Source organism: Bos indicus, chromosome 5, assembly GCF_029378745.1.
Source record: "Bos indicus isolate NIAB-ARS_2022 breed Sahiwal x Tharparkar chromosome 5, NIAB-ARS_B.indTharparkar_mat_pri_1.0, whole genome shotgun sequence".
NCBI lineage: Eukaryota > Metazoa > Chordata > Mammalia > Artiodactyla > Bovidae > Bos > Bos indicus.
In genome coordinates, this window is record NC_091764.1 from 103,964,755 (window position 1) to 104,102,064 (window position 137,310).

The 137,310-nt window shown below is 50.4% G+C and overlaps 8 protein-coding genes, 1 long non-coding RNA gene and 2 other non-coding genes across 20 annotated transcripts; 3 read left to right on the forward strand and 8 right to left on the reverse strand.

Moving 5' to 3' along the window:
• The first annotated feature begins 16,205 nt into the window (after nt 1-16,205).
• On the forward strand, nt 16,206-52,328 carry LPCAT3 (lysophosphatidylcholine acyltransferase 3). The gene is made up of 13 exons (XM_019960238.2): nt 16,206-16,437; nt 46,363-46,470; nt 47,230-47,336; nt 47,983-48,076; nt 48,197-48,234; nt 48,610-48,788; nt 49,592-49,700; nt 50,225-50,311; nt 50,482-50,648; nt 51,071-51,218; nt 51,296-51,454; nt 51,570-51,692; nt 51,929-52,328. The coding sequence occupies exons 1-12, from the start codon at nt 16,293-16,295 to the stop codon at nt 51,684-51,686; spliced, it is 1,458 nt and encodes a 485-aa protein (XP_019815797.1). The 5' UTR covers nt 16,206-16,292; the 3' UTR covers nt 51,687-51,692; nt 51,929-52,328.
• A 188-nt stretch (nt 52,329-52,516) lies between these two features.
• On the reverse strand, nt 52,517-58,231 carry EMG1 (EMG1 N1-specific pseudouridine methyltransferase). Of its 3 annotated transcripts, XM_019960241.2 has the most exons (6): nt 57,914-58,228; nt 53,971-54,072; nt 53,716-53,857; nt 53,327-53,385; nt 53,095-53,244; nt 52,517-52,782 (listed from the first exon to the last, which is right to left on the reverse strand). In XM_019960241.2, exons 1-6 carry the CDS (start codon nt 58,079-58,081, stop codon nt 52,669-52,671), a joined length of 735 nt encoding a protein of 244 aa, XP_019815800.1. In that variant the 5' UTR covers nt 58,082-58,228; the 3' UTR covers nt 52,517-52,668. The 3 variants fall into 3 exon arrangements, with proteins under 3 accessions (XP_019815800.1, XP_019815799.1, XP_070646304.1); XM_019960240.2 differs by having other exon boundaries at nt 52,517-53,244; nt 57,914-58,231; XM_070790203.1 differs by lacking the exon at nt 53,716-53,857 and having other exon boundaries at nt 52,517-53,244; nt 53,327-53,380; nt 57,914-58,231.
• Nucleotides 58,232-58,307: 76 nt separating this feature from the next.
• Nucleotides 58,308-62,940, forward strand: PHB2 (prohibitin 2). Its single transcript, XM_070790205.1, has 9 exons — nt 58,308-58,583; nt 58,747-58,831; nt 59,141-59,220; nt 60,107-60,291; nt 60,703-60,832; nt 60,926-61,029; nt 61,432-61,509; nt 61,838-62,408; nt 62,596-62,940. Exons 1-8 carry the CDS (start codon nt 58,457-58,459, stop codon nt 61,916-61,918), a joined length of 870 nt encoding a protein of 289 aa, XP_070646306.1. The 5' UTR covers nt 58,308-58,456; the 3' UTR covers nt 61,919-62,408; nt 62,596-62,940.
• LOC139183372 (small nucleolar RNA U89) lies at nt 61,097-61,341 on the forward strand. Its single transcript, XR_011566965.1, has one exon. It is a non-coding gene; the product is annotated as a small nucleolar RNA U89 (small nucleolar RNA).
• Nucleotides 62,910-65,789, reverse strand: LOC109558907 (uncharacterized). The gene is made up of 2 exons (XR_002180671.2): nt 64,878-65,789; nt 62,910-63,743 (listed from the first exon to the last, which is right to left on the reverse strand). It is a non-coding gene; the product is annotated as an uncharacterized lncRNA (long non-coding RNA).
• A 1,959-nt stretch (nt 65,790-67,748) lies between these two features.
• PTPN6 (protein tyrosine phosphatase non-receptor type 6) lies at nt 67,749-83,409 on the reverse strand. 4 transcript variants are annotated; one of them, XM_070790201.1, is made up of 16 exons: nt 83,129-83,408; nt 76,905-77,027; nt 76,536-76,730; nt 73,851-74,040; nt 73,588-73,704; nt 73,389-73,502; nt 73,137-73,233; nt 72,716-72,795; nt 72,402-72,551; nt 71,279-71,410; nt 71,005-71,159; nt 69,013-69,080; nt 68,764-68,915; nt 68,576-68,667; nt 68,116-68,256; nt 67,749-67,987 (listed from the first exon to the last, which is right to left on the reverse strand). In XM_070790201.1, the coding sequence occupies exons 1-15, from the start codon at nt 83,140-83,142 to the stop codon at nt 68,142-68,144; spliced, it is 1,794 nt and encodes a 597-aa protein (XP_070646302.1). In that variant the 5' UTR covers nt 83,143-83,408; the 3' UTR covers nt 67,749-67,987; nt 68,116-68,141. The 4 variants fall into 4 exon arrangements, with proteins under 4 accessions (XP_070646302.1, XP_019815802.2, XP_019815803.2 ...); XM_019960243.2 differs by having other exon boundaries at nt 67,749-67,947; nt 83,129-83,407; XM_019960244.2 differs by lacking the exon at nt 83,129-83,408 and adding an exon at nt 77,112-77,296 and having other exon boundaries at nt 67,749-67,947.
• Nucleotides 83,410-83,831: 422 nt separating this feature from the next.
• Nucleotides 83,832-85,736, reverse strand: C5H12orf57 (chromosome 5 C12orf57 homolog). 2 transcript variants are annotated; one of them, XM_070790206.1, is made up of 3 exons: nt 85,714-85,736; nt 84,843-85,019; nt 83,832-84,062 (listed from the first exon to the last, which is right to left on the reverse strand). In XM_070790206.1, coding segments are annotated over exons 1-3 (330 nt in total). In that variant the 5' UTR covers nt 85,715-85,736; the 3' UTR covers nt 83,832-83,910. The 2 variants fall into 2 exon arrangements, with proteins under 2 accessions (XP_070646307.1, XP_019815805.2); XM_019960246.2 differs by lacking the exon at nt 85,714-85,736 and adding an exon at nt 85,300-85,678.
• Nucleotides 85,612-85,673, reverse strand: LOC139183338 (U7 small nuclear RNA). The gene has a single exon (XR_011566933.1). It is a non-coding gene; the product is annotated as a U7 small nuclear RNA (small nuclear RNA).
• An 801-nt stretch (nt 85,737-86,537) lies between the features above and the next one.
• On the reverse strand, nt 86,538-98,895 carry ATN1 (atrophin 1). Of its 4 annotated transcripts, XM_070790199.1 has the most exons (11): nt 98,742-98,890; nt 95,029-95,225; nt 93,592-93,779; nt 93,203-93,340; nt 92,956-93,069; nt 90,262-92,255; nt 89,889-90,111; nt 88,821-89,517; nt 87,785-87,928; nt 87,288-87,468; nt 86,538-87,109 (listed from the first exon to the last, which is right to left on the reverse strand). In XM_070790199.1, exons 3-11 carry the CDS (start codon nt 93,616-93,618, stop codon nt 87,076-87,078), a joined length of 3,552 nt encoding a protein of 1,183 aa, XP_070646300.1. In that variant the 5' UTR covers nt 93,619-93,779; nt 95,029-95,225; nt 98,742-98,890; the 3' UTR covers nt 86,538-87,075. The 4 variants fall into 4 exon arrangements, with proteins under 4 accessions (XP_070646300.1, XP_019815807.2, XP_070646299.1 ...); XM_019960248.2 differs by lacking the exon at nt 95,029-95,225 and having other exon boundaries at nt 90,262-92,252; nt 98,742-98,895; XM_070790198.1 differs by lacking the exon at nt 95,029-95,225 and having other exon boundaries at nt 98,742-98,895.
• Nucleotides 98,896-103,617: 4,722 nt separating this feature from the next.
• ENO2 (enolase 2) lies at nt 103,618-111,785 on the reverse strand. Its single transcript, XM_019960249.2, has 12 exons — nt 111,666-111,785; nt 110,434-110,533; nt 109,801-109,896; nt 109,614-109,672; nt 109,249-109,318; nt 108,653-108,786; nt 108,206-108,428; nt 107,147-107,344; nt 105,355-105,556; nt 104,994-105,102; nt 104,775-104,833; nt 103,618-104,467 (listed from the first exon to the last, which is right to left on the reverse strand). The coding sequence occupies exons 2-12, from the start codon at nt 110,516-110,518 to the stop codon at nt 104,398-104,400; spliced, it is 1,305 nt and encodes a 434-aa protein (XP_019815808.1). The 5' UTR covers nt 110,519-110,533; nt 111,666-111,785; the 3' UTR covers nt 103,618-104,397.
• A 325-nt stretch (nt 111,786-112,110) lies between these two features.
• Nucleotides 112,111-119,638, reverse strand: LRRC23 (leucine rich repeat containing 23). The gene is made up of 8 exons (XM_019960250.2): nt 119,428-119,638; nt 118,764-118,936; nt 118,570-118,679; nt 117,866-118,119; nt 116,919-117,049; nt 115,249-115,385; nt 112,982-113,279; nt 112,111-112,430 (listed from the first exon to the last, which is right to left on the reverse strand). Exons 2-7 carry the CDS (start codon nt 118,884-118,886, stop codon nt 113,006-113,008), a joined length of 1,029 nt encoding a protein of 342 aa, XP_019815809.1. The 5' UTR covers nt 118,887-118,936; nt 119,428-119,638; the 3' UTR covers nt 112,111-112,430; nt 112,982-113,005.
• Nucleotides 119,639-137,310: the final 17,672 nt, after the last annotated feature.

Below are 137,310 nucleotides of genomic sequence, written 5' to 3' on the forward strand. Positions count from 1 at the left end.
TCCCTTGCTGTCTTTGGACTTCTTCATGCTTATGTGGATTCCTCACGCCACATAATAACTTTTATTTTCTCCTGTTCATCTGCCTTATGCCATTTAAATTTGTCAACCAAAAAGAACTAAGAGGAGGAAGAGGAAATTTCCCTCTCCCACAGTGTTTTTGAGGAGGAAGAAATTGTCCTCTACCATTCTAGATTCCTCTGGCTGGTCTAAAAATTAAATTGATGTAAGACAGAATAACAGGAGAAAATCAAATGAAAGTTAGTAACCTCTACATAGGAGAGACCCAGGAAAACTGAGCAACAAAAAGGACAAAATCTTAAACTTTAATAGCATCTTCAGCTAAAGACAAAAGAGAATGGCGGGGAGATTTCCCTGGCAGTCCAGTGGTTAAGAATTTACCTTCCAATGCAGGGAGTTTGGGCTCAATCCCTGGTCAAAGAGCTAAGATTCCACAGGCCTCATGGACAAAATACCCAAATGAGAAGGCAATGGCACCCCACTCCAGTACTCTTGCCTGGAAAATCCCATGGACGGAGGAGCCTGGTAGGCTGCAGTCCATGGGGTCGTGAAGAGTCAGACACAACTGAGCAACTTCACTTTCACTTTTCACTCTCATGCATTGGAGAAGGAAATGGCAACCTACTCCAGTACTCTTGCCTAGAGAATCCCAGGGATGGAGGAGCCTGGGGGGTGCCTTCTATGGGGTCGCACAGAGTCGATCAGCAGCAGCAGCAAAACAGAAACAGTATTTTAACAAATTCGATAAAGACTATAAAAATGGTCCACATCAGGAAAAAAAAAAAAGAGAGAAAATGATGGGAAAATGGTTTTGGAATCTCAAAGGGGAGGAAGGCAATACATACGGAGATGAAAAAGTGTTTAGTGGGCTTCCTGGTGGCTCAGTGGTAAAGAATCTGCCTGCCAATGGGTTCGATCCCTGATCCAAGAAGATCCCACATGCCACACAGCAACGAGGCCGGTGCATCACAACTATTGAGCCTGTGCTCTGGAGCCCAGGAACCGCAGCTACTGAAGCCCTCGCACCCTAGAGCCTGAAGCCACTGCAATGAGAAGCCTGAGCATCGCAACTAGAGAAAGTCTGCACAGCAAGGAAGACCCAGCACAGCCAAATATCATAAAGAAAATCATATTTTTAAAAAAGCGGGTGTTTGGTTAACAAATGTTTGCTGGGATATGGAGATACACTGGACACAAAGCAGACCCTGATCTTAGGTCCTGCCTGGAGCTTCCCCACCCTCCGCCCCACTCAACCCATATCCTTTGCAGATATCTCTGGTCTATAATAGGTCTATTCTAGGAACAAGACCTCTGTCTGAATTCTTTTAGGCAGCTAGGAAGAAGGTCAAAGGTTCTTCCTGAGTTTTTCATGCCTTATTTTCAGCTCAAGATAATCCACATACCAAAGAGACATTTTAGGGCGGCAAATTTTTCTCCCCTACACTGGTCATACCTTGCAGGGCTGGGGCAAGTTTCTCTAGAAGGCTGTATATACTCTGAATCAGCATCTAACATACGGTGCTATTCCTCCCATAGCCAAGATTCATGGGTCCAGGTATCAGGGAGTAGAAATAGGTGATCACTACTAACCCTAGAACCCACAAGTGAAATTTTTTCTCCCTGTCCCCATGTCCTTATGCTCTGCTGGCCTGGAGGTCTTAGTTCAGAGGAAGGGATGCTTCCACCAGAAGACATAACAATGATTCCATTGAACTGCAATTTAAGACTGCTGCCCGGCCACTTTGCCTGTTGATTTGGAGGCATGAGAGACTCAAAGAAAGGGGTTACTGTGCTGGCTGGACTGAGTGACCCTGACTTCCAAGGGGAAATTGGACTGCTTCTCCACACTGGGCATAAGGGAGAATAAGCCGACCACGCCAAAGAGCCCTTAGGGCTTGTCTTCCCCTTAACATGCCCTGGGATAAAGGTCAGTGAAAACTGGCAGTCCAATCCAGGCAGGACCATTAATGACTCAGACTTCTCAGGAATGAAGGTTCAAGTCACTCCACCAAGAAAAGAACAAACTGAGGTGCTTGCAAAGGAATTATATCAATAGAATGAGTAATAGGGACTTCCCTGGTGGTCCAGTGGTTAAGAGTCCAACTTCCAAACCAGGAGATATGAGTTCAATCCCTGGTCGGGGAACTAAGATCCCACATGCTGTGGGGCACCTAAGCCAGCTCACCGCAACTAGAAGCTAATGATAATTACCAGCTATGACCATGTGACCAGTTATATAAACACTGTAATTATCATAAGTATTCCTTCTCATTTTGTTATGTAAAACACACATACACACATATATGGTTTCAAGGTTTCCCTTCTGGCTCAAATGGTAAAGAATCCACCTGCAATGCAGGAGACGTGGGTTTGATCCCTGGGTGGGGAATATGGCCTGGAGAAGGGAATGGCAACCTACTCCAGTATTTTTGCCTGGAGAATCTCATGGACAGAGGAGCATGGTGAGTTACAGTTCACATGGTCGCAAAGAGTTGGACACGTCTAAAAAGCCTCTTGATGAAAGTGAAAGTGGAGAGTGAAAAAGTTGGCTTAAAGCTCAACATTCAGAAAACAAAGATCATGATCATGGCATCCAGTCCCATCACTTCATGGGAAATAGATGGGGAAACAGTGGAAACAGTGTCAGACTTCATTTGGGAGGCTCCAAAATCACTGCAGATGGTGATTGCAGCCATGAAATTAAAAGACGCTTACTCCTTGGAAGGAAAGTTATGACCAACCTAGATAGCATATTCAAAAGCAGAGACATTACTTTGCCAACAAAGGTCCATCTAGTCAAGGCTATGGTTTTTCCTGTGGTCATGTATGGATGTGAGAGTTGGACTGTGAAGAAGGCTGAGCACCGAAGAATTGATGCTTTTGAACTGTGGTGTTGGAGAAGACTCTTGAGAGTCCCTTGGACTGCAAGGAGATCCAACCAGTCCATTCTGAAGGAGATCAGCCCTGGGATTTCTTTGGAAGGAATGATGCTAAAGCTGAAACTCCAGTACTTTGGCCACCTCATGTGAAGAGTTGACTCATTGGAAAAGACTCTGATGCTGGGAGGGATTGGGGGCAGGAGGAGAAGGGGACGACAGAGGATGAGATGGCTGGATGGCATCACTGACTTGATGGACGTGAGTCTGGGTGAACTCCGGGAGTTGGTGATGGACAGGGAGGCCTGGTGTGCTGCGATTCATGGGGTCTCAAAGAGTCGGACACTACTGAGCGACTGAACTGAACTGAAGCTACTAACACTTTCATTTTTACTTTCGTATATATATAAAATCTTTGGGTTTTTTCCCCCTTAATCCTTTTCATGTACCATAATACACATTGATTTTCTTTCATTCAAGTTATGTGTTCTGGTTTTTTTGAGGGGGGAGAGGTTAGGGTTGTTTGTTTGTTTTTGCCATGCCATGCTGCTTGTGGGATCTTGATTCCACAATCAGGGATGGAAACTGGGTCCTTGTCAGTGAAAGTGTGGAGTCATAACCAGGGAATTCCCAGATATGTTTTTAATTTTACATCATACTATTTAAATTAAGGGGCTTCTCTGGTGGCTCAGCTGGTAAAGAATCCACTTGCAATGTGGGAAACCTGGGTTCAATCCCTGGGTTGGGAAGATCCCCTGGAGAAAGGAACAGCAATCCACTCCAGTATTCTGGCCTGGAGAATTCCATGGACCATACAGTCACAAAGAGTCAAATATGACTGAGTGACTTTCACCTTCACTTTCACTTTCAATTAAGTTAAGAGAGACCAAGTTCAGTTCAGTTCAGTTCAGTTCAGTCGCTCAGTCGTGTCCGACTCTTCAAGACCCCGTGAATCGCAGCACGCCAGGCCTCCCTGCCCGTCACCAACTCCCAGAGTTCACTCAGACTCACGTCCATCGAGTCAGTGATGCCATCCAGCAATCTCATCCTCTGTCGTCCCCTTCTCCTCTTGCCCCCAATCCCTCCCAGCATCAGAGTCTTTTCCAATGAGTCAACTCTTCACATGAGGTGGCCAAAGTACTGGAGTTTCAGCTTTAGCATCATTCCTTCCAAAGAAATCCCAGGGCTGATCTCCTTCAGAATGGACTGGTTGGATCTCCTTGCAGTCCAAGGGACTCTCAAGAGTCTTCTCCAACACCACAGTTCAAAAGCATTAATTCTTCGGTGCTCAGCCTTCTTCACAGTCCAACTCTCACATCCATACATGACCACAGGAAAAACCATAGCTTTGACTAGATGGACCTTTGTTGGCAAAGTAATGTTTCTGCTTTTCAATATGCTATCTAGGTTGGTCATAACTCTCCTTTCAAAAGAAAGATCAAGGAGAAGAGCAAACATCACTCAAGGACTTTACTTCTTCTTCTGGGGAAGGGGTTGGTTGCATTTTCAGTTGCACACAGGATGATTGTATCATGTTTGGTGGAATGATGACCTTGTTGTTATTTTTATTTGGAGAATAAGAATGGCTTCAGGAGATGCAAAAGAGTACAAGTTGACAGGGGTAGACCCGTGATGCTCAATTTTATGTGTCAATTACCTGGGGGCCATGTGGGCCCAGATAGTTGGCTAAATATTATTCTGGTTGTGTGCCTAAGAGTTTATCTGGATGAGATAAATATTGGAATATTAAGACTGAGAAAAGCAGATCACCCTCCTCAAATTGAGTGGGCTTCATCCAATCCTTTGAAGGCCTGAACAGAATCAAAGGTTGAGTAAGGGAGAATTTGTTCTCTGCCTGCCTTCGAGCAAGAATATTGGTCCACTGCCTTTGGACTGGAACTTAGACTATTAATAAAAATCACTCCATCAGCTTGCCTGGTTGTCGGGCCTTCAGAATTAAACTGGAACTCAACTATTTTCTCTCCTGGGCTTCCAGTTTACCAAGTATGAATATTGGGACTTCTCAACCTCCATATTCACGAGGGCCAGTGCTTTAATATATATAATATATAGTTGACCCTTGAACAACATGGGGGTTAGGGGCATCCAACCTCTTAGGCGGTTGAAAATCTGTGTGTAACTATATAGTCGATGTTCCCTATTGGTGATTCCGCATCTACTAGTTCAACCACCTGTGGATCGTGTGGCACCACAGTATGTATACAGTAAAACAAAATCTGTATAGCCATGAACCCACACAGTTCAAACATCTGTTGTTCAAGGGTTATTTAAAGAACATGCTTAAGCTTCTGTATTAGTCTAGATATATATACACTTATTAGCTCTGTTTCTCAGCAGAACGCAGACTAATACAGAAGCTTAAGCATGTTCTTTAAAGACATAAAGTCTTCCAAAAAATAGATTATCTAAAAGTTTTTTTGTTTGTTTTTGGTCATCAGCTTATGGGATGTGGGATCTTAGTTCTCCAACCAAGGACTGAACCCTGGCCTCTTGGCAGTGAGAGCACAGAGTCCTAACCAGTGGACCACCACAGAATTCCCTAAAAGTACTTTTCCTAAGTAGACCATTAGAGGAATATTTTTAAAACAAAGAGGGGACTTCCACGGCAGTGCAGTGGATAACAATCTGCCAGCCAATGCAGGTTCAGTCCCTCATCTGGAAAGACTCCACATGTTATGAGGCAACTAATTCTGAGCCCCATAACTATTGAGCCTGTGCTCTAGAGCCCAAGAGTCACAACTACTGAGCCCGAGACTAGAGCCCGTGCTCCATAATAAGAGAAGTCACCGCAATGAGAAGCCTGAGCACATCAAGGAAGAGAAGCCCTCCCTTGCGGAAACTAGACAAAGACCCAGCACAGCCAAAAATTTTAAAGCTAATAAATAATTATTTTTTAAAAAGAAAAAAAACTTTTTGAGGAAATTTTCTCATAAAGATGGCAGATCAACTTGCCTCTTGTGCCTAAAATCCCACTAAAACATAGTAAAAGTGAAGTGAAGTTGCTCAGTCATATCCAACTCTTTGCAACCCCATGGAGCCTGCCACGTTCCTCCATCCATGGGATTTTCCAGGCAAGAATACTGGAGTGGGTTGCCATTTCCTTCTAAGGAAGGTACAAATCTATAGGAACAAAGTGAATAGAAGAAAAGCAGATGAAACATTTAAATGCAGTTTTGGAAAATGGAAAGAAGACGGGGGAGTAGTGATGAGACAACCCAGGGGAGGCAGCTGACCAAGAGCCCAAACGGGAGGACTGGCCCGAAAGCCTGGACTCCAAAAAGTTGGACCCCTCAACGCTTAAGACTCCATGCTTCCACCTCAGAGGGCATGGGTTCAAAACCTGGTCAGGGAGCTAAGACCCTCTATGCCAGAGGTACAGCCAAAAAATGAAACAAAAAGTTGGACGCTCAAGCCCCCTCCCCACCACCAAGGCCAGGTAAGTACCCAACCCCACCACTACCAGACAGAGAATTATATTCACCCAGAAAATGGACAGCAAAAACTCCAGACTTAAAAACATTAGGCATTGCAAGGAACAAAGTATTCTTGCCTGGAAAATCCCATGGACAGAGGCACCTGGTGTGCTGCAGTCCATGGGGTCGCAAGGAGTCAGACACGACTGAGCAACTAACACTACTGCAAGGAATAAGGGAGAGATGTGGACCCAAAAACTGGATGTACATCCTCCAGGCAGGAGACCAGCAGCTTCGTCTCAGTTCAGTTCAGTTCAGTCACTCAGTTGTGTCTGACTCTGAGACCCCACGGACTGCAGCACACCAGGCCTCCCTGTCCATCACCAAATCACGGAGTTTACTCAAACTCATGTCCATGGAGTTGACGATGCCATCCAACTATCTCATCCTCTGCCGTCCCCTTCTTCTCCTGCCTTCAGCCTTTCCCAGCATCAGGGTATTTCCAATAAGTCAGCTCTTCACATCAGGGGACCAAAGTATTGGAGTTTCAGGTTCAACATCAGTCCTTCCAATGAACACTCAGGACTGATCTCCTTTAGGATGGACTGGTTGGATCTCCTTGCAGTTCAAAGGAATCTCAAGAGTCTTCTCCAACACCACACTTCAAAAGCATCAATTCTTCGGCACTCAGCTTTCTTTATAGTCCAAACATCACATCCACACAACTACTGGAGAAACCATAGCCTTGACTAGACAGAAGTTTATTGGCAAAGTAATGTCTCTGATTTTTAATATGTTGTCTAGGTTGGTCATAACTTTCCTGCCTAGGAGTAAGTGTCTTTTAATTTCATGGCTGCAGTCACCATCTACAGTGATTTTGGAGCCCCAAAAAATAAAGTCAGTCACTGTTTCCACTGTTTCCCGATCTATTTGCCATAAATGATGAGACTGGATGCCATGATCTTAGTTTTCTGAATGTTGAGCTTTAAGCCAACTTTTTCACTCTCCTCTTTCACTTTCATCAAGAGGCTCTTTAGTTCTTCTTCACTTTCTGCCATAAGGGTGGTGTCATCTGCCTATCTGAGGTTATTGATATTTCTCCCAGAAATCTTGATTCCATCTTGTGCTTCATCCAGCCCAGCGTTTCTCATGATGTACTCTGCATATAAGTTAAATAAGCAGGGTGACAATATACAGCCTTGACGTACTCCTTTTCCTATTTGGAACCAGTCTACTGTTCCATGTCCAGTTCTAACTGTTGCTTCCTGACCTGTATACAGGTTTCTCAAGAGGCAGGTCAGGTGGTCTGATATTCCCATCTCTTTAAGAATTTTCCAGTTTATTGTGATCCACACAGCCAAAGGCTTTGGCATAGTCAATAAAGCAGAAGTAGATGTTTTTCTGGAACTCTCTTCCTTTTTCCATGATCCAGCAGATGTTGGCAATTTGATCTCTGGTTCCTCTGCCTTTTCTAAAACCAGCTTGAACATCTGGAAGTTCACAGTTCACGTGCTGTTGAAGTCTGGCTTAGAGAATTTTGAGCATTACTTTACTAGTGTGTGAAATGAGTGCAGTTTTACAGTAGTCTGAGCATTCTTTGGCATTGCCTTTGTTTGGGATTGGAATGAAAACTGACCTTTTGCAGTTCTGTGGCCACTGTTGAGTTTTCCAAATTTGCTGGTATATTGAGTACAGCACTTTCACCGCATCATCTTTTAGGATTTGAAATAGCTCAACTGAAATTCCATCGCCTCCACTAGCTTTGTTCATAGTGATACTTCCTAAGGCCCACTTGACTTCACATTCCAGGATGTCTGGCTCTAGGTGAGTGATCACACCATTGTGATTATCTGGGTAATGAAGATCTTTTTTGTATAGTTCTGTGTATTCTTGCCATCTCTTCTTAATATCTTCTGCTTCTGTTAGGTCCATACCATTTCTGTCCTTTATTGAGCCCATCTTTGCATGTAATGTTCCCTTGGTATCTCTAATTTTCTTGAAGAGATCTCTAGTCTTTCCCATTCTATTGTTTTCCTCTATTTCTTTGCACTGATCACTGAGGAAGACTTTCTTATCTCTCCTTGCTATTCTTTGGAACTCTGCATTCAAATGGGTATATCTTTCTTTTCTCCTTTGCTTTTTGCTTCTTTTCTTTTCACAGCTATTTGTAAGGCCTCTTCAGACAGCCATTTTGCTTTTTTCCATTTCTTTTTCTTGGGGATAGTCTTCATCCCTGTCTCCTGTACAATGTCGCGAACCTCTGTCCATAGTTCATCAGGCACTCTATCAGATCTAGTCCCTTAAATCTATTTCTCACTTCCACTGTATAATCATAAGGGATTTGATTTAGGTCATACCTGAATGGTCTACTGGTTTTCCCTACTTTCTTCAATTTAAGTCTGAATTTGGCAACAAGCAGTTCACGATCTGAGCCACAGTCAGCTCCTGGTCTTGTTTTCACAGACTGTATAGAGCTTCTTCATCTTTAGCTGCAAAGAATGTCTGATTTCGGTGTTGACCATCTGATGATGTCCATGTGTAGAGTCTTTTCTTGTGTTGCTGGAAGAGGGTGTTTGCTATGACCAGTGTGTCCTCTTGGCAAAACTCTTTTAGCCTTTGCCCTGCTTCATTCTGTACTCCAAGTCCAAATTTGCCTGTTACTCCAGGTGTTTCTTGACTTCCTACCTTTGATTCCAGTCCCCCATAATGAAAAGGACATCTTTTTTGGGTGTTAGTTCTAAAAAGGTCTTGTAGGTCTTCATAGAACTGTCCAACTTCAGCTTCTTCAGCATTACTGGTCAGGGCATAGTCTTGAATTACTGTGATATTGAATGATTTGCCTTGGAAATGAACAGAGATCATTCTGTCGTTTTTGAGATTGCATCCAAGTACTGCATTTTGGACTCTTGTTGACTATGATGGCTACTCCATTTCTTCTAAGGGATTCTTGCCCACAGTAATAGATATAATGGTCATCTCAGTTAAATTCACCCATTTCAGTCCATTTTAGTTGACTGATTCCTAAAATAACAACATTCACTCTTGCCAGCTCCTGTTTGACCACTTCCAATTTGCCTTGATTCATGGACCTAACATTCCAGGTTCCTATGCAATACTGCTCTTTACAGCATAAGACCTTGCTTCCATCACCAGTCACATCCACAACTGGGTGTTGTTTTTGTTTTGGCTCCATCTCTTCATTCTTTCTGGAGTTATTTCTCCACTGATCTCCAGTAGCATATTGGGCACCTACAGACCTGAAGAGTTCATCTTTCAGTGTCCTATCTTTTTGCCTTTTCATACTGTTCATGGGGTTCTCAAGGCAAGAATACTGAAGTGGTTTGCCATTCCCTTCTCCAGCAGACCACATTTTGTCAGAACTCTCTGCCATGACCCATCCGTCTTGGGTGGCCCTACACAGCATGGCTCATAGTTTCATTGAGTTAGATAAAGCTGTGGTCCAGGTGACTATATTGGTTAGTTCTCTGTGACTGTGGTTTTCAGTCTGTTTACCCTCTGATGGAGAAGGATAAGAGGCTTATGGAAGCTTCCTGATGGGAGAGACTGACTGAGGGGGAAACTGGGTCTTGTTCTGATGGGCAGAGCCATGCTCAGTAAATCTTTAATCCAATTTTCTATTGATGGGTGGAGCTGTGTTCCCTCCCTGCTATTTACCTGGGGCCAAACTATGGTGGAGGTAATGAAGATAATGGTGATCTCCTTCAAAAGATCCCATGCATATCCTGCTACACTGCAGCAGGCCACCACCGACCCACACCTCCACTGGAGACTTCTGGACACTCACAGGCCATTCTGGGTCAGTCTCTTGTGGGGTCACTGCTCCTTTCTCTTGGGTGCTGGTGCACAAGGTTCTGTTTGTACCCTCCAAGAGTCTATGTCCCAGTACTGTGTAAGTTCTGGCAGCTCTATGGTGGGGTTAATGACAACCTCCTCCAAGAGGGCTTATGCCATACCCAAGTTCCTCTCAGAAGAGGCTGAATAATCCTAGAGAATAAACCCTCCACCTACTGACATTCGGAAGTTTCTCAGTCAAAAGGGGAACTCCCAGCCCAATCAATTTCAGGGAAATTCACCAGGCAACAAGCCCTATTCACAGCCCATACATCCAAACAACTTTGTAATGCCTTGTTTGTATATGAAAGGATGACCAGCATCTTAAAACAAACAAAGTGAAAGAAAGTGAAAGTCACTCAGTCCTGTCCGACTCTTTCAGACCCCACGGACTATACAGTCCTTGGAATTCTCCAGGCCAGAATACTGGAGTGGGTGGCCTTTCCCTTCTCCAGGGGATCTTTCCAATCCAGGAATCGAATTCAGGTCTTCCGCATAGCAAGCAGATTCTTTACCAGCTGAGCCACAAGGGAAGCCTTAGAAGACCTAAAAGAGATAAACAGAAAGCAAAAACCCAGAGGGAAAAGGAAAAATACTGAGAAGAAAAGAAGAAATATAAACATTTAAGAAATCCCCCCAAATCCCTAATTCATGTTCTCAGAAGGTTAATATAACAGAGTTCATCCATGAAATCAAGAATGCTGTTGGCGGGGGCGGGGGGGCAGGGAGGGAAGAATATGAGACAGGGAATTCCCAAGCAGTAAAATGGTTAGGACTCTGAGCTTTCACTGCCAAGGCCACGGGTTCAATCCCTGGTCAGGATTCTGAGATTACACATTGTTAGGTAGGTAGAATAGGGAAAAGGAGTCCAAAATGGCGGTGGCCAAAAGACAAGGAAGGTCTGAGGACCAGAGTGAAGACTTCAGGCAGAACAAACAGAACAAACAGCACTCCTGGCTAAGCCCAATTTGCATAGGGCAAGCCCAGGTGGAGGAAAAAAAAACATATAAAAGGAGGAGCCAAAGCGCTTTCTCATAGACTCTCTCTCCCACGTGCGTGTGCTCTTTTCTCTCTTTCTCTCTCTCTCTCTCTCTCTCTCACACACACACACACTCCTGCTATCTTCTAAATAAAATAGAGCTATAACACTGATTTGCCTAAGAGCTGTAACATGGTTTGTCCAAGACCCAAGAGCTGTGATGCACCGAGGGCTTTAATGTCCGTTGCTCCAAATCTTTGTTGTGACGAGACAAAGAACCAAGGAACATACACTCACATGACAACATGATGTGGCAAGGCCAAAAAATAAAAAAGTTATTTAAAAAATATGAGACAGAGAAGCTCGGCCTCTCTGTACATTGGTGCCAAATCAATCCTGGAGGCAGAGTTCTGGGTGAAATAGAAAAGGATAGCTTTATTGTTTGTCAGGCAAAGGGAGATACACTGGGGTTCTGCCTTGAAAAACCATGTGTCTCAACTCCAGAGAAGTTGAGGAAGCTTTTTATGAAAGTGGATCAAAGGTGGGGTGTCTGATAAGATTAGAATGTGAGCAGGGCTTTCACTCCCTTAATCTCACCTCAGGTGGTGGGTCTCCTAATCCTGATGAGTTTCTCTGATCCCTTTGATCTGGCCTCAGGTGGTTTCCTTAATTGCTTCTCCCTCAATCAAGAAACTGTTTGAATCCACCTTTTGGAAATCAGGGAAGGTCATGGAGGTTAGGGTCTTGCCTCCAAGAGATGGGGGACAGAGCTTCTCTGGTGGCTCAGTGGGAAAGAATCTGCCTGCCACTGCGGAAGACCTTGGATTCGATCCCTGATCTGGCAGGATCCCACATACCGCGGAGCAACTAAGCCTGTGTGCCACAATTCTTGAACCTGTGCTCTAGAGCCCGGGAGCAACCAACTATTGAGCCCATGTGCCCTATAGCCTGTGCTCCACAGCAAAAGAAGCCACTGCAATGAGAAGCACGCACACTGCAACTGGACAGTAGCCCCTGCTTGTCGCAACTAGAGAAAAGTCCTGAAAGCAACAAAGACCCCGCACAACTGAAAATAAATAAATAAAATTATGTTTAAAAAAAGAAATGGGGGACAGAAAGGCCGCCACGCCATGCCCGGGAGCCCCACAAGGTCTGGCTCGGCCTCGGGGGGAACGTACACGTAACTACTAAGGAATAGTGGGTCTTTGAGTGAATAGTTTCATAAAAGAACACCAAGTTCTAATGGGGATAAAGACTGGTGTACTAATTCCATGTATTAGTCCAGGCAAGTTAAAGCAATAACTTTAAATCTTCGGGCTTCACAGATATTTTTCATTCAAGCTAAACATTGAGCAAGAAGCAGGTTGCGTGGCTTCTTCTATCTTGGAACACTTGTCCTCCATACGTGTTACTATCAAAAGAGAGAAATTTCGGAGTCATCCTGATCCTTCACCTCCCTGACCAGGAAATGACACTTCATTTCTGCATACAGTCCATCAGCCATAACTAGTCACAGGGTCCCAAGCTTACTGCCAAGGGTTGAGAGGTTGTAAATCCATACCTGGATATTGAGTGAACTCCAAAAAAACAGGTTTTCCACAAGTAGGTAGGGAGGGAAAGGAAAAGAGGGTAGACACCTCAGGGAAAAGGAGAGTGTTTTAAGGTGGGAGGGCTTCCCTGGTAGCTCAGAGGAAGAATCTGCCTGTGATGTGAAAGACCCCGGTTTGATCCCTGGGTTGAGACTATCCCCTGGAGGAGGAAATGGCAACCCACTCCAGTAGTCTTGCCTGGAGAATCCCATGGATAGAGGGGCCTGGCGGGCTACAGTCCACGGGACCTCAAGAGTCGGACACGACTTAGCAACCACCACCAGTATTCTTGCCTGGAGAATCCCATGGACAGAGAAGCCTGGCAGGCTGTATATAGTCCATAGGGTCGCAAAGAGTCAGACACGACTGAGCCTGAGCAGCTAACTAACTTTAAGATGGGAAGCCTTGCAGATAGTAATAGATAATAGAGGTCAAGGAGCCAGAGGGAAGGGAGTAGAAGGAAATACTGAAACTGATTTTAAAAAAAAAAAGGGAAGGGGTGGGGGGGGTGGCGCAGGGAAAAGCAGTCATAAGAAATGAGGGATTTCACTAATACATTGCTTATTTCTACACAAACACTTCCACTCTGGTTTCTAATTATCTTTCCATGTCGAGACACAGAACTTCCTGTGGGCAGGGGCTGTCTCAGCCATCTTTGCATCAAGGGATCAGCACAGAACCTGACTTACGTACGAAGCCTCCCACGAATGTGCTTAATTATAAAGAGGTCATAGAATCCCAATCTTCTCCCAATCAGCAGCTCATCAGCCAATGTAACTGGAGGAACAGGTGCTTCCTTAGAACAGTAGGAAGAATGAAGGGAATGTGGCCAATCAAGTACCTGAAGGGGAAGGTAAACAGGCACCTGTTGTGTCAAAGGAGACACAGCCTCCTGCCACACCGCCCCTTGCCTTGGACACCAGAGGTGTGAGAAGGGGCAGACATATTACTGAGTTGGATATAAGGAAGAAACTGACTCCTGTTTTTACACAGGGTCTAGCTGACTGGATGCTTTAACAAATATCTTTTACGTATTCAGAAAATCAAAGGTTTTAAGGGTCTTAACATTTAGCCAAACACTTCAATTAGGCAAAATCTAGTAAAATTGAAGGTGAGCAAATGTTACCACTCGTGATTCCTCTCCTGGTTATAAACCCTAGAGGGGTGTTTCTAACACTGAGAATCATGAACTACTAGCAAGTAATGATATCAAGTTGGTGGATCCTGATTATTTTTTTAATGAATTAGAACAGAAAGTATCAGAGAACATATACATAGCATGGCAGTGTGTGATGTGTGCATATAGTGTGAGTACTATACGTATATGTTATGTAGTGTATGAACACGTGTGCATACTGGATAGCAACATGTTTCCTACAGTAGTTGTTGTTTAGTTGCTAAGTTGTGTTTGACTCTTATGTGATCCCGCAGACTGCAGCACACCAGGTTCCTCTGTCCGTGGGATGTCCCAGGCAAGAATACTGGAGTGCATTGTCATCTCCTTCTCCAGGAGATCTTCCCAGCCCAGGATCAAACCTGCATCTCCTGCATTAGCAGGTGGATTCTTTACCACTGAGCAACAGATCTCAGTTAAAAAAAAAAACAAAAAACTTTGGAGTTACAGTCCGAGAGAAATTTTCACTGTTGCTTAAAGGAGAATGTCCACAGCAGCAATGTTTGTAATAAAAGAAATACATCAATAGGAAACAATCCAAGTGTTCCTCAACTTGATCATGAAAAAGTGGCACAATCATACAAGGCAATGTTAAATCACAATTAAAATGACTGTATTACAGCTACCTATAAAAACATGAATCTGCCTCAATAAAGATGTTAATCATAAAAACAAGTTTCAAAATGATACATTCTGCTGTAATTATAAAGTTTAAAAGCATGCAAAACTATATTAAAATTGTTTCTGGATATATACATTGTATAAAGTATAAAAATAGGCATGGGATTGATAAGTACCAAAGGAGACAGCCTCTGAAGGACAAGAAGGAATACACCCAGACTCAGCTGTGCTTATGTTTCAGATTTTTTTGACTGCACTAGGTCTTTTTTGCTCGCAGGATCTTTCATTCTCGTTGGGACACACGGGACCTTTTAGTTGTGGCAGCCAGGATTTACCTCCCTGACTGGGGATGGAACCTGGGTCCTTTGCACTGGGAGGGCAGCGTCTTAGACACTGGACCACCAGAGAAGTCCCTCTAAGGGGGAAATTATATTATTCTTGACTTCTCCGATTTTTTTTTTCTTTTATTTTGTCTCCCCCTGAAGAGGAGAGAGGTGAACTTTAACACTTTTAAACTTTAACAACTTTAGCAGGTTGCTTAATTTCTCCAAGCCTCTGTGTCTGTAAATAACCGATTTCATAATCAACTAGGTGAAATAATATGACTATTTGTGTTGCATAAAGTGCAAAGTGCTACAGAAGTAGAAGTTGCACTTGTGCAAGAATGCTCCACGAATTCCAGTGATCACTAAAAACTTGGTGTTTCTTTGTTACATATTCTCACATCACAGAACATTCTTCTTTTCCTTCAGAGCTCTTTCCTTCCCTTGCAATTAATTACACGGTCATTAACACCTTATATGTCCGTGCACCATCTCCACTCCATAGCTTTGGGCTTAGAGCCCAGCACAGGCCCTAGCACATTTTTTTTAGTCTGATCCGAACACTGGAAGTAAGAATGCGAAGCAAGGTGGGACGAAAGGACTTTTGTCTCCAATTTCTATCCTCTTTGCACTTTGATCTTGAACCTGTATTACTTAGTGACAAACTAGTTTAATTTTTAATGAAAAGCCTAACGGTTAAATCAGCGTAGCTTAATATCATCGCCTCTCGGAGGAAGGCAACGTTTTAATATAGGAAGTTACACGGAATCAAAGGAGCAGGTAGAGAGTGCTGAGGGCACCGGGGTGGTCCTCTAGATCTGGGAGGGAAGGCGGCGTGTCTAACGGTTCAAGAACAGCTGCGGCGCCGTTAGGGGGCGCTCGCGAGGCCGCCGCAGGAATTCGCGCCCTCCCGTTACATGCCCCAGTAACCCCGGCGCGCCTGCGACCGAGAGTAACCTCGCGGTCGGGTGACAGCCCCCCCCGCCCCGACTCTCGCCTGCTCCGTCTCAGCCAATAGGGAGGCAGCGCACGAGCCGGCAGGACTCTCGCCCGCCCCGACTCCTCCCCCGAGCTGTTAGAACTGAGTTGTACAGTCCTCCGCCGCCGGCTTCTTACTTTTCCAATCGCGGATCTGGTTCCCGGTTCCAAGCCCCGCCCCCGGCCTGCCCCGCGTTCTTTCTCGGGCCGAGTCACCTTTGCCTTACAAATATGAGGCCCCGCCCCCGGCCTACCTTGCCGCGTGAGGCCCCGCCCCCGGCCCGGGCTGACCAATGACCGGCTGAGCCCGGAGCCTTTGGGCGGGTCCGCAGCCAATGCGCACGCCGTGGGCGGGCTCCGGGCCGGAATTGGGGGTGAAGCTCCAGCGCTGTGCCCACATTCGGGGCGCGCGGAGCAGAGGGGTCCCTGGGGGACGCCCGGAGCTAAGATGGCGTCCGCAGCCGAGGGGGACATGGAAGCGGAGCTGACGAGGGGGCTGCTGTGGGGTTTCCAAGACCTGAGCCTTAACAAGTTGGCGACGTCCCTGGGCGCGTCAGAACAGGCGCTGCGGCTCATCATCTCCATCTTCCTAGGTAAGGACCCCTCGCGGAGTCCCCGGGGGACGGCGACGTGACCTCGCCCTCTTCCCGGAGCCACGGGGAGGGCTTTTTGGGGTGCGGGTGTCAATCCTCACACATACCAACCAGCTGTGAAGAGGAAGATGACACTATTCTGGAGTCTGGGGGCACTGTACCTTCTTCACCTTTCCCTTCGACCCCTCTTGTACCCTTCTGGCCCCTCATTGGGCGCCACCACCCTCATCTTGTCATGCTCTGCCCTGTGTCCCTACGACCTGTCCTTATTTGTCTCTCTCTTGAGTTCTACTCTCTGTCCATGTGTACTGCTGTTATTAATATCAACCCTCAGACACGCGCGCTTCTCATTGGCAGGTATAGGCTCCCAAACTTAGATATTTTAGTCCTATGGACCCGCTCAGCCCCATACTCCATGCTTGCATATTCTGTGTCTCTTGTGTGCATTGCCAGCTTGTATTACACTCTCATCTTTTTGTCCCGTTTCTAATTTCTTCTTTTAACCATACTGCTTTTTCTTGTCCTTAGCCACCCACCTGTCATTTACCGTGGAATATTATTTTAGTACTGGGCTTGGAAAACAGGGCTGGCAACCCCTTAAAAACTATTCACGCTACCCCAAGCGTGTTTTACACACGTAGTTCAAAGGATGTGGTATATTTGCATTTATGTCACAACAAACCGTATTGTAACTGGTTTATGGGCTTTTTTAAATGCATCCTTCCTCTATGGTTTTTTTTTTAATAGATGAAGCAGCATGGCACAGTAAGAAAAAAAAAGTGTGTGGACTTGGAGGGCAAACAAATCAGTCCTGCTGCTCACAAACTAAGATGCTGGGTGAACCACTTAACTTCTCTGGGGCCTTTAGTTTCCTTACTTATGAAATGAGATAATAATGCCTATCTGATAGGGTTGCTATAAAGTCTGGTAGGAATTCAAAGGTCATAAGCTGATATTAAATATTTGAGTAGTTGGAAGGCTTTATGAAGGTTATGGGACTTTAGCTAGGAGAGTAGGAGTGGTGAAGAATTAAACAAGACTTGTTGGGGAGGGTGGGTGCAGGAGCAGGTCTGAACCACAAATTTGAGATAAAGTTGGGCAGATGTGGAAAGCCTTAAATACTGGTAAGAAATTTGGAATTTATGGAATAGTCGGTAGAGACACTGATATGTAATATCACCTAAAGGGTGCTAATCTGATCTAGATAATGGGAAAGGCATTAATTCATATTTAAACAACCTTGGGTAATATCATTATCATTTGCTCATCACACATCAAGCCAAGATACTCTTTCTTTCTTCCAGATAAAGATCACTTTTACCCTCCCTTGTAGAATTACAAAATTTTAGACTTGTCAGGAACCTTAGATTGTGGAACTTACTTGCTGCCACCCAGATCTAACCCAAATTTATCAGTACTTCAATCTAGGGTTCTTTGCACCACATCAGCTTTGAACTTCCTACTTCTTCTCCCTTTTTCCAGGCCTAGTTATTTGTTGGGATTATAATTGACAATTAAGAGTGTTTACATTTCATTCATTAAGAAGCCAGCTGTTGATGTCTCAACTATAAATGGAGATTGTAACACAAGGAGCAACAAATTATAAGGGACAACCTGTTAAACGGAGCTGCGGCTAGAATTAGGCTTGGAATCTGTCTTTTTAGTGATGACATAATTAAATACAGCCTGTGCACTTGTAGTGGGCTACTGTGTACTATCATGGGGCATACACCTGTCTAGAAAGTTGTTTTCTCCATAGCTTACCCCCTAACCTCATCCTCTCATTACCACCAAGCATCAAGGTAATAAAAACTTGGTATAATACATCCATCACACTCTTGAACCCCCTTGCCCATCCTACCATGGCCCACATCCCCTCTTCCTAGCCCACATGTGTTGTTGCCTTCAGTAACTCATAGTATATCTCATTTTTAGGTCAATTGGGGTTCACATTGACCCCTAAATTGATCAGGGCTAAGTTTCACACATGGATATATAGGATTGTATTTTCTAGGTTTAGGTTACATACATACACAGAAACATACATTGATAAGCTTGTTGACAAGTACATGGAAGAAAGGGTGCATTTTTCTGGTTGTAAATATGCTTCTCCTACAAAAGTATCATCACTTCTGTGTATTGTAACCTAGAAACCAGTAGCCTTTCAGCAATGGAGTTCCTGAACCACCTCTCCTGGGGAACTGGGATACTGGAGGAAATCCTTGCCTGAGGTACCGAAAGGCCTGTAGTTAGAAACAATTTCTGACTCACTTTCTACTAATGAGATTAATTTTGGTTAAAAGCACTGAAATGCAGGTCCCCTGAAGAGTTAGGTATATCAGACATTCACATCTTAAGGGGATAAAATATGAATGTCTCACTGTTTTAGTTAGATAGTCTCATTACTGGTTCCCTAACATCTTTCCCTGTTTGAGTTGTGTGTGGATCTTGGTCTCTCCAGCGTTAGCCTTCAAACCTTTTGAACTGGGGCCCATGGTGAGAAATAACATTTTACATCATGACCCAGTAAACACACAGATGTATACTTGCATTGGAAACAGAAGTTTCAGGAAACATTACTCATCCTGAGTATAGGTAGTGTGCTTAGCTATTTTCTATTTTATTTTTTAGTATCATTTACAACCTACTAAATTGATTTCAAGACCCACTAATGGGTTACAGCAAGCAGTTTTAAAACTCCTGAGTTAGAGGCTGTAATTTTTTTCTATTAGGTGCTGCAAGGAAAGGGTAAGTTTATGAGCACTTTTGCACTGAAGAATTTCAAACAGGCAGAGGACGCTGTCAAGAGGGGCATGTGTGTGTCTGTCTTGCGTCTGATTGCCAGGAGTTTGGTGGAAGATAAATTTTGCTGTGAGCTCTGGTGCTGGCAGATGCCACTGGAAAACATCTCCGGTTCAACAACTCAGGTCTCCTCGTTCCTTAGCATAATTAGCAACATGAATTGTTCCAAATAAATTCAGCAAAATGTACCTGTTGTGGGTGAAGCACTGTGCTTGGCCCTGCAAAGGAAAGGGCAGTGGTACAGGATGAATAATGGGGCTGGGCACCCGAAGGTATGACCTGTGGTCTGTTGGGGGCAGGGAACAGGCAGGTGATAAGTCCTCTCGTAACCAAAATAACAGGTGGCACTCTAAGTGGCAGCAGAGATTCCCAGAGCTTTATGAGGTTTAACGACTGGACCTTTAATGAACTTTGAAAGTTGAATAGGGTTTCAGCAGACTGAGATGGTGAGGAATAGGGACCAAGGCAAGGACGTGTGGTGACACATTCCAGGAACAGGAAGTGGTCCAGTTGGACTGAAGCAGGACCTAAGTAGAGAAGTAGTAGAAAATAGGACTGGAAGGGACTTCCCTGTTGGTCTAGTGGTTAAGACTCCGCACTTCCAGTGCAAGAGGTGTGGGCTCAATCCCTGGTCAGCAAACTAAGATCCCACGTGCCCCATGGCACGGCCAAGAAAATTCAAAAAAAAAAAAAGACTGGAAATGTAGGTTGTGGATCCTTGAAAGCTAGGGGAAGAAGTGTGTGCTTACTGAAGCAGGTGATCAGGAGCCATCGCAGATACTTGAAAGGAGAGCGATGGGCCAGCACTGTCCTGGGAGCGGATCCAGGAGTACAGAGTAGTTTGGAAGATAGATTCTGTGACTACTTTTCATCTACACAGCTGAACGCACCAGAAACCCAGGAACCAGCCTTATCACCTCCCCCTCTCACTCTGCTCTCACCCCAGTCACCGAGTTCTATCAGCACCACCTCTAAATTGTGCCTCAGATACACTCCTTCCCTCCATCATCACAGCCACTGACCATCTGTCACCAGAACTGCCCGAATAGCCCCTGGACAGATCTCTCTAGTTTCTTCCTGTCCACTCAGTCCGTTCTCCCCGGCGCAGCCAGGGTGACCCAACCCCATGCCTCTCTTGGCTCAGCCCCCACCAGAGGTTCCATACATCCCTGGGAATCTCCCACTCCAGCCTTGACCTGAGCAAGTTCACAGCCTTGTGGCCAAGTCCTGATGCCATCAGAAAAGGCATCAGGCCCTTCCCACCTGAGCCATGGTACCTGCTGATCCGACTGCCAAGAGTGCTCTGTGCTCATTACCCACCTCACCGAGCCTTTTGCTCTTTCGGGCCTTGGTTCAGATTGCCACTTCCTCACAGAGTCCTTTCCTGCCTCTCATTTTAAGTTATGTGCCATGTTGTACTTTCTCCTCTGGACTGAAATCCCCTTCCGAATGAGTACCCATGCCAAAGCGTGATTATATATGTGCAGATGAGGGCAGCAATCGTTTTAAGTTCTGTTCATCAGTTGAATACAGTACCTGGCTTGTGGAAGTAAAGTAGAAGTAAAGTAAGAGTAAAGTAAATGTCGCTCAGTCATGTCCGACTCTTTGCAACCCCATGGACTGTAGCCTACGAGGTTCCTCCGTCCATGGGATTTTCCAGGCAAGAATACTGGAGTGGGTTGCCATTTCCTTCTCCAGGAGATCTTCCCAACCCAGGGATCGAACCAAGGTCTCCCGTGTTGTAAGCAGACGCTTTACCGTCTGAGCCACCAGGGAAGATTTGTGGAAAGGGCCCAATAAATATTTACTGAATAAGTGAAAGTGTGGATGAATGACTTGGCAACTGATTGCCTGAGAGAGAAAGAAGTATAATAGTTGAGGGGTGGAAAAAAAAAAAAAAAAACAAGCTCAGGCCTTCTGCCAGGGGAGCTGAAAAGGTGATGGTGACTTTCACAAATGTGGAGAGGTCAAGTGAGGGTTAGATGTTGTTCAGTGCCAGGGAATGACCTAGTTTTGGGACTGGCTTTAGGTTCCAAGGGCACCTCCAGCTTGTCTTGTGAAGCCTAGTCTTGAGTTTGAAAACAGTTGATAACGATTGATAATAGCTGGTAACAGTTGATAAAGATAATGGTTTTAGAAGTCAATACTGGAGAAGGGAATGGCTACCCACTCCAGCATCCTTGCCTGGAGAATCCCATGGACAGAGGAGCCTAGGGGGCTACAGTCCATGGAGTCACAAAGAGTCAGACACAACCCTGCTAACATTTTCACTTTTCAGTGGTATCATAACTGAATCAGGGAGGGACTGAAATGCCAGAGAGAATCTAGAGTGTGGTAATAATGGCATTGGTAGCTGACATTTATAAAGCGCTCAACAATACCACGCCTGGCTTGCCAATTACCCCTAAGTTATATACAGCCCTCTTATTAGCTTCCTTGTGCAGATAGGAAGCTGAGACCTCCAGCTCATACCCATTTCTGCCCACCTCTGAAACCCCTGCTCTTTACCACCTTGGGACTGGGAGGAGCGTGTGGGATGGGAAAGACAAAGGCCCTTGGTATCATCTACTCTTTACATGACTGAACCAAGATGTAATCAGCATGTTAGGTACCTCTCAACAGCCAAAGATGGCATCAGCCAAATGGAGCAGATGGTCACCCCACCTAGTGCAAGCTCCTCCTTCAGGCTTGGCCACGACTGCGGCTTGGCTGGTAGACTCATCTAAAGTGGCACTTGCAGGTGAGGACTCATTCCTTGGAGCTTCAGAATCAGCACCACTATGGTTAGCGACCTTTAAAATCAAAGGAGGTCCCACAGTTCAGCTCCCTTTGGACCAGAGTCAGGCCTGGCCCTTCACAACTAAATCCATCATTCAGGGCAAAAAGCTTTTTTTTTTCAAGTAGCAAAATGAAGACCCCTCAGCTAGGCACGGTGGAAACTAAGCAGCATTAATGAGACAAATGAGACTTCTGACCATAATACAAAGCATGATCCAAAAATCCTATGACTGTGAAGTAAGGAGATTATCCTAAAGACTTTCAAGGTCTCATCTCGTCCCAAAAGGCTAGGTCCATTCTTCATTTTAGACTTTTATCTTTATTCTAATTCATAGCCACAAATTTTATCATAACTTAAAGCTTCCTATTGGGGATTTCTTTTAAATATATTTTTCCAACTTTTTAATCTACACTCCAATATCTTATATTGCACAAAACTTCATGTTTGAATGCCAATATAACTTTAATGTCAAACAGAACCATTTTTTTGCAGTGTGCATGAGTGCTCAGTCACTCAGTCGTGTCCAACTCTTTGCGACCCCACAGACTGTAGCCCACCAGGCTCTTCTGTCCATAGAATTTTTCAGGCAAGAATATTGAAGTCGGTTGCCATTTCCAACTCCAGGGAATCTTCCTGACCCAGGGATTGAACCTGCGTCTCTTGTGTCTCCTGCACTGGCAGGTAGATTCTTTACTCCTACACCACCTGGGAAGCCCATTTCTTTGCAGAGACGTGTAAAACAGGGCCCATGAGATTCTATCCACAGGGTAATTTAACAAAGCAATTACATGCCCACTGACATGAAATCTGTCTGGGCAGCCATGGGAATTCACTGAAGGAGTTCCATCCAGCAGCCTTTTAAAAATGGGGTTCGGTCTTGAAAAAGGAAATGGCATTTCAGCTAGACCTTAAAAGGCACGGAAGATTCTAGTCAGGTGGAGATGGAAAGGGGAACTTTTCAACAACAAAGGATAATGAGCATGTATGTGGAGAGCAGGAAAAGTGAGGAAGACCTGAGGAACAGCAGGCAGTCCAGCTTGGCTGGGACACCAGAGGTTCCATAAAGGAGCTGCAGAGGAAAGCATGATTGAGTCTTCAGGGGGCGGGGAATGGGCTGGGGGCGGGGGGATGTGGTGGTGGGGGTGCTGTGTGACAGAGTGAGCTGGCAGGACAAGCATCTTTACAGACCTGCAGGCCTAGATGCAGATTTCTAAAATTAATTAAGATTAAATTGGGGGATTTCCCTGTGCCGGGGTCCAGCCCTGGCTGATCCAGGGTATTCGAAGGAGAGACGGCATAGGCGACTTATTTATTTAAATATTTATCAAAGATATAAAGAGTAATAGAATGAGGATAGCTCAGTGAGGAAATTCAGTGGAGAAAAGAGGCTGAGTAGCTTGGTTTATGAGGGAGACCAATAAAACTTCAAGACAAGAAGTTTGCACCACTTACGTAGGCCACAGGCGTCCTTCCGTTCTCCCGAAGGAGAGGAGACACTGAGGCCTCCCCGGTCGGATCTTAGAAGCCCAGGCGTAATTAGTAAGCATGGTGGGTTCTGCGCTCCAGATGGAGATTCAGCCAGAGTGAGAGAGAGAGTGACATGGGGAGACCAAGTTTCGGTGAACAAGGCCCGCACTTTATTTTCCAAAGTAGTTTTTATACCTTAAGTTGTGCATAGAGGATAATGGGGGAAGGGGTGGAGTCATGCAAGGACAGCAGTTCCTGGTTCTAATCAGAAGCCAGGCTTTCAAACTTATCATATGCAAAAGTTCAGGTGATTTACATCATCTTATGGCCAGGAGGCCTGTTAACATTTTAAGAAACTTATTTTTCTCTAAAGGTGATTATTCCAAAGTCAGGAGCCACCCTCCAAAAGCATTAGATAAAGTTGCATTCCTATAGGGTAAAGGTGTGGTGGGCTCAATCAAGAAAAGAATTAACTCAAGGGTCCAAGGTTACAAACATTAAAGCTACTACTTACACCAATTATATTAATCAATACACTGCCAGGGACACAGCAGGTAAGGGATATGGAGACTTAGCAGCAAACATTGGCCCAACAAGTGAAAAACCCTTCACCAATACAATTTCTAATCAATCTTTTAACTGTTCAAAGGACTCTGTATTTAGACAGTTTAGAACATCTCATGCCTCTCACAGTTGGGAGGCTCTGAGTGATCACATGTGGCCAGAAAAACCTATTCAGGCAGGCTAGAGGACTTCCAAAGGAGTTTGTAGGTTGAAACACTATCACACCCAGGAACTTTATTAACTGGAGCTATAAGTTAACTCTTTTTTCAGAGAGAGGTAGTGGGGGACAGCCCCCCCCTCCCCGCCCCCTCCCCCCCCGCCAGTAAAGTCAGAGGTGTAGGTGAGAGCACAAAGCAGAAAGTAGGCAGACTCTGGTTTTGGGGGTAGATGCTCGAGAATTTCCAGGAGAACGCCTGAGGCTCGATCCCGCATTTGCATATGCCGAGCCTCCTTCCTCATGACCTTTGCCACGGGCGGAGTTCCTCATGCTGGCTCCTGGCAGTGATAGAATTCTAGTTGAGCCATTCCAGATCCTGAAAGATGATGCTGTGGAAAGTGCTGCACTCAATATGCAATATGCACTCAATATGCAATATGCTGGCTCCCGGCATCCCTGGCCATCCAGTGATTAAGCACACATGCACAAAAATAATTGCAGCCACAAAATAATTACAGTAAGATTAAATATGTGCCAACTCTTTCACCATCGACCAGTTACTGAGCTTCAGCCATCCTTTTCCTCATGTTCCCAAAGGCCAATTTGACTAAAGAATTGAGGTTAAGAGTTAAGCGCTGTGTCTGATACATATTTTTAAATTATATTTAATTAATAACAAGCAGCAATATTTTGAAACAATGCAAAGTCGACCTGCATTTTTTAAAATGATATAGTCATCGAAGAGCTTGCCTGTTTCTAGAGAACTGCCTAGGCAGACCCTTCGCTCTCATTCTGCTCTGGCCAAGTGTGAGAAAGAAGCGTTGTTCTGGGGAAGCTCTGAGGACCAGGTGAAATAGACTGTATCGATCCTTGGCCAAGCCTGACCCAGGATAGTTTTAAATAATTGTTCTCTCCCTTCCCTCAGTAGATATTCATCTCCTTCCTTTCTAAGGAGACTCCAAGTGTGGTCTTGGGACCAGCAGCATCAGACCTGCTAGGAACCTGTTAGGCAGTCAGGTTCTCAGAGGGACTAAACGAGAGACTCTCAGGATGAGGCCCAGTGATCCGTGTTTTAACAGCTGTCCATGTTATATGCTTCCCCGCATGTCTGAGGACTGCAGGCTTAATGTGTGGCTTCAGGTCCCTTTTTTGTAACAGTTGATGTCAAACTTGTATCCTGCGATCTTTGGAATAAACAAAATGCTCTCAGATTCTTTATAGCTTTCAGTTCAGTTCAGTTCAGTCGCTCAGTCATGTCCGACTCTTTGCAACCCCACAAACCGGAGCACACCAGGCCTCCCTGTCCGTCGCCAACTCCTGGAGTTCACCCAAACCCATGTCCATTGGGTCAGTGATTCCATCCAACCATCTCATCCTCTGTTGTCCTCTTCTACTCTGGCCCTCAATCTTTCCCAGCATCAGGGTCTTTTCAAATGAGTCAGCTCTCCGCATCAGGTGGCCAAAGTATTGGAGTTTCAGCTTCAACATCAGACCCTCCAGTGAACACCCAGGACTGATCTCCTTTAGGATGGACTCGTTGGGTCTCCTTGCAGTCCAAGGGACTCTCAAGAGTTTTCTCCAACACCACAGTTCAAAAGCATCAATTCTTCGGCACTCAGCTTTCTTTATAGACCAACTCACACATCCATACATGACTACTGGAAAAACCATAGCCTTGACTAGACAGACCTTTGTTGGCTTAGGTTTCCCCATTTGCTAACATCTCCAAATATTATTACTGAATCATAGGGTTAATGTACTAATGGCATTATTATATCATTATCATCTCTTGTCAGATAGATAAGCTCAGATTTCTTATCAAATAAGAAAGCTCTTTGATGACTATATTATTTTTTTAAATGCAGTTAAATTTTGTATTGTTTCAAACTATTGCCACTTGTTATGAGTTAAATATAATTTTAAAATTTATCAGATACAGTGCTAACCTCATCTTTAATAAAATTGGTCTTTGGGAACATAAGATATCTGATAATCTATTATCAGATAGATAATAGAGATGATAATCTCTCCAGGCCTTCTGTTGTGACCTGTAGCTCTAACAAAAATTAGATGCCCTCATGCAGTTCTAGGTGAATTGTTCTCCTCAAGCAGAGAGTTTTTAAGGTAGGGGCTGAAGGGTGTTGACATTTTCCCTGCAGTTACTGAAGACAAGGGCAAGGAGACTTAGGGCCCACATAAAGTTCTCTTGGTGAAGCAGTAATAGCTTCCTAGAGACCTCAAAGCTTAAGATCTGTGTATCCCTAAAGTTCTAGAGTTCTAAAGTTCTCTTGGTGAAGCAGTAATAGCTGCCTAGAGACCTCAAAGCTTAAGATCTGTGTATCCCAAAAGATGCTGTATACATCTTTCTTTCTCCCTGTTTTCAAAGCTAGAATGGGGAAGGTGGCAAGTAAGAAACTAAAATTAAGGATGAGTAGTTTCTGGATAAGGATTTCCTTTTGGCTTAAAACGGATGGCTTTTTATTTTATTTATTTTTTGGCTGCATTGTGTGGCATGTGGAGCATGTGGGATCTTAGTTACCCAACCAGGGATTGAATCCACACCCCCTACATTGGGAGCATGGAGTCTTAACCACTGGACCACCAGGGAAGTCCCTGGATTGCTTTTAAAATCTAAGTTCCTCCCTGTTCAAGGAGTGGCTTTGAACATAAGTGAGATTCGTGAAACTCCGGACCCCCTGAACAAAGGATTCCATCTGAGAACCTCATGTACCATAATTGTTAGCGATAGAGACTTCTGATGGAAATGTCATTGCATTCTAATTGTAGGGACCGTTTGTCAGAAAGCAGAGAGAAGTTCAGGCCAAAAGTGGTAAGACTCAGGTTTTGTTCTTGATTCGCATGAAGTCGAGTGGACAGTTTAAATACCCCACACTAAGCACAGGCTAAGTTTAAATTAACAATAAAAAGCTTTTGTCAATTAAAGATGCTTTCAGTATCAAGTATCTATCATATTGCTATGGCATTTCGATAAGAAAAGCATACATGGTCATACCTGCTACACAAAATTATAAGTGGTAAGATAGTAATTTTGTAGACAACTAAGCTCACTATAAAAAAAAAGAAAGAACTCATTTGAGTACGTTGTGTGCAAATCTGAGGAGGATATGAGCTCCCAGAAGGCTGAGCTCTGGTCGCTGTGTATTTGTATTGCTGTAATAAGAAGTGGCTTCCATGTAGACGTGCTCAGTGGCTTATAGCCCTTGAGGTTTCCAGTTTCTGCTGTGATAGCGATTCTAAACTCAGATGGGCTTGGACACCATTCTGGATTACTGTCCACAAATATAATACTTCTGTTTGCCAGCCAGCAAGCAGAGGCCAGCTGGAACAGCGCCCTTTAAGGCTCCCGTGGTGTATACCTCAGACTCTGGTGGAAAAGATTGATTATAGTTGGAATACAACATACATGGCCCCAATTAAAAATAGTGAACCAGAAGGGCTACTAGGAACCCTCAGTCTTTAGCTAAAGAATAATTTGAACCCATGTTTTAGTTCTTCTTTAGTTCTTCTGATAGAAGGAAACAAAAGTAAAGCCTAAGAATTCCTATGTAGCATGCGTGCTAAGTCACTTCAGTGTTCGACTCTGTGCGACCTTATGGACTGTAGCCCCTCAGGCTCCTCTGTCAATGGAGATTCTCCAAGCACGAATACTGGAGTGAGTATACCATGCCCTCCTCTGGGAGACCTTTCTGACCCAAGGATCGAACCCGCGTCTCCTATGTTTCCTGCATTGGAGGCAGATTCGTTACCTCTGAGCCACCTGGGAAGCCCACCTAGACAGCATGCACTTGTATTATTTATTCTAAGAGCCTAACAGTAATTATAGGGAGCCAGGTCATCATCTCACCAGAAGCTTCAAACTTCTTCAAGTCTTAATCTCGTTTTATATTTTTAAGGTATATATGCTTTTATTATATTCTAAAATACCTAACTTGGGGACTTTGCCTTGGCGGTCCAGGGTTAAGACTCCATACGTCCAATGCAGGGAGTGTGGGTTTGATCCCTGGTTGGGGAACTAAGATCCTGGCATGCCGCAGGGTGCGGCCAGAATAAATAAATAAAATACAAAATTTTAAATAGTTTTTAAAGTTCTTCCCAAATCTTCACGTAATACTGAGATGCTGATAAAGAAATTGGATTTTTTTCAGCATGGATGGTCAGGGATAATGTGAACTTCATCAGAATTTTAAACTTTTTTGCATGAAAGGATACTATAAAGCAAGTGAAAAGAAATGAGAAACAGAAAAGAAAAAGAGAGAGACAGAAAATACTTGTAAATCATTTATCTGGTAAGGGTCTAGTATCCAGAATATATCAAGAATTCTTATAACTAAACAATGAAAAGACAACTCAGTTTAAAAATGGGCAAAGAATACGAATAGACATTTGTCTAAAGAAGACATGCAAATGGCCAATAAGCACATGGAAAGATGTTCAGCATCTTTAGTCTTTGGAAATGGAGATCAAAGTCATAAGGACATACCACTTCACACCCACCAGGATGGCTGTAACCAAAAAAAGGAGTAAACAAATGTTGGTGAAGATATGGGGAAATTGGAATCCTCATGGGTGGTTGGTGGGTACGTCAAACAGCACAGCCCCTGAAGAAAGCAGTTTGGCAGTTTCTCAAAGTTAAGCACGTATTATAGTAGGACCCAGCAGTTCCGCCCCTAATTATGTTACCAAAAGAGTTGATGTATATGTTCACACAAAAACCTGTACACACATATTCATCGCATTATTATCATTGACAAACAATGGATGACCCAACTGACAAATGGATAAACAAAATATTAATATTCATAAAATGGAATATTCAGCCATAAAAAGGAATGAAGTACTGATACTTCCTATAGCGTGGATGAACTTTGAAAACATGGTGCTGAGCGAAAGAAGCCAGACACAAATGGCCACGTAACGTCTGCTCCCGTTTATGTGAGATGCCCAGAAGAGGCAAATCCATAAAGACAGAAAGTAGATTGGTGGCTGGTGGGGATGAGAGGAGGGTTGAATTGGGGGTGACGGCTGAGAGGTGTGGGGTTTCTGGTTAGCGTGATGGAGGTATTGGGGCGTTAGTAGTGGGTGTGGTTGCACAACATTGTGAATGTACTAAAATTCACCAAATCCACAGACTTGAAGAATAAAGAGTGAGTAGGTATGCTCACAAAGGTAGAGAAACAGAACCCAACAAATATCCACAGCCGCTCGGATTCATAGGTTCAGTTAGAGGGTGTGATGCCATTGTCTTTTCTCCTGTTAGAATCCCAGCTGGTTCAGGAAGAGTTTATTGTTTCACTTGCTGGAATACTTGTTGCGAAAAAGAAGTCTCACCTGCTTTGTTTGTACTTACAAGCCTAGATTTGGCAACTCTTCACAGGAGGGAGGGAGGAAAATTACCAAGACAAGTTATTCGAGAGGGTTGTGTAAAGCTAATTAGCCACTTGGCAGCCTTGGGGCAACCCCTGGCCAGATCAAGTCACAACAGGAATGAAGAACTCCAGTTTCTCCACTGAAAACCAGCGCCAGGAATCAAAAGGGGAAAAAACTCAGGCTGCCGCACACTAATTCAAGATTTTTGAGAGAGAACCATGAAGTGTAAAAGCTGAGAAGCGGGGAATAGAAGACTTCAGGCCGTTATAACAGGGAAAGAAGAGGAGGAAGCAGTAACACAAGACACGAAAGATAAGAAGTAAGAGGAGGGGCAGACTGGACAGAGCAGAGAAGATGAGGCTGGGAACTCTGCAGGCCTGGCCAGCCCTCCGCCTCTCTCTCTGACCTGTGCTGAGCCTGTGCTCCCAGCTGATAGACCTCTCTGGTAGGTGACTTCAGCACTCCTTCCCTTCCTGGACTTAAACAGGCTTCCTGGGTCTGAAATACTGAGTTGGCTCGAATGTTCATTCAGGACTTTTTGTAAGATCTTATGGCAGAGGATGAGATAATCGGACGGCATCACAGACTCAATGGGCATGAATTTGAACAAACTCCAGGAGATGGTGAAGGACAGGGAACCCTGGCGTGCTGCAGCCCATGGGGTTGCAAAGAGTCGGACACCACTTAGCAACTAACTGACAATGACAACAAATGCCTAGTTTTGTTGTAGTGGCTGATTTTTTTTTTTTTTAATAATCCAGGATTTGTAGAACCTGAAAATTCTATAATCTTGGTGACTTTCTTTAAGAAAAAGAATATAAAAATATCTTACATGTTTTATAACAATGTATGACCACATGAGCATGTTGCTAGTTCCCACCTCCACACCTACACACACATACACACCCAGGCCTCAAACAGACCCTTGCAGAGGAAGGGCCTCAGACTGAATGAAGCTGGGTGAACTTAGTGGCAAATCGCCTTCTTCCTGGGAGTTCTGGGGGCAACTCAGAGCTTTATTTTTGAAACTTGCTATAGACTTAATTTAGTTAAAATAGGATCAAGATGGGCAAAGGCCAAAATTTCCCACCCCTAGCTCAAGGCTAGAGGCTTGAGCCTGAGAGTGTATGTCTTAAAACTGGTTAAAAGAGCTTACTCAGATTTTAAGAAGTTAAGTATAGATAGGCTTGTATAAAATATTTGCTCAAAAAAAAAAATAAAATATTTGCTCATATGTAAATATTTCTTAAGTGGCCTCAAGGAAGTACATGTTTGATGCTTTTTTATGGATATTTTCTCTTATAATCTGCGCAACAGCCTGCAAGATGGCTAGTATTTTGCCTCTTGACTAAAAGAAAAACACACAACCTAGAAATGGCAAGTGCAGTTTTATTCAGGGCCTTAACTGAGGAACATAGCCTGGAAGACCGCCTCTCGGGTGGCTCTGAGGAAGGCTCCAAAGAGATCAGGGACGTATTAATATGTGAATGTTTCTTGCTTGGAAAAAAGCATGTAGTTGAGCCTCAGAGAGGCTTCCCTGGTGACTCAGACAGTAAAGAATCTGCCTGCAGTGCAGGAGACCGGATTCAACCCCTGGGTCAGGAAGATTCCTCTGGAGAATGCCATGGGCAGGGCAGCCTGTAGGCTACAGTAGGTAGAGTCACAAAGAGGTGAACACGACTAAGTAGCTAACACATACTTTGAGCATCAAAAGATTACTGCCAGTCACAAAGAGCAGACGTCTCAAGTTAATGATTTTAGTGCCTTTCTGTGTATGTGAAGACGGAAGAATCTGGACTCATTGCATCTGTCCCTTAGATATACATCTGAACTATCTAGGCCAGTATCCAAAGCACAGAAGCCTTCAAGTTTTTCTCCATCCTGAATTCCCCGCTAGGTACACCGTTGGTGGGCAGCTGCAGTGGCTGCTGGCATGGTCCTTGAAAAACTGGAATGGGGCGGGGCGTGCCTTTCTTTACATCCCTACCTTAGACGTGAAGAAATCAAGGTACAAAGAATCTTAAGTGATTTGCCCAAGCGGCAAAGCTGAATTTCTCAACCAGATTACTCTTCATTCCTGAGTCTAGCTCCAATCAGATAATCTGGCTAGAAGTTGCCACCAAGTGGTTCGCTAATTTACAAAGATTTATAATATGATTTAAAAAACCACTCTCTGAATGTAAGCCTCAGGCTGGTATCTGCTAGGAAAGGCGTTTCGGTGTGTTCAAGTGCCTGAGGGTCGGCCAACATCTGTTGTCCTGTTCCACTAGTCAGCAGTGACTAGCAACTAGCCTGCGAGTCAACAGCCTTAACATTCTTTCAGTCTATAAATTTTTGTCATAACAAAAGAACTATGTGACCATTTGCACAATCTGTAATAGTACAGAAAAGACTGTAATTGTGCAGACAAACATTCACAAATAGTTCTGAGCATCTGATCAGGCTTGAGATAGTCCTGAGGGCTGGCCCCTGACCCAGGATGGTGGGGTAGGATGGTGGGGTGCTGACTTTTCCTAGGCTCAGAAGCCAGTGAGTACCTCTTCCCGGTGGGGTCATACAAGGGAACGTGGCTTCAGGGTCAGTCTGTTGTCTCATCATAACATCATAACTTCTCAGCCTTAGCACCAGTTTGCACACACGATTGCCAGCTTGTATCGTTGGCGCTAATCTTAACATGGCCTTGCCTGTTAACTGCTAAGAGCCCCTGGCTTGAGTGCAACAATAAAAAACTGACTTTTGATGGGACTTTGGGTGCAGTTCAGGTTTAGGTTGTTTGGGTTAAGTGACTAAAAAAACTAATATTTCCTTTTTTTTTTTTTTTGGTCACACCATTCCACTCGACTTATGAGATTTTAGTTCCCCAGCCAAGGTTTGAACTTGGGTCTCAACATTGAGAGCACCAAGTCCTAACCACTGGACCTCCAGGGAATTCCCATTAAAAGAAAAAAAAACTTTGCAACCTTCATAAGAGCCTTTTTCCTTTCTCACAGATAACAGCCATTTACTAGTTTACCCTTAAAATGCCCCCTCTGTTCTTATTCTGAGGACATTTTCATCATTTATCCCTGAATTCTATTCTACAGTCATCAAAACATTTAAGATACTCAGCTGGAGGTCCCTTTCAGAAATGAATTGCACCCTAAGAAGATAGGCAGGGAGCATCCCCAAGAACTGATGAAGAAAGAAAGAACAAGGAGTACCTAAATTTAGCAGAGATGAAGTTTTCAAATGGTTTTAGATAGGATGATAAGCAGACATGGGCATGCATGTGTCTGTGAACAGATAATTAGAGATTAACATAGCCATAGCTTTAAAAGTGCACAGCTAGTGACCAGTGAGGCTTCCCTGGTGGCTCAGTGGTAACAAATCCACCCGCAATGCAGGAGATGCAGGTTCAGTCCCTGGGTCGGGCAGATCCCCTGGAAAAGGAAATGGCAATCCATTCCAGTGTTCTTGTCTGGAGAATTCCGTGACAGAAGGGCCTAGCGGGCTACAGCCCATGGGGTCAAAACAAGTCGGACATGACTGAGTGACTGAACAACAGCAGTGACTAGTGATGTATTTGCTGGCCTCCGCCAGGTGCCAAAGCATGAGACAGGAGTATCAGCATAGAAATCAAGTGATATGGGTTCTAACTGGGGCTCTGCTCTATTAACCTGAAGCAAGCCAGTTAGTCCCTTTGGGCTTTGCTTTCTTCTATCTCTAATAAAGGGTTTGGAGTCAGTGATTTATAAGGTTTCATGGGTTCAAAGAATCTGAATCCTATGAATAACCATTCAGCATGTGACTCAGCCTGAGCCATAGAGGACTGTTGGAGTGGGGCAGGTGTGTTATCACCTTGGCCATACCATCAATAAGGCTTAATCTGCTGAATAGAGACAGGACCATTGTGAACAAATTCCAGAGGTGAGCGTCACCCCACCTCCAGGTCCATAATGTCCCAGTGTTCCCCCGTCTGACAGTGTGGTCAGTAACCAATCAGTTACCTATCACCACAAAGAGCCAGAGTCACACAGGGCTTCACTCTCCTTCCTATCTCCATCCGTCTTGCTTTCCTCTGTATAGTTCTTCAGTATGAGGAATCTCCACTTTGGTGAAAGAAAACAAATGTGAATGGCAGTTCTTCACAGTGGAAATAATCATGATAAAGCTAGCATGTGGAAATATGTGATAAAAAATAAACTGTCAATACCAAATAAGCCGTTAGATGGCCACTTCCCTGGCCATCTAGTGGTTAAGACTCTGCACTTCCAATTAAGGGAGCGCAGGCACTATCCCTGGTTGGGGAGGTAAGATCCCACATGCCACGTGGCCAAAGATAAATAAATAATACAAATAAGCCATGTTCAAAAGCAGTCCTGTTTTATATTCTAGTCTGTGATTCTTAGGAAAATTGAACTGAAACTTGATCCTGAAAGTGGCCTTCCATTGTGCAAAGCAAAATACCCATTATCTGTGGGAACATTACATGATTTAGGAAAATTTCAGCATCCAGATGATATAAGGCTGAAACAGGTTTTTTCATCCATCTTTTTCAGCTAGAAATTCCAGAGTTGCCATAATTTTGTCAGTGAACTATCCCTAAGAGCAGTGATGGACAGACATAGCCTTTTGGGGGGGATCCGCTGTCTCCCATCCCTTTACCTCCGACAATAAGCATGAATTTTGAGTTTGAGATCAGTTTCAGTCATTTGACTCTAAGGAGCCCATTGACCCTGTGAACCAGATCTTCTTACAAGAGGTGAGGGTGAGTTGGCCTGGGCTGGGGGTATGTTACCCCATTGCTGAGGGCCAAGGCAGAAATGAGTAGACCAGAAACAGAGGTGATGAGCTCAGTTTATTTTTGGCTGCATTGGGTCTTCATTGCTGCACGGGCTTTTCTCTCATTGCAGTGAGCGGGGGCTACTCTCTAGTTGCATTTCTCAGTTTCTCACTGCAGTGGCTTCTTTTGTGCAGAGCATGGGTTCTGGGGCTTTCAGGCTTCAGGAGTTGTGACACATAGACGCAGGAGTTGTGGCTCCAGGGCTCTAGAGCACAGGCTCAGTAGTTGTGGCCCATGGGCTTAGTTGCTCCATAGCATGTGGGATCTTCCTAGCCCAGGAATCAAACCCATATTTCCTGCATTGACACAGGCAGATTCTTTACCTCTGAGCACCAGGGAAGTCCAATCCTCTTGATTTTTTTTCCCTATTATATAAAATTCTGACTCTGTCTGGTTTTCCAAACCTTCCTGCCCCGTCTTGTAGTCAGCCCGGTCTTGTGACATGACTGCTCCATGCCCTCTCCTGCCTCTGGGTCTTTAGTACATAATTCTGCCTTGGAACTCCCTTCCCTTGTTTCTTCTCTGCTCATCCTGACTTATCTGTTCATTACTGACCTCTTGTCTTCTCCAACCTCTACAACATTGCCATTTCCATCACTTAGCATTTATACAACATCATTGCTTGGTATTCTTTTCTCTCTAAAATGCTCCTTCAGAGTCTGAAAGCATCTCTTACAACTCTACCATAGTCTCCTTTTGCCTAATGCATTGCTGACCACATAATGGATGCTCAATACATATTTTATTCACTCCCTAGGATACAGAGTATTTGTTCATTCATTCTTTTATTCTCTCATCCAGTCAACAAATATTTTTGAGAACTTTTTTGTACCAGGAACTCTACAAGGCACTTGCAGTACAGTGAGGGGGGGGAAGAGACAAAAATCTTGCCTTCAAAGACCAATAAGTAGAATATACAGCATGTGGAAAAGTAGTAAGTGCCAAGGGAAAATAGGAAAGATAAAGTAGGAAAGAAAAACAGGAAGTGTGTGTTGGTGGCATACAGGGTGGGGCAACGTGTGCAATCTCAAGATACCATGGTCAGGGAAGGCCCCACCGATAAGGTGACATTTCAGTAAAAACCTGAAGCGCTGGAGGTACTTGAGCTCATGGGTGAAAGAGCATCCCAAGCCAGGAACATGTTAATGTGAGGGCTCTAAGGTTTGCACAAGTCTGCCATTCCAGGAAGGGCGTCCCAGAGTCAGAGATGAGTCAGAGAGCAGTGGGGGAGGGGTGAGCAGCTCAGTTTGGCATTCTGGTTGGACTTCAGCTCCTGCTGAGCAGAGTGTGACTGAATGCACTGGGGGAGATGAGTCAGGAGATGACAATTATAACACAAGCCAGGGATGGCGCCAACATGGACCAGGGGCAGAAGTGGTCAGATTCTGGGTTCACTTTGCAGATAGAATAAACAGGGTTTGCTGACAGATAGGGTTGCCTGGGGGAGGGGAGGGGGTCAGGAGCAGGGGAAGGTGGCAGGGCCTCAGCCTTGTGTGAGCAGAAGGGCTGAGCAGAAGGCTTTGCTGAAATGAGGAAGCCAGGGGAGGAGCAGGCTAGCTGAGAGAAGGACATCAGCAGTTGAGTTTGGGGCCTGTTACGTCTGAGGTGTCCCGTTAGGCGGGTACCCACTCCACGTGGCACACGAGTGTGAAGTTCAGGGGAGAGCCTCAATGGGAGGTGGACGTGCAAGAGCCGTTGGCATTCACGGTGTTAGAAGCCAGTCGGTTGAGGTTGCTGGGCAGGCCTCTGTTAAAGGAGAGGTTGATGCCATCTCACGCTCACTGAGCATCTGATATGGACCAGGTTGAAATATGAGCCAGGACCTAGATACTCTACTAGTGAAACTGAGGACCAAAAGCAGTAACTCATCAACCAGCCTAAGGGGACAGCTAGTAAGTAGCAGAACTGGGATGCAGGCTGTCAAATCTCATCTTAACCTCAGAGTTGGTGTGCTTCTAACCATCCAGTGCTTTAATTTAACCGTACGTTGCATTTTAGAAAAAGTGCTCTTGGCAAGCCAGAGTCAGTATCTTTAAAATAAATACACAATGACTCTTCTTTTAAAGTTAAGATGGGAAGAAAATCCCTCAGTCATTTGATTGTCACATGGAAAGAAGATTAGATTTGGAACCCCTGATACCACTTGCATCAGAATTTCTCAGATAAGACCTAGTTTACAGACTCCCTCTATGTGAATCTGCATGTGTGTGTGTGAGACTTTGTGACTGCTTACAATATGTTAGGCTGTGCTGACTATTTTATATGCATTATCCCCTTTCAGTTCAGTTCAGTTCAGTCACTCAGTCGTGTCCAACTCTGCGACCCCATGAATTGCAGCACGCCAGGCCTCCCTGTCCATCACCAACTCCCGGAGTTCACTCAGACTCATGTCCATCAAGTCAGTGATGCCATCCAACCATCTCATCCTCTGTCGTCCCCTTCTCCTCCTGCCCCTAGTCCCTCCCAGCATCAGAGTCTTTTCCAATGAGTCAACTCTTCACATGAGGTGGCCAAAGTACTGGAGTTTCAGCTTTAGCATCATTTCTTCCAAAGAACACCCAAGACCGATCTCCTTTAGAATGGACTGGTTGGATCTCCTTGCAGTCCAAGGGACTCTCAAGAGTCTTCTCCAACACCACAGTTCAAAAGCATCAATTCTTTGGCGCTCAGCTTTCTTCACAATCCAAGTCTCACATCCATACATGACCACTGGAAAAACCATAGCCTTGACTAAACGGACCTTTGTCGGCAAAGTAATGTCTCTGCTTTTGAATATGCTATCTAGGTTGGTCATAACTTTCCTTCCAAGGAGTAAGCGTCTTTTAATTTCATGGCTGCAGTCACCATCTGCAGTGATTTTGGAACCCAAAAAAATAAAGTCTGACACTGTTTCCCCATCCCCTTTAGCCCTTACAATAATCACTGGAGCAGGTCCTGTCCCCATTTTACAGATGAAGAAACTGACACTCAAACCACTATTAAGTGTCAATTACTGTAGGTCAACCCATCAGAAAATGAAGTATGCAGGGATAGCATGCTATGGGAGATCCAAAGACACAGAAGAACTTTAGGAAAGGAGATTGTGAACTTGTGATAGTTTTAATACAGAACACTAGTGTAAGGAATGGCAACTTGTATTACATAATGATTTTGCCAAATAAGTCTTTGTCCTAAGCACCATGTATTTAAGGCAGGAGTCCATAATGTGCAGGGTCATGAATTAATTGTGGTCTATAGTAACCCTAAAGAAGGAGACACTTGAACTGAGTGTTTTTCAAGAATGGGTAGGACTTCACTTGGTTAGAGGGGCAGTTGAAGAAGATCCCACCCAAAGGGACCGGCATGAGTGAAGGTCTAGAGATTAAAGACATAAGACATGTTTTGTTTGGATTTGGGGGGAGGGGGGCATTGTTGTGGTTTGTGTGTTTGGTTGGGTTTTTCTTTTTTTGGCCACACCACATTCCATGTGGAATCTTAGTTCCCTGACCAGGGATTGAACCCTGAAGGGCCCTTGGCAGTGAGCGCGCAGAGTCCTAACCTGTGGACCACCATGGAATTCCCGACACAAGGCATGCTTGAGAAGAAACTAGCATAGCAGTTAGCTAGAGGAGGAGGGTGGAGGCTTTGCCCAGAAATGTAATTTAGAAGGTAGACCTTGAATCTTGGACTGGGGGGCTGATGCTGTGTGGAGTGGTCAGGTAGAGTCACTGATGGCTTCTGAGCAGGAATGGCAGGGAGAGCCCCCTGGTGGAGGATGTCAGGGGATGCAGCTACAGGCAGAGATGAGGTTGTGGCAAGACTTGAAGGGGGAGCATTTGAGGGCCTTCCCTGCAGATGTAGCATGGGAAAGAAGGGGATGCGATGGTGGCGCGAGACATTGGAAAGGAGGGATGGACAGGATTTTGTGGGGGAAATCCCTGGCGGTCCTTATGGCTGAGAACTCTGGACTTCCACTGCAGGGAGCATGGGTTCAGTCCCTAGTTGGGGAACTAAGATCCTGCAAGCCTTGTGGTGTGGCCAAAACAAAAACAAACCAGGATTTGGTGACTAGATATGGGCACTGAGGAAAAAGGGAAGAGGCGGAGACAACTTAAAGCCTTTGAATGTCGCTGTGTGGCCCGGAGCGCAGTAACATCATTAATCAACCAAAGAAGCTGAGAGAAGCCTGATTCAGGGGAAAGCCCATGTCTTATTTACACAGAGTTAGAGATGGTGCAAGATATCAAACTGAAAATGCCCCACCAGGAAGTAGGAAATGTGGAACTGAAACCTGAGAGGTCAGGATTAAAGGTGTGAGGTTGTCTTTGGCATAAAGATCACGTTAAATTACATGAGAGTAGATGGGGTTTCCAACGAGACGGTGTGGACAGCATAGCAGAGGGTCGGGACTGACTCTGGAGGTCAGCCATGTTTAGGAGTCAGAAGAAAAAGCCTTCAGTGAAAGAGGCAAAGGAGAGGTTGGTGCAATTTGTCACCACCCTTTGCCAAGTCAAAGCTCAAAGCGAGCGGAGAGTAAGAGTGAACATTTAGGGATTTTCACAGGAGTTCCATAGTGCCACATCATCCAAGCCCAGGACTTTGTACTTTACTGAAGTATGGTCCACGGCAGATGGGAAATTTTAAAAACTGATCTGCACCACCAACTGAGAAGTGCTGCTCAGCCAGTAAGTGAGCCAAACAGTCTGCTCCGAGGTACATACCCAAGAGAACGGAAAACATACGCCTCGGGAATGTTCACAGCAGCCTTCTTCTTAATACCCCCAAAGTGGAAACAACCAAGATGTCCATCAACTGATGGTTGAATAAATGACGTATGATCTGTCCAAACGAAGGAATGTTATTCAGCCATAAAAAAATAACGGAGTGCTGCTACATGGTACAACATAAACGAACCTCAAAAACATGACACTGAGTGAAAGAAGCTAGATACAAAAGTCCACATATGGTATGCCTCCGTTTTTATGAAATAGCCAGAACAGGCAAATCTGTAGAGTCAGAAAGTGACTTTGTCACCAGGGCCTGGAGAGTGACCACTAACACAGATAGGGTTTCTTGGGCGGGGGGGGGGGGGGGGGGGGGGGGGGGGGGGATGAAAACATGCTGGAATTTAGACACTCCAGTGGGGACATTATACAACCTTATGAATATACTAAAAACCACTGCATCCTACACTCTGATGAATTTGATGGTATGTGAAATACATCTCAATAGAATAAGAAAAAAAGAGGGAAACTGATATCTCAAAACCAAGGACAGAGAAACTTTCCAAAAAAGAAAAAGAATATATACAAGGAGGGACTTCCCTAGTGGTCCAGTGGCTAAGACTCTGCCCTCCTGGTCAGGGGGCCCGGGTTCAATCCCTTGTCAGGGAACTAGATCCCACATGTTGAAACTGAGACTCAGTGCCACCAAATAAATAAATTAAAAAAAAAAAAATACAGAAGGAGCAGTTGAGGAAAGGAGGGAGGAAGAAAAGCCTGTTGATTTAGAGTGCTTTAACCAGGAAAATTAAGCCAAAACACCATTCTGTGTCAGCATTTCTCCAAGTGTAGTCCATGAACTCCTATGGGTCCCTGAGAACTTTAAAGTTATTTTTCAGAATAAAATTAAAATGTTATTTGCTTTTGTCATTGGCACTTGACAGGGCAGAAGCGATGGTAAAAACTCTGCTGGTCCCTAAGCATGAGTGAAGGTGTGGACACCAAACTGAACCAGCATACCCTACATTCTTCACCATGCAGTCGGTCAAGAAAGGGCAGAGCCAGGACTTCCCTGGCAATGCAGTGGTTAAGAATCCACCTTCCAGTGCAGGGCACATGGGCTTGATCTCTGGTCCGGAAACTGAGATCCCACATGCCTGGGGGCAGCTAAGCCCATGTGCCGCAAGCAGAGAAGGACTCGAGCCCCAACTACTAAGTCCAAGTGCCACAGCACAGATCCAATGCTGCCAAAAAATAAATGCTAAAAAAAACAAGGCGGGGGGTGCACAGATCCATCCACTGCCCACTCATTGGAAAAGACCCTGATGCTGGGAAAGATTGAGGGCAGGAGGAGAAGGGGGGCAACAGAGGATGAGATGGTTGGACGGCATCACTGACTCAATGGACATGACTTTGAACAAACTCCAGAAGATAGTGAAGGACAGGGAAGCCTGGCGTGCTGCAGTCCATGGGATCACCAAGAGTCAGCTACGACTGAGCAACTGAACGACAACCGAAGAGTGTCCTGGATGAAACATAAAATCTCAACCCTGAGTACATGTCTTTTTAACATTCTGTTTGAAGAAATGAGACACATGCATGGAACACCCTCTGTCCCAAAGCAGAAGTGTCTCAAGGCAAAGCACCTGTGCACTGGCTCAAACTGCACAATGAGCTGACAGCTTCTCTTTCACAGAACACCATTTTCACGTGAAAGAACGACTGACAGACATGCTGGTTATTTAGACTGGGCATTTGGCAGAGAGTTTCTTGGAAATGCGCAAAGTAAGCCTGTCACTTCAAGGAACATAACTGACAGTGTTTGTAATCAATGATAAATTTCAAGCTTTCAAGTGAAAATTTGAATTTTCCAAAACTTGTGTTTGCTACCATGAGCTAGACAACTTCCCATTTTATAAAGACTTCTCTGCTGAAAATCAATGGTAATACTAAGAAATGTGATTTTTTTTTTATATTATATTATAAGGATGTCTCAAGATTGAAAGATCTCCCTAACTCAGTGAACCAATATTTTACCAATGACCAATGCACACTGTTAAAAAACCAGACCTGGCTAAAAGATCTATTCATAGTTCACGAGAGACCTGTGGATTTTAATGTAACAGTGTGAAAAGCTCATTGATAGGATTTCAAATTCCATATTACAACTAGCCTTTAAGAAACTACTTATTTGCTGAGTTTTGATTTTCTGTATGTTATCAAAGACGGAATATCCAAAATTATCTGAAAAGGCTATTAAGATTCTCTTTCCAGCTGTATATCTTTGTGAAGCCAGATTTTTTTTTTCATATATTTTGGCCTAAATGACATATTACAACAAACTGAATTCAGAAGCAGTTTTGAGCATCCAGCCTTCTTCTATTTAGCAAATGCCAGATATCTGTTAAAAAAAAAAAAAAATCCCATTCTTTTCATTAAATGGTTTTATTTTTATGTAAATGGTTGACTTAGAAAATATAGCTGTTTTCATTAACAGTACATTATTTGTATTAACATGTAATAGGTTTATTTTTTTTTTCATGAATTAATAATTTTAAAACTTTTAATTTTCTTTTCTTTTGCCTGTGCCTCATGGCATATGGGATCTTAGTTCCCCAAACAGGGATCAAACCTATGGCCCCTGCAGCGGAAGGCTTTTAAGAGTGTAAAGTGATGCTAATTAACAAGGACCACCTGTATAGCACAGGAAGATATATTTAATGTCTTACATTAATAATAACCTATAATGGGAAAGAATCTAAAAAAGAATATATACACACACACACACACACACACATATAACTGAATCAGTTTGTGTATACCTGAAGCTAACACAACATTGTAAATTAACTCTATTTCAGTTTTTTTTTTTTTTTTCATGATTTTTAAAACAGCAGTGCTGAGACCAAAACGTTTGGCAGCGGCTACTGTATATATGCTGAGGGTGTTCTCTGAACTCTTGGTGTGGTGTTGGAGGTGGTTGTCATCTTTTTGGTACAAACCAGTGTCAATGCCTGGCTAAGACAACACGTAGCAGTTCTAGTTCTGTCTTCTTCCTCACACCTGCCAAAACATGCTCTGTTTTCTGTTCATCAAGGTCACATGAACTATTGCCTGATCAAACAGGGTCGTATCATATTCCCAGAGAGCCCAGAAATAGCAAAACAGGATGAGAGGCAAAGAAATTCATCAGACATGAATGAAAGCAGTCCATTTCTATTTCTTCACATGGAACTTCAGGACCTTTTAGGATTAATGAGTAATTTCACAACTCTTAGATCTCAGAGAGGGAGGAACTCCACTAGCGATCTCAGTTAATAGATCCGAGTTTCTGACTCAGACGGCAGTGGGGCCTGAGGAGACGACCGGCGACAAGCTGGGGAGGCCAGCTGGGTACATAGGTTCCATATACCGGGATCCTTGAAGCCAGCGGTCCCCAACTTTTTTGACACCAGGGAGCAGTTTCGTGGAAGACAGTTTTCTCCAAAGACCAAGGCAGTAAGGGGTAGAGGGTGGTTTCAGGCTGACTCAAGCACATTTATTGTGTGTTTTATTTCTATTAATATTATTACTACATCAGCTACACCTCAGATCATTGGATCCCGGACGTTGGGGACCCCTGCCTGAAGGGGCCAAGTTCAGTGCCTCCCAGCAGTCTGCTGTAGGGTCACAGCATAGTGAGTGCCTTCCAGTCTGCTCTTGGCATGTACCCATTCTAGTTTGGGAATCCCGAGTTCAGGGTGCAGATTTTATCTTCAACCTTCGTCTGCTAATAAGTTTCTGCAGGGTCCTCCTTTATTATTTTTTTTATATTTATTTCTTTATTTGGCTGTGCTGGGTTTTAGTCGTGGCATGCAGTCTCTTAGTTGCTGCTTGTGGAATCTAGTTCCCTAACCAGGGATCAAACCCGGGCCCCCTGAATTGGGAGCACAGAGTCTGAGCCACTGGACCACCAGGGAAGTCCCCAGGGTCCCCCTTTAAACAAACAATCAAATAGAAGAAATTGTTCCAGTGTGGGGGCCACACAATCTCTAAAAAGCCTCCATACCGGGTTTAGAGAGCAAACTTCTGCCTGTTGGGTGCCATTCAGGGAAAACAGCAGCCCCCAGTCATCGAGCTCAGGGTTTTCTCCCCAGGACCTGCCCTGCACGAGGGTTTAGGAAGGCAGAGCTTCTCAGCCCTGGCTGCCCATTAGGGCCACCCAGACCTACTGCATCAGACTGACGGGCGGGTGGGCGGGTGAGAGCTGCTTCTGTTGGTTTCTTTCAGCAATTCTTTAGGTGACTGTAGCCACTGTATCAAGCATCGGCTCCCACACAGCAGCACTGAGACTCAGAAGCAGCTTGTAGGATGACACCCTCCCCCCAAACAGCACATCCCCGATGGGATGAATGGCAGCCAGGCTCCGAAGCTTGCTGAGCTGAGCAGCAGCGGGGAGCAGGGTACCGTGTTGACAACCAGCTCCAGGTTGTCACAGCAACTCGCCCAGCACAGCTCCTTCCTCCCCTTAGTGGCTTCCAGAGCCTGGAGGCGCCACTGTTCTCTCTGATGATCTTCCTGTCCTTGGTAACCTGGACTGCTGCACTCTTCTTCTTTTTCTCCCAATTACTCCATCTCCTTATTGATGCATTTCCTGGTGTGCAATCAGACTTCACCTGCATGGAACTCCTCACCCAACTCAACGCCCCACAGATACACCCAAAAATAGGAGACAGCAAAAGGGCCTTGAATGCCAGAACAGCTGTTACGAGAGCTGGGCACTAAGTCTGCAAGGAAGACACCAAGGCCTTTGTTCTTGTCTTAGGTCTTGTGTGTCTGTTTTGCACCTTTAAAACAAAGTTAAGACTTCTAAGGCCTGCTGGAAATTAGAAGTAGGAAGAGCGATTATTCTCAGCACTGAAAGATCAAGAAGTGACTATAGATCCCTGAATAGCAAAGAAAGGGGCAGAAAAGTACGGCAAATGGACGTAAGGACTCAGAATGCAGGACAGTGTGCGCGCACCTGGTAGGTCCTAAAGCCATTGTGCCTTTAGAACAGTTATGACCCAGACCACCAGGGAAATGTCCAGTTATATTCAGTTTAAGGAGGCAGAGTAATGCGTGTTGTGTTTTTTAATTTCAAGCATCCCAAATGATGAAGGGTTTCAGTGATTTCAATTGGTTAAAGGTTTTTAACCCTTTAAGTGCTTTAAAGGGTAAACTCTTAGCTGTCTGGAACTTTTTTATGAGTACTCTAGGTAATTAAGATCCACCCTATTTGTTGTTTTTGTTCATTTATGCCCCTATTCCTAAAACATTAAAAATAAAAGACAAAAGATGTAAGGCATTTGGGTGTTTATATATACTTTCTAGTACCTGGGTCTGGTTCTTAGCAATTCTTGCTGCTCAGTCCCACAAAATTTCTGCCCACGCGGTACGTATGAGGCTTGTCATATTCCTTTACTCATTCATCTGACTGTGAAAGGGTCACAGTTGCCTCCCTCCCCTCGACTAGCAGCCCTACATCACTTCACCTTAGGTGGCTAGAACATAAACCATTCCATGCCACCCGCTCCCTCATTCTGTGCTCCATAAACAGAATGCTTGGCGTGTAGGGGGCACATAATAAGCATCTGTTGGATTAATGAATGAGCAAAGGAGCCAGTCATCACAGAATTATCTACAGAGTCAACTGTTTGCATGAAGCTATATATTTGATAAAGAGCCTAGCCCATTATGAGAGCAGCATCCAAAGGACACCAGTAGATCCTGCCACCGAGAAGAAGATAAATGTCTGATACACTGCTGTGTGAAAAAACTAGGGTACATAAGTATACAGGTTGTGATCAGAAGTTGTTTTATTATTATTATTTATTTATTTATTTGGCTGTGCTGGATCTTAATTCCAGCACATAGCATCTTTAGTTGCGGCATGTGGGATCTAGTTCCTTGACCAGGGATCGAACCTGGGCCCCCTACATTTGGAACACAGAGTTTTAGCCACTGGACCACCAGAGAAGTCCCTGTGGTCATAAGTATTTAAAAAAAAAAAAAAAGGTCATGGGAAAAATAATTAGGAGAACATCAGCTAATGTATAACATGATTATCCATTTACTCATTCACTTAATTCAACACTTTATGTATGACACTCATCTAAGCCTTGCAGTTAAGCAAACTCACAACTATATCACCAGTGATAAATTACCTGCAACTTACAATTGAAAAGTTAAGAATTGCAGGGACTTCCCTGGCAGTCCAGTGGTTAGAACTCCAAGCTTCCACTGCTGGAGGCCTGGGTTCAACCTCTGGTCTGGGAACTAAGATCCCACAAGGCCCAAGGTACAGCCAAAAATGCAAGAATTGCAGCAGCTATAAACCATGACTAACTCAAGAACACTAATTATGCAATGACAGACTGGGTAAAGCATCCTTCCAAACAAAAGGAGGGACCCCAGCTCTCTACTCATGCACTACAGGAGGAAGGTTGCCAAGCCCGTCAGCCAGGTTTCATGATGTGATGTGAGGAACACTGGCTGTGAGTCTGCAGTAAAACAAGGCAACGTGTTAATTTTAGTTTAGGACTACCCAGTGTTGTTGACCCTGTTCGCTAAGCAACCCTTGGCTGTGCATCCTCAGTTCACGGCCATCAAGAGATCCCCTGTAGTTCAGTCGTAACCCTGGGACCATACCTTGAATCGTGGCTTCAGAAGATATTTTTCCAGCATACCTAAATGGATTTACTAGCTTGGGCAGTGCCCAGACCTCAAGTGTGTGAAGAGTACCCACCTACTAACTGCTGTGCAGCTGTGTATGCCAACAGCAACCCCATCTGTAGCCAGGGACCATTTGTATTTATCCTGTTAATAATGTGACTGACAGTACTCTGCTAGTAATGGAATTATAATAGATCATCAAGGTATAAAATGGCATTTCTGGGCACAGTTGGGCACTCTCAGCCCCTTATATCATCTAAGAAAAATGCAAGAGAAAGTTCCTAGCAATATTTAATAAGCGGTAAAGGAAATGTGGTCATAGGACCCAGTTTGTATTGCCTCAATATAAAATTAATATCTCCCATGTTAAATTTGTATTTACAAAGAGGCTTCTTTTGATAATTAGGGGTGCTGTTGCTGTCTTTGTAGACATCCTTAGTTTGCATGTTTTCGTTCCTCTCTGGGCTGGGTGTTATGCCAGATCAACTTCCAGAACAAACCCGGGAGGGCACCAGGCACGAGTAACCCTCTATTGCTCTTTCTCCCCATCCAGGTTACCCCTTCGCTTTATTTTATCGGCGTTACCTTTTCTACAAGGACAGCTACCTCATCCACCTTTTCCACACCTTTACGGGCCTCTCAATCGCTTATTATAATTTTGGTGAGTGAACCTAGTTAGCACCACAATTACAGGGAGCCTGAGAAGGAACAGACCCAGACAAAACGTCCTGGAGGGAATCTAATGGAGAGGGAAGTTGTGATGCTCTGGGAGCAAAGAGAGGGTTTTATGGGCAGGAACACAGCTTAGCTTCTCCCTTCATGTACATTTCTCTCCCAGATAAAAGCATTTTGAGAATGGTTACCCTTACCAGAGGGACTTCCCTGGTGGCTCAGCGGTAAAGAACCCACCTGCCATTGCAGGGGACAAGGGTTCCATCCCTGGGTCAGGAAGATCCCCTGGAGAAGGAAATGGCAACCCACTCCAGTATTCTTGCCTGGGAAGTCCCATGGACAGAGCCTGGCGGGCTACACTCCATAGGGTTAGTCGCAAGAGTCGGACACGACTTAGTGACGAAAACAACAAAGCAACCCTTACGAGTCGCCATCCACAGAGAGGCACCGGTTGTCTCTGCTGGGGCTAGAACTGGCCAACAGACCCAAGCAGTTCCGCCAGGAGCATCCCTTAGGCCCAACATCCAGAAATACAAGCGCTCCCTGGCAGTCCTGTATTTTTATACAGTTAATTTCCTTCTCTTCCTCCAAATCAGGAGACTCCTTAAAAAGAAGAAAGATCCAAATACCAAAGTTTTTTTTTTTTTTTTCTGTATATATTCTTGTGTTCAGAAGTGTCAGGAAGGGTGGAAATGCAAGGGGGGTGGGGGGAAAACAGGCAACAGTGTGCTTTCTGCTCCACACCCAGGAACCCAGCTCTACCATTCCCTGCTCTGCATCGTGCTGCAGTTCCTCATCCTCCGGCTGATGGGCCGAACCATCACCGCCGTGCTCACCACCTTCTGCGTCCAGATGGTAAACGTGTCTCTCCCAGGGCAGCTCAGCTCACAGCCGGCTGGGCTGGGGGCGGGGGAAGGACAGGGGCTGGGGTGGAGAAGAAGCCGTGGACCAGGAGATCCACAGCGACCCTCAGCAGCGAGGCTCTGGGTCAGTGTCCAGAGGCCCTGGGAGCGTCCCTTGCAGGCCAGCCCTCTTGACCCCGTCGTCAGGGCTCTTGAGCCTGTCGGGATTAGCGCAGCCATCTGTCCACGAGGGGAGTCCCTCAAAGTCAAAGCGGGAGACCCACTTGGAATGAGCTGCAGAATGTGAGCATCTACATTGTCAGTTTGGGGAAGTGCCCGGTGGTCCCGTGGTTGGGGCTCTGAGTTCTCACTGCTGAGGGCCCTGGGGCCAGGGTTCAATCCCTGGTCAGGGAGCTGGGATCCCACAGGCCATGCGGTGAGGCAGAAAAAAAAAAAAATTTTAAAAAAATTTTTTTAATCCTTTAAATACTCAGTTTAGCCCTCACTTTGCTGAGAAACCTTGAGGACATCCCTTCCCCTTTACAGGTTCAGTTTCTACAGCAAGAGAAAGGAAAAGTGAAAGAATACCTTGGATTTCAGAGCAGTGGGAGATGCACTGTAGTGATGGCGGAATAAATAAATACTTGCCCCTCTCCTAGGGCTACCTTCTGGCCGGATATTACAACACAGCCACCGGCACCTACGACATCAAGTGGACAATGCCACACTGTGTCCTGACCTTGAAGCTGATCGGTGAGTGGCAGGTCCCCTCTGGCACCCACGCCCCTCCCATCCTCCCACCCACCCTCAGTCCACTGGCCGAATCCTGTGCCCCCTCCCTCTGCTCCACCCACACCTTCTCTCTCTGCTCAGGTCTGGCCATGGACTACTATGACGGAGGGAAGGATCAGGTAAGTACCCTGCCTCCGCAGAGAGGTGAAGGAGTTTAACCCAAAGGGAGGAGGATGGCTGTTATCATCAGGGGCGGGGCCTCCCCTCCCGCCCTCGGGCCGGGTGGTGTGATCACCATTTCTGACTGCCTGAGTCCAGCTCTTGCTCACAGCCCAGAGATCCGGCCAGGGAGGCCCTCAGAAGGGGGCAGCAGCCGGCCATGGCTGAACTTACCCCACACACACCTACTTCCCCCTGAAGCACCAACTCCTCTCCATATTGTCATCCCCTCAAAGAGGTTCTGTTTGAAGAACCCAGTTCAGTGGGGCCCCAGGGCGGGGAGCCCTCACACTGGCTCTGAACACACTGAACTCTTCGTTCTCTTCTCGGCGCAGAAATCCCTGACCTCCGAGCAGCAGATATACGCTATACGGGGTGTCCCCTCCCTGCTGGAAATCTCCGGCTTCTCCTACTTCTATGGAGCCTTCCTGGTGGGGCCCCAGTTCTCCATGAACCACTACATGAAGCTGGTGCGGGGAGAGCTGACTGATGTCCCAGGGAAGATACCAAACAGGTAATCGCCCCCTTCATCAAGACCTCCGTCCAGGCCTCTCACCCAACAAAGCCGCTTCTGAAGTGACCTCCCAAAGGCCGGCCGCATTCTCTGCCGTGAGTCAGGCTCTCGCCCTGTGACCGGCGGCACTCCGTGCCTACTCACTGCAGGGAGTGGGCACTTGTCAGCTTGGGTCACTTCCCACCATCCCTCCCGACCCTGTGGTACAAACGTCAAAATACACTTTTATGCCATAGGATTTTGCCTGAAGCAGTCATGTCCCTGCCTTTAAAACCCACCTTCCCAGTTTAAAAAATGTTGATAAATACATCAAAATCTATGTATTTCACAGTCCCGTGGACTGTAGCTGGCCAGGCTCCTCAGTCCATGGGATTCTCCAGGCAGGAACACTGGAGTGGGTTGTATTTCCTTCTCCAGGGGATCTTCCCCACCCAGAGATCGAACCTGGGTCTCCCACATTTCAGGCAGATTCTTTACCATCTGAGCCACCAGGAATCAGGAAACTGATCAAGTTACCAGGCAGATCCCTTTGCTGAGAACTTTGGCCAGCCTGTCTGAGCATTGATCCAGCCAGGAGAGAAGGGAGCAGATCCAAAGCTGGGCTCTGCATCGGGCTTTCAGTCCCCACATAGCCCAAGCACACCGGGGAGACCCAGAGGTCCGCTGGACCTGAGGGGAAGCACCCAGACTCAGGGTTTGCATGCTCCATCCTCCTGCCCAGCTGAGGCAGTGCTCACCCTCTAGAAGGCCAGAGGGAGGGGCCTCTGCCATCACCCGCCGTGACCCTGCTTGTCCCTTTCCAGCACCATACCTGCTCTGCGGCGCCTGGCCCTGGGCCTGGTCTACCTAGTGGGCTACACCCTACTCAGCCCCCACATCACCGAAGACTATCTCCTCAGCGACGACTACGAAGTGAGTGCTTTGTCAGCAGCAGCGGCACAACAGCACCAGAGATATTCAGTGGCCAGGCCAGGACCCCCGTAGATAGCTGAGAGGTGGGAGCACCACCCACAGTTGCCTGTTGGTTTTGCTGTAGACCTGAGAGTTGGCGTCCATCAGCCAGCACTGCACAGCCTTGCGGGCACAGGGCCATGCCAGGTGCGTATTAGCACCTCAACCTCCCCCTGCAGCTCAGCTTGGGCTCATTTAACAGCCAGGCGACCCGGCCAAGCCCCTCTGGCCCTGGGCAGATGGGCATTAGGAGCTCAGGACCCGGGGAGAGATGCTGGCTCGGCTCCATCTCCTTAAAGCCCCCAGCGCCTGTGGCCCAAGTGCCCCCACTCTAGGAAAGGAGGTGAGGCCCCGCTGTCTCGGGGCGTCTCCGAGGGGTTCCCCTTGGCCTATTGCAGAGTAGTCAGCCGCACATGTGAGGGAGAGCAAGGCAGGGCTCCTGGCCTGGCGGCGTTCCTAACCCACCCACGTTCTCTTCTCTCAAGAACGGCAGCTTCTGGTTCCGCTGCATGTACATGCTGATCTGGGGCAAGTTTGTGCTGTACAAATATGTCACCTGTTGGCTGGTCACGGTGAGGAGAGAGGGGTGGGGTCACAGGGGACCACCTGCCAGGGGTGAGGGGTAGAGGGGGTGAGGTCACAGGGGATGAACGTGTTGGGGGATAGAGGGGCGGGATCACAGACCACCTGCCAGGAGTGGGAGCCAGGTGGCGGTGCGACACCCATGGCCTGGCTCCCTCAGGAAGGTGTGTGCATTCTGACGGGGCTGGGCTTCAATGGCTTGGACGAGTATGGGACAGCCAAGTGGGATGCCTGCGCCAACATGAAGGTGTGGCTCTTTGAAACCACCCCCCGCTTCACGGGCACCATTGCTTCTTTCAACATCAACACCAACGCCTGGGTGGCTCGGTAAGCACCCGGGGCAGGGATGCATCATCACTTCTTCACCTTTCCCCACTTCAGACGGACCCCTCCAGGCACTCTGACACCCCCAGCCATGCCCACTCTTGTCCCCAACTCAACGCCCCCAAAACCATTCCTGTTATGTTTCAAAAACAGAAACAAGGTAGTTAGCGGCCTGGGTACAGGGCTGGCCCACCCCACTCTCCGCTGCAGCCTCGCCACCAGGCAGGCCATCCGTCATCATCCATTGTACCAAGCAGGGCCCCCAGCTGAGCCTTCGTTCAATCTGTTCTCTGTCTAAACTGTGACTCATCAGCTTGGCTGCCTTTCATTCTAAAGTGACCAGAGCACACTGCTTTCCTGCCCCACTGGGGGCGCCAGGAGGCAGGATGGATCTGAGGCTCATCCTCTCTCACCCTTCTCTCTAGCTACTTCTTCAAACGACTCAAGTTCCTCGGAAATAAAGTTCTATCCCAGGGTCTCTCGTTGCTATTCTTGGCGCTCTGGCATGGCCTCCACTCAGGGTACCTGGTCTGCTTCCAGATGGAGTTCCTCATTGTTATTGTGGAGAGACAGGTGAGCCTTCAGGATGGCGGGCAGAGGGGGCCTGAGCAGAGGAGCAAGGTTGAGTGAGCCCGTTCCCTCCTCCCCAGGCTGCCAGCTTGATTCGAGACAGCCCAGTCCTGAGCAGGTTGGCCTCCATCACCGTCCTGCAGCCCCTCTACTATCTGGCGCAGCAGACCATCCACTGGCTCTTCATGGGTTACTCGATGACCGCTTTCTGCCTCTTCACGTGGGACAAGTGGATGAAGGTAGCCAGGGGCCTACCCGCCAGGAGGGGAAGGGACTGCTGAGAGGTCAGACAGGCGGCGGGGACGGGGACAGTTCCAGGCTGTCATCTACCGCGGAGGCTGCGTGTCCCCACAGGTGTACAAGTCCATCTATTTCCTTGGCCACGTCTTCTTCTTGAGTCTACTATTCATATTGCCTTACGTCCGTAAAGTGATGGTGCCGAGGAAAGAGAAGTTAAAGAAAATGGAGTAATTCCTGGTAAGTACACCTCCCTACAACTGAGCGTCAACTATCAGGTCACAGAAGACAGCCACAGAGTGGGGTAGGGCGGGGGACGGGTAGTCCTGGGAAGATGGGGTGAACCTCACAGGGCCTGGCTTCCAGAAACACAGTATGGGGCACTGACTGCTCTGAGAGGTGCCCGGAGGGAGCTGGAAGGGCTGGGGCCCGGAGACCAGGAAGTGATGCCAACGCCTCCCGCTTTCTCCCCACAGGTGGCCCACCGCAGGACTGGCACATCAACCCGCCTCCCTTCGCAGCACTCCTCCGCCCTGGAGCACAGAGAACCAGAAGCCCGGGTGTGGGAAGACGGGGCTCCCCAGCTGTGCCTCTGCCACCGGCCACGTCTCCATTTGGGGCCAAAGGGGAAACTCTCGTGGGAGGAGCAGAGGGGCCCACGTCCCTCCTCTGGGCTCCCCCATGCACGTTGCCTTATCTCTTCCCCCTCTAGCCAGGAACTTGTGTTTTTCTTCTGCCAATTTACTATGATTGTATCCAAGCCGCTGCCTCCGCCCCCCCATGGGGGGAAGGGAGGGGCAAGGCCCCGCCTGCTCCACTTTTCTACCTTGGACTGACTGTACCACATAAAATCACTTCAGTTTGTTTGTTTTTTCACGGCTGGCGCCCCGGCTACTTTCTTTCAAACGCCCTCCAGGCGTGCCATGGCTGAAACAATCAGGGCTCCCTCGTTTAGGGCACCAGACTGCAAACACCGTAACCTCAAGGGTCTTCCTGAGGTCTGAGGGATTACACCAGGTCACAGCATTGCTGCCAAGTTTAGGAACTCTCAGAGGACAACCAGGTTTACAAGAACGACGTTTATAAAATAAACAGCAGGCTACAGCCTGGACTTCCGCAGACCCCGGTCTGGGTGCAGGGAGGGGGTCTTCCAGCAGTCGACTGAGGACGGGCGGGAAGCAATGTTCGCAGTGTCTGTTGGGACCAGGCTCTGCTGTCAGATGACCCCCCACGCTTCTTCAAAGGCAGTGGTGACTTTTGCACAGGTGAGGGCGGCAGAGAGCGGGTAGTTGCTGATGGACACCATCTTCTCTGTGTACTCCACGTCCACCTGAGGAAACAGCATCCGTCAGCGGCTCGGTCGCTCCGTCACAGGTTCAGCCCTTCTTTAGGGCAGAAAAACTGCCATCTCATAGCGCTGTTTACCACCAGTGTGGGCAAAGGATGGAGAAGGACTAGTTCCATGATGCACACCCCAGCGTTCCTCACAGGATGCGCCGGGGGCAGGAGGTGCAACCCCCTCAGCTTTTTCCTTACCCTCTACCTCCCAACTCCTAAGGATCATCAAAGATGCTGAGTGCTCTCGGGATTTTGTGCTAAACTTCAGCTCCGTGAAGAATCTGAGAGTTGAGCCCAGCCTTACCTTGCCATGGGCAAAGGCCCCCACCACAAAGACAATGGGGTCACTGCTGGGCGCCAGCTCTCGCACATCACTGACGACCGGGACAGAAAAAGAAGTGCCAATTTTCATACACCCAACTGGGAAGTGGTCTGACACTGGATTCTTAATCACCTAAAGAAAATAAATAAATAAAAATCAGCCCCAGAAACATTCCCAGAACACCACCTCCAACCAGTAGGTAACAATACCTCACCTTCAAGAGCTTCTGGGGGCCATCAGCCGCTCGAACGCTGAGTTTGTGTAAAAGCTGAACTAGGACAGAAAAACAGAGTTCAGAGCTAGGTGGAGACGCAGCTTCTCATGCCAGAAAACCAGAAAACCCTTAGGTGAGCTGGGTTCCACGTGTTCCGTGCATCCACACAAATGAGATGTTCTCAACAAGTAGCTGCCAAGCACGAGGCTGGTTGTGCAGTGACAGGCCCCCCTCCCTTCTCTGCAGCCGGGAACCCACGCACATGGGAAGAAAGTGCAGACCCCTGGTTCTGGAGTCACTCACATGACCCCTCCCCCACCTAAAAAACTCCACACTTTATTCCCCTTCCTCTTCCTCCCTCCATCAATTCTGCCAAGTTTCTCTCTCACCCATAAGGCCACAAAAGCGGTCAAAGGTTCTGGGAATTCGAGTCTGGGGGTTCACTTCAATCAGCACATTCTTCTGCGTGTGGATGTAAACCTGGAGCAAGCCCGCCCGGTTCAGGGGACTGTCCATCAGCATCAGTAAACTCTGAGGGAGGTGGGGTGGAGACCAGGGCACAGTCAGGACAGAAAAGAAGCCCTACAGCTGCCTTACCTTCTGTCCAGAGGCCCCAGGGCCTGAGCTCCGCCCCCTGGAGTTACCTGGTGAGCTATGTCCGGCCTCACTTCCCCAGGGTCCCGGCCATTCTTCAACAACATGGACTTGTGCTTGTCACAGTTGAGCAGCTCATATGTCTTCCCCACCTGAGAACAGGGAACAAGAGCCGCATAAGCTGCTTTTCCCTGGAATGCCGGTTCTCAAAGAGGGGTCCCCAAACCAGCAGCATCTGAAAACTTGCTCAACAGTCAGATTCTCAGGCCCACCCCAGATCTATACATAAGACACTTGGGGTGGGGCGCCCAAATCCTGCAGGGGATCCTCTTGCCCACATCTTCCCCACGCCTACCCCCATCACTGATCTTGGAGGGAAGAGGGAGGAAGAGGGCAGCCTATGATTCCACACACTCTAAACTGGATCTAATTTTAAAACCTATGGGTATCAAGCAAAGCCAGTGAGGGGTTCTGGAACCAGGCAAAAGTTAGGTTAGTGAGCAAAAGCATTACATGCACACTGGGCAAAACATACATGGTCACTACCCTCAGTCTGCTTAAAACAAGCATGCACAATGTGAAGAGCTGTAAATCTGAACAGGAAGAAGTGTGAAAACTCTAATGAGGCCAAAGGTAGTATAACCAAGGAACATTCTCAGAAGTAAAAGAAAAGGGGATGGTTCCAGGTTTAAGCTGTGTGAGCAACAGCTAAAAGAAACAATTACAAATTGGAGCCCTGAGGAGCATTAGGGTGGTCAGTAAAAAGTTTTAAGTACAAATATAGTTTTGAAAGGCTAAGTTTTTATGTATCAATACAACATTTGTATGTCTGGCAACATTTGAGCTATGACTCTAAACCAAAAGGTTTAGGGGAAGAGGCATATAGATTTTGAAATTAACTGAGTAAGTGACATAAAAATGTCACAGAGAACAAAAACAAAGGGCCAAGAGTTAGGTCCACGGAACACTCTTCTATGCATGTGCGTGCTCAGTTGTGTCCAACTCTGTGACCCCATGGACTGTAACCACCAGGCTCCTCTGTCCGTGGGGCTTCCTAGGCAAGTATATTGGTGTGGGTTGCCATTTCCTATTCCAAGGACAGAAAAGAACCTCTTGAATAGATGAATCTAGTTTTGACTCATTAGTAAGTTATAACCAAGGTTTTGTTCTTTTAATGGAATAGAACAGAAGACATCAGAGTAATTCAAATGCAGTCATGGTAGATAAAGGACTATGAAACTTTCTCCTTCATATAGTTGAGTGTGCACACTGGCTCACCATGTAATTTTTTTCTTTTTATTGTGGGCTGTGGTTAATCTTGTAAACCACTAATTAGAATAATCAAAGAATGAATACCATGTGTATTCTGTAGTAGGTACTGGAGATATAAGAATTTTAAAAAACCTTATTCTCTGTCCTTATTATAGCCTTGTAGTGGAAAAGACAACCAACCACATGAATATTTAATTCAAATTGTGATAAACATGAAGGAAAACTAAATGGTTCACTAAAGGATTATGAGGACCTGATTTATACCAGGAAGGGAATCATTTCTATGAGAGAGTAACACTTAATAATTGAAGAATGAGTAACATAATAGACTCAATAATTGTCCAATGAATAAACATTAAGTAGGAATAATGAGGCAAAGAGCTGAGTAAAGGGTGCTTGCAGTTACACAACATTATCTGCAATGCCCTTACGGTCTAAGAGAACTTAGTGTTTTCAAAGAGCTTAGAGGAGGCCAGTGAGGCTGGAGTACAAAGAACAAATGGAGAGGGGACTTCCCTGGTGGCCCAGTGACTAAGACTCTACACTCTACACTAAGGCCCAGATTAGATCCCTGCTGGGGGAACTAGATCCGGCATGCCACAGTGAAGATCTCATGTGTCACAACTATGACCAAGCACGGCCAAATAAATATTCTTTAAAAAAAAGAAGAAACAGAGCAGGCTGATGAGGCTGGCAGAAGCACGAGGGACCAGCACAAGGGAGCAAAAGCTAACAGTACAGAAGACTTCCACCTTCAGCTTCAACTTCCGCAACGGGTTTTATCACCCTTGGAGTATCATTAATGACAACTGGCCTAATTTACTCTGGAGTATGTTCTAGAAACTTTAAGTTACCTACAACCTTTTCAGCTTCTTAATAAGTAACCTGAATCAGTAACAACTAATTCCAAGTGACAAAAGATTATTCTAAATCCTTTACACACATTAACTCCTTTAATCCTCCCAACAATCCAGTAAAATAGGTACAAATACCATCATCCCCACAGAACATACCAGGAAACGAAGTGGTTAAGTGAATCTGAGAACTAACAGGCTGGAGGGATGAATATGTGAACCTATAATTAGGTTAGAAATATCAATTATAGAAGAAAATGAAACCTGATTAGCTGGTCATTTAAAAAGTTTTCTAAACTGCAACCTTAATAAAGTGCCATGGTGGCTGAGGAAAGAAAGGTGGAAAAGAACTGCACCTAGATTACTATGGAAATGTACTACTTTTAAAGCACTTTCATTACAATCCCCCTGCAAACTATTAACTGAGTTCTACAAACTGACTACAAACTTTTCTCAAGAATCAGACGCTTAAAATAAGTGTAAGACTCTGGGTTAAAATTAAAGTCTGACTTCCCAACTTGTGCTATTTCTTCTGGCTCTACTCAATGAACAAGTTTAGCTCTAAAGGGCAAGAGAAACAATGTCAAAAGGAATGAGAACACTGCACAAAGATTTAAGACGGAACTGCCGGATTTATTTGGGAGAAGAGCCAAATGATAGGTAAAAATAAAGACGTATTGATAACCTGATCCACACAGTGTTTTGAAATGTATAGTAGTAATAAAGGAGAATCAAAACACTAAGTCCTTACAAATAAAAGGGTGGGCCGACTGAGCTAAAGGGCCTCTTGATGAAAGTGAAAGAGGAGAGTGAAAAAGTTGGCTTAAAGCTCAACATTCAGAAAACTAAGATCATGGCATCTGGTCCCATCACTTCATGGCACATAGATGGAGAAACAGTGGAAACAGCAGCTGACTTTATTTTTCTGGGATCCAAAATCACTGCAGATGGTGATTGCAGCCATGAAATTAAAAGACGCTTACTCCTTGGAAAGAAAGTTATGACCAACCTAGATAGCATATTGAAAAGCAGAGTCATTACTTTGTCAACAAAGGTCCGTCCAGTCAAGGCTATGGTTTTTCCAGTACTCATGTATGGATGTGAGAGGTGGACTATAAAGAAAGCTGAGCACCAAAGAATCGATGCTTTTGAACTGTGGTGTTGGAGAAGACTCTTGAGAGTTCCTTGGACTGCTAGGAAATCCAACCAGTCCATCCTAAAGGAGATCAGTCCTGGGTGTTCATTGGAAGGACTGCTGTTGAAGCTGAAACTCCAATACTTTGGCCACCCGATGCGAAGAGCTGACTCATTGGAAAAGACCCTGATGCTGGGAAAGATTGAGGGCAGGAGAAGGGGACGACAGAAGTGAGATGTTGGATGGCATCACCGACACAATGGACATGGGTTTGGGTGGACTCCATGAGTTGGTGATGGACAGGGAGGCTGGCGTGCTGCGGTTCATGGGGTCGCAAAGAGTCGGACACGACTGAGCCACTTAACTGACTGAGCTACAGTAATTACCTTTCCCCTTTGCCCAGTAAATTTGTCTTAGGATGAACCGAGGAACGACGCGAGGGACGTAACCTCTCCTCTAAGACGACTTTTGGGGTTAGGGTTATCACAGAATCCTGGTAAATCAATCGGAAGCAAGGATGTGAGCGGCACAGAGATTCAAGAGCAAAGAAAACGAGTACTGCCAACCCAGGATGTTAAACGAAGAGGCAGTCGATTAGGCCACTCCTTCTCCAAAAGCATGTTTCACCCGTCTCTGCTTTCTCCATCCATCACCCCCTGAGCCCACCACCCTCACCACACCGGATCCCATCCTATCGATCCACTAGCTCTCCATCTCCTAGTCCGAGTGTACCTTGACTGTCTCCAGACTGGCTCCTTCCAGCACCACAATGAGCCTACGGCCTCCGATCTTGCTTCCCGCCCCAAGTCGGGGCCGCTTAGGCACCACGGCATCCCAGTCCTCTTCCTGCTCCGCAGCCCGGCGCTCACGAGGTTGGAATGCACCACTGGGCGCAGCCATCTTGCATCCGGATCGGAAATTGTGTAACGTCCTTAAACCGGCCTCAAGCTCGCCCCAATCGCCAGCTTCCTTCCGTCTGCCATTTCGAAAGTGGGCGCTCAGAAATGGCGACGACTCCGCGTCTAGCGCTTGCGAAGCCTCTCTGGGAGGGCAGGGTTCCAGAAAGGGGCTAGACTTCCGTATACGTACTTCCTGTGCGCCAGCTCCGGTCCGCCGTGGGCTGCGGGGAGGGTTTAGAAAGGAGCACACTTCCGGTGCCCTTTCTCCCGCGAGCACCTGGGGCCCGGACCCTCGTGTGGAGGGTGCCATCCCTAAGCGGGAGCGCGGTAGAGACGGACCGGCACCCCCTTCTTACCGCCGGCCTCAGGACCGAACATGGCCCAGAACTTGAAGGACTTAGCCGGACGGCTGCCCTCCGGGCCCCGGGGCATGGGCACGGCGCTGAAGCTACTGCTGGGGGCCGGCGCCGTGGCCTACGGCATCCGCGAATCCGTGTTCACCGGTGAGCAACCTGCGCCCGCTCTCCGGACTCCCGCCAACCTTCCCTGGACCCCTTCCCAGCCCCACCGGGGCCCCGCGCTCACCCAGCCCCTCACCCCGCCCCACCAGAAGCTGGCACGTACTCTGAGCCCGGCCTGGACTGACCCCCACCCCTCTCCCTGCAGTGGAAGGAGGGCACAGAGCCATTTTCTTTAATCGGATCGGAGGGGTGCAGCAGGACACCATTCTGGCCGAGGGCCTTCACTTCAGGTAATGGCGGGCAGAGCTGACTGACCCTGACCCATCACCCTTGAACGTCGACCCACCAGTACCTGTAGTTAAGACTGACAGCGAGATTCAGCGCTGCCCTTTCCCCTTCTCACCCCATCTCCCCGAACAGTGGTGCTGCCCAAATCTCCAGCAGCACATACTGTTGTTTTCCGAAGGGAGAAGAAAATTTCTCCTTGACCGTGGTCATTAAGAGGAGGAGCAGGTCAAGAAACACGTGGTGAAGGAAATCCGGGCAGAACTAGTGAAATCGCAGCTTCCTAACCCCTATCCCTGTTCCCTCCCCTCCAGGATCCCCTGGTTCCAGTACCCCATCATCTATGACATTCGGGCCAGACCCCGAAAAATTTCCTCCCCCACAGGCTCCAAAGGTAGGTCTGGGCACTGGGGCGTCCCTGACAGTAAACACGGGAGCCTGGTCAGAGACTGGGGAAGATGGTTGTGTCAGATCTCTTGGGCTTTGGCTTCCACTTCTGCAAACAAGGTGCAATAAAAGCACCTGCTCCAGGGATTAAAGCAATACATTCTGGACATGCTGTGCATTTGCTCGTTTTCAACTGTTCCTCCCCCCTAGTGTAAACTGAGTAAGAGCATTATTTGTCTTTTGTCTTATTCACTACCTAGGTCAAAGCCTCGCTTTAAAACTTTTCTTTAGCTGTTTGATTTATTAATCTACTGGTACATTCTGTTCTGGGGAAACTTGGTCCCACCTATCCCCTAGGGCACCTATTCCCTCCTAGACCATTCACAGATGTTGTGCCTTTGAGATTCCCCAGATCAACTCTTACACAGACACACACACACACAATGAGGCAAGTAGCTCACCTGTAATGTACTTTTTTGCATTATCTTCAGTGAAGGTTTCTTAAATTCCCAAAACCCTAGGCCTTAAAAATGAAGGATTCACAAAACAGTCTTTGTTCTCAAGTCCTTACTGTCTAGTTCAGGAGACCGGTGGTAACGATACAGTGTAACAACTTTCAGTGAAGCATCAAAAAAAAAAAAGTCAGCGTTTCTGGAGGAGGGGCCATGGGTAGAGAAGATTTGACCATGGACAGGTATGCACTTGGCCTGTGCTGAGTCACCTCTCATCAGCCTCCTCACTCTCCTCCGCCCAAGGCCATTCTGGGCCACAGGGCATTGCCCTAGGTAGCCAGGGAAGCACGCACAGGAGAAAATGCCTAGGGAGGGCGGCTTTGCCGAGAGGCCAGGTGAGCCCCCATAGCCTCGCCCAGCCACTTCTGACCTCTTTCTTAGACCTGCAAATGGTGAACATCTCCCTGCGGGTGCTGTCCCGACCCAATGCCATGGAGCTGCCCAGCATGTACCAGCGCCTGGGGCTGGACTACGAGGAGCGAGTGCTGCCGTCCATTGTCAACGAGGTGCTCAAGAGCGTGGTGGCCAAGTTCAACGCCTCCCAGCTGATCACTCAACGGGCCCAGGTCTGACTCCAGCTACCCTTCCCTCCCACAGCATCAGCATTTCCCTCCGAAGCCCCGCGGATGAGCTTTTAGGAAAGGCAGCCCATTAGGAAAGGACTGTAACCTGAGGTCCCATCCACCCAAAAAGCCGTGCTGATGGCCCGTGTGGGGAACGAGGGCCGGGCCTGGTTAGTGTCAGGCAGGGAGGGAGAACCGTGGTCTAGACCCGCACACACGGTTTTGGAAAGAGTGGAGGTTAGGAGTCTGACCGAGGCCTCTCCAGCTCGGCGGGCCCAGTGAGGAACTCTGAGAGCATCAGTGTGCCCCTGCGGTGTTCCAGAGATCTGGGATTCCCGTGGTCACGGCAGCACGCCTTCCTTTCAGTTCTCCGGCCCCCTCAACGCCCCTCTCCTGTCCGCCCCCGCCCCCCAGGTGTCCTTGCTAATCCGACGGGAGCTGACCGAGAGGGCCAAGGACTTCAGCCTCATCTTGGACGACGTAGCCATCACCGAGCTGAGCTTCAGCCGCGAGTACACGGCCGCTGTGGAAGCCAAACAAGTGGGTGAGTCAGGCGAGGGCGTCCGAGGAAGCAGGCAGGCGCGACTGGGTTCCCACCGCCTCACATCCCTGTGACCCCGATTCTCTCCCGCCACAGCCCAGCAGGAGGCCCAGCGCGCCCAGTTCCTGGTGGAGAAGGCAAAGCAGGAACAGCGGCAGAAGATCGTGCAGGCGGAGGGTGAGGCTGAGGCGGCGCGGATGATATCCTTCCCCAGAAGCGCCGCCAGCGCAGCTCTGGCGCACACCGCTCTGCCTCCCCCGCTGTAGGCTGGCTGATGAGACTTAAGGCGAATGCGACCCGTGCCCTTCGACCCCTGGGGGCGGGGGTTCCGAGTGGGATCTGAGAGCTTGGTGGGGCACCTGAGGGCTGGCTCTCCGCCATGAGGCAGATCAACAGCGCAGCTGGCCTTGCCTCCACGTCCACTGCTGCCTCCAGTTCCCGGCAGCTGCCTGCAGGGAGGCCGACAGGTGGGGCTGGGCACGAGCCACGTGAGCGCAACCTTGGATCTGACAGCCCAGGGGAGGGCCGAGCAGAGGGAGTAGGCAGAACCGGACCCGATTGAGATCTGGCCTCGTGTGGCCCCTTAACTGCATCCTGCTCACTTGGGAGAGGCCCTGAGCAAGAACCCAGGTTATATCAAGCTACGCAAGATCCGGGCAGCCCAGAACATCTCCAAGACGGTGAGTGTGCACACGTTGAAGGGAGGGAAGTAGAATCTTCCTTGTTCAGATTTCTGTTCAAATTGGCTTGTCTGACACTCTTCCTCTCATCAAAAATTAGTCCTCTGGGCTCCCCTGACCTTCTGTTCATGCCTCTTGTGGACCTAACCCGTCACCGTTGCTCGTTGCTTTGGTTCCCTGAGTGAGCACAGAAACCAGGGCGCTCATCCCGGCATCCCTATTCTAACCCCCAGGTGTTCCGTCAGTGGTTATTGAATTGCAGGGGTAGGAATCAAGGTCTTTTTTGCAAGACCTTGTGCAAACATTTGTCTCATTTCCTGCCCTGTAGATTGCCACCTCACAGAATCGTATCTATCTCACTGCTGACAACCTCGTGCTCAACCTACAGGATGAAAGTTTCACCCGGTGAGAGACAGGGCCTTCCCCTGGGTCCTCCACACAGATCAGGGGCCGGAGTCTGGCTGCTCGGGTTCTAGAACCTGTTCTAGCCTACTCATATGACCCTGGAAAACACCATTTCTCTGGATCAAAGTTAGAAAAGTGGGTGGTTGATAATTCCGACCTTGAGTCTCACAGGATTTTATGAGATCAAATAGGATTGTGTAAAGCGCTTTTCACCGAAAAGCAGTGAAAGATGATATTCAGTCCTTGTCCTGGGGAGCTGCTCTGGGGCGCCGAAGCATGCTAGGAAGAGAGAGATGAGACCTGGCAGTGGCTGAGGGAGCAAGTCTCTTCCTTCCCAGAGCCCGAGACTCCGGCTTCCAGCAGGCTTGCCTTTTTCTCGGGATGGAAGAGGGGGTTAGAGCTGGGTGGGGCCTGAAACTTGTCAATCACATGTACCTTTCTTTTGTCTTTCTGTGTTTCCTGTTCATGTGGTGACCTGGTGTTCTCAGGGGAAGGTAAGTAGTGGACAAAACCTTGTTGCTTGTGGGTTTTATCTCCCAGTACCTGCCTTTCCCCCACCAGCTCCCCTTTCTCACCATCCCACCCACACACCCGTGGCTGGGGAGGAGTGGGTGGCCTGAGATGCTCTGCCTCTCACAAGTGTGTTCCCTAATCATGTCACCATCTGTCTCATTTCCACAGTGACAGCCTCATCAAGGGTAAGAAATGAGCCTGGTGACCAAGAACTCTGCCTCCAGGGAGGAAGTAGATCTGTTTCTGCCCTGGTGTTTGAGGAGTCACTTGGGGCCCACCCCACCCCCACCCTGCTATCATGAGATGGTCCCTCTGCATCGCTCCTCCCAACCCTTCTGATGAACAAAGACTGACCACTTCTGGGACAATGACTTTCCTCCCTGTGTTGGCCAGGGGTTTGGGGACAGTGTGATTTCTCAGTGATTTGCTACGGTGTTGATTCCTCCCTCGTGGTCCGGAGGCGATAACCACCACCCCAGGAATTCTCAATAAATTTTTATTACTGAAGCTGAAGTCAAAGCCTCCCGGTGTTTGTTTGAGTGAGGTGTTTGAGTGTGGCCGGGCAGGCACGCATGGGGAAGCAAACATGCGCATGCGCACACCGCGCACTCCCGGGTCCTTCTCCGTCTCTGCCAGCAGGGGGCGCGAGGATGCTGGCGGGGGCAGGTCGGGAGAGCCAGGCCAGCTGCTCTCACCCTATAAGCCCGCAGAGCAGGATCCAAAACAGGACCAGGGTGGGAACCGCGGGCCTTGGGGTCCGGGCCCAGCTGCACTCCCCGCCCCGCCCTCCTAAACCGCATCTCCCCTTTGTTTACCAACATCTCCTTTTCTAAGGCCGGAGCAGCTGTGGCTTTGCTGAGCTAGACCAAAAATCTGATGATCCCAACAGGAGCTGCTTCCTTGGTAACAAGGCTCCACGCAACTATGGAGAGACCACTTGATCTCACCAGAGGGCTTACGTGCTCAAACCCCCGCCCTAAGGATCATGTCACCTGCCCAGGCTGCCCGCACTTCTCAGCCAGGGCTTGCCCTCTGGAGGTGGGCTTCACTCCCACAGCCCGGCCCTCACCCCCACCCCGCAGACCAGGCGCCTCCTTCCTCCTCGATGCTGCCCTCACTGAGTGAGCAGAGAAAGGAGCCCACTGGCTGTGCCCACGTGCCACCTCACCCGTGTCCCATCCATTGTATTAAGGGAGACAGGGGAGAGTGGGAACCGGAGGATGGTTGGCACCTGGGCAGAAGTGTGTGCACAAGTCAGGGAGGTCCTGGTGACCGGGTTAGAGAGCCGGGGCTCACCTTCAGCTGCTTCGCGGCTTCTGAAGAAATTAGATTAATTGCCCCCTGCTCACTGTCATGAAAGGGACAAGGAGACAGGGAGACAAAGCCCTAAGGAGCTGGGAGTTCCAGGGGAGAGGTGAATGAGCCAGAGTCCGGTCCACGCTTTCATTTCCCTCACATCCCCGAGGCAGGAAGGGGATGGAGGTGCCTGGAGTGTCCAATCCCCTGGGGCTCCGAGGCAGCCATTTTGATTCCTCCTATTGTTTCCCTTTCCTAGTGACTTCCCCCATCTCCCCAAGGGTAAAGGTCAGAGGTTGCTGGTCCGGAGGCCTCCGTAGTCTTCAGGCCTCCCTGAAGGTCATTGCCGAGGGCACCAGCCGGGGGCCATCTTTACCAGACAGTGTTAGGAGCTTCACCATTAGACCATCCAACACTGTGCTGGAAGATGGACCCAGAGCCGGTCACAGACATCCACGCTGGAGCTGGCCAGTCTCTCCAGGGACCCTGGCCTCGGGCCAGCTGAGGTCTCTTGAAGGTCTACCAGCCAATCCTAAACTCCAGGTCAGCTGTGGGTCCTAGATCCTCCAGATGACAAATCTCTCTGGGTTCGGGGAGGGGCTGGGGCCACTGTGTCCCTTCTGTGGGCAGCCAGCCAGCCAAGAGCCGCCTCTCTCAAGGCACCCTCCGCTCAAGAAGAAGGGGCCTCCAGGGCTGGGGGTGGGGGGAGATTTGGGAGTGGGGACGCCAGCAGCTGTGCGCAGGGAGCCCCTGAGGCGGTGGACGTCGCTGGCACTGAGACAGGGGCCTCCATCATTACCCAGCAGTATTAGAGACTCCCAACCAGCACCCAAACACTGCTGGGTAAGACGGGGGCCCCCACCCCGCCACCCATCCAGAGCCAGTCCTAGGCCCAGGCCCCCATCCCCCACCACCCGCGTCCCTGGGGACACTTCCGGGTGAGCCTGCAGTGGCCACCAGCCCCACCCTGGGTTGTTGATCCACTGAGGCCCGAGCAGAACTTCGGAAGCCCCCTCACCATCTCTTCTCCACCCGGAGCCCCTTCCCCACCACCCCCAAAGCCAGTCTCTGCCCCCACACACCAGCTCCCCACCCTCAAACCCCCTCAGCAGTCCCTAGCCTGGCCCCAGGACCCCTCTCCCAGTGGCCTTTACCTGTCACCAGGCCGCCTGGCCCCCAGAGAGCATGGGCCACGGAGAGCAAGGGGAATCAAGGCCCAGGATTCAAGGCCTCGGAGCCGCCCTGGCCTCCACTCTTCCTTCTTCCTTCTCTCCTGCCGGGCAGCGCAGGCTCCTCACCTGGGCCCCGCCCGCCGCCCCTGCGCACAGGTGTGTCCGCCGGCCATAGGCTGCACCCCGCTGCCTTAACCCCTTCCCTCCCAGTGCCAGCCACAGGCACCTCCTCCGAGGCCTAGTCACCCCACCGGAGGCCCCCAGCTTTTGCCACAGTCTCTCCTCTGATTCCTGCCTCCTTGGATCCGCGACCTAGGCCAGGGAGGCCTTGTCGCCAGAACAAAGGACAGGGCTGCCTTTGAGCCCCTTCGCCTTCCTCCTTGGGCCTCACCCCACAGCCGCTCCTGCCCCCCGGCCAATCCTTTCCCCTGAGTCCTCTGCCAGAGATCCTGAGGTCAGAGGGGACTCAGCTCTGCAGGGACTGGGTTCAACCCCCACCCAGAACATCCCAGCCTGCGGAGGGCAGGGGGGTCTCCGAGGGGCACCTCCCTGTCCTCACCCTTAGTGTTGGGGCTTCTGCCAAGAGTCCTGAGTTCCTGGCCAGGAACCTCTGCACTGACCCGGCCAATTAGAGTTCTGAGGGCTTCTGCAGCCCTGGGCGCAGTCCCCCGCTCCACTCTTCAGAAGGACCAGGCACCTCACCAGGGAGAGCCACCCCTGGGCCCACCTCGAAGCCCAGGAGAAGCCAAGTCCCAGCCTCCGGCAATTAGCCCAGGGCGGTTCGAGGGTGTGGGACCCGCCTTTCTTTTGTGCAGCTCAGTTGGGATGAAAGGGTTGCTGGGAGAGGGGCCCTGAGGCGCACAGGTGATGCTCCACCCTCGCACCCCCTGGAGGGTGACGGCTCCAGGGAGCTGAGCTGCCTGCCGAGTTGCCCAATCCCAGCTCTCGGCCTCCACCCTTGTTTGTGTGCCTGCTAAGTTGCTTCGGTGGTGTCCCACTCTTTTGTTGCCTGCCAGGCCCCTCTGTCCATGAGATTCTCCAGGCAAGAATACTGGAGTGGGTTGCCATGCCCTCCTCCAGGGGATCTTCCCGACCCAGGGCTTGAACCCAAGTCTCTTATGTCACCTGCACTGGCAGGTGGGTTCTTTACCACCTGGGAAGCCCACCTTTGTTTGTTTCCTTCTTAATTCTTGTCTACTTATTCTCTGTTTGTGGACTGTTTCTGGGTTTGCCTTTCCCACCAGTCTCCTCAATTCCACAATGACAGGAACAATCAGATCCACCATCTCGCCCCACCACTGCTCCAGTGCTAGGGACATGGGGACACTCAATACAGAAATTGTCCACTGAGCAAATGACCACCCAGTCTCAGCCGGCCCAGCAGCAGGGAACCGGGCATTACCGAGTGGGGTTCTCTCAGGCTCAACTCCCCAGGAGACCAGCACTTTCAATCAACATAAAGCCTTAACACGAAGCAGGAATCATTGTTGTCCACTGCGGACACACAGAAAGTGATCAAAAATAAAACTAGGGAAGCCTGGTGGCTCAGTGGTGAAGAATCCACCTGCCAATGCAGTGGACACAGGCTTGATCCCTGGACGAGGAAAATCCTACATGCCGCAGGGCAACTAAGCCCATGTGCCACAACTACAGAGCCTGTGCACTACAGCCCAGGAGCTGAAATTACTGCACTCACACGGTACAACTACTGAGGCCCAAACGCTTTAGGGCCCACGTCCCGCAACAGGACTGTCACAATGAGAAGCCCACACACCGAAACCAGAGAGTAACCCCCACTCGCCACAGATAGAGAAAACCCCTAGCAGCGATGAAGACCCAGCACAATCAGATATCAAATAAATACATTATTTTAAAAACTAAGACTCTGACCAAGAGCCTAAAGGTAGCAGTGGCCCCAGGAAGGGAGGAGCCAGGAGGTCCTGAGAGCACCAGGCGTCCAGAGGGCAGGGACGGCAGGCGGGTTGGCTCTGGGCCTGTGCTAAATGGCCTTGATCCATCTTCTTAGCGCTTGGACCTAGAAGTCAGGCCAGAGAATGTGGTTGTGTCCCCCTCAGTGTGACCCCGGCTGCATTTCCAGGAGTGCAGGCTCTGGGGCCCAACGGCCTGAGTTAAAATCTTAGTTTCACTGCTCAACAGTCCTGTGGCCTCGAGCAAGTTATTTAATCTCTCTGTGTCTCAGCTTGTCCCACTGTAAAATCGGAATGATACAGGTACCTCGATTCAATACTTTTAGTCTTGGTTTTGTTCTTTTTTTGGGGGGGGGGGGGGTCTTGTTTTTTACATTTTTTTTTGACCACGCCACATGACCTGTAGGATCTTAGTTCCCTGACCAGGGATCTAACCTGTACCTCTTGCACTGGAGGCTCAGAGTCTTAACTACTGGACCACCAGGGAAGTCCACAATGCTTTTAGTCTCTTAAACCGCACCTGACACATGCCAAGGTGTCCCAAGAATTGGGATTTCCCTGGTGGTCCAGTGGTTAAGACTTCATACTTCCATGGCACGGGGGCCCAGGTTCCATCCCTGGTCGAGGATGTAGATCTCACTTGCTGCAATTAAGAGTTCACCTGATGCAACTAAAGATTCTTCAAGACCCAGTGCAATCCAATAAATACAATGTGTTTAAAAAAGTGTGATGAATTATTGTTGCCAGTTATATCGTCATCCCTGATCTCAGTGATCTTCACAACCACCCTGGCAGGATCACCCTCCGCTTTAAAGAAAGGGAAGAGACAGCCAGACCAGGCCCATGCTCACACTCGCCTGTTAGACTGTGAAGGCTCCCTGCCTGCCTCCCCCTCCCGCCAGGCACACAGAGTTAGAGACCCACACACAGTGACCTAGAGGCTTTATTTACAAGAGGAGACCGGCCTGGCCCCACCTGGGACCTTGCGGGGCTATATACAGGATCCCAGGAGAGGGAGGTGGGCACACGGCCATTTAAATTACAATAGAATGGGGGAGGGGTGTTGCTCCAAGGTTCAGGCTGTGGGTCATCCACTGGAGGCCTCTGCAGAGACCAGGCTGAGGCTGCAAAGGGAAGGGAGGAAGGGATAAGGCGGGGCTGGACCTGGAGTGGGGGACAAGACGCAGGTCTGGTGGGGTTGGGAAGGCAGGGTGAGGCCACAGCCGCCCCCTCTATCCAGGGCAGAAAGACCAGCTGGGAAGCCCCAGGGACAGGCCAGGGAAGGGCCGTACCATGGCCGCCCCAGGACGAGCCCGGCTCACTTCCTCTTCAAGGAGCCCTTGTTCTTCTCCTTGTCTGCTGACCGCTGTTTCTTCACCTTCTCCTCCTTCTTGTTCTTACTGTGCACATTCTCATACACGTCCTCCCTGTGTCTGCAGGGCGGGGCCAGCGGGTCAGGAGACAGGGGCAGGGTTCCCCAGCACCAGCCTGGGGTGACATGGGGTCAACCCATCTCACAGGTGAGCAAACTGAGGCCAGGAAAGCAAGGACACCAGCCCTGACTGTGTCCTAACACTAGATTAGAAGCTCCTCGGGGCAAAGGCTCCACCTCACACATCAGTGTACTCAGCTCAGGCCCCACGTGGAAGGGCACTCAGAAGACACTTGTGAATACAGGTTGTAAGAACTAAGCTTATACTTGAACCCGAACCTCCCTGGGAAGGAAGGTCCGGCTAGGCAGGAGCCACTCACTTAGAGGAGGTGCGGGAGGCCTTGGCGTGGGCGTTCTTCATTGCTGGCGGGTAGGTGATGTTCCCGTATTCCGATTCCCGGCCCTTCTGGGACTGCGGGGAGAGGTGTGGTTGGGAGGCCGGTGGTCCCAGCAGCACCCCATGACGCCCACTGGCCCCCTCAGCCCAGCCAGGCCCCTCTGCTCGCACCTGCATGACCTCCAACTTCTTCTTGGTGGTCTCGATGAACTGGGCGATGGCCACGTAGATGAACTTGTACTGAGCCTCCGTCTGCACCATGCCCGAGCGCTGGGCCCGCACCATCTGGATGGTCTTCTGGATGTCGATGTCACAGTCCAGGCCTGGCCGAGAGGGCAGCCGGATGTCAGGCCCCAAGCGGAGGCGAAGGCGGGGGCTGCTCTCCCACCAGACCCAGCGTCCCCAACCGGTCACCCTCACCCTTGGTGGAGATGCTCTCCATGAGCATGTCGATGACAATGATGGTGCCCGTGCGGCCGATGCCGGCGCTAGGGAGAGAAGGGGCGCGTGAGAGGCCCAGCCCTCATAGGCCGGGAACCAGGGGCTTAAACGGCGCCGGCAGGGGCGGGGCTTAGGGAGCGGGCAGAAGGCAGGGGTGGAGCTTAGGGAAAGGTCAGTGATACAAGCTGCTGGAACCTGACTGGGTCAGTGCGGTGGGGGTGGGGCAGGCAGGGTAGGGGTTTGCCCAACTCTGCACCCATGCTCATCCCTCCAGCCAAGGGATTTGGGGGGAGAGCCTTGCACACAAGTGCTAAGACGCTGCTCCCCGATGTCCATCCCAGTCCTTCCCAGCCCCACCGCCTGCTTCCACTTCTCCCTCTTGCCCCCACCACCTCAGGAGACCTGGGACCCCATCCCACCTGTCCTGCCTACTACCCTGGCACCCTGGCCTCCCGGGCCCTCTCCCACAGCTTTGGCCCGAGCCAGGCTGCCCTCTTCACATGAGGACCATCTTTCTGTAAGGCTGCATCTCCCTTTTTCTTCAGATCCTGACAGCAGGGTGAGGACAGTTCTCCCGCCTGCGGGCCACGAGGCCACTGGGCTCAGGAGACTTGGGGAGCAGCTAACAGGAGGTCTCCCCTCCTCCCCACCCTCTGCTGCCACACCCTGGGCACACAGACCCCAGCAGCCTCAAGACCCCACAGAGACCCCAGTTTCACCTCCACCACTAGGCCAGTCAGGCCGATGCCCCAAGTCGCACTGTCTAATTTCAAACCCAGATTGTTAAAAATAACACCCTCTCACCCACTTCCTTCCTGTAACGTCTAAATTAAGGCCATGGGGATTTCAAGAAGGTGGGGGGGGCAGGCACAGGCAGCCGGGTCATTCTTGGCGATGGGCCTGTCCCTGGAGGTAGAGTCCCTGAGACAGCACGTGGGGGGTACCTCCAGGCTCACCCCACCCAGCCCTGCCCCAGGACACACAAGAGCTGGTGGACAGAAGGAGGAAGTCCTTGCCCTCAGAGCCTGGGTCACATGGAGGGAGCAGGAAGGGAAGGGAAGGAAACAGACCCCCGTCCCCACCACGGGAGATATAAAAACATGAACGACCCCCCTTCTGGAGCATTTACTGTACTCCAGACACAGTGAGAGGGTTTCACGTTTGCCACAGCCCCAAGAAACATTGACTTTACAGATAAGGAACCTGAGGATCAGAGACATGAAGTCATTTGTCTGAGATCACACAGCCAGGGAGTGGAGGAGCTGGAATTTACAGAAGCTACATCTGTCCAGCAACCCCTGCCTATCCCCTCCCCTCCACCCAGGCCAGGCGACCTGCTGGGGCCCCTGCTGCTCATTGCTCCCTCAGCTCCCCAGCTCAGCAGGGTCTCCCGAACATGAACATGGGGAGCTCCAGTGGACCTAGTGGTGCATGAGCTGAGGGGCTGAGCTGGGGGCACTGGCAGGAAGGGAGAAATAGGAGTGGCATGAAGAGGCCTCGGCACCCCTCCACCTCATGGCTGCAGATGGTAAAGAGAAGAGTTGGGAAGCCACACCGACCCCAAGGAGAAACACCGTGGGTAGGCATGTGTGAAAAAACAGTAGTGACCAGGACCTGGGTCTACCGTGAGCCCTGCTCCAGGTTCCCCCCACGGACCAGCAGTGACCTGACAAGAGGCTTGGCCCATTTCCTCATTTGCACATGGCAGGTTGAACTAGACTGGACCGGACGCCATATCTCTATGGAGACTCCCCATGCCAGGCACAGGCTCAAGCCATGGGCTTGGTTCAAGCTAAGTTCCACCCATGGGTCTGGAAGCCATCAGGGAACCCAGAAGAGGTGGAGGGCCTGGGAGGCTTTAAATGCATTCTCGTGTAATTCGCTTACAACAGTGCAGGGAGCTTGGCAGTACTCACTTGCCAGCTACTACTTGGATTATTATCACCGATATCACATCATTGTCACTCTCACCTGCAATGCACGATGATGGGCCCTGCGTGAGGCAGACTCTCCTGCCGCTGGTTGATCTGGTCCAGGAAGCTGAGAACACCCCCAGGCTCACTGGGGACCCCGTGATCAGGCCAGCTCAGGTACTGGTAGTGCCAAATCTCCCGAATCAGGTTCTCCTGGGTGGAGGACATAGGGTCAATGTGCCCTGCTCCCCAACGTGGCTTCATTCTATCCAACCCAGAAGAATGAGCGTGAGCAGGGCCCCCAGCCTGGGGCAGGAGCAGGGGACACTCACATTTTCCAGCGGGGAGACCTGTAAGTTTCGGAGTTTGTACTCAGTTGTGTCGTGTTCCCCGCAATTGGTTACGGTGTAGGGTCCGTAAACACGCTGACTGCCCACTTCTGGCCAGTATGGAACACATTTGTTCTGAAAAGAGAGGGGGGTGGGGGATGTAAGGCACAGAGGCAGGGCCTGAGTGCCCGGTGCTGGCCCCGTAGCATCTGACAGATGAATGGGTGACCTGGCCAAGAGTCAGAGGCTTAGGTCTTGGCTCAGCATGCTCCAGGTGGTGAGACCTGATCAGCCGTTCAACAAGTCATTCCGCGCATGCTGGCTGGTATAGGCCTCGCACCTGAAGCCGCACCAACCAGGCTGGAGTGCCAGACACAAGTAAGACACAGCCTGGTGCGCCAGTGCCTCCAGGAGCTCACAGAGAGAAGGGTGAGCCAGGGAACTGAGCTGCTGAGGAGCCCGGGGTAAGGGGGTGCAGGCAGAGACTAATTCTCTCTCTAGGTAACAGAGGAAATCAGGGATGGCTTCACAGAGGAGGGAGCATGTGAGCCGGGTCTTTAAAAACAACGAGGAGTCTGTCGGGCAGAGATAGGGAGGAGAGAGGAAGTCACTTCCTAGGAGAAATGAGCTGCTGCAGAGGCACAGAAACCTGAAGGAGCCTGGCAGGTCAGAGGTGAGGGCTGGAGGGTAGCCACCGAGCCTGAGTACCAGGGTCCTCGGGGGGACAGCCTGACGCAGAGGTTACATACTTCTGCACAGGTCACAGCCACTCCAGGGCAAAGGGTGCCGTGCAAGGGGGCAGCCTGCCCATGGGGGTGACAGTTTGGGACCGACTTCAGAGAGAGTAATGAGGCTGAGTGGAGAGGAGGGATTACTACCCTGAGGGAGATGGTGGGCACAGGGCGGGGGGACACTTAAGGGATGGAGGCCTCTGGAAATCTGGGTCTGGTGGTCAGGGGAGTCCCACATAGGAAGCAGAGACCCAGGAGTTATCGTGTACTCAGATTTCTTTCTCAGTTCCCCAAGGAGGTCGGGCCCTTGCCCTCCGAGGTGCCCCTAAGTGTCTCTCCAGCTTAATGGTGGTGGAGTCGTCCTGGGGGTGGGGGCAGCGCGGGGCTCAGCCTACCCGGCCCTTCTCCACCTCCCGGGTGGTCATGACAATGACGCAGGTGTTCTCCTGCCACACCATCTGCCAAAAGTCGTTGACCGTGGCCTCCAGGCAGCCCTGGCTGGCGATGTAGGTCTTAGCGTTCTCATCAGGGCCTAGCAGCTGGTTCTGGACAGAGTGCAGAGACGAGCAGGGCTGTGAGCCCCTCATCCACCCACCCACTCACCCATGGCAACAGCTCTGGCTTCACCCGATGTCTCTGGACCCAGTATCCCCAGGAGCCGGGGTCCATTTCCCGTCCCCACCCCACCATGACCGGCGAGCACACCGACCTTCACATAGTTGGCGTTAATGTAGTCAGACCCAGGGATGTTACTGTCGCGTCCCTGCAGGACCACTCGACTGTGGTCAACTGGGAGTGGGCAGAAAGGATGCAAGAAGGGCCTGGGTCAGAAACCCTTCTTGAGCTCCCAAGCCATCCTTGCCCAGAAGCCCTGTGGGCAGGCCGGTGTGGGGGACCCACATGGGTTGTGGGCTGGAGGTTTCAGAGGAAGAAGGTGGTGGGGTGGGGTATGAGGGGATTCTCTGGGAGCCTGGAGGAAGGGGGGATGCCCTTGTGGGTGGGGGTCCCTCATAGAGCTGGGGAAGGAGACCGTCTGAGATGGGGGGAGGTCAGCTAGGGGAGAGGCATCTCCTGGGTGAGTGGACGCTGCCTGAGTTGGGCGCGGGCTGGAGGCTGCCCAGGGTGCTCACACGGAAGGATGTTCTTGTAACGGTTCTTGCTCTTGTTTTCTGGCCGCTGCCCTTCCAGCCGCTGGTGCAAGTTTTTCACCTCCTGCTTCTGCAGACTCTGTGGGACGAGTTGGGGAAATGGAGCCTCAGGCCCAGGAGAGGGGCATCCATGGGTGGAGAGGTCATGGGGCAGACTAACATGAGGATGGGGAGCGAGGAGACGGGGTCTGTCTGGGACCCCACGCCCTTCACCCTGCTGGTCCCATCACAAACCTCAAACTCCTCCCAGAAGCCGGCCTTGGCTGTCTCCTCTGACTCCTGCTTCTTGTTCAGTTCCAAGACCCGGTTCTCAATGTCAGCCGCGTTCACCCTCGTGGCATAGTATGGCTGGGGTGGGGGAGGCCAGAAGTCAGCCGCTTATAGAGCTCAGAGGCTCAGGGAATGGGAGGAGGCAGCCAGGCCCACCCCTCACCTGCCGTAGGTAGACGAAAGCGCCGGAGGCCTCCTCGATCCCCGTCCTCTTGAAATGCTCCACCAGGTCAGTGAGGCTGTCGAAGGTCTCCGAACCCCCCACTGTGTAGCGTCCGCCCTGAGGGGCTCCAAGTCAGGCCACCTGTCTCCCTGCCTGGACCCCGAGCCTTGGACCAAAGCCCAGGCTGCCCCTCCCCAAGGGTATGGCTGTGGGCACAGAGGGAACCCCCAGCGGGGTGCCTCCCTGGTGCCCAGAGGCCTTACCTCACACATGACTTTGATATGGGTGACTCTGAGCGGGGAGCCGGGGCCAGCCTTGGGCTGGTCGCTGAGCACGGACAGCACAAAATCTCCAGGCTGGCTGAGGCTCTCACGCACAAGGAAAGTCCAAGGCTCCCCCTTGGCCTGCAGCAAAGTCTCTGCCTGCCCTCCAGACATGTGGCCATGGTACCACCTAGGGAAGACGGCATCCGGGGAAATGAGACTGAGGCCGGGGGCGGGCGCTGGGCAGACACTCAGGGAGGGGGCAGGGAACTTGGGCCCCTGCCATGTGCTGAACTGAGCTCTGCTACATGCTCTCAAATCCGCCACTATGAGTAGGTCCGTCACTCTCACAGAAACCTAAGAGGTAGGTACTACCCATTCTGCAGATGAGGAGACTGAGGCTGGGCAGTTGCACACTGGCCCAAGGCCCCAGCTGATAAGTGGCAAGCCTCAGGACTTCTAAGCAAGCCCACCTCTGCAAGTTTAAGACACAGGCAGAAAGGCAGCCACATCCAGAATGTTCAGAGGGGAGAAACCCAGGAAGGGTCTCCATGAAAGACAGGGCTAGGCGAGGGAAGCAGAAATGCAGACGGAGGCCAAACCACAGACAGCAATGGGGTTGGGAGAGACGGAAGTCACAAGGGAGGGGAAATGGGGAGAAGTCCCCCTGGGGGTCGGGAAGGTGGACAAGCCCGCGGGGTGAATAGTGGTTTGGGGGCTTTGGGGTTCCCCAGGTGATGTCACTGAAGGGGCTGCTGGGGTTCAGTGTTGGGGGGGGAGGCTCGAGGGGCTCAGAGGGGCAGAAAGCAGAACTAGGACCTTTCCCCACAACACACCCCCTTCCCAGGAGGAAACTGTAGCCCCACAATGCCCAGCCCCACAGGAAACCACGTGATGGAAAAAACACAAAACTCCTTCTGGGGAGAGAGTGAGAAGTGAGGTTGTGAGGTTTCCTCAGCCCAGGGACAGGGGAAGGGGGGGCATTTTCCAACCGCAGGAATGGGGGGAAGGAGGGAGGGGGCCAGTCTGTCCTACCCCGTCGTACTTCAGCCCAGAGGAGACTGCAGCTCGGAGACCTCCAGAGTCCCCAGCCCGTGCAGGACCCCTGGGCCACCATATCCCACCACTCAGGGATAGACCAGGGCCCTCAAGCAGTGGGGAGGGGGCTAACCCTCTTCCCCCAGGCCCCACAGGATGAGGAAGTCTCCATGCAAATGTCAGGCTGACCACAGGCAAAGAGCTAGCCATTGAGGGGACAAATGCAAATTCCCCCCAGAGGAGGGGCAGCTGCCAAGGCCAAGAACCAGAGCAAACCAGAGCAGAGGTTGGGATAAAGAGCGTTCCCCACAGGTTCCCAGGGTCAAGGGTGGATCCAGGCCTCCTGGCGTGGGGAACCAAAAGCCCCTCTTTAAGTCAGCTGCCCTGGTCTTGAGTCCCTCTGTCCCTGACCTCTTCCAGCCACAATTTGAACCCTGACCCCAGGCCCCAGGGGGTCCTCTCAGCTCCATCCCTCTTGCAGTTCCATCTTCAACCACCCCTGTATCCACCCATCCTCTGGCAGCAGCCAGTAGGCCGGACCCTGGCTGTGGACAAGGAGGAGGCCAGGTCATGAAGAACCTAAGAGGATCTGGGCAGAAAATCCCCATGAATGTGGCAGGTGGGGTGCAGGAAGAGCGTGAGAGGCAGTGAACACCAGGGAAGGACAGACACCAGCAAGGGCATCCAAGTGCTTCCCTCCTAGGGGAGGCGGCTTCACCAGAAATGCATCTTTGGCTGCATGTTCATGGGGAAAAGGGTCTCCAGGGGTGGGTCTGGGGCCTTTTCCCCAGCCTCATCCAGTTCTCAGTCTTAGCCAGTGACTTGAATAAAATACGGTGCAAGCTGGGAGGCACGCATCTCAGAAAGACCGAAAGCTGAGAGAATCCAGGTTCAGAATCATTCCGACAATCGATGCACAAATACAGGACAAGGACAAGTGGCCTTGGCCCTAGGAGTGTGCAAAAAAATCCCCCATAACAACCCAGAGTTGTTCAGCTGCCCTTCCCCTAATTATAGGAGCTATCATGGAGAAACAACTGGAAAATGAGACACCCCCCAACCCGCCCATAAAATGCAGAGTCTTTGGGTCTGCGCACACTTTGGGGAGACCACCTGGGGAGTAGCCAGCCCAGTTCTGGGGACCATATCTTTGAAACCAGAAAGATGGGCGGGAAATGCTTAGAGTATTGTCCTGTGCCCAGCTACAAGGCCCTTGCACCCCTATGACAGTTTTCAATGATGTGGGTCTGGTCAAGGGACTAGTCCAGCACTAGCCAGCCCCAGAGGGCAGACCCATTCTCAGGGGACACTGAGATGAGGTTGCGTGTCCTCATACACGCTGACCCCTACGCTCCTCCTCAACCATAGGAACCCGTGCTGGGGAGGGAACAGTTACAAGAGGTCAGATTCCATCTTTCTAACAACAGAGCCGGCCATTTGGGAGACACAGCCACGAGGAGAGGCCTCTCTGGCAATGGTAGGGCCTGGGGCGCGGGTGCACAGGGACCCTGGAGAAGGGCCAGGCAACCTTCTCTTGCTTCCTAGGAGTTGATGGAAAGGGAGCCCATGGATCACATGGGGGGAAGAGGCCCAAGGCGAGGACAGCCCACTTCTCGGTGGGGCGGGCCAGGGAGCGAAGACCCTCACCTCTCACTGGTGGGGTCTGAGCAGTTCAGCGGGTACTTGAGGTGGATGATAGTGCCGTCTCGGTCCTGTAGAACACCCTGCTGCTGCGTGTAGTACTCCACCAGCTCTGTCAACGTTGCGAACTTCTCCCCTCCATACAGATCGTAGAAGTCCCCAGAGTTCTGGATCCGAATATGAGTCACCTGGTCCCCAACCCTGCAGGGCACCCAGTGGAGGTAAGGCCAGTGGAAGGGAGAGTGGAGGTCGGGTGGTGGGGGGCGGTGGGGGTCCCGGGCAGGGTTGGGGTGGATACATCCAAGAGCCTGGGGAAGCGAAACGAGCAGCCAAGGGCTGGCACCCCACCCCCGGCTGGAGCCGCGGGCCACCTACCTGACGGAGAGGGAGAAGTCACCCTGGTTCTTGCGGCTGGGCCGTGCCAGGAAGCTTCCGTGGACCCCTCGGCCCTTGAGCAGGGTCTCCGCATCCAGCCCACTGAGGTCTCGGTGAAACCACCTGGGGGCCGGGAGGCTGGTGAGGAGAGGCCCCAGGGCCCTGGGGCACCCTGCCTCCTGCCTACCATGGGTGCCCGGCCCTTACCTCACCATCCTGGGGTGCCCGGGGCGGGGAGTGGGGTGAAGGCTTGCAGGCAACGGGGTGGTGCCGCTGAGTCTGGGCAGGCGGGGGACGCTGGGGCTAAGCTCTGGCAGCTATCAGCACCCGGGCCACCTCGCCACCCAGCCCCGTCCTGTCCTGCTTCTGGGGCTGCCACTCCACTGGCCTGGGGCAGCCGGCAGGGCGGGGACAGGAAGGGGCGCGGCCGACCCCTTGGGGGAACTCACTCACTTCTCGTTTTAGGGCAGAGCAGGGAGAAGAAGCACGGGGTGGCGGTGGGGGTGGGGACAGGACCCGCTTCCCACACGCCTGCCATCGAAGGCCTGGGGAGGGTGGCCCTCCGCATACGACCACCCGAATAAGAACACACGTGAGCCTCCAGCGCCCTAGGCCAGCTCATGCTTGGTCCATAGGAACCCACACAGTCACGCGCCATCTCTTCCTGGTCCATGCAGCCTTCCCTGGTCCAAACCAATAATAATGGTGAGGGTGGCAACTATCATTAGTAGAGTCTGCCTAGACAACAGGCACTGTGCTGGGCAGTATTTACCTGCCTTATCTGATATGTCCTCACGGTAGCCCTGTGAAGCAGGTACCTTCATTATTCCCATTTTCCAGACAAAGAACCTGAGGCTCTGGGCTTGAAGGCAGCTCGCCCCAGGGCCACACGGTCAATAAAGCAAACCAGAGTGCAAACCAGACGGCCTGGCTCCAAAGCTAGTGATTTTAGCTACTATATGCCAGGCCTCAGGGCTTCAGAGAACAGAATAAGAAGTTAAATAAAAAGTTAAGGGACTTCCCTAGTGGTTCAGTGGTTAAGAATCTGCCTTGCAATGCAGGCAGGCATCACAGGTTCGATCACTGGGCAGAGAGCTAAGATCCCACATACTTTGGAGCAACTGAGCCTGTGCCATGACTAAATCTGTGTACCACAATGGAAGATCCTGTGTACTGCAACTAAAACTGGACATAGCCAAATAAGTAAATTTCAAAAAAGAAAAGAAAAAGTTAAAAAGGTTGGGGAGGGCGGCACTTCCCTAGGGGTCCAGTGGCTAAGACTCTGCTCCTAATACAGGGGGCCCAGGTTTGATCTCTGGTCAGGGAACTAGATCCCACATGCTGCAACTAAGACTCGGTGCAGCCAAATAAATAAATAATTTAAAAAAAAAAACTAACAGAGGTTGAGAGACTCTTCCAATCAGGCCAAAGTGGGAGTGGGCAGTTTCCTAACTGTTTAGGCTGGGCAGATGCCTCTTAGAAGGATAGAAACCCTCCCTCGACACACACATCTGAATAGGTGCCCTGGGACAGAGGGCTGGACAAAATGACCCTGGAGCAGCCCTGTCCAACTGGCATCTTCCCTACTTCTTGTCCTCGGCCTTTGGGCCATCCACCATTCCCCAACCCTGCAGTCAGGTGAGAAGCAGAATGGGAAGCAGGTGGGGCCAGAGCCCCCAGCCCTATGGATGGATCCACTGGAGTCTGAACTGTAGGTTCTTGCTGAGGGGGTCTGGTCTGAATCCAACGGAGCTCAGGACTCTGACCAGGGGCCTGTCTCCTGGGCTGCAGAGGGGCACCCAGATCTGGCCATGGCCTATTCTCAGGGCCCATTCACCTGGGGAGTCCCTAAACACTAAAAGCTTGTGATACTCCATCTAATTCCAAATACAAACATACCGCCAAACCAAAGCAAGAGGAAAGAAGCCCAGTGCAAGATACACAAGAGAGGACTTCCCTGGGAGTCCAGTGTTTAGGACTCTTCCAGTGGTTAGGACTACAGACTGCAAGGGTTCAATCCCTGGTAGGGGAACTAAGATTCCACAAGCCCTGGGGCACAGCCAAAATTAAAATAAAAAAGATACACAAGAAACCCTGTGAGTGGATTCCCTAGGGAAGGGACCAGAACGGGTAGCTGGAGGAAAGCGCTGGGAGGGACCTTTCCTTCTCCCTCCTTCCACCTTTTTTTTTTTTTTTTAATATTTTTGTATTTATTACTTATTTAATTGGCTGCACCAAGTCTTAGTTGTGACATGCAGGATCTTTGAGCTTCATTGCAGCCTGCAGGATCTTTAGTTGCTGCATGTGGGATCTACTTCCCCGAGCAGGCATCTCTCCCAGGCCCCCTGCCTTGGGGGCCTGGAGTCTTAGCCACTGGACCACCAGCGAAGTCCCTTCAGTCCACCTTTTTGAAGACTGTAGCATGGGCATGTCATCCCTTCATTAAAATAAGTATACTGACTGGGAGATGGCAATTTCTGGGATAGCAGATCTGAGTGGTGTGTACACAGATGAAGTAAATGTGATGTTCAGTATTCAAGCACATCATGTATGCTATGCCTCAAAAAAGAAGGAAAAATAAATAACAAACTATTCAAGCCCAATGAAAGTCTATTTTCTTATGTTGGCTATTTTATCATTTTTTGAATATCAATTCACCGCCCTCCCCACCCCCAGAAAGGATTTCTGGAGACCCTGCTTGATCTGTTTATCTCATGGTCTAACACTGACTACCTCTATCTTAGGCAGTAGCCCTGAAAGACTATGAACTCTCCCTCACAGCAGGGGGCAGGAAGAGAATGGACACCATCACCTCCACTACAGGGGCCCCTCACCTCCAGCACAGGAGGTCCACAGCTGGTATGGCTCACCTCCAAGTGGTTAAAACTTAGCACCATGTCTCACACAGAGCATGTGTCAAATGACCACATTCATCCAGACCCATGTACATACATGGTCACAAGCCCAGCTCCAGTCCTACCCATGCACACCCTGCTTGTCACGTACAGATGAGTATACACACACATGAGTGCACGCACGCACACACAAGCATCCACTTAGGCACACCCAGTCCCACTAAAGGCAACCTCATCACCCAAGTCCATCTACACATGCACATAGTCAGGTGCAAACACCCACACGTGGACACATCATCCCAACCACCCACAAAGTTGCAGGTCCCTACGTAGCACCCAACACCCCCTGTACAGTGGCCACAAGCCGCTCTCCCTCTGGAATTTTAAAAAAGAAACTAACTAGGTACCCAGAAACTCCTGACCATGAAAGAGACAGGAATTTCTCTGAAGGGTGTCAAGTCAGAAGGCAGACAGACACTGGGATGGTATGTACAGTCTCTACTGTCCCTTGGCAGGAAAATAAAGAAGAAGCACCACCCTTCCCTTGGCGTAAGTGCTCTGGAGTTCACAGAGCGCTTGCACATGCACACACACACACTCCCATTTGGGCCTCAGACATCCCTCAGGGCTCAGTGGTTGTGGCCCACGGTCTTAGTTGTCCCTCTGCAAATGGGATCTTCCCGGACCAGGGATCAAACCCATGTCCCCTGATTCTTAACCACTAGACTACCGGATCTAGGAATTATTTTCCCCATTTTTTTTTTTAAAGGGAGGTAAACAGGCTCAAGGAAGCTGAAAGTTAAAAAAGTAAGGGCCTACTAATTCAGAAGAGAAAATTACTCACTTGGGAAGCAAGGAGATAAAGGCAGAGATGAAGATCAACGGGGATGCAGAAAGACAGGCAGTCTGGAAGAGCAAACAAAGTAATCTCTAGAAAGCTCTTGAAGTTCCCTGGGCCTCAGTATCCCTACCTGATAAATGGGTTTAACAATATTTCCCAAATGCTGATATAAAAAGCCAATATGAAGTCAGCTTTTAGTATGAACAGCTTTTATGTGACATTATTAATGTATATGCCAACCCTATTTAGTAGGTCCTGTTAGCCAATTTTATTTTTATTTATTTATTTTTGGCTGTGCTGGGTCTTCCCTGCTGCTTGTGGTCTTTCTCTAGTTGAGGTACATGGGCTTCTCAGTGCTGTGGCTTCTCTTTTGCAGAGCACGGGTTCTGGGGCTCAAAGGCTCAGTAGTTGTGGCCCAAGGGCTTAGTTGGCCTTCAACGTGTGGAATCTACCCAGACCAGGGATCAAACCCATGTCCTGTGCCTTGGCAGATGGATTCTTAACCACTGGACCACCAGGGAAGTCCATGTTAGCCCAACTTTAGAAAAAAAAACTAAGGCTCAGAGAAGTAACTGGACCAAGGTCACAAACTAGGAAGGGGGTAGGCAACAAACCAAGGCCGTCTGACGTCTGACAAGTCCACTGTCCTTCCCACTGCACCACCCACTGTGGGAGGAGGAGGCAGGGTGTGGGCACAGCCCACGACGAGGCCGGGGTGGAGGGGCTCCTCCCTCAGAGGCCTCTGGGGAGCTGGCACGGGACCCACGAGCATAGTGCTGGCTGTGAGCCGGGCCCTATGGCTGAGCTGAGCTGCTCTGAGAGGCTGGGACCCTTGGCAGAGGGTCTCACAGGGCTAGCCTGAGGAACCAAGGAAGGATTCTTTCTCAGGAAAGGACTTGCCAACCATCTGGCAGGAAAATGATGGAGGCAGGAGCATGGAAGGGATTGGGGACCAGAAGACCCAATGAGAACCTTGACAGCAGGGATCTCCTTGGCGGTCCAGTGGTTAAGACTCCTCCCTCCCAGTGCAGGGGGCTCGGGTTCAACCTCTCATCAGGGAACTAGATCCCACATGCCACAACTAATAAATAAATATATTTATATATAAATAAATCTATCAATAAACAAATTATTTATAAATAAATCTACCAATAAATCATTTGTTTACACATAAATTAATAAGTAATTTAATTATAAATAAATCTATCAATAATTTATAAATAAATATATCAATAAATAATTTCTAAATACATTAATAATTAATAAAATAAATTTTAAAATAAATTTTTATTTTTTTTAAAAAGAATCTTGACACTGGGGCTGAAGGAGACAAGGGGTGCACTGAGAGCAAGTGAATATAAGAAGCAAGAACTTATTGGACTTGGGGTGACCAACCTACCAACTCACCAAGACGCCCAGCAGGTCCTCACTGTAGTATCCAAACACCAAGAAGGCCCCACGTGACCCAGCCCTCCTCTGTCCTCACTGGCCAACTCTGCCTCCAGGCACCATCATTCAGTTTATTCCCACAGTAGGGTCTTTGCACTGGCCATTCCCTCTGCCAGCAGCACTGGAGCCTGATTCTTCCTCCTCATCCAGGTCTCACCTTCTGAGTCACCGACTCAGGAAAGCCCTCCCTGGCCCCTCCAGCCAGTGATGCCACTGGCACCCCAGTCCCTTATTAGCATGTGAAGCTGGTTTATTTTCTGGGTAACACTTCTGAGACCCGGCAATTATCCTATTTAATGGGTTCCTTGGGCAGTCTGTCCCCTTCCACCTGCGTGAAGCTCCGTGAAGGCAGGAACTGTGTCTCTCTTGTTTGTTACAGTATTGGCAGCACCTTAAAAAGCACCTGGCAGAACTTCCCTGGCTGTGGTTAGGACCTCACCTTCCAATACCCAGGGTGTAGGTTCGTCCCTGACTGGGGACCTAAGATCCCTCCCACATGACTTGGGGCCAAAAAAGCAAAACATAAAACAGAAGCAATATTGTAACAAATTCAATAAAGACTTAAAAAATGGTCCACATTAAAAAAAAATCTTTAAAAAAATTTAAAAACTAAAAAGCACCAGCATACAATAGATACTTAACAGTATCTGAATGAATTGATGCAGAGGAGTGAAGGAAAACTGAGGGAGATAGGAATGAAGGATTTGGGACATTTAGTGGCAACAGGGCATCTTTCTCAGGTCTGCCTTTCAGATTTGTAATGTTTCAGGTGACATTCAGCTCCCTAGGGAACGTGTCCTTAGCAGAAGACAGAAGCAGGGGACCAGAAGGCAGAGAAAGAAATTTGGTGAGAATAAATATGCATCTGTCAGGGAGAAAGTACTAGAGAAGGGGGGTGGGTCAGACGGTCATGAACAAGGCTGGAGTTCTGGCATCTTGTGGGGGAAAAGTGACCTGGGGAGGGGGCAGGGGCAGGTCGCACTCATGGTCATGCACCTGTCAGGAATGAGCAGGATCCCCGCCCCTCCCTCCCGAATGAACAGGAGCCCCCCGTTACCCAGATGGAGCAGGGGACTTACCCATGGGACAGCATTTCCCCAGAGGGGTGGGGAGTCCCAGGCAGAAGGCACAGGGGGCGGGGTTGAGCCCCGTGGCGCAGCTGTGCAGGGACCCAAGCCAGGTGAGGAAGAATGCTCAGAAACCAGCCACTTTCCTCTCGATGCTGCCCGCCAGGCCACAGGCACCGCGGGGACAAGCCCCTGGACTAAATAACCCCGGAAAAGGGACAGGTGGGGGCGGAGCTGGCCTCAGCAGCTGGCTTCTCCCTCCAGCCCCACTCAGCAGTCTAGCGCCAGGCCAGCACTGCCTGCCTGTCCCCCGCCTCCCTCCCTGGGGAAGGGAGGAGCCACCTGGAACTCCACCTGGCCCGCCAGCCAACCGAGCCGCAGGAAGCTGGGTGCTGCGGGCAAAGCCCAGGAAGTCACCCTGGCCAAGAGGGAGCACCAGCCAATGGGGAAGTCTCCAGGAGCACAGAAGCCCAGGGCCCTCAGGAAAAGTCCAGAAAGCCCCACTGCTCAAAGGGGGTGAAGGCTGTGCAGGCCACCCCACCCAGGGAGGTTGAGGGGCCGGCCCATCCTCCCACTCTGCAGTCTACCCTGGAGCGGGTCCAGCCCTGAAGGAACACAGGAAAGATCTGGACAGGGAAATGGGACAGCCTGAAAGGCAAGAGAGAATAAGGCGGGACATAGAGGTTGTCAGGGTCACAAAAAACAGACATCAACACTAAGTCACAGGCACATTTATTATACTGCGGTACAATTAGGTCTTCCCTTCCCCAGCAGTGTTATGGGAGGGCCAGCCCTCAGGAGGCGGCCACGCTGCCACCCGAAGCAGGCCCGTGGGGCGGCAGGGTCATGGGCGGCAGGAACAGAGCCTTCAGCTTCCCCGACAGGCTGGCAATCTCGGGATCCTGTGCTTCGTAAGACTTAACAAGGCGGGCAAACTTAAGAACACCTGCAAAGGGGAACGAAGCATCAGTCCACATCCACAAGGGACGGATGTGCCCAAGATGGCAGGAGGGAGCAGTTTGAGCTGGAGTGGATGGCTGCTTCCCCTCTGGCCAGGTAGCTGTCTTCAAAACAAGACCCAGGCAATGCCCTGCGTGGTCCGGATAAACTATTTCCTGGTCTACACCAGGCACGACCGGATGGGATGCAGTGAATGAATACATCCCAGAGCAGTGTGCTTCCCAGGATCAGATTAACCATTTTAGCAGTTTAGTCACAAGAGCCCAAAGGATGCATACCCACCAGAACGAGATCGCCAGTCTATAACCAGGACACAGGAGGATCATGGGCCAGCTGGGCGGAATCGATAAACATTCTTGGAGAACTCGGTGATCTCACCCAAGAAACTGAACCCTCAGATTAGCCAGCCCTCAGATTAGCTGAAACACTTTGGGGCGGGGGCTGCATAAGTGTGTGGTCATATAGACATCTCACTAAAAGCCATCAAAATGGGGCTCATAGGAAGTTCTCCTGTGGCCTCCAGCACTGGTTTACTAGCAGAGCCTGATTTCTCATTTTAAAACGGAATAACAGTATAATTAATGGTAACGACAACATGCACTTAACCTCTCGGCTCAAGTTCACAGCAGACCCTGGGCTCTGAGCGCCAACACTGTTAGACTGTGGCTGCCGCCGTGTGGCGAGAAAGGGGACGACGGCTCAGGGACCCAACAGATCCATCGTCCTCTCCTCGACCCAGTTCACCGCCGACCCCCGTCCGACCCACCTTCCCCATCGCAGCTGAAGCCGTAGGCTTTAATAACCTCCTGCTGAATCTGCGTGGCCACGGGCAGCACGAATTGCAGCATTTTGCCCATGTCGTTACACGCGTTGTCCCGAGCCTCGTCCATGCGAACAGCATTCTCCGGCGCCGAGAACGCCTGGATCACCTCGGCCAGGACCACTGTGCACGGATGCAGCCCAGGGAGGAGTCGCCGCCGCGAGTGGGAATCCGAGTCCGGCCGACGCGAGCGACAGCGCAAGGAAAAGGGCAGCGGATTAGTGAACTGAAGCCGTAATAACCCGATAAATTCGGCCCCCGAATTCCTCGCTGAGGGCAAAGAGGCCCCTCTAAAAAGAGGATGGTCCCCGCGCGCCCCCACTTCCCAGCGAATGCAGTCACACCTCTCGCCCAGCGCCCTTCTCGAGAAAGGAGCCCACCCGGCAAATGGGAGGCTTCTCACCCTTGGCCTGCTCGGCGCTCAGGGCCGCGGACTGAGCCGAGGCGGACGCCATGGGACAAAAGATGCACGTGCAGCAACGACAAGCTGGCAAGAAACGAACCAGCTCCTAGCGCGGCCCTCGCAGCGAAGGGAGGCGAACGGGAAACTACATCAGACAGAGCCGGAAATTTCCAGACAAGAATCCCAACCTCCCGGGTCTTCTCCGTCAAGAACGGACTAAACACGTAGACCAAAAAAAAAAAAAACCCGTATCAAAAAAAACAAAGTTTCCCACCCAAATATTATTCTATTGTTCATAAACACTTGTGTGGGAGGGGCTTTCCGGTGCAAAGCGGAAAGCCTGCTAGACAAATTCTAAAAGAGCTGTAACACTGCAGACGTAGCACCCGGAGATCGCACGGCATAGCCACCAACTCCGCTGTCAGTGAGGGTGAGCCCCGACGGCCGGTTCCTAGCTCCTATTGCTCTACAGATAACGAGGCAGACTGCGACTTTCGGAGGGGAAGACCGTGTTCTAAGGAACTCTCTTAAATCCTTCGCGGCTAGAGTTTACGAACGGTGGATGGGGCCCTATGCAAATGACCCGATGCCGATTGGCTGATAAGGAAGCCAGTCACGCCCCCTTTAGTTTTTAAGAACGCAGACAAGGCTTCGCAGCAAGAGCTCGGCGGCTCCTGCGCTTTCCTAAAATGGTCTTGCGTCGAGGTGTGAGGTGACGCCCTCTAATTTCCCTTCCCTTCTGGGCGTTTGAAATTGTCCCCCCACTCCCTCTCCCCGCAACCTTAGGGTGGTTAAGACACCTGGGTTCTAAACTTATTGCAGCCACGCCCCCTGCACCTCCGCTGTATCACCATTTCTAGCTACTCAACCGCTGTATCACCATTTCTAGCTACTCAACCGAAAGGATTCGGGTCCCCGGAGGCTCCTAGCTGTGGGACCAGTGGCAGAAACGCCTCCCGAGTCTGCGTAGTTCCCTAGAGCTGTCCTGGGCCGCCAGCATTCTGACTGCCCAGCTTTGGGGAAAAGGGTCGGGACTTGCCCCGGCACCCCCTTATGGCGGAGCCAGGGCTCCAGGACCCCGGGTTCTTTTTGAGTCCCCTCTCCAACTCGCCAGGGTCCCTACCCACTTCCGGGCTGGTCTCTGGGAGGTCGCACGGCTTTCTCTCAAGGTGTCACTGCGCGGAGACCCACACCCCCACCCACGCCCCACAGCCCACAAAGAAACAGCCACAGACATCTTCCTGGGGAGTCGTGAGGATGTTTTTGTTTGGTTGGTTTCGTTTGGGATGTTCTTTAAAGAGCGTCATATAGATATTTATATATATAAATTATTAATGTGGGGGAGGGGCAAGGGTCATACATCGCAGTGAGGGGGCGCACACGGGGCGGGGGGGGGGGGCGGCTGGGGATGGGCAGGGGCGGCACACGATGCTACGCAAAACAGCCACAGCTAACAGATGAAATAATCACACCAGGGGTGGGGGGCGGGCAGCGGCCACGGGTGGGGGCGGGGGGCTGGACGTAGGGGAGGAAGAAAGTCGGGGGCCAAGGGAGAGGGACCCGGTCCAAGATACTGTGCGCTTTCTGCCCCCCACCCACCCCCTCCCCACCTCCGCACACCACAGGAGCCTCGGCCTTGCATCTGTCCCTTCCTCCCTCCTGCCCAGAAGCCCGAGGCCCGGGGCCTGAGCCGCACCCGGGAGGCTCTGAGTGGCAGGCGGGGAGAGAGGCCTCCTTGGTCGAGGCAGGGGCACGGTGCTCTCTCGATCGCAGGTCCTACAGCGGCTTGTCGCTTTCCTTCTTCAGATGACTGGGGGGAGAGCGGGCAGAGTAGGGGGTGGGGGGGAGAAAGACTGAGGTCCATCCTGACCCGGCCCCGCTCACTGAGGATGGGTCCCCTCCCGCGGGGGCCACACCCACCCCTGGCAGGCTGGGGTGCATCCCCTCCGCCGGGCCCCCTCCGGTGGGTCCCAGGCACCCTGTGGTACCTGTAGTAGTCCTCCTGGGCGGGCAGCGGCACACTGTGCAGCGGGTGATGGGCGTGCAGCCACTGCTGCTGCTCCAGCGCCAAGCGCTGCAACTCAGCTGACTGTGCGTGCATGGCCTGCAGCTGGTGAGCTGCCGACATCGGGGCAGAGAGGGAGGCTGGCAGGTCCCGGTATGGAGCAGCTGTGGGCAGGAAGGGCAGGGGCCACATGACTGATGAGGTACTCAGGTGGCCAGACACTGTACATACAGAAGAACCGCAACTAATCAACTTAGGTGACAGCCAGTCCTGCAAGCTGCCAGAGGTGGTTAGGATCCAGGCCTCTGAGCCTGACCCTAACATCTGTGCCTCTCAGCCAGGGCCTCCGCCGTCCAGTTTCCATTCCCAGTTCCTCCCGCCACCTCCTCATCTCTCCCCAAGCCCAATCAGACTGATTCCAGCACCTAACTTCCTCTATTCTTTCGAGAGACTGTTCCCACCCCCAACCTCCATCCTTACCAAAGAGCTGGTGACGAAGAACTTCGTTCTCGTGCAGAGGGTGAGGAAGAAGGGGGTTGGGGAGGGTCCCAGCTGGGTAGGGGATCCGGGTAAGGTGAGACCCTGAGGCCAGGGGATCAATGAGAGGGTGCACCGAGGCAGAGGCTGGAGGGTAGAGAAGAGGAAGGTGTCAACAGAAGGCAGGTTTGGGGAAAACCATGCATTTGGGTGAAGGGCTCCATGCCTGGGAAGAGAGGTGGACAATCAAACACAGGGTGATCCAGTGAAGCAAAAAAGGCACAATGGAGGGGCTAGGGGTCTGGGAGATGGACAGGGGAAGACCCTACTGCAGGAGGGACGGACGGACGGATGGCAGAGGACAGGAGATTCCAGTTCTCAGAGGGACCTGAGGAATAGGGAGTGGACTACCGAGAGGAGATGGAAGAGAAAAGGAAGTTTAGGAAATGAGACAGAGAGGAACTTAAAAGACAGCACAAGGAGCCTGGAATGAATGTGATTGTAAGGCTAGATGGGGGCAGTGTTCTGACAATTAGAAAAATGGTAGAAAGACTCATTGTGGGTAAAGCTCATTGTCACTTGTGATCCCACAACCTGAGCCACAGGGCTTTCTAGGTCACAGATCTGTAGATTCGGAGAGGAACATGAAACACCTCTGCCTGGATGGAGAAAATGGCAAGAAACAATAGAGCTGAACCCAGAGAAGCAAGGAAATAGTTATGAGAAGGGCTCAGGGACAGAGGCTGTGAGGGGAGGAAGGTCGCACTCCTTTAAAGGTTTCCACCTCTGGCTTCTACCATGGGGTGTGGGGGGAGACGCCAGACCTGAATGGGGCTGAGGTGTGGGGCAGGGTCTCTGCAGTAGGGCTGGGGTAAGAGGAGACAGGCTGGGGAGGCAAAGACCAGAGCAGCAATCTCAGGAGAGCGGCTTAGGCCAGACGTGGGGTGGGAAGTCCAGGCCTGAGCAACAGAAGCGCCCAATGACCTGCCAGGGTGCAAGGTGATCTCAAAGGGCCTGGCCAAGGACAAGGGAGTCTCACCTGCGTGGATGGCATCCTGCTGGTGGAGGTGCAGGTGAGAATGGATGTGGGAGTGCTGGTGGTGATGGGGGGTCACGTTGAGCATCTGCAGCCGCGCCAGTGGGTCATTGCCCAGGGCGGCCACCCTTTCTGCATGCTGCCTCTCAGCTGCCAGACGCTCCGCGTAGGACATGTCAGGCCGCAGGGCGGGCCCAGCTGCCAGAGCTAGACGTTCTCTCTCCAGCGGCCCCAGGCTCGGATGGAAGGGGAAAGGGTGCAAGCCCGGGGGGCCAGGCTGCAAAGCCAGGCCCCCGTGTCGGGGGAAGGGATCCAGGCCTGGCCCAGGGACCCCATGTAGGGGTTCCAGCTCGCTGGGCTTCACCTCAAAGCCAGGCTTGAGGCGGTCACGCAGGTCTCGTTCACGGGCTTCCCGCTCCCTCTCCCGGGCTGCTGGGTCACTGCTGTACAAGGCCGGGACATTGTAACCCAGGAGCCCCGGGTCCACTGCCCCCAGGGGCACGTAGAACGGATGGTTGCGATTGCCAGGAGACATCACGTGGGGCCGGGCGTATTCACTGAGGGTGCGTAGGGCTGGAGTGTCGGGGCCCAGGTAAGGGGGCACTGTAGCCACAGCACTGCCCGGCTCAAACGGAGGGCGATGGGGCACTGGGCCGAGAGATGGGCACTCCACTGGAGCACGGCCCTCCTGAGCCAACTTCTGTGGGACACAGGGAGACGCGGGGTCAACAAAGCAGGTCCGGGTCCTCAGCTGCTAATTTGTCTCAGCACCTGAATGCCTAAAGCCTCAGCTTACTGTAACTCGGCCTACCACGGATTTCCCAGACCCTTCTCTTCCTGCGGAGGAGAGATGCTCTTCCTACGATCCACGGGTACTCTGACCTGAGCTTGCCTTTCTTTTCTTCAGCCCAGGGATGCAATTCCTGCCGCTGGAATCCTCTGGTCTCCATTTCCTGGGTTGCCATGGCTCCTCCTGTCCGACAGGTGGCGCATGGCCCCACCCCCTTGAAACTCTCTGAGTCGCGTAGAGGGCGGCCCCGAGGCGGGAGGCGCGCACAGTGACGCACTCACCACGCTGCGTTCCAGCTCGCGCTCCTTCTCGCGCTCGCGTTCCTTCTCGCGCTCCCGCTCGCGCTCGCGCTCCTTTTCTTCGCGCGCGCGCTGTTCGGCCTCGCGCCGCACCTTCTCTACCAGGTCGGCCCGTTTCTTGGCCAGCTTGGACCCCTCCAGCGGTACGAAGTACAGATCGCTGCGCGCGCACGAGTTAAAGCCGCGGTCCAGGTGTTTGTTGAACCTGCCGGGCGCCGAGGTAGCGCGCGCTCAGCCCTGCGAGCAGCACCCCCACTGGCGGCCGAGAGCAGGGCCTGGAGTACTTTGATAAGCATCACACGAACGGGGGACCCATCCCGCGCTCGCCACCCCCAACCCCCGCCCCGGCACTCACCTGGCCGACTGGCTGGCGTGGCTGGGCACATCTACCACCTTGGGAGGGGGCGAGGGGCTGCGGGCCGGGGGCACCGGGCTCTCGGGGGTCTCATATTCCTCCGCCGGCTCCTGTTTGATCTGCGTGGCACTCAGGGGCGGCCCAGAGGCAGGGGCCGCAGGCGGTGCGGGCAGGGACGACAGGCCGGAGGGCCCCGCAGGCGGCAGCGGCCCTGGCCCCACGGTGGGCGACCCCGGCTTGAAGGTCCCTGGGCCTGCGGGCGGCGAGGCGCCTCGGTAGCCCGGTGGGGTCCCCGTTCGGAAGGAGGGCGGCGACCCCGGCTTGTATCCAGGTGGAGTGGCTGTCTTGTAGGCCCCTGGGGACGGGGCTCGCTTGCCATACGGCGGGGGCCCAGGTGGGGAGGCTGTCTTGTAGCCTGCTGGCGAGGAAGCCACTGTGGCAATGACCGTGGAAAGTGTGGCCGAGGAAGTGGTGACCGGAGGCACCGGTGGAAAGGGGTAGGGCGCCCCTGAGGGGCCCTGGGAAGGAGAGGGGTGTGAACCCGGGTAGGACCCTTGAGAGGAGGAAGAGGAATTGGAAGAAGAGGAGGTTGGGGGTCCATTAGGACCTGCTTGGCTGTAGGACACCTGGCTGTGAGGTGGGGGCAGGTGTGCTGGCCCTGGTGGATAGGGTCTCAGAGACCCCAGGGAGGGAGACATGGCATAGGGGTGTGCATGGTGGGAACCACCGCTCTCCAGGGGGTGAGGATATGCTCCAGGGGGAGGGGGCCCAGAGCCCCCATGATGTGGTGGTGGTGGTTGCTGCTGCTGCTGCTGTTGCTGGTGGTGGTGGTGATGTGTTGGGGCTGATGGGTGGGCTGTGGACTGGCCTCCAGCTGAAGGAGGGAAGGGACCTGGGTGGGCACTGCTGTTGGCTAAGAGGCGGCCATAGGGAGGAGGTGGAGGGGGACCCTGGCTCCACACAGCCTGGGATGGAAGAGAAGGCTGCGTATACTTGGGGGGCTGATTAGAGACAGAGAGACTGGTCGGGGGAGGGAAGGAGTGGGGATAACTGGGCAGTGCCTGGGAAGCGGGGTACTGGGAGGCAGAGGCAGAGGCAGAAGAATTGGAAGAGGCGGCTGCTGCAGAGCTGCTAGTAGAGGATGAGTAAGGATACCTCATTGTGGGGGCAGGGGCTGAAGAGGACGCAGGGGGCAGAGGATGGGGTGAAGGAGCCAGAGTGGGCCCCTTCTCCGGGCCAGGAGGAAGTCCACCCATGCTCTGCCCCATGGCATGGGGGGAAGGGAGATGCCCAGGTAGTGGCTGGGCCCCCAGGCCAGGAGGAGAGGCCGATGCATTGTTAAGGGGTCGCAGAGCAGGTGGGGGAGGCAGGTTTGGTGTCACGTGGGGGAAGGAGGCTGGTGGTGGCGCAGACGGTAGGCTTCCACCACCGACTGGAGTGTTAGGTGGCTTCGTTGGGGGAGCACCACCAGCCCCAGAGCTTGATATTGAAATGGGGGTGGTGGGTGGGGGGTGCTGCTTACCCCCACTAGGGGCCCCCACTGAAGAGGCAGCCCCACTCCCCTTGGGACCCAGTGGGGGTCCAGACAAAACTCCCCCACCAGAGCCCCCAGGGTAGAGCTGTGGATGAGGGGGAGGAGCCCCTGGAGGAGCCTGGAACATCCGAGATGTGGGGGGCTCCATGGGAGCATGATATCCGGTGGGTGTCACAGAAGGGTGGGGTTCAAAGCCAGGCTCTGGCTGTCGGGGGGTGCTGTCAGGTGGTGGAGGGGAGGGAGGGAAGAGTGGAGGTGGGTGATAGGGGCGGGCTGGGCCCTGGGACAGGCCAGAAGACGAGTCGGAGTCATTCTCCACGCTTCCAGGGCTGTAGATGCTAGGAGACGTGCTCCGGTTGTCCTGGTCGATGTCCCTGGGGTCACTGCTGCCATCGTCATTGAGGCTCCGCCCATCCAGACTGTCCAGATCGGAGGGAGACTGGGGCCGGGGCAGCTCCTGCTGCACAAGAGGGAGAGCCGTGGTGGCCTTTGCTTTTCCTGCCTCCCCTGGATTTGAGGCCTTGCTGGCACAGAATGATTTCCCATCCACAGCACACCACTGCACCACAACAGGAAGAGTACTTTTGCTAAGCCCACCGCCTGGCCTTCTGGGGATCCTCCACTCTCGCAGTCTCTCCGCTGCTCCCTAGCAGGCATTCGAGTTCCCGCAGGGCAAACCAGTTCCTTCCTCAGACATCCATCTCTAGCATCTCCTCCCATTCCACAGCTGAACCCAAATCCTTATATTCCACCAGCCCATCTGCCATCCTCTCATCTCATCTACCCTTCTAATTAAACATCCCAGAAACCACTGGTTCTTAAAAAGACTGCTTCTGCATGCTCTACTTACTCGTTCCTCCTACTGAGACTTCTCACCCTGGATCTCCTCCCCAGACCCTGCCTGAAAACCAGGCCCTAGAAAGGGAGAGGCTAGAATCCCCCGTGCTCTACCCATTCCTCTTTGGCACTGCCTGGTCACCTGACACTCTGACCAGAGCCCTAAAGATCTGACACATCCAGACAGACCACTTCCATAAGCACTCGGATAAGACTATTCTCTAATATTGCAGACAAAATTAAAGTAAGAATTGTGAGTGAAAGAAAGTTTGAGTGAAAGAATGTCAAGAAAATGGGTCATGATGGTGACATGGGTCTCCCACCTCAGTTTTGGTCTTTTTTGGTGCATTGGTCTCCTCACTTTCGCTCTCTGAGATCTCTTCACTCCGGCCCTGCTTGCTGACCTTTGGGGTGGAGGCTTCCTCTACTCGGGCTTTCTGTTAGAAAGAAAATTCCTATCTTGTACTTCCACCGGTGCCCTCGGCCAGACAGGAAGCTCCCCCCAACACACACATACACCATCAGCCCCAGTGCCCGGGCATCCTGTGGCAGGACGTGGGGACAGAATACCTTGGCCGTCTGCCTAGACTTCTCGGCTTTGCCATCGCTGCTGGACGTGCTGACCCCGCCAGGGGAGGCCCGGCCCCTCGGTCTCAGCTCTTCCCGGGGCCCAGGGGCCTCTTTCTTCCGTCCACTCCTCATTGACATCTGAAGGAGAAGGAAGTGAGCAGATGATGTGGTTTTCTACATTACACCTCACTTCATCCTGTGCCTTCTTTCTATTCTCCTCCAGTGGCTGTCGCAGAAGGATGGGGTTCAAAGCCAGGCTCGGCTGTCAGGGGAGGAAGAAAGGAGGGAGGAAAGAGTCGAGGAGGGTGGCTGGGGTGAGCGGGGCACGGGGACAGGCCAGAATCTTCCCTGACCGTGGCCTTGTGTCTCTCATTTTTCCTCCTACTCACTGAGTCTTTATTCTGTCGTGTCTTCATTCTTCAGGCTGTGGAGACCCCATTCTCCTCTGCCCGGGCAGCTGGATACAGAAACTTCTCTGCTTCACCCTAAGTTCCCCCCAGCTACGGCCTGGGAAGCAAGAAGCAGGCTCTCCGAGTTTTCAGCACCTGGAACTTGCAGGGCCTGTCTGCAGTGAAGCCTGTTGGAAAAAGACCATCAGAGTCTCCAAACTGGTGAACAGAGTCTGAAGGGGGTACTGCTGCACTTGTCAAGGGGCTGAGTGGGCAGCCCAGCCATGACACACTGCTGGCTTGCCCATGGGCCGCTCCAGCTGTCTGTAAGTGAGGGAACCTCTGCTGGCCATGTCATCCCCTTCATCTCTCTGGAAGGCAGAAAGCGCAGAAGTTTCTATGCGCCCCAATTCAGGAGATCACACTACTTCCCCCTTGGAAATACATGCGCACACGGAATTCCACAAAGCCTTACAAAAGGAGCACAAAGAGATGTACCTGAAATATAAGCTGATTTATTGAGTGCCTTATGTCAAGCCCTTAGTTGACATAAAGCCCAATTTCATTTCATGTTTACAACCATCCCTGAAAGTGAAATTCATTCAGTCGTGTCCGATTCTTTGCGACCCCATGGTCTATACAGTCCAGGGAATTTTCGAGGCCAGAACGCTGGAGTGGGTAGCCATTCCCTTCTCCAGGGGATCTTCCCAATCCAGGGATCGAACCCATGTTTCCCACATTGCAGGCGGATTCTTTACCAGCTGAGCCACCAGGGAAGCCCAACCCTATAAAGGATTTAGTCATTATTCCCATTATATAGGTGAGGAGACTGAGGATCAAAGACTGTGATTGTGACTTGCCCAACTTCACGCGATGAGTACACAGTGAGGAACTAGAGACAGTGCCAGAATCAAGCCCCATCCCCCTGACTTCCAAGCGCATGCTCTTTTTTCAGTATTTAGCTATACTCTCATCAGAAGTTGGTGAGGAGAATTCTCAGAAGGCCTAGATCAGTCTCTGAGATATGAAAAGAATCTTTCTTCACATTAGAGTAGGTGGGAGAACAATGTCCCATTCAACACTGCAAAGGCGCGCAGCCCTACCAATGCCAAGACCAAACTGAGGTGTCCCCAAAGTGCTGAACTTCAATTCTGAGTCTCATAAGCCCCCGCTCCAGTGCTTAGGTCCCCTAAGCCTGGAAGAAAACTCAGAGCTTTCACTTTACCAACCAAATCAGTGGAGATCACTGAGCAAACATTCTGAGTTTATACATAAGTAAGCCTGCCCTCCCATCTGGTTTAGACAGGGGCTCCCAGCTCCTCATAGCCCATCTATATACATCTATATGTTTCCGTATATATCCATATCTACACAGTCAGCAATTTTCATTTACACTTGTGTTTCCTGCTAAGTGTCACATCTCTCCATGTTACTTACCATAAGAGCTTTTGAGAGCAAAAGTACTATCTTCTTTTTAGTTATTTTTGGTTGCTGCAGGAGGGCTGTTGTGCCCCGGCTTCTTGTCGCATTGGCTTCTCTTGTTGTGGAGCAGAGGCTCAACAGTTGTGGTTCACAGGTCTAGTTGCTCCATGGCACGGGGGATCTTCCCAGACCAGGGGTTGAACCTGTGTCCTCTGCATTGGCAGGCAAATTCTTAACCACTGGACCACCAGAGAAGACCCCAAAAATACTATTTTCTTACTGTTTTCTTCCTTTCTATATCCCTCGCAATGTCCAGTACATATGGGTTTTCTGGTCTCTTTTTACTACTGACCTTTAAACCCACTGACTTTAGCAGGTCTTCTCGAATGAAGTGCTGCTGGCCTCGGTGGGAACGGAGCAGGCTTAGCCACCTACTCTGAGCTGAAAGCCCTGGCTATGGAAACAGTATTTCCACTATGCTGTATAGTGGAAAATACACTGTATGCTATAGTGTATTTTCCCAAGGAATACAGAGTAATTCCTTCTCACTCACCTCCACTGAACCCTCCTGAGGCATGCAGTGAGGGGTGAGCCTAACTTTTCCAGGAAACTTACTAAAAATCTACTTAAAGTCACAAAATAGCTGGGTCAGAGCCCAGGTCTGAGCTTACAACTGATGCTCTGCCCAGTCTCCCAGCCATTTCTCTTCCACTACAATTATTACCACATTTTTGAGCTGCTGTGTAAATTGATTTTCTAATACTGTCAACCCACCCCCACCAAAACCCAAAGAACAAAACCCAACATAACAAAAGGGGGAAACAACCTTAACAAAAGCACAAGAGAGATGATAGTGACTTGTGTGTCTTTTGGCAGCCCCTATAAAGGAGGGTACTTGTCTTCCTATCACAGAACCATCTTCACTGTAGGTGAGTCAGGGAAAGGCAGGAATGGAGGTACCTGAAGAACAGAGCAAGCCCAGTGTGCCCCTCCCTCAGCTCAACTTTTAATCAGTTATCTGATAAAATTAGCAATGGGTAGCTCTGAAGAAGAAAAGCAGTCATAAAAGGGTAGGTGACCCTGGGGAGGAGGAGTGGCAGAAGAAAGGAGGAGATAGGGTTGGGTTATACATAAATTCCTGAACAGGGAGCCTGTTTTAGCACCTACAAGCTGAGCTAACTACCTTCCTTCCTGCTCTAGTAGTCTGTCACTGTAATTCCAATTTATAAAGCACCTACTGTGTGTCTGCAAAAAACTAAGCACCTTCACCTTCAGCACCTTACTGCAAAAGTAAAATTATAAAGGCCAGACTGGGGAGGTGGAAATATGAAAAATAAGGAAAAAGAGCTCTAAGTAAGAACAGGAAAAGAAATTAAGGGAGAAATGTAATAGAGGTCAGAAGGAATACACTCGAGGCACAAGGCTTTCTAGGATGGGCTTGCAGGGTAAATTTCAGGAACGCAGGCCCAGCCCCCACCATCGTTCCAGAACTTCCAGACTAACAAACCAGTCCTAGATAACAGTGCAGCCCAGACCAGCAGATAATAAGGTAGGGCCTAAGCTTCAGGATCTACAGTTGTCACTGGGACCTCAGATACCATCTTATCTGTGACCCTTCGTCAGTGAGGCCAGGGCTCAAAGAAAGAGAAGTGACTTGCCCAAGGTCACAGTTACTCAGAGGTGCAGCCAGGACTAGACCAGGAACCACATCTCCTGGCTCCAGTCCTGAAGCCCACCACACCAGCTGTTCCACAGCCCTCTCCCCTGGGCCACTCTCACCTGGGACGGGCATGGAGGGCCTAGCCATGCTTACAAGGTGGGAGAAATAGAAGGTCGAAGGCTGGCTGAGGGAAAGGGTCACTATGGACACAGTCTGGGAAAGAGGAAAAGGAATACCTGGGAAGGAAGACTCAAGTTTAAGAAAAGGGAGAAAAACCTGCACGAAGAAGCAAAAAGACTACTGTATACAAAAAGTCCCGGGACTTGCCTGGTGGTCCAGTGGTTAAGAATCTGCCTGCCAATGCAGAGGACACAGGTTTGATCCCTGGTCTGGGAACTAAGATCCCACATGTTGCGGGGCAACTAAACTTCGTATGGGGCAACTAAGCTTCGTATGCCACAACTACTGAGCCTGAGCACCCTAGAGCCTGTGCTCCACAACAAGAGAAGCCAGCAGCAATGAGAAGCGGGCACACTGCAACTCAAGAAAGCCCGTGTACAGGAAAAAGAGCCCGCACGCCACAAAGAAGGCCCAGCGCAGCCAAAAATAAATAATATATTTTTTTAAGTCTCTAATAACGAACTGCCAAGGGTGGTATAACTAGGACCAAGAGCGTTTCTATCCTCCCACCATGCCTAAGAGGAAGGACTTGAACAAACACACATGATCTGCAAGGAATATGTCTACTTGTTCCCAAAGACACCTGGATGGAGGATGGTGGAGGCCCCGAGGAACCTCCTCTCCACCAGCAGCACCAGAAACATCCTCCAGAACTCAGCCAAGAGTCCCAAGGACACAGTAAAAACCTGAGGCCCCCGTCAAGATTCTGAGCCCCCATCTCTTGGACATCCCACTGGATCATTGCCATGGCAACAAAATGGCAGACCCTACCCCTCAAGAGTCCATCCCAGGGGTCCATCTGTCAGCCACTCCCCTTCCAGTTGCCAAAGCAACTCCAGTCCTCCGATGGCACCCTCAGGGAAGGGAGCTTAGAGTACCTACCCCAGTAGAGAGAAGTGCGTGCACAAAGGGAAATCTTTGAGCACAAAACAGTAATCAAGATCCACCCCCTCTTAAAGAAACCACAGCTAGAGGGGCAGTGGGTGCTCTGGGGATCTGTGGGGTGGGGGTCACAACTTGTTTGGAGTGCCTGTAAGATTGCCCAGTTCACTCCAAGCCACCCTCCCAGAAACCGTTTCCCTCCAAGTCTCCCTCCAGGGGTCCTGTCTTCCTCATCTCTTGCAGGAGGAACCACACTGCTGGGGCCCCACATGCCCCTCTCCAAGAAGTACCTACGCCTGGAATTGGAAAAACAGGGTCAGAGGTGACCCGGAGTTGGGGAAAGAAAACTGAGTCACAAAGGCATCACCTTCCCACTTCTACCCCAGAATACGCCGGGTTTTTCTTCTCAAAGGCGGCCCTCTCGGAGCGAGTCCCGGTTTCCCCAGGTTCCAATCTCCTCCCTCAATCAGCTACAAACCCTTTCTATCTATCTACCACACCCCTTCCCCATTTCCCACCTCCCTTCTATACCTGGCACCCCGAACCCCGGGCTCTGACACCCGGGTTCTGGGCCTTCGGGGCTTCTCCTGGAGTCCTCATGCTCCACCTCGCTGCCATCTCTCCATTTCTTTTTACCTTCGCCCAAAGCCCCCTACCAGGCACCCCGTTTTTCCTCCGCCAAACTCCAACCTCGGCGTTCCTCTTTGGGTCTCGGGGTCCTGCCTACCCTCCTGCCCCATTGGCCCTCCTCCTGAGACCCTCCCACCTCCCCCTACCTTCCAGATCCTCCAAGTGCCCCGACCCCCTTCCCTCCTCGGGGGCCGGCCCCACCCCTTGAGCCCCCAGCCTCAAGCCGGGCATTGCCCGCAGTGGGGGACCAGATCGGAAAAATAACAAATGGAGGCGGCGGCGGCGGCAGCGGGAGGGGGAACTGGGAAGGGTGGGGGTGGGGAGCCGCGGACCAGAACCCCGGCGGGCCCGAGGCCCAGGCGGCAGCAGGGCTTACCTGGTTGTAGCTCGGGACGGCTGGCTGGCTCCGAGCGGATTCGGGGCTCCGGCGCCTCCGGGGGGCGGCGGCGGCCGCTCCCCCGCCCCCCTCTCCTCTTCCCGGCTTCAGTCGCCGCCGCGACGGCGGCGGCGGCGGCCCCAACCCCCCCGGAGGGCGGCCCCCATCCCCCCTCTTACCCCACCTGGCCCCGGTCGCGCGCCGGCCTCCGGAGCAAATCCCGATCCCTGCTCTCGCTCGGCCCCTCCCCAGGCCCGCCGCCTCCCCAGGCCACCCGGAACGCCCGGGCCGCGCCACCCGCCCCCGCCGCGCCGCCGTCCGCCCCCGCGGCCCGGCCGGCTCTCCGCGCGGCTGCGACCCGCCGCCTCCCGCCCACCGCCCGCGCCCGCCCGGCGCAGCCCTCACCGCCGCTATCCCCGGTCCCCTCAGGCGGCCTCCGCCCGCGGCCTCCGCCCCTGCCCGGCGGTCGTCTCCCTCGCCCCTTCTTGGCCCCTCCCCGAGGCCGCCGGTACCCCCGAAACGGGTCCCGGCCCCAGGCCCCTGCCCGATGCGGGGCTGCGGGCGGGCGGGCTGGGCGGCGCGTCCGGCGACTCGCACAGGAAAGCGGACGGCGAAGGGAGGGAGCTTGGGAGAGGGGGATGGGAGAAGGGAGGAAGAGGGAGAAGGAGGGAGCGCGGAGGAACGGAGGAGAGAGGGGCCGGGAGGGAGCCGCGAGGGAGGGAGCGCGAGGCGAGCGGCGAGGGGGGAGGGGATCCGGAGAGGGGGAGGCGCCGCGCTAGCTGGCCGAGACCGAGGCCGAGGGGCCCGGGGCGCGGGGAGGGGTGCGCCGAGGCGGAATGCGGGGAGCCCGCGGTCCTGGCGCGGAAGAGGGCTAGGTGGGGAGGGGGGCGCGGGCCGTTATGGGGGAGGCTGGAGAAGTTTGGGGGGCCTAGGGGTGTGTGGCGGAGGTGAGGGGGGAGGCTGTGGGTGTGTGGCAAAGCCGCGGGGATGGGGTGAGGTTGGAGGGATGGAGCTTCTTGGGGGCAATGAGATGTGACCAGGGGAAAGAAGCTTGGGGTGACAGCATCTGTGGCAGACACATAGCGGAAGAGGTTTGTTGGTGGGGGGTGGAGGCAGTTGTGAGAGAATGGGATGAAGTTAGGGGTCCTAAGGAGGGGAAGAAATCGACAAGATGGAGACATATACGAGAGGATGGGTTTCTGAAAGAGTGAAGAGTCTGTGGGTGATGGGTGTTGGGGAAAGAACAGAGAACATAAGAATTTGGGGGAGTGACAAGTCTAGAAATGTCCTGTGGAGAAAGAAGGAAAACTACAGCCTTAAGAAAGGATGAAGGAGGTGGGGCTAGATGCAGATTCCAAGGGGCACTGGGTTCTGGGTGGGAGAGGAAGGTAGGAGACTGGGATGGCCGGATTCGGGGGTGCGGAGCGGGTTCTGAAAGAGCTGGGGAGAGTTTCTTGGGCAAGACAAGGGCGATAGAAGGAGGGGAGGAAGTAAAGACGATTAGGAGGAAATTTAAAAGAGCAGTCTAGGCCTTTGGTGGCCCTAAGAGGGAAAGTCCGTGAGGAGGACAAGCTGGTGGACATGGGAAGGGAAAGCAGGAGAAGGCAACGGTAGGAATGAGTAGGACAAGCTGGCAGAGGGAAGACGTTCATTTATGGAAGTGGGACACCCTCCCCAGGCCCGATGGCTGGCGGTAGCTCCATTTTCCATCTCAAATCTGTCCGAAGTCATCACTCACGGTACTTGGGCGTGGGGGGGTCGGGTGGGGACTAGGCTCCGTGTGGAGACAACCTCAAGTGCCTGATTATTCTAATGTGGAGACCATTCCAACACAGACTCTCTCCAGGGAGCCTCTGCCCCTGACAGTCCCCAGCCACTCCCAGTCTTCAGCCAGGAGGCTAGCACCCCCGGTCCACACACACCCCCCAGGGTCTCCTGGGCTCTCTCCCTGCCCCAGGCCAAGCAGCATCATCTCTCAGGACAAAGGACACCAAGACGCTGGGTGATTTTTGGCAGCAGAGATTGGGAAGGCCAGAGAATGGGAGGGAGGCAGGCTGGGAACCGGGAAGAGCTGGAGCTGGAGTCAGGATTGGGAGCCCTCGCTAGCACTCCAGATTTGGGGCGGGGATGGGGTAGTTGTGCCAGCGGGCTGGCTTGAGGCTGAGGGTGGGCCCTGAAGGTGGGATCCCCACCACCACCCAGCCTCCAGAGAAGGAAGGAGACTGGTTATGGAGCAACTGGTAGATTTTGCCTCCTATTTCCCCAGGCCCAGCTCAGCCAAGCTCTAGGAATACCCAGAAGTGCTAAATAGATTCTGTGCACCCGGAGCCTGAGCAGGAAGCCTTCCCTGGCCTAGGAATGAATTCCCACTCTTCAGACTCTAGAATCAGCTGGCACTCACTCTATTACCCCAGGCCCACCTTATCCCTCAGGGTTTTCTAGACAACTCCACCCCGCCCACCCACTGCCCACTGCACCCTAGGAGGACCCCAGCTCCTTCTCCCCACCCCCAACTTTGCTCGAAGACTCCTCCTCTCCCCGAGGTCCCCCCTCCCCATTGCTTTTCCTCTCTCTCTGCACTACCCAGCTCAGTCCCCCACTGGGCCCTGGCCCAGGCTCTTCCCAACTCCCTTCCAGGCTAAGCCGTTCTGCTTCCTTTTTTAACCACTAAGGGATCGGCTAGGATGGTGACATGTTGTTGTTGCGTCCCTAAATCGTGTCTGATTCTGCTACACCATGGACTGTAGCCCTCCATGTTCCTCTGTCCGTGGGATTCTCCAGGCAAGAATACTGGAGTGGGTTGCCATTTCCTTCTCCAGGGGATATTCCCAACCCAGGGATGGAACCTGTGTCTCCTCCTGCATTGCAGGCAGATTCTTTACCACTGACCTGGATGGTGATATATCTGAGCCTAAAAGAAAAGGAGAGTGAAAAGAGAAGCCAGGGCCTCTCCCCTCCAGATCCTCCCCGACCTGAGGACTGGATTCAGTTCAGCTTCAGGGAGCATCACACACACCCCACCATCATTGGTCACCCCAGCTCCCCCTCTCTGGCCCCATCTCCCCACAATCCACCAGTTTCCATGCAACGGCACATAAGGAAAGTGGAGAGAGGGGCCTGGGAGGCCCAGGGAGGGGGAGATGTAACCCAATCCACCCCAGTACCTGAGGGGTTTTGGTGGGGAGAGGGGGAGCCGCTGAGAAGGTGACAGATCAAGGTAAGAGGGCAGAGCTTGGGAAACATGGCTCCAGCCAGGAGTCAGCCTAGGAGTTACTGAAGAAAGGTGCATACAATGGGCCCCAGAGTAAAGCGTGGGGTGCCCCAAGGGAAACAGAAAGGAGTACCAGGGGACATGGGAGCAGGGAAAGCTGAGATGCCCCCGCTGGAACGAAGAGGCACAGAGGTTGGGGCAAGAAACCCTTTGGCTGAAAAGGGCTGAGTTGTCAGCGATACGGGAAAGAAAACGGAGAAAAGGGTCTTGCCCATACAGAGGTGGAATCCTCTTCCAGTCCCGGAGCTGGGCAGAATGGCAGAGGGGGCCCAGGACCAGAACTCAGAGTAGAAACCGAGTGGGAGGCCCACAGAGGGAGCAGCGTTGCAGTTCCTCCCACCCTCGCTTTGGCTCCGGTGCTGTCGGCCTCCTGCAGAGCCCTGGCTCCCTCTAGTGGCCGCAGCTCCCCACCACTCGGGCCAGGTAGCCGAGCCTTAGACGGTGGCTCAGTGGTAAAAAAAAAAAAAAAAAAAAATCTGCCGGCCAATGCAGGAGATGTGGGTTCAATCCCTGGGTTGGGCAGATCCCCTGCAGGAGGGCATGGCAACTCATTCCAGTATTCTTGCCTACAAAATCCCATGGACAGAGGAGCCTGGAAGGCTACAGTCCGTGGGGTTACTGATTCAGACACCACTTAGGCACCAAATAACAACAAAGAGGGGGCTCATCCTCCCCCTGCCCCCAGGTAGTTCCTGCGTTCCTGTCTCAGAGCTGGGGCTTTGCTGGAGCCAGAGTGTGATAGTGGGTCTCCAGTCACACACTGGCCCCCTGCTCGCAGGCTCACCCAGCCAGGGGCCTGTTGATCACCCCAGGTCCTGAATTTCCAGTTTACTGGAAGTTACCTGTCCTCAGGCTTCTGCAGCTTGCAGGGGGCGCTGCCCAGACAGTGCTGGCCCATCCCAGGAGCTCCAGGACTCAATCTGGGAGAGGCCTTATACACTGGAGGAGCTCCCGTCCCCAGCTCCATCACCTCTCTGGTCAAGGGCCTTGGTGAATCTGCAGACACTTTGGATCCCATTCTCCAAAAATGTGCACACACACAATGTTTGATATTTTTAGGAATTCTTGGACCCCAGCCTAAAAATCCTAATTCCCCCCTGGGGAGGGGAGAGGGGGGAAGGCAGGCCAACAAGCTCCCACCTAGCCAGGGAAGTATAGGCAGTGCCATCCTCCTGACCTTATTTGCTGGATTGCTTCCTCTTTCTGTGCCCTCTCCAGCTTTTTTTTTTCTTTTTGGCTGTGCTGAGTCTTCATGGCTGCTCGGGCTTTTGGGGGGGCTACTCTCTACTTGCGGTGTGTGGGCTTCCCTTGTTGCGGAGCACAGGCTCTAGGTAGGCATGTGAGCTTCAGGAGTTGCGGTTCCCGGGCTCTAGAGCACAGTCTCGGTAGTTGTGGTGCACTGGGCTTAGTTGCTCTGTGGCATGTGCCATCTTCCTGGATCAAGGATCAAACCCGTGTCTCCTTCATTGGCAGGTGGATTCTTTACCACTGAGCCACCAGGGAAGCCCAGCTCTCAGCTTTGCTATCCAGTTTTACCACTTCTAGGAGCTCCATGTTCACTCCCTCTTTCTCTCTTACTAGAGTAAGACTCCTCAGACACAGGAATGCACGGTGACTCAGACTTTAATGGAAGTGTTCATTTCAGCGCCACAGAGGTGCTGGCAGCTGTGAAACATGGCACGGGGGCAGCTGGAGGAAGAACGGGGAAGCTAGGGCTGGGGGGAGAGGGACAGGGGACAAGTCCCCAGGTGCACAGCCCCACCTCTGGCCCAGGAGCCGTCGCTGAGGCCCCTTTCTGCTACCCTTCCAGTTCCAGCAGGACCCCCACTCCAGGCCATCTCAGAACCTACAGTCACGTGAAATACAGACACGTGGTTCCCCCTCCAGTCAGGCCAGTTTTCTGGCACCGGAGTTATGGCGAAGTGATTCATTAACAAGATGAATGAAAAATAAATAAACGAATAAATAATACAGTGGAGCCTTAGACCTGGCCTGAGCAGGCAGCCAGCCCTCCCCAGCACTCACACTCAGCACTGCCCAGTTCCTGCTTCATAAGCAGCCTGGAAACGTGGACTCGGCGCAAAGCACACACAACACACGGCCCCTCTACACACCTCGACAACCAACCCAGACGCTCCACACAGACCCCAGTGAGTCTTCTGTGAATCCCCTTACGGTCCTCAGTCCATGGCCAGTTTTCAAGGAGAGAGAAGAGGAAGGAGGGAGAGGCGGAGAGCGCGGAACCCAGAGGGTGGGAGCGCGGAGACAGCAAGGCTGGACCAGCCAAGGCGCAGCACAGAGGGTCAGCCGAGCAGGACCGGAAAGAAGAGGATCCAGGAAGAGGACGGAGTGAGGGGGTTCCAGATCTCCAGGCAGGGAGGGGGCTCACAGCACACTGGGGTTGCGGAAGTTATGTCCCGCAAAGCGAGCTTCATCCCCTAGTTCTTCTTCAATTCTGAGAGAGGCGAGTCAGAAAGGAAACAGTCAGCGAAGCAGAAGGACCCTGCTTCTCTTCCCAGGAGTCCCCCTGCCACATCCTCCAAGCCCCTCGCACTACCTGCTCCTGGGGCCTGGCCTGAGTGAGGGCATTCCCTGGCTTCCCATGGGCCGTCAATCAGGCCATCTGTAAACCCATCATTCAAAACCAAATACTTTCTGGATGTCTACTGTCCTCCAGGCCCTGGGCACTGGAGACAAAACGGTGGCCAAACATAGCTTGTGACTCTCTGAGCCCTGGGTTTCCATTCCCTGGACTCCCTTACCTCATGAGCTGGTTGTACTTAGCCAGACGCTCAGAACGGCATGGGGCACCAGTCTTGATCTGAAATATCCCAAAAGATAAACAGCTCAGCAGCCACCTTCACCCCATGAAGGAGAGCTCACACTCCTTCGAAATTGCCATGATGCCCACAAACACCCGGAAGGAGAGCAACCTGAGCCTAGAACCCCCCCAACTGCACAAAGGGCTCCCTGGCGCTCACCTGGCCTGTGCACAGCCCCACCACCAGGTCAGCGATGAACGTGTCCTCAGTCTCTCCGGAGCGGTGACTCACCATGACCCCCCAGCCGTTCTCCTGGGCCAGCCTGCACCTGCATTCGGTGCAGCAGCAGTGAAGCCCAGCCCACACGCTCTCCCCAGACCTGACATTGGTCAAGAAACATCTGGAGGGAAGCTGTCCGGGGTGGGGGTGGAGAGAATCAGGGGGCATGGAGGGAGGAGAACCAGGAGAGCCTCAGGGCTCCCTGCCTCCTCCTGCACTTGTGGGCAAGGCTGGGGTGGGGTGCTGGCAGGACACATCCTGCAGAAACGGGTTGACGGGGGGAGGGCCCAGAGGCACTCACGCTTGGATGGCTTCGGTGACTGAACCGATCTGGTTGACCTTCAGCAGCAGACAGTTGCAGGCCTTCTCCTCCACCGCCCGCTCAATTCGCTTGGGGTTGGTCACTGTCAGGTCATCACCCACAATCTGGATCCCCACATTGGCTGTGAACTTGGACCAGGCCGCCCAATCGTCCTGGTCAAAGGGGTCCTCAATGGAGACCACTGTTGGGAGAACAGTGAGGGGGCTCCGTCAGGTGGGAACGCCCCCGCTTAGAGTCCCTGCATGGACAGATTGGATTCCCTGGCCAACTCAGCCTCCTCCCCTCTGAAATAAGCCTCCCCTGACCCATTCTTTTTCTTTAATATTTTTTATAATTAAATTTATTTATTTTTAATTGAAGGATAGCTCAAACAGTGAAGAATCTGCCTGCAGTGCAGGAGACCTGGGCTCCATCCCTGGGTCGTAAAGATCCCCTGGAGAAGGAAATGGCACCCACTCCAGTATTCTTGCCTGGAGAATTCCATGGACAGAGGAGCCTGGCGGGCTGCAGTTCATGGGATCACAAAGAGTTCGACACGACTGAAGGACTAATACACACTGCTCTACAATATCTAGTTGGTTTCTGCCAAACATCAACATGAATCAGCCATAGGTATACCTATGTCCCCTCCCTCTTGAACCTCTCTCCCACCTTCCTCCCCATCCCACCCCTTAGTATTTTATTTATATTTATTTTTTATTTGGCTGTGCCTGGTCTTGGTTGGGCCCCCTGCATTGGGAGCACCTCGTCTTAGCCACTGGATCACTAGGGAAGTTCCCCCTGACTCATTCTTATCTTGATTTTTTCACAAAACCTTTCAAAAAAAACAAGGGTTCAGAAACTTTCTCACAACCTTTCTTTGCATTTTCCTGTTTTCTACCAGGAGCCCTTCCTCATGGCTATTCGAAACCTTTCATTCTGCAGTTTATGCCTACTTTCTCTTGCTATGTCTCAGGAAATGGAAACCAACTGCTTCCATTCCAGGGATAAGAGTCACTGGCAGACCTGGGGAGGGTGCTTCAGCTCCTCTTCACCCATACAACAGTCCAGCCCTGTTCAGCATCAGTTTTGTTTTGTTTTCTTTTTTTTTGCTGAGCTGGTGACTTGTGGGATCTTAGTTCCTAAACCAGGGGTTGAACCTGTGCCCTCGGTAGTGAAAGCACAGAGCCCTAACCACTGAACCACCAGGGAATTCCCCAGCATCCGGTTTTATCAACTGAACATCCTGAACTGTGCTCGTTCCAGTCACCCTCTCACCGTGCCTGTGCTGTGCTGTGCTTAGTTGCTCAGTAGTATCCGACTCTTTGTGACCCCATGGACTGCAGCCCCCAGGTTCCTCTGTCCCTGGAATTCTCCATGCAAGAATACTAGGGTGGGTTGCCATGTTCTCCTCCAGGGGATCTTCCCAACCCAGGGATCGGACCCAGGTCTCCGGCATTGCAGGCAGATTCTTTCCTGACTGAGCCACCAGGGAAGCCTTACTGTGCCCAGGTCCTTCCAAACCCGCCCCATGACCCCAGCAGCTTCAGAGATTGTGACTTTAATCAGGATTCAAAGCAGATGGAACAGATTCATCATGGGTTCCTGCCCATTCACAGGACATCCAAAGCCCAGCCTCTGCAGGAGACCCCTTCACGCCATCCCTGGTTCTCAGGCTCTTCTCAGGACATCTCTACCAAGCACCTGGGTCAGCACTCATCAGGTCCAGAGTTGCCCCCAACACACCCCTGCCTGCCCCCTACCCTCCCCCGGCCACAGCCCTTGGTCTCACCAGGATAGTCCCTGACAAAGTCCTGGTAGAGGGCCCCCAGCTGGTCCCCGGTGATGTATCGGGAAGGATCAGCAGGAGACTTGAAATCCAAGTCATATTTGCCATCGCGGTAAAACTCCGAGGCGGCAACATCCATGCCAATGACGATCTTCTCTGTGTAGCCAGCCTTGTCAATGGCTTCCTTCACCAGTTCCAAGGCTGGGGATGGAATACAACAAGGTCATCAGCAGGAAGGGTGGCCAAGGAGGAATGAGAGGAAGAAAGAAATTCAGAGCAGAGGTGGAGGGCTGTTGCTGGGGAGAGTTCTGCTTAAGGTTGTTTTGGGGTTATTCCCAGGACTGCGATGAGCAGGCCACCTTCTAGGAAGGCAGGGGAATGGAATTCTGTTAATAACAGTTTGTTTTCTTTTTTAATAGCTATCATTTATTGAGGGCTAACTTTGTCACCTCAGCGCTTTACACCTATGATCTAACTTAATCCTCACAATGATGCTAAGAGGTAGATGCTGTTGTTATTCTTGTTTTACAGATAAGAAAGACAAGCACAGAGACTGTTCAGAGAGCAAGATCACCAGAAGTAACTCTTCAAGTCAAGGTTCACATCCAGGCAATTTGGCCCCCAAAAGTTAACTCTCAGCCACGACCTGCCTGTATAGTTTCTCTTCACTCTAAGGTTTCTGCCAGGGCAGGGAAAAAATTAGGGATCCTAGAGGCCTAAGAGGTTGGGGTGGAGATGGGATAGATTTAGAGTTCGGGGTATCTCATCAAACTAGAATCCATGGTGAGAATGGATCCCACAGGTCACCTGGACCACCTCCCAAAATCCTCTAGGGCTCCCATGGGAACTTGCAGATACTGACACATCTGGCTGGGCAGGTAAAGGTGATCCTCTTAGGCCTGCACATGAATTTGTTAGGCCCTCTGTTACCCACTCCAAGGACTGGGACCTTGTAACTCAAGGACCCTCACGCGGTCTCCTGGGGACCCAGTGAAGCATGTGGCCCTTCCTGATGTCCTGGAATGGAGCAAGACGGAGCTGGGAGTAGGGTCTTGGTCTCACCCTCACTGTTCTCCAGGATGTTGGGGGCAAAGCCACCTTCATCCCCCACGTTGGTGGCGTCCTTGCCATACTTGTCCTTGATGACGCCCTTGAGTGTGTGGTAGACCTCTGCCCCAAGTCGCATGGCATCCCGGAAGCTCTCGGCCCCCACTGGGAGGATCATGAATTCCTGCATGGCCAGCTTGTTCCCAGCATGAGAGCCACCATTGATCACGTTGAAGGCCTGGGAGCCACAGGAGGACAGAAAAAGTCACAAAGCTCTTCCCTCTCCACCCCCAGGAGTGTAAACCCAAGAGCCCAAACTTCCCCCAGCTTCCAGACTCAGAACCCTCCATCCCGTGGTCCCTGTCCTCTCCCTACAGCTGCCCCAATCACTCTCCTCCCATCAGTCCTCCCAAGGCTTCATGCTTCCTCCTCACCCACCCCTGGGAGAGGCACGGTGCTCACCGGCACAGGCAGGATGAGGTCTGAGTTCCCGGCCAGCTGGGCAATATGTCGGTAGAGGGGCAGTTCCCGCTCGGCAGCCCCTGCCTTACACACAGCCAGGGACACACCCAGGATGGCATTGGCCCCAAACTTGGCTGGGAGATTATAGAGGAAGGCACTGATCAAACATGTCCCCTTCCCCTTCCAGCCCTCAATTTTTTTTTTAATAGCTAGCATTTATTGAAGGCTAACTATGTCACCTAAGCACTTTACACATGTGATCTCATATACTCCCCAAAGGAGCCATAAAGGAGACCCCCGCCCCAGTCCAGTAACACCTCATCCATCCTATCCTGCAAGTAGCAGGGGGCGGGGTATGATCAGAAAGGGCAGCGAGCTGCATTTCTTGTAACCATCCCTGAGACCAGACTTTCTGCCACCAACTCCCCCCTCCTTATGCTGCAGAGTTCTCCCTTCTGTCTCATGTCACTCCCTCCCACTGGAGGAGGCTACGAGAAGGGCTAGTCCTCGGGCTGTCCTTCCTTCCTTCACTTCTCAGTCTGTTCCACGCCCCCCTCCGCCCCCGCCAAACCCACTCTCTCCCAGCCCCTGCTTACACTTGTTCTCAGTCCCATCCAAGTCCAACATCAGGTTGTCCAGCTTCTCTTGTTCTACCACAGACAGACCCTGTGAGCAGAGGCCCCATCACCAGGAGCCAGGATGGAGGCTGGACCCTAAGACACCTAATATAGGCACCCCTCCCCCATCCACACACAGGCTCACATCCACCAGGGTTCCCCCAGGTTCCTGTGATAGCGGCCTGTCTGGATTAGGGGACTCAAGCCCCCATGGGAGCGGGGCCCCCTTCCCTCAGTAACCATAACTCCCCAGAGGTGGCCCTTTCTCCCTCTTCATCCCCTTCCCCTAATCCAGGGCTCCCTCCAGGATCCAGTCCCCACCCCCAGCAAAGAGCAGGCCTCACTGAGCTGATGAGGACTGGGGCAATGGTGGTGTTGATGTGGTCCACGGCCTTCAGGACACCTAGGGAGAGGCGGAGAGGTCAGGCCAGGAGGGACCAGGTAGAGGAAGGCATGCAGGAAGAGGGCTGGGGATGGGCATGAGGCCCCCAGCAGAGAGACAGGGAGCCCAGAAAAGACAAAGGGACTCACCTTTGCCCAAGTAACGCTGTTTGTCCCCATCCCTTAGCTCCAGGGCCTCGTAGATACCGGTGGAGGCTCCACTGGGCACGGCAGCCCGGAAAAGACCTGGGAGGGGAATGCCGCAGAAAGAGAATGGAGAGAGAGGACAGCACAGGGACCTGGGATTCCTTCAGCTTTGCAGCTCTGCACTCCTGTGGTACATCCAGCTTGCTCCCCACACTGCTCCTTAACACACACACATACACACACACGGAGGCAGATACACAAGCGGTGGCCTCCTCATCCACCCAGTTGAGGTCCCACACACACAAGGAGGATACCAGAGAAATGGAGCTTTGCAGGCGGCACACACGGTGTACACACAAAGAGCACACACACACGGTGCACACACACAGCACACATGGTACACACACACAGAGCACACACACACACACAGAGCATACACATATGGTGCACACACACACAGAGCACACACAATAAACCAGCACACAGAAACTGGCTTATCTCGGCTCCCCTGGACAAGGAAGGTCTGCTCCCAGACTCTAGGCTCCTGAGCCTGGCCCAGCAGGGCACCCCCACTGGGAATCCTCCCATCCCAGGCCCGTACACCCAGCTCTGGGGCTGTGGGAAGGTGCCCATTACCTTTGGCAGTGTGGAGATCCACCTCCACCGTGGGATTCCCACGGGAGTCCAGGATTTCCCGGGCCCAAATCTTCTCTATGGACATGATGGCTAGGATCTCCTTGGGTGGCAGGGAAGGAAGGAGAAAGATAAGAGGCTTAGAGGGGTGGAGCCTGAGATCAGTGGGAGGGGCCAGAGGCTGGGAAGCTGGGAGCGACAGGAAAGAGGTTACTGCAGTGGGTGGGGAGGAGTTGGGTGCAGTCGCCGGCGGTAGAAGGGATCCCCCCGCCCGTAGGGAGAGGAGAAGGTCAATGCAGTGAGGAAGGGGAGGTCACTGCAGTGGGGGGCGGGGTATGATCAAACGACGAGATGGGAGGACACCGCAGGGAGGAGGGGAGAGGCGCGGCAGTGGCTCCCTTGCCCCCTCAGCAGTTCGGCCGCCGGCTGGAGGGGTGCCCCCAGCTCTCCTCGCGGCGGTACGGCCGCCAGGCTTGCATTTCTCCTTTGGCATCAAGAAGAGCACGGGTCGTCTGGGCAGCGTGGGGGGGGCCTCTCCTCCAGAGCCCCCATCCCACCCAAGCTAACACCCCAGCCCCCACTCCGAGGTCCCAATCTCCCTCCAAACGTGTGTCCCGCCTGTTCCCGAGAGATGTAGACGAGTCCGGGGCGAGGGTCCTCCGTCTCTGGGGTTGCCGTGGGCAGGGAGAAGGAGGGGAGACCGTGCGGAGGGGCAAAGCTGGGCTGGTCCTCCCTCGGGCCCTGGACAGACTCGGCTCCAACCCCCCTTCCCCGTGCGGAGGAGAGCGGCGCTGTAACGGGCGATGAGAGGGCGATGCAGGGGAGGAGGGGCCGTGGGGGTCTCGAGGAAGTCTGGGGATGCTGAGAAAGGGTGAGGGAAGACATCTCCCCGATGCGCGTCTAGGGATGTGCCAGGGGAGAAACGCACAGTCCCAGGAGACCCCGAACGCTTATCTTCCACGGAACCGGAGGGGCAGAGAGACACAGGGAGGGGGCTGCGAGGGTGGAGAAAGGCGCAGTGAGACACACGCAGGTGCGGAGAGGCCTGGCGCCCGCATGACTAGGGGGCGACGGCCTGAAACCGAGAGGAGCCGCCCGGGGAGGACGGGACAGGAGGCGCCGGGGAGGCGCGGGTGGCGGAGCAGGTGCGCAGAGCGGCGGGGCGAGGGATGCGCGAGGCCCGGGAAGAGAGGCGGGGGCGCGGCGGCGAGGGGAGGGGGCCGGAGGGGCTTCACCTCGGGGCTGCGGACCCAGCCGGTGGCGGTGGCGGCGGGCCTGGCAGTGGTGGCGGCGGCGGCGCAGAGAGAGCGGGAGTGGCGGCGACGGCTGCGGCTCCCGGGCGGCGGGCGGCGGGCGGGCGGGGGGAGGCGCCGATAGGGCCGGGCGGGCGCATGTGACCCGGAGCCCCCGATGAGTCAGGAGCCGCCGGCGGAGGCGCACGCAGGAGCGCGGATGGGGGCCAGATGGGATGGGGCGCCGATGGGATGGGGCGGGGAGGGCTAGAGGAGAGCGACGTGGGAGGGGCTGGGGACCACCCAGGACCTGGCCCCCCACCGCCCACGCGCGCTCAGACCTACACCCAGTACCCCCTGTAAAGTAACAGTCAGCTTCACGCCACTGATCAGCCAGGAAAGCCCACAAAGGACTCAAGTGTCTCAAAAACCGAATTAGACACCAAAGTATCCCAATGTCTCTTTATTGGAAAAGCGAACTGTTCCTCACACCCAGGCTGCCGCCTCCACAGCTCCTCCGCAGATTCTTCACGCAGCACCCGGGGCTCATCGAGGCCTGGCTCCCTCCAGACCTGCCCCCCGGGGCTGCTTGCCGCCTAGTCACCGCTGCCCAGATGCCTGTGAGGAGCCTGGGCGGTACGCTGTGATGAATTCCCAGGTCTGGGACAAAAGTGGGCATCTTCTGTCTCCAGATGAGGGTGGGTGTAAGTGTGGGGCGCCCCCTGACTGGGGTCTTCTCAGTTTTGGGGGCCAGCGTCCCTCGATCACCTGTTGGAAGAAGGTAGAAGCCGAGCCTCTGGCCACCCGCACCCCCCCACGCCCCCCACCTGCACACCCCGCCTCTGCCCCACTGAAGTGCCAGCTGCCACCCTTCCCTGGGCTCACAGCCTCTGTCTCTTTCCACCTCCTTCTGCCCTCCTATCCGCCTTCTGCCCCTGTCCTGTCATTTTTAGCCTCGGCTCTTTAGTGCAGGATTTTCCTCTCCCACCTTCTTCCCTAGGCCCAGTCCTCAGATGCTGCCTCCAACCCACCCCACCAAAGCCCCTGACCCAGCCTTTCCGTCAGGTGTGGTTGCCCAGCCACACCCTCATCTCTGCCTGCTGCCCCATTCTCGGGGCTTACTCCTCAGGCTTTCTGATATATCACCTCTGCCTCTCTCAGCTCCTCCCAGGCCCTTCTGGTTCTTTCTCCTCCCCGTGAGACACCCATGACTCCTAACCCAGGTCTCCCCAAGTCTTCTTGCCTCTGCCTTCCCCAGCCAACTCCTCCCTACAACAGCTCCTCAGCCGGTTTTCCTGCCTCCCCACCCCCTTCCTTACTGTCTTTGGAGGCCAGGGGAACTGCTAGGTGGATGACTGGTCCAGTTCTGACTCAGGCTCGACCTCAGCCTCCTGCTCCTGCTCCTCCTTCATCCTCTGCCGGATCTCATCGGCCTCAGCCCGCTCCTCCTCCTCATAGAATTCCTTGTCCAGGCGCTCCAGATGAGCAATCTGCACCAGGGCTTCCTGGCGGTAGTCGTTCTCATCGGTGCATGGGTTGTCCAGCAGCACCAAGGCTCGCAGCCTGGGTAGGTCCCGCAGCTTGGCGAGCTCCCCCAGGTCGGCCACCATGTTGCCCCTGCCGGTGCAGGCAGGAGGGGTTCACCAAGGAACGTGGGTGTCAGAGGCCAGCTGCCAGGCCTGGGGCCTCGCGGGGGAATCTCCCACGGGACTCTGGTTCCTCTAGAAACATGGCCTCCGTGGACTGGCTGGATTTGCCGCAGACAGAGGTGCTAGGCAACCCTGCTCCAGTCTGTTCCGCCCTGGGGAACCCTCAGTGCCACGGTCTATTCTGTAATGTCTCGTGTGTCTCCTTCTGGAACAGCAAAGCTAGGTCTCAACCCTGTCTTGTAGCTGGGGACGAGGGAGGAATCTCCCTTGCAAGGATAGGCTTCCGTCTAATCAGAGAGGGTAGACGATGGGACCAGAACCAGCGGAGAAGAAACTGGGCTCTAAGCTCATGGAGACGGTGCTGTCTGGGTGCTCCCACACGAAGAAGCCCAAAGAATAAGCTTCCCCCCAAAGCGCCTCATTGTACTGTGCATGCATACATGCTCAGTGGCTTCAGCTATTCACCTCTCAGTGGTCCACCATCCCTGTTTCAGCTACAGACATTTTCACGATCACCCTGAGGGGTAGGTCTTAACCTCAGCTTCATTTTATAGGAAACTCAAGTGTGTGTTAGTCACTCAGTCGTGTCTGACTCTTTGCGACCCCATAAACTATAGCCCACCAGTCTCCTCTATCCATGGGATTTCCCACCAAGAATACTGGAGTGGATTGCCGTGCCCTTCTCCAGGGGATCTTCCTGACCCAGTATCGAACCTGTGCAGATTCTTTACCACTGAGCCAATGGGGAAGCCCCCATTGTATGGTACTCTGTTTATGTTCATGCTCTTGGCTCACAGTTTTGTGAGATCAGGCTTAAATGTTTCAGCCCTGTCTCAAGGGAGGGGCTGAACCATGCACGGTGCTTCTCGTGTGGAGTGTAACATGCCCTGTGTGCTGGACTGTCCTTGTTTTCAGGTCTCTGGCCCCAGAGGCACCTTCCAGTCACTGAGACAAACCCTCCGTCCTACACTTACTTCCAAATACCCCTAGTTAATAGCCACTGAGGAAGGTCCATTATCCCTATCTATATCATTAACTGCAGAAGGAAATGGCAACCCACTTCAGTATTCTTGCCTGGGAAATCCCATGGACGGAGGAGCCTGGAAAACCATAGTCCATGGGGTCTCAGCTAAACCAGCTTAGCATGCATACCATTGACAGGCAAACAATACGCCCTCCACTGTACCAAGATGGCACAGGTGGCACAGACCAAGATGGCAGAGCTAATTCCAGGAGTCAGGGCAGGACTCTGGGCTTCAAGGTACATCCACCACTCCTTACTCAGAGACTCTCTTTCCACTGCCATCCTCGAAGAGGATTTGGCCTTGGTGACTAAGCAGGCAATTTCCTTACATCTTTGCTTAAAGATTACACACATAAAATCCCCCATCAGACAGGAGCTGCTGCAGTAAAGTCTCGCCTGATCCTCAGTGCCTTTCCATCTATTCTTTTTTTTTTTTTTTCCATCTATTCTTTTAATGACTCCCCTTGCCTCAAATCTGAGCACACCTTGTGTTTGAAATCAGTATGGGGCCATCCCTTACAGGGGAGACTCAGGAAAAGAGAGGCTGGAAATCGGAAGGGGAATTGGGGCCCAGGAGATGGAGAAGAGCAGTAGAAACTTATATGGGATGGAGCTAGACTGTGAGTCCCTTGAGAACAGGAACCATCTCTGATTCCTTCAGACGGTTCCCAGCACAGCACAAGGCCTGGCACATAGCACCTTCTCAGTATGTGAGTGGAGTGAATAGGATTCAGGAGTCTCGGGCTACAAAGGTTCCAGTGCTGCGTGCAATTAAGACTGATGCGGAAGACAGTCAGGAAAGGAGGGATGAGGATGGAGGATGAGGGGAGAATCTGTGAGAGGACTGGAACTGGGGGACTAGGACCAGAGGACTCCAGGGGTAGGGGCGAAGTGGGCCTGGAGGGATGCATACCTTAGGTTGAGGTACTGCAATGATTTCATTTCCTTGGAGAAACCACTCAGAGTCTCAATCTGGTTGTCTCGAAGATGCAAGGTAGTGAGATTGCTTAGGTTCTCCAAGCCTTCCACCTTCTTCAACATGTTCTGGGCCTAGACCCAGGATACAGTAGATAGATTGGGAAAGGGGGGCAGGGGGGAAAAGGAAGAGAAATCAGAGAGATGTGGCAGGGCTTCCCTGGTAGCTCAGTGGTAAAGAATCTGCCTGCCAGTGCAGGAGACATAGATCAGAGAAGACCCCACATGCTGCAGAACAACTAAGCCCACCTGCCACAGCTACTGAGTCTGTGCTCTAGAGCCTGGGAACCACAACGACTGAGCCCAGGCACCCTAGAGTCTATGCTCCATGACAAGAGAAGCCACCACAATGAGAAGCCCTTGCACCACAATTAGAGAGTAGCTCCTGCTCACCGCAACTGGAGTAAAGCAATGAAGACCCAGCACAGCCAATAATGAATTATATGTGTGTGTGTGCGCGCATGCGCACATGCCAGTCACTCAGTTGTGTCTAACTCTTTGAGACCCCATGGACTGTAGCCCACCTGGCTCCTCTGTTCATGAGATTCTCCAGGCAAGAATACTGGAGTGGGTTGCCATGCCCTTCTCCAGGGGATCTTCCCAGCCAGGGATCAAACCCAGGTTTCCCGCATTGCAGGCAGATTCTTTACTTAGATTTGCAAAACAGCAAATCTAAGAGGTAGAGAGGGTGAGAAAGGGGAGTGGAGGTGAGTAGAGTTCCATGTAGATAGTAAAGAATCCAGGAGAAGCTTTCAACCAACAGAAAGGTTAGCAGTAAACCCTACTATCCAGCCCACCACAGCCACCTCTGATGAAGAAAATGCTTCAACCCACCCCCACTACCTCCCAGCCCAAGAGCCTCACTGCTCCACCAAGGAGACATGGCTTCAGCAGCATTTTGGAATGAAGAAGCTCAAGGGCTTAAAAGACTAGACACAGGACCTTCCCTGGTGGTCCAGTGGTTAAGACTTCCAGCACAGGAAACATGGGTTCGAGCCCAGTTTGGGGAATTAAGATCCACATGCCATGTGGCCCAGCCCCCGCCCCCAAAATTAAAAGACTAGACACCTAAGTGGCCTCCTTAGCCTGATGCCTGTACCTCAGTTATGCACATGGTGTCCCAACCTGTATCAAAGCAAACTGTCTCTATGTCATCCACACGTTGTGTACTATTAGCCCTGTTAATTGGTGAACACCTTGTCTATTTGGATTTTGCATCCTCACAGCATTGGGCACCAAGCAAATGCTCGGTGTTTGGAAATAATGCCAATTATCATAAGGATGATGAAGTTAGTAGGTGAGTCCACTAGAAGCCAGGCTTCCCTGGTGACTCAGTGGTAAAGAATCCACCTGCAGTGCAGAAGAGGGTTTGATCCCTGGGTCGGGAAGGAGGATATATCTCCTGGAGGAGGATATGGCAACCCACTCCAGTATTCTTACCTGGAAAATCCCATGGACAGAGGAGCCTGGCGGACTCCTCTGTCTATAGAACTGCAAGAGTCAGACACAACTTGGCGACTAAACCACCACCTTCTAGAAGCTGGTATCCTGGCCCCCAGGACAGTGCCCCCTTTCCAGCACCCACCACCCTGTGACCCAGGGCGCTACCAGGAAGAGGTTCTTCAGCTTAGGGAGGTTGATTCCCAGGGTGCTATTCAGCTGGTTCCCCCGAAGCTCCAGCGTGTGCAGGCTGATCAGTTTTTGGGGATCCAAACCTGTCACCATGTGGATGCGGTTCCCTGAGGAGAAGGAGGGTGTGAAGGGTTCAGAGGGCCACCCCGAGTTTTCAGCAATAGAGCCTCTGCATCATCTTCTCTAATGCCAGGTGGATACGAGGAGGGCCAGCTCCAGATGTAACACCCACAGGGCCTTGGGGCGATGGTCTGGTGGCCCAAGGGCCTGAGGGATGTGCCCACCTAAGTCTTTGAGGCATGAATGAGGGGTGCCCCACAATCCATACAGCTAACTCCCTCTCCTCCTTCAAGTCTTCACTCAGGTGTCAACTTCCCAATGACATTTGTCCTAGCCAACTTGTTTGAAATCTCCACCTCCCCCCACCCATTTCCTTTACCCTGATCTATTTTTTCCATTGTACTTTTCCCTTTTTTTGTTGTTCTTTTTTAACGCTTATCTCCTTTTAACACGCTTTATAAAAATTTACTTATTTATTGTGATCGTTGGGACTTCCCTGGTGGTTCAGTGGTTAAGACGCCACACTTCCACTCAGGGGCACTGGTTCAATCCCTACTTGGGGAACTATGATTCTGAATGCTGCATGGTGCAGCCAAAAAATAAATAAAATTAAATATTGTGATCATCGATGATTACCTGCCTTCCCCGACTAGAACGTAAGCTATACAAGAATAGGGAATTTCTTTGTTTTGTTCACTCCTATATCTCCAGCACATAGAACTGTCATTGTGAACTGCCACGGGTGTCTGAATGAGTGAGTGAATAATGTAGGTTGCTATGTCGCATAGCCAAGGTCCATGCTGCCCACTGCTATTGGCCCCAGGCGAGGAAGGAATTGTGGGAGGCCCATCCTAAGGCCCCACCTTTGAGATCCAGGCTGGCCAGACGAGGATGAGAGATGCCCTCTGTGTCAGTGATCTGGTTGTAGGCAAAGCTGGCAATCTGCAGGTAGGGCAGTTCATTCAGCCGGGCACTCCGAAGCTGGTTGCCATCGGCCTTGAGCCAGAGCAGGTGGGTGAGGTGATTGAGTGGGGACAAGTCTGTCAAGTGGTTTTCAGAAACATCCACGTAGCGCAGATGGATGTAGGAACGCAACAGGTGGATGTCTGTCAGATCCCTAGGAGGTAGCAGAGGCTGGCTCAGGGTTAAGAATCCAGCAAGGGCTGTTAGAGGTGCTAAAGCAGAGGGCAGCGTGAAGATGGCTTAAAGTGGAGAGAAGAGCGACTGACAGATGGGCGAGTCGGGGAGGGGAAGGAGAAGGTAGGTGGGTTCTCAGCCGTAAGCAGGCACCTCGTGTCTGTGAAGGGCTGAGAACCGGCACTCTGGAGGACAAGTGAGGGAGTCCAGCTGGAATCTCCACCCCACCCTATCCCCTTACAGCCTCCAATGCCGCAGGCCAGCTCTGATGCAGGGGGTCACAGTCTCCTGAGAGGTAGACTCTATCCTTCCCTCCTAGCTGGCCCAGGATGACAGAGATCCAAACTCAGCCAAAACACCCAGGATGGAGGGTGAGAAAGGAGACTAGGTCCCACAACGCTGGCCTGCTTTTGGTCCCCCATAAACACACCTGTCTTTAATCTCCAGCTTGACGTAAGCATGAGCCAGTCCATTACCCGTCTTGCAGAGCAGAGAAAGCCCTTCTTTCATCATGTCCTCTGTGAGGGGCGTGGATATCCACTGCAGGAGGAAGTGGACTCAGGCATGCCTTTCCAGCCCAACCCCAGCCCCTAACCCCAGATCCCTCCGCTTCCAAGTTCTCACATCCTCGGACTCCTCTCCCTCCTTCCTGTAGTCCTCCCACTCCTCTGTCTCCTTCTCATCATCTTCCCTTTCCAGATCATCCTGGTCTGTTTCAAAGTCTTCCAGGTCATCTTCATCTGACATTTGTCTTCCCTGCTGAAGGCTCTGGAGTCAGATCAGGCTGGGTCCTTGCCCTGAGAGAGATGATCACGGTGTTAGCCAATGCTCCCTCCTTCACCTCCATTAATGGGTACCCCTTCCATCACCCTATCACCCCCCAGATCTCTTGCCAGCCATGCTTCTTTCCTCATCCCTGTGAACATCGCATTTTGACTCCCAATCTCCACTTTATACTTCCCACCAAGGATCCCTTCCCCTTGGATGCTTTCCCAGACCCCCACGACCTTTTCTGCCCCTCTCAGTGGCTCCAATTCCTCCAGCAGCTAGTTGTCCAGCTTCCTGGGCTCCCCTTTCGCCAGTTCTTCCCACTTCTGCCTGAAGCCACCTTCTTCTCCAGAATCCCCTACCGACATCTCATCTTCCCTCCCTTTCCATCCCTGACCCCTGCTCCAGTCCTTTCTTCTAACTCTTCCATCCCACGTTTCCCTGTCCCTTCCTGGACACCAGCCGGTCACGCAGGCTCCAACCCTCCCACTCAGTCCTCTTTGGCAGAAGGGACACAGACCCTGGTTCTGCTCAACCAGAAGCTGTCGTGGAGAGGTCTGGCTCCGAGAGAGAAGAGCTGTCTGGTAGAGGACAAGGGAGAAGGAGGCGTTGTATACTGCTGTTATGGCAACGGGGGACCGGGCACTAGGCTCCCGCAGCTGGCAGCCGTTGAGAGGACCTGCGAACTGAAAATCCGCCGAGAAGCCTGTGGGCCAGTGGTTGCCTGGTGACGAGCCCCGGTTCCCAGTCCTAGGAACCCGGATGGGGCGCGGTAATTGGCCCAGGGCTAAAAAGCCAGTGGGCGTGACTTAGTACACTGAGGGGAGGGGCAGAGGGCGGGGCTAGCCAGTAAGTCACCTGAGACCTTAAGGAACGAGACTACCTCTATGCAGGAGTATTGTGAATTCAAAAGCAACTCATTCCCTGAAGCAAAAGGTGGACAAATACCAAGAGCTAGAAATACCCAATGCCAAAGAATGCTCAAACTACCGCACAATTGCACTCGTCTCACATGCTAGTAAAGTAATGCTCAAAATTCTCCAAGCAAGGCTTCAGCAATACGTGAACCGTGAACTTCCTGATGTTCCAGCTGGTTTTAGAAAAGGCAGAGGAACCAGAGATCAAATTGCCAACATCCACTGGATCATGGAAAAAGCAAGAGAGTTCCAGAAAAACATCTATTTCTGCTTTCTTGACTATGCCAAAGCCTTTGACTGTGTGGATCACAATAAACTGTGGAAAATTCTGAAAGAGGTGGGAATACCAGACCACCTGACCTGCCTCTTGAGAAATCTGTATGCAGGTCAGGAAGCAACAGTTAGAACTGGACGTGGAAAAAAAAAAAAAAGAACTGGACGTGGAACAATAGATTGGAGTACATCAAGGCTGTATATTATCACCCTGCTTATTTAACTTATATGCAGAGTACATCATGAGAAACGCTGGGCTGGAAGAAACACAAGCTGGAATCAAGATTGCCAGGAGAAATGTCAATAACCTCAGATATGCAGATGACACCACCCTTATGGCAGAAAGTGAAGAGGAACTAAAAAGCCTCTTGATGAAAGTGAAAGTGGAGAGTGAAAAAGTTGGCTTAAAGCTCAACATTCAGAAAACGAAGATCATGGCATCCAGTCCCATCACTTCATGGAAAATAGATGGGGAAACAGTGGAAACAGTGTCAGACTTTATTTTTCTGGGCTCCAAAATCACTACAGATGGTGACTGCAGCCATGAAATTAAAAGACGCTTACTCCTTGGAAGGAAAGTTATGACCAACCTAAATAGCATATTCAAAAGCAGAGACATTACTTTGCCAACAAAGGTCCGTCTAGTCAAGGCTATGGTTTTTCCTGTGGTCATGTATGGATGTGAGAGTTGGACTGTGAAGAAAGCTGAGCACCGAAGAATTGATGCTTTTGAACTGTGGTGTTGGAGAAGACTCTTGAGAGTCCCTTGGACTGCAAGGAGATCCAACCAGTCCATTCTGAAGGAGATCAGCCCTGGGATTTCTTTAGAGGGAATGATGCTGAAGCTGAAACTCCAGTACTTTGGCCACCTCATGCCAAGAGTTGACTTGTTGGAAAGGACTCTGATGCTGGGAGGGATTGGGGGCAGGAGGAGAAGGGGACGACAGAGGATGAGATGGCTGGATGGCATCACTCACTCGATGAACATGAGTCTGAGTGAACTCCGGGAGTTGGTGATGGACAGGGAGGCCTGGCGTGCTGCAATTCATGGGGTCTCGAAGAGTCAGACACGACTGAGCGACTGAACTGAACTGACTGAGAAATACCAAGGTCTGGTTCCCCCACCTTCTCATAGGTCCCACCTATTGATTATTTTCAAGTAGACTTTTAGCAGATGGCTTCATGGAATGGAAGGTTCCCAGGCCCAATGTTATTTTAAGCTCTGTGTTGGAGTCTTGACAAATCTGCAATTTACTAGCAATTTACCAGCAATTTACCTAAGACTCCACTTTCCCATCTGTAAAATAGGCTTACGGGTACCAACTGATAGAGATGGAGTAAGAGTATGACTTATGCTGAAGCGCTCTATGGATTGCTGAATCCAGCGTGGGGCCATTCTATCCTCATCATTTGATGCAAACCTTTTGTGTGATATGAAGGGAGAAAATCCAACAGGAGCCTAGGATAATAATCCTCATCCAACACAGTCATATAAATAATAATCGTGAGATTTCCCTGATGGTTCAGTGGTTAAGACTCTGCACTTCAACGGCAAGGGGCACAGGTTTGATACCTGGTTCGGAAACTAAGATCATTAACATCATCATCATCATCGACAAGAACCAATACAGCCACACCCAGGCACTCAAGCCTGTGTGACTTGAAGGAGATTGCAAAGAGAGGTTGAGATGCAACAAATATTTCTGGAGCACTTGTGCCATACATCACGAGAGATGCCTTTGCAAGTGCTACTGAATCTCCACCCCAGTCCTGTGAGATAGCTACTTGGGAGAAGAGGAAACTAAGGCTAAGGGAGATTAATATTTATGACACAATTCCTACCTAGGGGGAGGGGGGATGTTATCAATCCTGTAGAATCTGATGTGGATACGGCAAGGTCACAAGGTAAGATGCCATGTGATTGTTAACTTACAGACTATAGAACAGGAAAAGCGTCTGATGGAGATTGTGGTGAGTTGAAAATCAGGAAATATCACCTCCTGCCCTGGCCTGTTCACTTAGTATCATGGTACTCCTTGTTGTTGTTGTACAACTCTTTGCGACCCCGTGTACTGCAGCACGCCAGGCCTCCCTGTCCCTCACCATCTCCCAGAGTTTGCCCATGTTAATGTTCATGGCATCAGTGATGCCATCCAGTCATTTCATCCTCTGATTCCCTCTTCTCCTGCCCTCCATTGTTCCCAGCATCAGGGACTTTTCCAATGAGTCATCTGTGCACATCCTATGACCAAAATACTGGAGCTTCAGCTTCAGCATCAGTCCTCCCAGTGAGTATTAAGGGTTGATCTCCCTTAAGATTGACTGGTTGATCTCCCTGCTGTCCAAGGGACTTTCAAGAGTCTTCTCCAGCACCACAGTTTGAAGGCATCAATTCTTTGGCATTCTTCCTTCTTTATGGTCCAGCTCTTAAAACTGTACGTGACCACTGGGAAGACCATAGCCTTGACTACTTGGACCTTTGTTGGCAGAGTAATGTGTCTGCTTTTCAACATACTGTCTAGGTTTGTCATTGCTTTCCTGCCAAGAAGCAATCATCTGATTTCATGGCTGCAGTCACCAACCGCAGTGATTTTTGAGCCCAAGAAGAGGAAATCTGTCACTACTTCCACCTTTTCCCCTTCTATTTGCCGAGAAGTAATGGGGCCAGATGCCATGATCTTAGTTTTTTTTAATATTTAGTCTTAAGCCAGCTCTTTCACTCTCCTCCTTCACCCTCATCAAGAGGCTCTTTAGTTTCTCTTCGCTTTCTAGCATCAGAGTTGTATCATCCGCATATCTGAGGTTGTTGATGTTTCTCCCACCTATCTTGATTCCAGCTTGTAACTCATCCAGCCTGGCATTTCTCACGATGTGCTCAGCATATAGGTTAAACAAACAGGGTGACAGCAGACAGCCCTGTCGTACTCCTTTCTCAATCGTGAACCAATCAGTTGCTCCATATAGGGTTCTAACTGTTGCTTCTTGAGCCACATACAGGTTTCTCAGGAGACAGGTAAGATGGTCTGGTATTCCCACCTGTCTAAGAGCTTTCCACAATATGTCATGATCATGGTACTAGCAAGGTTTTAAAGTCAAAGTCACCAGGTTCCAAACTTACTCTACCACTCAATAGCTGGGTGCCTCAGCACATTATATCATTCTACTGAGATTTCATTTTCACATTTATGAAATAAGGATAAACATGTCCACCCCCAAGGAGTGCTGCTGTTTAGTTGCTCAATCATGTCAGACTCTTTACGATCCCATGGACTGTAGCCCTCCAGTTTACTCTGTCCATGGCATTTCCCAGGGAAGGATACTGGAGTGGGTTGCCATTTCCTTCTTCAGGTGATCTTCCGGACCCAGAGATGAAACCCATGTCTCCTGCATTGGCAGGTAGATTCCTTACCGCTGAGTCACCAGGGAAGACCCTTTTTGATAATAGCCATTATCAAACAGCCACAAAATTATTATTTTAATTTGTATTTTTGATTGTCAGTGACTTTTTTTTTATTAATATATGTCTATGTATTTGTTTGTATTTATTTTACAAAATTCCTTTTCATGTCCTTTCTCATGCTCCTGAGTCATTCACTAATTTTTAAAATTGCTTTGTAGGAGCTCTTTATGATTTGAATAATAATTGTGGTGGAAACTGCCAGTTGCTTACCTGATATGCTTTCTTCGCTTCTTTCTTACTAACAGAACTGTTCTTATGGAGAAGGAAAGGGCAACCCACTACCATCCATGGGGTCGCAAAGAGTCAGATACAACTTAGTGACTAAGCACGCACACCTAACTTATAAACAATACTTGGTCATAAAAAAATAGCCTTACCTATGTCAAAATGTGTAATTCTTCAGCTCTGTGGTGTCTGCTTTACTTAAAATTGATTGGAAAAATTGTTTTAGTCTTTTTGTGTTTAATCATATAAAATGTTTTTTAATGTGTGCAGATATGAAGCACATAACTTAATTATTTAAATATTGTTTCAATCCAGAATATTTAGGTAATATGGTTGTCATTAATGATAAATCTTGCTGAAATAAGTTACAATTTACTGCCACTAATAAAACATCATAGCAATATTAAAAAAAAAGAACTGTTCTGAAATAGTTTATATAAATGAAGTTTTACAACATGCAGTTCTTTGTGTTTGGCTTCTTTCATTCATGTTTTCAAGGTTCATCTGTATTATAGCTCATATCAGTACTTCAGCCCTCTTAATTGCTGAACAATATTCTATTGTATATCTGGTTTATACGAGATTTTATTGTATTTCTTCATTCATCAGTTGATAGACATGTTCTTTCAATTTTTTGGCTATTATGAATAATGCTACTATGAACATTCATGTAGAAATTTTTGTGTAGCTGTATATTTTCATTTTTGTTAGTTATATACTGAAATAATATCAATACAAAAATAATACTGAGTATCAAAATATTGAACTCTATGGCAATGGCAACCCACTCCAGTACTCTTGCCTGCAAAACCCCATGGATGGAGGAGCCTGGTGCGCTGCAGTCCATGGGGTCTCGAAGAGTTGGACACGACTGAGCGACTTCACTTTCACTTTTCACTTTCATGCATTGGAGGAGGAAATGGCAACCCACTCCAATGTTCTTGCCTGGAGAATCCCAGGGATGGGAGCCTGGTGGGCCGCCGCCTATGGGGTCACACAGAGTCGAACACTACTGAAGTGACTTAGCAGCATGGATGTGAGAATTGGACTATAAAGAAAGCTGAGGGTCAAAGAATTGATGCTTTTGAACTGTGGTGTTGGAGAAGACTCTTGAGAGTCCCTTGGACTGTAAGGAAATGCAACCAGTCTATCCTAAAGGAAATCAGTCCTGAATATTCTTTGGAAGGACTAATGCTGAAGCTGAAACTCCAATACTGTGGCCACCTGATTCAAAGAACTGACTCATTTGAAAAGATCCTGATGCTGGGAAAGATTGAAGGTGGGAAGAGAAGGGGACGACAGAGGATGAGATGGTTGTATGGCATCACCGACACAATGGACGTGAGTTTGAGTAAATTCCGGGAGTTGGTGATGGACAGGGAGGCCTGGTGTGCTGCAGTCCATAGGGTCTCAAAGAGTTGGACACGACTGAGCGACTGAACTGAACTGATGCTGAAATTAATGGATTCCAAAGGAGGACATGATTCTTTGCCACATTAAATATTCATTCATTCATTCATTAAATATTTACAGTTTTGGACTTCCCTGGTGGTCCTTTGGTTAAGAATCTGCCTGCCAGTGCAAGGGACATGGGTTCAATCCCTGGTCCAGGAAGATTCCTCATGCTCCTGGGCAACTAAGCCCATGCACCACAACTACTGAGCCCGTCCTCTAGAACTGGAGAGCCATGACAAGAGAACAGCCCCACTTGCCACAACTAAAGAAAGCCTGAGTGCAACAAGAAGGACCTAGTGAGGCCAATAATAAATAATTTAAAAAATTTTAAAAATATTTATAGTTTCAATATATTCATTCATTTATTCAACTATCTATATTGAACGCTTACTATGTATCAGGCATTTTGCTAGGAGCCTGAAATAAAATATTACATGAAAATCCCCAGGAAGAAACTATTTTCATTTGAAAAATCTATTACAAATAGAACTGGACCTCAGATATTTTAGCTTAGTTTGTTGGCAGCTTTTTCCCTATAAGTGGAATTGTAAGTGGATCGTATGTTAACTCTATATTTAACCTTTTGAGGAACTTGCCAAGCTTTTTCCAAAGTAGTTGCCCTACATTACACTTCCACCAGCAGTTTTTAAGGGTTCTAATTTCTCCATATCCTGCCAACATTTGTTATAGTTTTTGATTGTAGCTATCCTAGTGGATGTGAAGTGGTATTTCATTGTGGTTTTGATTTGCATTTCCCTGATGACTAAAGATGTTAAGCCTCTTCCACAAAAGTGGAAAGCAGACTAGAATACTGAAATATTATGAAGCTATCATACCAGCTCTGAACTGTGTATCTCCAGACTTATTTTTTTAATATTTATTTTTATTTATTTATTTGGATGAGCCAGGTCTTCGTGGTGGTAGGCAGGATCGTCCATCTTCGTTGTGGGATGCAAGATCTTTACTTGTGGCACGCAAACTCTTAGTTGCAGCATGTGGAATCTGGTTTCCTGGCCAGGAATTGAATTTGGGCCCCCTGCATTGGGAGCACAGAGTTTTAGTAACAAGATCACCATGGAAGTCCCCAGACTTATTTTTTATATGAGAGAAAAAATGGTAAGCCACTGGATTTGGAGGATCTATGGTGCAATTCTTTTTTTTTTTTCCTTTGGCTGACCACATGGCTTGCAGGACTTTAGTAGCTTGTGGTGAGACACTCAGTTGTGTCTGACTCTGCAACCCAATGAACTGTAGCCCGCAAAGGCTCCTCTGTCTGGGATTCTCCAGGCAAGAATACTGGAGTGGGTTCCCATTTTCTTCTCCAGGGAATTGTCCCAACCCAGGGATCAAAGCCAGGTCTCCTACATTGCAGGTGGATTCTTTACCATCTGAGCTACCAGGGAATTTATTTTATTTTATTCTTTAAAATCAATTTATTTATTTTAATTGGAGGCTGATTACTTCACAATCAGTTCAGTTCAGTCGCTCAGTCATGTCCAATTCTTTGCAACCCCGTGAACCACAGCACACCAGCCCTCCCTGTCCATCACCAACTCCCGGAGTCCACCCAAACTCACATCCATTGAGTTGGTGATGCTATCCAACCATCTCATCCTCTGTCATCCCCTTCTCCTCCTGCCCTCAATCTTTCCCAGCATCAGGATCTTTTCAAATGAGTCAGTTCTTCAAATCAGATGGCCAAAGTATTGGAGTTTCAGCTTCAACATCAGTCCTTCCAATGAACACTCAGGAATAATCTCCTTTAGGATGGACTGGTTGTATCTCCTTGGAGTCCAAGGGACTCTCAAGAGTCTTCTCCAACGCCACAGTTCAAAAGTATCAATTCTTCAGCACTCAGCTTTCTTTACAGTCCATCTCTCACATCCATACTTGACTATTGGAAAAATCATAGCCTTGACTAGATGGACCTTTGTGGACAAAGTAATGTCTCTGCTTTTTAATATGCTGTCTAGGTTGGTCATACCTTTCCTTCCAAGGAGTAAGCGTCTTTTAATTTCATGGCTGCAATCACCATCTGCAGTGATTTTGGAGCCCAGAAAAATAAAGTCAGCCACTGTTTATACTGTTTCCCCATCTATTTGCCATGAAGTGATGGGACTGGATGCCATGATCTTAGTTTTCTGACTGCTGAGCTTTAAGCCAACTTTTCCACTCTCCTCTTTCATTTTCATCAAGAAGCTCTTTAGTTCTTCTTCACTTTCTGCCATAAGGGTGGTGTTATCTACATATCTGAGGTTATTGATATTTCTCCTGGCAATCTTGATTCCAGCTTGTGCTTCTTCCAGCCCAGAGTTTCTCATGATGTACTCTGCATATAAGTTAAATAAGCAGGGTGACAATATACAGCCTTGATGTACTCCTTTCCTGATTTGGAACCAGGCTGTTGTTCCCTGTCCAGTTCTTTTTTTTTTTTCCATGTCCAGTTCTAACTGTTGCTTCCTGACCTGCATACAGGTTTCTCAAAAGGCATGTCAGGTGGTCTGGTATTCCCATCTCTTTCAGAATTTTCCACAGTTTCTTGTGATCCACAGAGTCAAAGGCTTTGGCATAGTCAATAAAGCAGAAATAGATGTTTTTCTGGAACTCTCGTGGTTTTTCGATGATCCAGCGGGTGTTGGCAATTTGATCTCTGGTTCCTCTGCCTTTTCTAAAACCAGCTTGAACATCTGGAAGTTCACAGTTCACATATTGCTGAAGCCTGGCTTGGAGAATTTTGAGCATTCCTTTACTAGCGTGTGAGATGAGTGCAATTGTGTGGTAATTTGAGAATTCTTTGGCATTGCCTTTCTTTGGGATTGGAATGAAAACTGACCTTTTCCAGTCCTGTGGCCACTGCTGAGTTTTCCAAATTTGCTGACACATTGAGTGCAGCACTTTCACAGCATCATCTTTTAGGATTTGAAATAGCTCAACTGGAATTCCATCACCTCCACTAGCTTTGTTCATAGTGATGCTTCCTAAGGCCCACTTGACTTCACATTCCAGGATGTCTGGCTCTAGGTGAGTGATCACACCATTGTGAATATCTGGGTCGTGAAGACCTTTTTTATATAGTTCTTCTGTGTATTCTTGCCACCTCTTCTAATACCTTCTGCTTCTGTTAGGTCCATACAATTTCTGTCCTTTATTGAGCCCATCTTCACATGAAATATTCCCTTGGTATCTCTAATTTTCTTGAAAAGATCTCTAGTCTTTCCCATTCTGTTGTTTTCCTCTATTTCATTTCATTGATCACTGAGGAAGGCTTTCTTAACTCTCCTTGCTATTCTTTGGAACTCTGCATTCAAATGGGTATATCTTTCCTTTTCTCCTTTGCTTTTTGCTTCTCTGCTTTTCACAGTTATTTGTAAGGCCTCCTCAGATAGCCATTTTGCTTTTTTGCATTTCTTTTCCATGGGGATGGTCTTGATCCCTGTCTCCTGTACAGTGTCACGAACCTCCATCCATAGTTCATCAGGCACTCTATCTATCAGATCTAGTCCCTTAAATCTATTTCTCACTTCCATTGTATAATCATAAGGGATTTTATTTAGGTCATACCTGAATGGTCTAGTGGTTTTCCCCACTTTCTTCAATTTCAGTCTGAATTTGGCAATAAGGAGTTCATGATCTGAGCCACAGTCAGCTCCCAGTCTTGTTTTTGCTGACTTATAGAGCTTCTCCATCTTTGGCTGCAAAGAATATAATCAATCTGATTTCAGTGTTCACCATGTGGTGATGTCCATGTGTAGAGTCTTCTCTCATGTTGTTGGAAGAGGGTGTTTGCTATGACCAGTGCATTCTTTTGGCAAAACTTTATTACCCTTCGCCCTGCTTCATTCGGTACTCTAAGGCCAAATTTGCCTGTTACTCCAGGTATTTCTTGACTTCCTACTTTTGCATTCCAGTCCCCTATAATGAAAAGGACATCTTTTTGGGGTGTTAGTCCTAAAAGGTCTTGTAGGTCTTCATAGAACCGTTCAACTTCAGCTCCTTCAGAGTTACTGGTTGGGGCATAGACTTGGATTACCGTAATATTGAATGGTTTGCCTTGGAAACGAACAGAGATCATTCTGTCGTTTTTGAGCTTGCATCCAAGTACTGCATTTTGGACTCTTGTTGACTATGATGGCTACTCATTTCTTCTAAGGGATTCCTGCCCAAAGTAGTAGATATAATGGTCATCTGAGTTAAATTCACCCATTCCAGTCCAGCTTAGTTCGCTGATTCCTAGAATGTCAACGTTCACTCTTGCCATCTCCTGTTTGACCACTTCCAATTTGCCCTGATTTATGGACCTAACAGGAGAAGGCAATGGCACCCCGACTCCAGTACTCTTGCCTGGAAAATCCCATGGATGGAGGAGCCTGGTAGGCTGCAGTCCACGGGGTCACTAAGAGTCGGACACGACTGAGCGACTTCCCTTTCACTTTTGACTTTCATGCCTTGGAGAAGGCAAAGGCAACCCACTCCAGTGTTCTTGCCTGGAGAATCCCAGGGACGGGGCAGCCTGGTGGGCTGCCGTCTCTGGGGTCGCACAGAGTCAGACACAACTGAAGCGACGCAGCAGCAGCAGCAGCAGCATGGACCTAACATTCCAGGTTCCTATGCAATATTGCTCTTTACAGCATTAGACCTTGCTTCTATCACCAGTTCCATCCACAACTGGGTGTTGTTTTTGCTTTGGCTCCATCCATTCATTCTTTCTGGAGTTATTTCTCCACTGATTTCCAGTAGCATATTGGGCACCTACTGACCTGGGAAGTTCATCTTTCAGTGTCCTATCTTTTTGCCTTTTCATCCTGTTCATGGGGTTCTTATGGCAAGAATACTGAAGTGGTTTGCCATTCCCTTCTGCAGTGGACCACATTCTGTCAGACCTCTCCACCATGACCCATCCATCTTGGATGGCCCCACATGGCATGGCTTGGTTTCACTGAGTTAGATAAACTGTCATCCATGTGAGCAGATTGGCCAGTTGTCTGTAATTGTGGTTTCAGTCTGTCTGCCCTCTGATGCCCTCTCGCAACACCTACCATCTTATTTGGGTTTCTCTTACCTTGGACGTGGGGTATCTCTTCACGGCTGCTCCAGGAAAGCGCAGCCACTGCTCCTTACCTTGGCTACTTTACAATATTGTATTGGTTTTGCCATACATTGACATGAATCCACCACAGGTGTACATGTGATCCCTATCCTGAACCGCCCTCCCACCTCTCTCCCTATCCCGTCCCTCAGGGTCATCGCAGTGCACCAGCCCCGAGCACCCTGTCTCATGCATCAAACCTGGACTGGCGATCTGTTTCACATATGATAATATACATGTTTCGATGCTATTCTCTCAAATCATACCACCCTCGCCTTCTTCCACAGAGTCCAAAAGACTGTTCTTTGCAACTGTGTCTCTTTTGCTGTCTCGCATATAGGGTCATCATTACCATCTTTCTAAATTCCATATATATGTGTTAGTATACTGTATTGGTGTTTTTCTTTCTGACTTACTTCACTCTGTATAATAGGCTCCAGTTTCATCCACCTCATTAGAACTGATTCAAATGCATTTTTAATGGCTAATACTCCATTGAGTATATGTACCACAGCTTTCTTATCCATTCATCTGCTGACAGACATCTAGGTTGCTTCCATGTCCTGGCTATTATAAACAGTGCTGTGATGAACACTGGGGTACACGTGTCTCTTTCAATTCTGGTTTCCTCAGTGTGTATGCCCAGCAGTGGGATTGCTGGGTCATATGGCAGTTCTATTTCCAGTTTTTTAAGGAATCTCCACACTGTTCTCCATAATGGCTGTACTAGTTTGCATTCCCACCAACAGCGTAAGAGGGTTCCCTTTTCTCCATACTCTCTCCAGCATGTATTGTTTGTAGAATTTTGGATAGCAGCCATTCTGACTCCCGTGAGATGGTACCTCATTGTGGTTTTGATTTGCATTTCTCTGATAATGAGTGATGTTGAGCATCTTTTCATGTGTTTATTAGCCATCTGTATGTCTTCTTTGGAGAAATGTCTGTTTAGTTCTTTGGCCCCATTTTTTGATTGGGTCATTTATTTTTCATACCAGGGAATTTATTTTATCAGTTTCTGTGAATCCGGAATCTAAAACTATCTTAGCTGAGGCTACAGTTATCCAGTGGATGGACTGAGGCTGGAGATGGTTCAGTGACATGGCTGTTGAAAGGACTGTTCCTTACCACATGGACTTCTCCATAGGACTGCCTGAATGTCCTCACAGTTAGGCAACTGGCTTCTCCCAAGAGAGAAAGAGACTAAGATGGAAGCCCCTATACCAAAACACATACATCGCTTCCACTTTATTCTCTTTTCAGCATCTAGTCACTAAGTCTAGGCCACACTCAAGTAGAGAGGAAATAGGCTCCACTCCAGGAAGTGAAGAATATCAAAGAATTGGTGGGCATCTATTAAAACCAACACGCAGATACATTAACTTTTTGTTCTTTATAAATACTGAAAATGTTTTCCTTTCCACTTTGTTTATACAGCATGTCACCTTAAAGAAATAATTAATCCCACCCTTACCTACTGATTTGAAATGCCATTAAAATCCTGGATGAGTATTTTCCATTGATCCATATATAATATATTCAATATATAGCTATTTCTACTCTAGTGCCACATCACCATAACTATTGATTTTTCTCTATATATAATTGATCCTATCTTACTAGTTCTAATAACTAAAAGGTCTATCTTTTGTATGTGTGTTTCCCATTTTTCACATTCAAATTATATTCTAAAAACAAAATAACATCTACAGCTGTGAAGTTCAGTTAAATCTTTAACAACAGGCTCTCCAGGGAGAACAAAATGCCCTACTTTTTAGCATGTACTGATTTTTCTCCTATAAATACTGGTTTTAAGCTAGCAACTCACAATGTGGTGTTTCCTCCATACAGATATAATCGAGATAAATAATTTCAGAGCATAAATAACAGTAAAACAGTTAAGGGCTGAACTGTGTGTCACCAAATTCATAGGTTGAAACCCTGCCCCCAGTATTTCAGCATGTGACTCTATTGGGGATCGGGCCTTAAAAGAGATGATTAAGTTAAAATGAGACCACTGGGGTGGACCCAAATCCAATCTGACTGGTATCAACCTAAGAAGAGGATATCTGAACACGGGAGGCAGGCACACAGAGAAAAGGACAGTGTGAGGACATAGAAACACGCAGCCAGCTACAAGCTAAGGACAGAGGCCTCCCAGGAAACCAAATCTGTTGACACCTTGCTCTTGCATTGCCCCCAGAACTGTGAGAAAATAAATTTCTGTCACTTGAACTACTTAAGCCTTTTGTTATGGCAGTCCTAGCAAACTACAAAAGGCAGTACAGTAATTAGACTGTGATGAGTTTTCAGTACTTTTTAAAAATTCTCTTTAAATTATGCTTGCACAATTTTTATGTGTGACCACACGGCACGGCGTGAGGGTTCTTGGTTCCTGGACTAGGAGTCAAACCCTGGCTCCCTGCAGTGGAATCTCAGAGTCCTAACCACTGGACCACCAGAGAAGTCCACCATTTTATTTTCCTAAATAAGTTTTGTAAAGAAACTTGTAAAGCTTTCTTTATTTGCTGTCTTAAGCCAGGTTTGTGCACAGCACGCAGGATCCTAATTCCCTGACCAGGAAATTGAACCTGTGTACCCCGCATTGGGACCACACAGCCCCAGCCACTGGACCGCCAGGGATGTCCCCAGAACTAATAGTAAATGTGCTTTTCAAAAGTAATTAAGGACACCTTGCCCTCAGTTTGGATTTACCTTACAGATAAAATCCCCTCTGTTCCTCCCTCCACTTTGAGAATCCCTGACGAGGCATAAGGGAAGGACCAGCCAGCGGGTATCCCCATTTACGCGTCACTGTAAAGTGGAGGCCTTAAAGGACATAAAGGTGAAGAAAACCTAGACAAACTTGAGCCAGTCTTTTAAAAATTACCAATGATAAACAAACGGGCATTGCCTTGGCAAGCAAGACTTTTAATGACAGGCTGACGTATGCTGGCAGAGTTTGAGAGAGTGGTTTTTATAACAGGCGAGCTCCTTTAGGCTGCAGTTTTTAGCATAACCTGGCTGGCTGCGACTTGTGGCCTCGCACCTCCCAGGTGGAGGTCACAGACTCTCTTGTGGTGAGGATCCCTAGACAGAGCGACACTAACCACAGGAAGAAGAGAGAGATGGCGAGGTAAGGACAGTTTTTTGAGGGACAGAGGAAAGGAGCCCTTTATAGGTACGGAAACTCCGGGTGTTAGCCTCGACAAGCGGATCTGAGGAAGCACCGGCTCCTTCTACTCCTCTCTGAAGCCCAAAGGAACAGCCGCGGCTTAAAGGCCCTCGGTTCCGCCCTGGGGCCTTTGTTCCGGCGCTTAACGTTCCAGAGTCAAACGCCTGAGGGATGTGGGTGGGGGCGGGAGCTGCAAAGCAGCAAACCGGGGGCGGGCGGAGCGGAGACCGCGTCACCGCTGCAGCCGCTAGGGGGCGCGCGAGCCCTTGCAGCCGCCCGGCCCCCGCGCCTGCGCAGATAGCCGCGCACGTGACCGTCGCCCCCGGGAGTCCGCGCCCCCGCGTGTTACATAACCCGTGCCCTGGCGGCGGCGTGGGTGGCGCGTCTGGCTCGGAGAGCTGGGAGCGTTACCAGCAATCGCCATTTGGCCACCACCCTTGCGTTTGGCGCAGTGGCTTTTCATTTTTTGAATCCCGACGCTGCCATTTACCAGCTCTAGTCACAGACAAGTTGGTTAGCCTTTCCGAGCCCCAGTGTATGAACCTGTAAACACTGGGCCATCTTAGTTGTGTGGATTAAATGAGAGGTGATGGGGTTGCATCAGGCACACTTAAAGTGAGCTCAACAATTAGGGCTTCTCTGGGGGCGCAGCGTTAAAGAATCCTTCTGCCAATGTAGGAGACAGGTTCCATCCTTGGGGAAGCTTCCCCTGGAAGCTTCCTGCGGCAACTCACCGCACGCAGTACTCTTGCGTGGAGAATTCCATGGACAGAGGAGCCTGGTGGGCAACAGTTCAAGGGGTCGCAAAGACTTGAACGCGACTGAGCACGGGAGTGTGCACACAAACACACCAATTCTCAGATTAAATAGGGTGGCAGGTCTCCAGGTACTGCTCCCCACCAACGGTGGGACTGGACTCTGCCCTTGGCTCTAGGCCTGAGCCTGACTGTGGTTCTAGTGTTTTGCTTTTCAAACTAGTGTTTTAAGCTGCCCCTTTTCTGTATAACACGACCCACCTTCTGAAGGCAGTCTTAACAGTTTCATCTGGCACCCACCCAAAGAAGCAGAAGTCCCTTCCTGCGCTGGGAGGAAAACAGGCTTACTTACCAAGGGCTATCTCCAACGTGGCACAGGAGTATGACCTTAAGAAATCACACATGCAATTGAGATTTAATAGATGTGTGAAGCCGGGTCATCAGGTTCTCCTGTAACTGTTACAGGGACAGCAAAGTACATGTGATAAATCTTTAATGAGGAATGAGAAAACACTAAACTTATTCCTAGAAGAAATGAAGCAGAAATAGGTGCCTCACAATGGCCATACATGGCAGAAAAGGAAAAAGAAAAACAGTCTTGTCACAGTTCACACTTCGGCCAGACAAGAGGGCGTTGGGATGGAAGGATTTCACAACTAGCCAAGGATGGCATAATAGGTTTAGAAACCAGATATGTTCCAACCGTTTATGAGGCTGTATCTGTGGTGGAACCTACCCAGATCTACTAAGAAGTATTGGCCAAAGCGCTGTCCTCCAGAATATAGCGAGGTTGGTATCTTCTGAGGGGGACTTGCCTGGCTGCTTTTATGTTTCCAAACTAGAAGCCCAAGACCCTGGTATAAAAGTAAGGAAAGACTTTGTGGCGGCTTCCTGGTGCCTCAGAGGTAAAGAACTCACCTGCAACACAGGAGAGCTGGGTTCAATCCCTGGGTCAGGAAGATTCCCCGGAGGAGGAAATGGCAACCTGCTCCAGTATTCTTGCCTGGGGAATCCCATGGATAAAGAAGGCTATGATCCACGGGGTCTCAAAGAGTCAGACACAACTGAACAACAACAAAATGAGCTCGTGACCACCTCTTCCACCTCCTTTCCTGGAGGCAGTGCAGCAGAGTGTTTAATAAAGCCAGAGAGTTCTACAAAGATACAAATCCCAGTGTCCTTAAAAAAAAATTTTTTTTTTTTTCTTCTGTACACCAACATTTCAAATGCAAAGTCCTGGGTAGTTGTAGTATTTTTCCTGATTTGCTTTTACAGCTTACATCCTAGAAGCAAAGTTGGACATCAGAGAGAAAGGCCTTGGCTTTGTCATTGCTACTCACAGGTGGCAGTACCACTCTGCAGTCCCACACACTTTATGAATGTGCTCATAAAGGCATTGAAGTCTTCCTCCCCCCAACATCACCCCTGTCCTTCGCTCTGCTGTAAGCATGAAGTTCTGTTTCGAAGTCACATGCATGAGGCTGAGATTCCTCCTTGAGAGCCAGGGAGAGCTGATCCTGGGCTTAATGTGGTCATGAGTTGAACGATTTGAAGATGCTCCAATATTTCCAGTTGCATCCTTTATATTAAGTAGGCATGGAAACAAGCCTCAAACAGTTCTTGCATGTTGGGAAGAATGTGTTTAGAACTTTAAGGGTTTTCTGTTGACAAAGAAGTGAAACTCACTGAGCAGCCATATCAAGTGGATCATGGTGGCTCTGTGGAAGAAACTGAAAAACATGAAGAACAGAAAAACAGTAATAAAAAACTGAGGAACTGATAAAGAGGAAGAACCGAACAGCTCAAATTTTCATAAACTTGTTACAGTGTTCCATGCTGTAAAATAACTGAACAATTTCATTTCTGAACAAAATCCCTCTGTGTAGAGAAACCTGAAAAGTACATGTGGTTAAATCTATACATTGTAATTCCTTGTAACCCAACAATTCTGCGCATAAGTATGCCCCCGACAAAAATGAGCTGCCTAGGTCCATCAAATGACTCCTGATAACTGTACACAGTAGCTTTCTCCATAGTAGCTAAAAATGGAAACAGTTGTGGTATATCCATACAACGTGCACATGCTGTGTGCTCAGTTGTGTCTGACTCTTTGTGACCCCCTGGACTATAGGCTGCCAGGCTCCTCTGTCCATGGAATATTCCAGGCAAGATTACTGGAGTGGGTTGCCATTTCCTCCTCCAGGGGATCTTCCCGACCCAAGTCTCCTGTGTCTCCTGCATTTCAGGTGGACTCTTTACTTGCTGAACCATCAGGGAAGCCCACTCATACAATGGAAAACTCAAACAACTATCATTTCATGCAACAACATGGATGACTCTCAAAGACATAATGTTGAGAAAAAAACAGGTCAGACACAAAAGAATACAAAGAATACATACTGTATTGTTTCATTTGCAAGAAATCGATGAAGTCAGTCAGTCCGTCAGTTCAGTCGCTCAGTCATGTCTGACTCTTTGCCACCCCATGGACTGCAGCACACCAGGCCTCCCTGTCCATCACCAACGCCCACAGCTTACTCAAACTCATGTCCATTGAGTAGGTGATGCCATCCAACCATCTCATCCTCTGTGGTCCCCTTCTCTTGCTTTCAATCCTTCCCAGCATCAGGGTCTTTTCAGATGAGTCAGCTGTTCACAGCAGGTGGCCAAAGTAAAGCTAATCTATAGAGCTCAAACAACCAGTCCATTCTAAAGGAGATCAGCCCTGGGTGTTCTTTGGAAGGAATGATGCTAAAGCTGAAACTCCAGTACTTTGGCCACCTCATGCGAAGAGTTGACTCATTGGAAAAGACTGATGCTGGAAGGGATTGGGGGCAGGAGGAGAAGGGGACGACAGAGGATGAGATGGCTGGATGGCACCACCGACTCAATGGACGTGGGTTTGAGTGAACTCCGGGAGTTGGTGATGGATAGGGAGGCCTGGCGTGCTGCAATTCATGGGATTGCAAAGAGTCGGACACGACTGAGCAACTGAACTGAACTGAACTGAGGAGGTACCTTTAGGGGTATTGTGTCAGGTCAAGAAAGAGCTGTCTGGAA

Coding starts and splice junctions, on each gene's coding strand:
- ENO2 (XM_019960249.2), bottom strand. CDS start 110,518: ATGTCCATAGAGAAGATTTGGGCCCGGGAAATCCTGGACTCCCGTGGG. Junction 108,429..108,652: donor ACCTCATCCTGCCTGTGCCG/GTGAGCACCGTG, acceptor TGTGGCTCCCAG/GCCTTCAACGTGATCAATGG. Junction 107,345..108,205: donor CATCCTGGAGAACAGTGAGG/GTGAGACCAAGA, acceptor TTCCATCCCCAG/CCTTGGAACTGGTGAAGGAA.
- PTPN6 (XM_070790201.1), bottom strand. Junction 69,081..71,004: donor CCCATCATCGTGCATTGCAG/GTGAGAGTGACA, acceptor TTCTCTCCCTAG/CGCCGGCATCGGCCGCACGG. Junction 68,257..68,575: donor GCCTCCCGCACCTCCTCTAA/GTGAGTGGCTCC, acceptor CCCGCCCTGCAG/ACACAGGGAGGACGTGTATG.
- LPCAT3 (XM_019960238.2), top strand. CDS start 16,293: ATGGCGTCCGCAGCCGAGGGGGACATGGAAGCGGAGCTGACGAGGGGG. Junction 47,337..47,982: donor CCACCTTCTGCGTCCAGATG/GTAAACGTGTCT, acceptor CCCCTCTCCTAG/GGCTACCTTCTGGCCGGATA. Junction 51,455..51,569: donor CGTGGGACAAGTGGATGAAG/GTAGCCAGGGGC, acceptor GTGTCCCCACAG/GTGTACAAGTCCATCTATTT.
- ATN1 (XM_070790198.1), bottom strand. CDS start 93,618: ATGAAGACACGACAGAATAAAGACTCA. Junction 92,256..92,955: donor CAAAAAAGACCAAAACTGAG/GTGGGAGACCCA, acceptor CCTCTTGTGCAG/CAGGAGCTGCCCCGGCCCCA. Junction 89,518..89,888: donor GCGAGCTGGAACGCAGCGTG/GTGAGTGCGTCA, acceptor TGTGTCCCACAG/AAGTTGGCTCAGGAGGGCCG.
- C5H12orf57 (XM_019960246.2), bottom strand. CDS start 85,351: ATGGCGTCCGCCTCGGCTCAGTCCGCGGCCCTGAGCGCCGAGCAGGCC. Junction 85,020..85,299: donor GAGCGCCGAGCAGGCCAAGG/GTGAGAAGCCTC, acceptor ATCCGTGCACAG/TGGTCCTGGCCGAGGTGATC. Junction 84,063..84,842: donor CTTCAGCTGCGATGGGGAAG/GTGGGTCGGACG, acceptor TCCCCTTTGCAG/GTGTTCTTAAGTTTGCCCGC.
- EMG1 (XM_019960240.2), bottom strand. CDS start 58,081: ATGGCTGCGCCCAGTGGTGCATTCCAACCTCGTGAGCGCCGGGCTGCG. Junction 54,073..57,913: donor CCAGTCTGGAGACAGTCAAG/GTACACTCGGAC, acceptor CCCTGTTCTCAG/GTGGGGAAGACATATGAGCT. Junction 53,858..53,970: donor GGCCGGACATAGCTCACCAG/GTAACTCCAGGG, acceptor CACCTCCCTCAG/AGTTTACTGATGCTGATGGA.
- LRRC23 (XM_019960250.2), bottom strand. CDS start 118,886: ATGTCAGATGAAGATGACCTGGAAGACTTTGAAACAGACCAGGATGAT. Junction 117,050..117,865: donor GGCCAGCCTGGATCTCAAAG/GTGGGGCCTTAG, acceptor CCTTCTCCTCAG/GGAACCGCATCCACATGGTG. Junction 113,280..115,248: donor TTGCAGTACCTCAACCTAAG/GTATGCATCCCT, acceptor CTGCACCGGCAG/GGGCAACATGGTGGCCGACC.
- PHB2 (XM_070790205.1), top strand. CDS start 58,457: ATGGCCCAGAACTTGAAGGACTTAGCCGGACGGCTGCCCTCCGGGCCC. Junction 58,832..59,140: donor GCCGAGGGCCTTCACTTCAG/GTAATGGCGGGC, acceptor CCTCCCCTCCAG/GATCCCCTGGTTCCAGTACC. Junction 60,833..60,925: donor TGTGGAAGCCAAACAAGTGG/GTGAGTCAGGCG, acceptor CTCCCGCCACAG/CCCAGCAGGAGGCCCAGCGC.